Source organism: Pelobates fuscus, chromosome 3 (assembly GCF_036172605.1).
Source record: "Pelobates fuscus isolate aPelFus1 chromosome 3, aPelFus1.pri, whole genome shotgun sequence".
NCBI classification, from domain to species: Eukaryota; Metazoa; Chordata; class Amphibia; order Anura; family Pelobatidae; genus Pelobates; species Pelobates fuscus.
Window position 1 is genome coordinate 270,676,577 of NC_086319.1, and position 144,179 is coordinate 270,820,755.

General features: G+C 43.5%; 2 protein-coding genes across 5 annotated transcripts; both read left to right on the forward strand.

Moving 5' to 3' along the window:
* Positions 1 to 12,799: 12,799 nt before the first annotated feature.
* On the forward strand, positions 12,800 to 53,150 carry DBNL (drebrin like). Of its 3 annotated transcripts, none has more exons than XM_063448526.1 (13): positions 12,800 to 12,995; positions 18,883 to 18,938; positions 19,580 to 19,692; positions 19,847 to 19,921; positions 30,993 to 31,136; positions 32,838 to 32,915; positions 36,444 to 36,595; positions 38,621 to 38,654; positions 38,740 to 38,827; positions 38,972 to 39,151; positions 39,311 to 39,399; positions 39,557 to 39,632; positions 51,701 to 53,150. In XM_063448526.1, the coding sequence occupies exons 1-13, from the start codon at positions 12,913 to 12,915 to the stop codon at positions 51,838 to 51,840; spliced, it is 1,308 nt and encodes a 435-aa protein (XP_063304596.1). In that variant the 5' UTR covers positions 12,800 to 12,912; the 3' UTR covers positions 51,841 to 53,150. The 3 variants fall into 3 exon arrangements, with proteins under 3 accessions (XP_063304596.1, XP_063304594.1, XP_063304595.1); XM_063448524.1 differs by having other exon boundaries at positions 12,801 to 12,995; positions 39,548 to 39,632; positions 51,701 to 53,149; XM_063448525.1 differs by having other exon boundaries at positions 12,801 to 12,995; positions 38,743 to 38,827; positions 39,548 to 39,632; positions 51,701 to 53,149.
* Positions 53,151 to 57,335: 4,185 nt separating this feature from the next.
* ELMOD3 (ELMO domain containing 3) lies at positions 57,336 to 102,874 on the forward strand. Of its 2 annotated transcripts, none has more exons than XM_063448528.1 (13): positions 57,336 to 57,395; positions 70,993 to 71,131; positions 73,350 to 73,427; positions 75,383 to 75,455; positions 78,571 to 78,630; positions 79,209 to 79,229; positions 79,688 to 79,779; positions 96,195 to 96,318; positions 96,422 to 96,544; positions 96,776 to 96,906; positions 98,195 to 98,271; positions 98,396 to 98,523; positions 99,600 to 102,874. In XM_063448528.1, the coding sequence occupies exons 2-13, from the start codon at positions 71,120 to 71,122 to the stop codon at positions 99,821 to 99,823; spliced, it is 1,143 nt and encodes a 380-aa protein (XP_063304598.1). In that variant the 5' UTR covers positions 57,336 to 57,395; positions 70,993 to 71,119; the 3' UTR covers positions 99,824 to 102,874. The 2 variants fall into 2 exon arrangements, with proteins under 2 accessions (XP_063304598.1, XP_063304597.1); XM_063448527.1 differs by having other exon boundaries at positions 57,350 to 57,395; positions 70,881 to 71,131.
* Positions 102,875 to 144,179: the final 41,305 nt, after the last annotated feature.

Sequence of the window (144,179 nt, forward strand, 5' to 3'; positions counted from 1 at the left end):
GGGACCAACTGTCTCCTCTCCTAAGAACACACACTGCCGCTGGGGAGGAAGGACGACACCTTCAGCTCCCTGGGATACATACTGCCGCCGGGGAGGAAGGACAGCACCTTTGGCTCCCTGGGACTCACACTGGCACTGGGGAGAGGGACCAACTGTCTCCTCTCCTAAGGACACACACTACTGCTGGGGAGGAAGGACGGCACCTTCAGCTCCATTGGATACATACTGCCGCTGGGGATCCTTGCAGGACCAGTCTAGGAGGTCCGCTACCTCGGGTACCGCTGGTTGCTGTTGGGGACGAGGACCGGTTGTCTCTTCCCGGGCCTCATTGATGAGTCACAGGTAATCCCACTCCAGGTCACATTCCTTGGCTACCAGATACCGTAGGTCTGCCTTGAGGTCAACAGCGCTAGGGAGATCCAGTATGTCTTCTCGGTCGTAACACAGGTCCCAAAAATGAGAGTCGGTAGCTTTTCCAAAGTCCTCATTGTCAATATTATCTCAAAATAGGCCAGGGCCAGCGTAATCTCCACCCTCTGGGAACTCATACTCTGCCATCTCGGGGACACACTGAGCTGCGTACCACTGTATCGCCTGGTATGCGTCGTTGAGCGTCAGTTCTGCATATACTAGAATCTCGAGTCTAGTCACTAACACTTCTTCGGTCTGTTTTCTCAGGAGGGACTTAGCTATCTGGGATAACACTGTTCACATATGGAAAATAAAAGGTTTTTAATGCAGGGCCATAGTCCAGCGGCAAGAGGTGGGCAACCAGGCTCCTCCAGTGGCCAGTGGCGAGGTTGGTTCCGCCACAAGCACATACACATGTTCTGCAGAAGCTCTTGTCATATGGGCAGCCCTGTCAGGCAGCCTATTAACCTGAGGCGCATGCACACTGCAAAGACACACCATCTTTTTTTTTTTTAAATTCTTTATTTTTGTCGTGCACGTATCAACAAAGAAATACTCAGAGCCACACCAGCATCTGAGCGCAGTTTACGACATTTGACAATATAACTTGTTGATATAGCACAAATTTTTAAATTATAACAGAAAAAGGAAAAACATAGAATACAATACCGTCAATTAACAAAGAGATATAGGATAGACAGCATTCCATACGTACTCAGAGTTAAATTACATAGTAATAAGTAGAGGCAGTCGCGCCGTCAATGTAACCCATTTACATAAGAAGGAGTATTTTGACCGTATGATAGGCTTGAAGAAACATCAGGGAGGATAGTAGAAAACAGAACAGCTTATACATCTGCCCATATGACATATATTAATATAGCCATCCCATGCCTATCTCCAGTCAAAGCCCAAGATGACCGCTATTGAGGGTAAATGTGGTGTAAAGTGCGACTGGCGCGGTAATCTGACCGAAATACCAGTTCCCATAAATGCCCAACGTGCTTATTAACTACATTGCTCATCCAATCGTATTTCCGTGTCTAAACGAGAAGTCCATCTCCCATAGAAAGACCATAGGGAGAGTAGCGGCATGAACAGAACCGAAAAAAGAAAAAAAAAAGAAAAAAGATATGAGAAAAGACGAGACTGGGAAAAAACACAGAAAGAACAAAAAGACACACCATCTTAAAGGCTGGATACGTTGTTTGTAGGCATGGCATATCCACCATGATTTCCAGGACACATCACACAGATTGATGGGCGATATATGTAAAGTGCTATCCTGCAGAATGTACAAGTCAAATACTGCAGGTAGTAAATCAGGAGAAAAGAAAATGTTACTTGCGCTTTCTCCTTAATCCCTATGTATATTTAGACAAATGGAGGTCATTTAGTTGCTCCAATGGCCATTGGAGGGAATGCCCGCCTGCCAACGTCAAGGCAGACCCCCCTAAGCGGGTCCTAACACTGACCCTTCAGCCTGCTTCCTTGAGCTTCTGGCAAAGATATCTCTAATGAGACAGAAAGGGGTATTTTTTATATACACCCCTATACTTATTAACCCTTAATAGGGAACACATGGGATGGGTAGCAGCATTGTAACCAGGCTGTGTGATGCAAAGTAAATACAAATACAAAAAGAGAAGTCCTGCGCTTAAGCAGCAAGGACTACAACACACATCAGCCCCAATATATAGTAAAAACCAAAGAAAAGAAAATGTTACTTGCGCTTTCTCCTTAATCCCTATGTATATTTAGACAAATGGAGGTCATTTAGTTGCTCCAATGGCCATTGGAGGGAATGCCCGTAGTAAATCAGGAGATAAATCATTCAGGAATCCTGCAGCATATACATTCTACATACTACAGGATAGTATTTTCATGTGTTGCGAATCTTAAGGATGAAATTACGTTGTGGTGGAATCTCGGTAAAAATAAATTTAGTAGGCCAAGATTACCACGTGGCATGTGTACGTGCATATGCTGACGTATCGATCAGTTGGTTGCACGAGGCAAGATACGATCAGTAGTGTACGGAGCATGTGCAAGAATACAGGATGTAGTATTCCCCTCCTCCATTGTGCTGGACAGGCCATGCGGTCAAGCAGGAAGTTAATTCTAATTTGGATTGATTGGGTAAGAGTATGTGCGGGTGGAGCTTAATATGGGAGGAGTTATGTGCCTATATAGGGAGCCTGCACTATTGTCCGGGGCTCAGAACTTGCTGTATTTTGGTGACATTAGTCCCTCTGAGTCCCGATCGGTGATCCAATAAAGAATCTCTTCCTTCCTGAAGAAACCTGTGTCCATCTCTCTGTGCTTGGCTTCCGTCAGTTTCTCCGGTATCATTTGGTGCATTGGCCGGGAAGCTCATCGTTCAACGGTAGCTCAGAGGCGTGAGACGGTCTATCTTTGCCCACGTTCTCTACGGCTGCACCCCTGAACTTCTGCGTGGACCTCCCTTCGTCTCGGCGCCACTGGTCTGTTGTCCAGGAGATCATCGGCCTCTACGTAAGAAGTGCTGGGGTGTCCCCGTCGATGAGTGTGAACTCAGGTTCAGGAACGAGGAGGTAAGACAACTGCTGTTTTAGACGGCAGACCCACTAGGGGTATACCGATTGTGCGGTAGGCCCATAAGGGGTTATTTGTGTATGGAATCTGCCCCCTCTGTCGGAGGGAAGGAGCGAAGGCGCACCGCTCGATCGAACGCTCTTTAGTCAGACCGTTTTGATTTTGTTAGTCAGGCGGGGTTCTGGTGTAAATAGCCCTAGCCGGACACCGGTGTCTTGTCTAGACTAGCGTTCTAGGGTGTATATTTTGTTCGCTAGGTCGGAGGGACCGGGAGACTAAGCGGCGTCTGTGTAAATTCGGTTCGCTAGCTCTCAACCTATCTTGGCTAAGTGGGAAGGCGTGTAAATTTGGAACCCACTAGATTTTTGATAGTAATCGACTAAGAGGCGTCTGTGTAAATTCGGTCCTCTAGCTCGCTATATGTGGTGCTTGGGCAGTGTGGCTAACCAAAACGGATGTAGATAGTTTTAGGTAGTCCATTCAAGGTACTGGCCAATAGTTTAGTTGGGAATTGTAAATGTGTTAAAGATTGTTTAGTAAAGTGTATATCTTGTTAGATAGCGCGAGCTCAGCCGTCTAGCGAGAGTGTTAATAGTGTGTTGCTGTATCATAGTGCACGGTACCATAACCCTGTATATTTACTGACACTGTATATAAGTACTAATCACTGTCGTCCATTGCATGTTTAACACCATAACCACTAATAATTGTATTGTGACCTTAAATTGTGCTTTGACCTATGCTAACCGTACTGTAACCGCTATTTGTAAAAGACGATGTTACTGGGGTGTGTTATAGACGGGTAATTCATATATAGAGAATTATAGCGTGGGTGACTGTATAGTTTCGCCAAAGGGCATAATATTGATTATATAGTGACTGGTGTAACAGCTGTGTGTGTACGGGAATTCCCTGAGTGTTTATTGTGTTATTGTGTACGTTTCACTTGGTAACCGTACCACGTGGTGCCGTTGCCAGAGGAAACGGGTGTGACTGTTGAATAGTACGCGTGCATAGTATTCGTTGTCAACGACGTTCCATTGATAAGTATGGGCGCGTCGCAGTCAACGATTCCGGATCCCTTAGGTTGTATGGTGAAGAATTTTAGAAAGGGATTCAAAACATGTGATTTTGGGGTTAAAATGTCTCCTGTACGTTTGGTCACTTTGTGTACTAGGGAGTGGCCTACTTTGGTTGCGGCATGGCCGCCACGTGGCAGTTTGGATCCAACTCTGGTACAGCGCTTACACGTGGCTGTATCGGGTAGGCCTGAACTTTACGGGCAGTTTCCTTATATTGATTGTTGGAGACAGGCCGTAAATGACTCGCCAAAATGGATTCAGACATGCCACGAGGAGCAATGTCGCCTCATGGTGGCTAGGACTTGTTTGTCCACAAGGACTGGTGTTAGGCCCATTTTGGACACGCCCCCTGAGTCCGAGATCCCTTTGCCGCCCCCTTACTTTCCTTTAAGAGGAAGTGACGCGAATGCAGGAAGTCCTGCACCCCTTCCCCCATTGCCCCCATCCACTTCCGCTTCCTCCTCCAGTACAGAATCCACCCCCTCTCGTACTAAATCTCCCCTTCCGGAACCAGAACCAACCCCCATTAGATCTGAATATCCTGATTTGGCGCCACTTCAGACTTCCGGTCAAGCTTCTTCTAGCTCGGCTCGAAGTGTTCTATTTACTAACTTTTCCCAAAACCAAGCTCCCACATCCTCATGCTTTATTACCCCCCGACCGGAACCTCTAACTGACGCCCCTCTACATAGCCCCATACTAACCCGACAACTGACCGGTACCCAACAATTAAAACATTATCAGATGCCTCTTCGTCTGAATCCCGGGTCAGCCTATATCGATGCCGCAGGTCAAATGGCACATGCTGACCCAGTCTTCGTATATGTCCCGTTCACGACTACCGATCTCTTGAATTGGAAGACCCACAATTCCTCGTACACTGAGAAACCACAAGCTATGACCGATCTGTTCACCTCGATAGTTCAGACACATAACCCGACATGGGCTGATTGCCAGCAGTTATTAATGACTTTGTTCAATAATGAGGAAAGGACAAGGATTAATCAAGCGGCCATTAAAGCGCTAGAGGATAGAGCCCGTGCTTTGAATCAAGCCAATCCAGCAGCATGGGCCGCAACACATTATCCTAACACCGATCCCGACTGGAATGTAAATGGCGCTGATATGGTTCAACTCAGAGCCTATAGAGACGCTATAATTGCTGGCATGAAAGCCGGAGGAAAGAAAGCCATTAATATGTCGAAGACAGTTGAGGTGATTCAGAAAAGTGATGAAGCGCCCAGTGTCTTTTATGACCGATTATTGGAGGCATACCGCTTGTATACCCCCTTTAATCCGGAAGACGCAGATAATTCCCGAATGGTGAACTCCGCCTTTGTCAGCCAAGCTTACGGAGATATTAAGCGCAAGCTACAAAAGTTAGAAGGGTTTGCAGGTATGTCTATCACCCAACTAATGGAGGTAGCGAATAAAGTATACATGAACAGGGAAACAGAGACTAAGAAAGAGGAAGAGCGTAAGATGCGTAGAAAGGCAGATATGTTAGCGGTAGCGATCGCAGGCGTAGATAGACGGGGACCAGATAGAGGCGATAGTAAGTGGAATGAGGAACCTCTAAGTAGAAATCAGTGCGCATACTGTAGAGAAGAAGGGCATTGGAGAAATGAGTGTCCGCGAAGAGAACAGTATGAGAGAGACAGACCTAGGACAGGTTATGGAAACTTTAGAGGCAGAGCGAGAGGTAGAGGAGGCCCCGGAGGGAGTAATGGTAATAGAGGGAGCAATGGGAACAGAGGAAGTGTTAGGGAAGATAGGTATTTTCCAGCAGCGCAAAGGTCCCGCGATAGAGAAGGTAGGGACTTTGTAGGATTGGCTGACACGGTCATGAAGGACTATTGATACCGACCGGGCTCCATCCCCCTTGGTCGAGCGGAGCCTATGGTCGATGTATCAATAGGGGGAAAAAGGAGTGCGTTCATGATCGACACTGGTGCTGAACATTCGGTGGTGACTGACCTAGTTGCTCCTCCATCTGGAAGGACTATTACTGTAATAGGAGCAACTGGAAGAAGTGCTGCAAAACCGGTTCTTAAAAGTCGACTCTGTACATTGGGAGGCCACGTAGTAAAACATCAATTCCTTTATATGCCTGAATGTCCAGTCCAATTGCTGGGACGTGATATGCTATCTAAGTTACAAGCGCAGATTACGTTCCTACCAAATGGAACAACATCCTTAAAGTTTAATGGACCTTCAGGTATTATGACATTATCCGTACCAAAGGAAGAAGAGTGGCGACTTTATACAGCGTTGACTAGCCAAAACCCTAGGAGTGATGAGTCCTTATTTAACATACCAGGAGTTTGGGCAGAGAACAACCCACCAGGACTGGCCCGCAATATTCCACCTATTAAAATCGAACTAAAACTTGGGGTTTATCCAGTGAGCCTAAGACAATATCACATCCCGCAGAAGGCTAAGAAGAACATCCAATCTTATCTGGATAAGTTCATACGGTATGGTATCCTAAAATTCTGTACTTCCCCCTGGAACACCCCATTGCTGCCTGTTCAAAAGCCCGGTACAGATGAGTATCGACCTGTGCAGGACTTGAGAGCAGTCAATGATGCGGTTGTTAGTATACATCCAGTTGTGCCCAATCCATATAACCTGCTTGCTTTAATTCCGGGCGGGGCTACTTACTTTACAGTCTTAGACCTCAAAGATGCCTTCTTTTGCCTCCGAATTGCCGCAGAAAGTCAATGTATCTTCGCTTTCCAATGGGAAAACGCTGTAACGGGCTCAAAACGCCAAATGACCTGGACAAGACTGCCCCAAGGGTTTAAAAATTCACCTACCCTATTTGGTTCAGCTCTAAGTCAAGATTTATTGGATTTCGAGTCCATCCCAGGAGAGTGTGTATTGTTACAATATGTAGATGACTTGTTGATAGCAGAAGTTACAAAGGAAATATGTCAGCAAGCAACGCACGATCTACTACACATTCTCTGGAAGGCAGGATACAAGGTGTCTAGAAAGAAGGCTCAGTTGTGTTTGCCAACTGTCAAATATCTGGGATTCCATATCTCTGAAGGTCAAAGAATTATGGGGCCAGAGAGAAAAGAAGCTGTGTGCCAAATACCGATACCCAAGAATAGAAGACAAGTGCGAGAATTCTTGGGGGCAGCAGGCTTCTGTAGGATATGGATTCCCAGCTACGCGATACTGGCAAAACCTCTGTATGCAGCTATCAAAGGTACAGAGCACGACCCCTTCTTATGGACTCAAGAACAGCAAACGGCATTTGAAGATGTGAAGAAGGCTTTGATGAGTGCCCCAGCATTAGGTCTACCTGATCACACACGACCATTCTACCTGTATGTACATGAGCAAAGAAGAATGGCTGTGGGAGTATTGACACAGTACTTGGGATCATGGCAAAGACCTGTCGCCTACATGTCTAAGCAACTGGATGCAGTGGCCAGCGGACTTCCACCTTGTCTAAGAGCCGTAGCTGCAGCCGCCCTGCTAGTAGCTGAAGCCGATAAACTCACTCTAGGTCAAGAACTTTATGTACGAGTCCCACATGCAGTACAGACGTTGTTGGATTACAAAGGAAATCATTGGTTTAGTAATAGCCGTATGACCAAGTATCAAGCAATGTTGTGTGAAAACCCAAGAGTGCATTTAGAGACTGTAAACACCTTAAATCCAGCTACCCTTTTGCCACAACCTACTGAAAGTCAACATGATTGTTTGGAAGTAATGGATGAAGTATTTTCAAGTAGACCCGATCTTCGTGATTTTCCCATCCAGAACCCCGATGTTCAATATTACACCGACGGCAGTAGTTATGTGAAAGAAGGGATCCGCTATGCAGGATATGCAGTCACAACAATAGACAAGGTGATAGAAGCTCGGCCACTGGCGAAAGGAACATCAGCACAAAAGGCAGAATTGATAGCACTGACACGAGCGTTACAATTGGCTGAAGGTTTAAGAGTGAACATCTACACGGACTCCAAATATGCGTTTTTAACCACTCATGCCCACGGAGCTTTGTATAAAGAAAGAGGACTATTGAATTCAGAAGGCAAAGAAATCAAGTATGCAGCTGAAATCCTACAACTATTGGAAGCAGTGTGGGAGCCGAAAGAAGTCGGTATTATTCATTGTCGAGCGCATCTGAGAGGAGATGGTGATGTAACTAAAGGAAATCGGATGGCAGACAGTACAGCTAAGCGTGCCGCTGAATCGGGAAGACAGGAGTATGTGGGGCATATAGCTGCTCTTATACCAACTCCACTGTCTCAATGGACTCCAGTTTATACAGCTCAAGAAGAGGAGTGGTTAAAGACTGAACCTGGAAAGTATTTGGAGAACAAATGGTATCAGTTAGAAGATGGAAGAATAGTCATTCCAGCATCACTAGCGGTAGAAATTGTCCAAAACTATCACAACGGGACACATTCTGGGAGAGACAGCACAGAAGAATCTCTCAGAAAACATTTCTACATACCAAGATTGTCCAACTTGACTCAGGCCATTGTACGAAGATGTGTAACGTGTGCTAAAAATAATGCAAGGCAAGGACCAGTAAAGCCACCAGGAGTCCAGTTTATGGGGGGACTCCCCATGTCCGATTTACAAATTGACTATACAGTGATGCCTAAATCGGGTGGACATCGTTACCTGCTGGTAATTGTGTGCACCTATTCAGGCTGGGTAGAAGCATGTCCTACTCGTACAGAGAAAGCAGGAGAAGTTGTGAGATTCCTGCTACGAGAAATAATACCCCGATATGGACTACCCTGCTCTATAGGATCGGACAATGGTCCAGCTTTTGTTCACCAGTGCCTACAACAACTGACTCATATGCTTGGTATAAAGTGGAGGCTTCATACGGCATATAGACCCCAGAGGTCTGGTAAGGTAGAGAGAATGAATAGAACTATTAAGAATCAGTTGGCTAAAATGTGTCAGGAAACCCAACTTAAGTGGAACGTTCTCTTACCCATAGCTCTATTGCGAATCCGCAGTACACCTACCAGAAGGATGGGCCTCTCTCCTTTTGAAATTATGTATGGGCGACCACCTCCCGTACTTGGTAACTTAAGGGGGGATTTGAGTCAGTTGGGAGAAGGAATTACCCGGCAGCAGGTTGTAGAGTTGGGTAAGACTATGGAGGAGGTACAGAAATGGGTACAAGATAGATTACCTGTGAATATTTATCCCCCAGTTCATAGTTACCACCCAGGAGACCAAGTGTGGATTAAAGAGTGGAATAATGTACCGTTAGGGCCCAAGTGGAGAGGTCCTTATGTTGTTCTTTTGTCTACCCCTACAGCGATAAAAGTAGCCGAAGTGACTCCGTGGATACATCACTCCAGGGTTAAACCATCAGCAGTCGATTCTTGGCAAGCTACAGCAGATCCAGAGAATCCCTGCAAGATCCGGTTAAAGCGCACGACTCAGTCGGAGTGACGAGGAACCTTGTGGATTACAAATTTTATTGTTTCGGAGATTTGATACGTGAGTGAGAGGGCCATAATAAAGCCTGTCCGCTCACCGACGTATAGTATATAAGCCAGGAAAGTCTCGAAGGGACTCCTGTGAAGACGAGCAGAACTCCATTCCCTGCAGCCCTTACATCCTGGAAGCTGAGGTGCCTTCGCACGGACGAAGACTGAGGATGACGACGAAAGATGTGTTTATGATAATGTTTATTTATGTGTATTTTTATATTCAGGAAGGTAGAGGTACCGACACTCCTAGCTGTGAGGTGTGCATTAAGACTACAAGAACAGGTAACCATATTTCCCAAACCCTAATTTGGCATTCACAATACGAGTGTAAAGGAGATGTATCAAGATGTAGATACCTAAATATAGAATATAGTGTGTGCCATTTAGGAGTAGGAGAACCTAAGTGCTTCAGTCCGGAGTATCAACCTCGTACAATTTGGTTGACTCTCAGGAATGGAGATCCTCAGGGAACCTTAATTAATAAGACGGTATTAGAATTCGTACATTCTTCGGGTGTTCTGCTATTTGATGCGTGTAAGGCGATATCAAGTGGTAGAAAGCCGTGGAATGTATGTGGGGATCTTAGATGGGAGAGGACGTATGGGTCTAACGATAAATATATTTGTCCCAGTAGTAAAAATAAATATGTGAGTCCTAGATGCCCAAATAGAGATTATAACTTTTGCCCATATTGGTCTTGTGTGGGGTGGGCAACTTGGGGACAGACAGTAGACAAGGACATGATTGTGACTTAGTTGCCTACCAGCCCATATTGTAAGTCTATGGAATGCAATCCAGTCCATATACTTATAAATAACCCCGACAAGTTCTTAGACAAGTATGGTAATTTATTTGGGTTTCAAATATATGGGACGGGTTTAGATCCTGGGACAGTATTGTTTATAGGGATAGAGACTGATACGGTATCCTCCCAAACTCATCAAGTATACCATTCCTTTTATGAAGAGATGAGTATAGATAATAAGATCCCCCATAATGCTAAAAACCTGTTCATTGATTTAGCCGAGAGTATTGCCGGTAGTCTTAATGTTACCAACTGCTATGTGTGTGGAGGTACTAACATGGGAAGCAAAGGAGGTAATGTCCGGTTCTGAGGCAGTTGACCAATTAATATCTACACAAGCCGATTATCATATGAGTGTTAGAGGTAAATCTGAGTGGAGATTAAAGACCTCCATCATAGGTTATGTTTGCATAGCAAGGAAAGGAATGATGTATAATACTTCTGTAGGAGAATTAACTTGTCTAGGGCAAAAAGCTTATGATGATGATACAAAGAATACAACTTGGTGGTCGGCTTCAAATGTCTCAGAACCATCTAACCCGTTTGCTAGATACGCCAATTTAAAGGATGTGTGGTTTGATCTATCCATCACATCTACCTGGAGAGCCCCAGCAAATTTGTACTGGATCTGTGGTAAGAAAGCCTATTCGGAGTTGCCACAGGACTGGGAAGGGGCATGTGTGTTGGGTATGCTCAAACCATCCTTCTTCTTGTTACCTATTGAAACAGGTGAGACTTTAGGTGTTAAAGTGTATGATGTGAATCATAGGAAGAAAAGGGGACCCATAGAGATAGGCGCCTGGGAAGATAATGAATGGCCTCCCCAGCGTATTATAGATTATTATGGGCCAGCCACGTGGGCAGAAGATGGTACTTTTTGTTATAGAACCCCTATTTATATGCTCAACCGTATTATACGATTACAGGCGGTGGTTGAGATTATTACTAACGAGACATCACAAGCGCTCAATCTTCTAGCGAAGCATAATACCAGGATGAGGACAGCAGTCTACCAAAATAGATTAGCCTTGGATTACCTTTTGGCAGTAGAGGGAGGTGTATGTGGGAAGTTTAACCTGAGCAATTGCTGTCTTCAAATAGATGACGAAGGGCAAGCAATAGCTGAGCTTACTAGCCATATGGTTAAACTAGTGCATGTGCCTACTCAGGTATGGAAAGGGTACAATCCAAGCAGTTGGTTTGGTAGCTGGTATGAGTGGTTTGGAGGGCTTAAGGCAGTGGTAGGTGGAGTCCTACTGATTTTAATGTTGTGTCTACTCCTGCCGTGTCTTATACCCTTAGTAGTTAGGTCTGTGCAAAGCCTGATAGAAAATATAGCAGAGAGGAAGGCTGCTGCACAGATAATGGCAATTTATAAATATAAGGCTCTAGATCAGGGAGAACCAATGCAGGAAGATGAGTGTTGAAGATTCACATCATAAGATAAGTCTGGTCTGGTTCAAGGTAACTTGCGGTGTATGCAAACTAGGGTTAAGTGATGCCTCAAGTAATTGTGAAATATCAAGAGGCATCAAAGGGGGGAATGTGGTGGAATCTCGGTAAAAATAAATTTAGTAGGCCAAGATTACCACGTGGCATGTGTACGTGCATATGCTGACGTATCGATCAGTTGGTTGCACGAGGCAAGATACGATCAGTAGTGTACGGAGCATGTGCAAGAATACAGGATGTAGTATTCCCCTCCTCCATTGTGCTGGACAAGCCATGCGGTCAAGCAGGAAGTTAATTCTTATTTGGATTGATTGGGTAAGAGTATGTGCGGGTGGAGCTTAATATGGGAGGAGTTATGTGCCTATATAGGGAGCCTGCACTATTGTCCGGGGCTCAGAACTTGCTGTATTTTGGTGACGCTAGTCCCTCTGAGTCCCGATCGGTGATCCAATAAAGAATCTCTTCCTTCCTGAAGAAACCTGTGTCCATCTCTCTGTGCTTGGCTTCCGTCAGTTTCTCCGGTATCAACGTGTCCAGGAAAACATGTTGGATATGTCAAGCCTAGTAATCTAGATGTCACCTGTACCACGACATGCCCTCTGCCAGCTACACCCTGCCCATCCAACCCAAAGATATCAGATCTGCCAAAGTTGGCAGGTCTTAATAGTGTTCACATTGCTTTAAATGGAAAAGTTAAAAAAAACAAAAAAACTACATTACTTACACAATGCAATGTTGCCAGTATTATTACTGCTAACTGAGTGGAGCATATCATTCATTCTGGGCTCCTAGAAAAAAATGTATATCACACGGTACAATAATAGTGGGTATATTTAATTAGATGCCATTTTACTAGGGCAGTGATAGCTGACCCTTAGCACTGGAGTAGTGGAGTAGCCCTAATGACTTTGTTACATAGCACAAACATGTGATACTGAGTGCCGCCAGCAGGTGGCGCTGCCCGAGGAGACTTGTGGCTGCCGAACAAGGAAGTTGAGGTGCGGTGTGTGAGCTGCTGGGAGGGACAGGAGAGGAAGTGCACACACTGCCAGTGCAGGGACAGCACCGGAGGGACAGGGAGAACCAGCACTACCCGAACACCATGTCTGTCAACCTCAGCAAAAATGGCGCCGCCCTGCAGGCTGCCTACCAAGATGTGGTGGATGGGAAAAGTAAGACTGACTGGTGAGTATATGCAGGTCACCCACACAGTTAACCTGCCCCCTCCTCCTTCCTGCCTGTCATGTAGTGCCAGGCTGCATATTGTGTGGAATAAAGGAATATCTGGATATGTATTGCACACTGCATTGTGAGATCGTCATTGTATAACTAGAATGAACTGAGGTATCTAGAGGGGATAGTGTTACAACATCAAATATAGAAAGATCTGTTTATTTCAGGGTCACAGGGCTAGCTTTTCTAGTGTAGAGGACATTATTTATAGTCTTGTGTGAAAGATCTGGGTATATATGTGACGTTCCTGGCAGAACATGTCTGGGTATTGTGTGCAGCTTGTGATGGAGAAAGACCTGGGTATAGCTATGGGGAGGATATTGTATAGATAGAATGTATCTGCTGGGCAGATTCTGAAACATTCTCTTCTGGACGTTCTGTCTAGAGAACAATGTTCACTAGAAAGTGAGGAACATAAAGCTTATTCTATGTAAATGTCACGGTTACATTGTATAATGTGAGATATGGGAAAGTCTGGGATTAGTACATATACTATTTAATACTATATAAGAATGTCACTTCTCTGGAATTTAGGCAATTGAAGAAAACATTGAAAATCATTAATAACTTGTTTTAGCAATTTTTGTTTTTCTTTCGCGAGATACTTTTATTTTATAATCCGTATTAAAGAGTAAGCAAATTACATCGTAATCTAGTTCAGACAGGGTAAACACTGCTAATGAAGATGAGATCAGAATTTATAACAATAATTGACAGGGAGCTAAGATGAAGGTGCCCAGTTGCAGATTAAAGAGGCAGAGATTTCTATATTTAATTCCATTATTCACACCTCACAAACATATGTGTTATATATATGGATATGTAAAGATAATACAGTATAAAAGAAAATGACAGTTTCCTTAAAAAATTATTGCTGGACTGACCTCCCCCCAGTCATACATGCCAGAGATTTTAAAATTTCATTTACCATGGTTTCTATGCCGAGCACTGGTTGGGCATTATGGGAATGGTAGTTACCAATCACATCAGAACTGAAAAGAATGCTTGCAGATTGTTATGATTTCTAATTCCATCCTAAAAGCCCCAAGCAGGGCGTGCCATCTTTTTAATTACATATTAGAATTATAGTGTGTTATGTCATCTGACAGAGATCTTCTCCTAATAATAGGTTTACTTTGTTTTCCTAGTAAAAGCGGCCACATATAAAAATAGACATGCTTCAGATTCAGGAAGCATTGCAGTAGCACATTATAAAGTCAACTCTGTAAGTAGCGTCTCTCTTTTTTTTTTTTTAATCCAAATTTGGCTTTTTTTCAACTGAAAGCTTTCAATGTAAATTCCATTTGACTTTTTATAACTTTGTTGTTTTGGCTATATGTGCACTTCCTTTTGGAAGGCAGTTAAAATCAGCTAGATCTCTATAGAAATTTACTAATGTAGTTTACTAATCAGTTGCTACCTTATCTTCTTAGTTTTGTTTGTTCCAATTCCGCTGATAAAGTTCTCGAAGATAAACCCTGTCATAACAGACCAGGGGAATTATTGCACGCATAACTCATAGCAACATCCACTTGCCCTGTAAGAGTCCCCAAAAGATTACTCGTACAACTTTTCTTAAATTTTTTTTCTGGAGTCATTTTTAAAATAATCTTACAGTAGCAACGATTCTCATTTGAAAATGGTAAGGAACCATTTTTAGAGAAATTTGATGAATGAAAGTGACTGCATTTACAGCATCAAATTCGGGTTTACTAAGTAGACCTAATTTGTATTCACAACTTATAGGTGATGGTTGGTAGCCCTCATATGGTCGATGTGCATATAATCAGCCTAGAAATGGAAAAACCTATCAACCTCACAAGTAGGTTCGAGAGACTGATGAGCTGGATAGTCACAGTGTGTTTTTGTGCCAGGAGATTCTGGGTAGTGCTGTGCACCTTAGTAGATAGTACGTGTTGTTCTGACCTGAATTCACAGTGATATGTGTAATATATTCTGTAACAGTGGAGGAAGTGGTTTTTTTTCTATGTGCATTATGAGGAAGTGAGGAAGTGAGGATTTGTGCAAGGCATGTGTTTGTGGGAAACCCATTTTAACCTTTTTAGATGTCGCACACAAATAAAAATGTTAGTCTGTAAAAAGGACAGCAAATCTTTATTTCTTGTTTGCCCTTTTATTGTAGCAGTTGTAATTTTGACGTTATAATGATTGTTAAGCATCTAGAATGTTCTGTTTGTGTGCAGGCCGTGTTTTTTGGTTCAGGGTTAAAGAGTTACTCCAACTCTTATATCTTAACATTATTTTATAATTCCTTATTGGACATTAGTTGCTTACCCCCTTTAACTTAAGAATCTCTGAAAATAAAGAATATAAATACCAACAATCCAGCACTGAGCAAGGTACTTCCACACCCTGTCCAATATCGATCTGCACCACTTTTCTCTCCATGGTCCATTCAAATGCTTCTCATGTCAGATCCTGGCATATGGAGTGGAAGAAGATGAAGTGGACTGAACGGATGAAGATGGCAGTGGTGGAAAGTGACAGAGCCACTTTATACAAATTCCTCCTCAATATCAGCAGGAAAATAATCCTAATGTGTAAGGGTTAGCAGAAAAGCAAGAATAAAACCAGAATGGCAGACATACCATTATATTTCATTTCGCTGTGAATCTGTCCCAAATATAGGTTGAAACACACTCTTTATCTAAATTATGTAATCGGTGGTTCTTTTCATAATTTGGTATCCACTAGGCATATCTGTGAACCCAGCAATATGATATATCTCGGGATCGCAGGACCTGGGTCAACGGACAGAGCGATCACTTAAAGTGAATTTAAATATGATCTATTGTCTTCACCCACACTGCTCAGGTGAAAGTCTCCTTATCAAGGCTTGATACTTGAGAATTAAGTCCTTCTGGAATGAGATATCCAAGGCTATGATTAGTCAGATGTTCCCAAGAAGGGTATGTAAATCCCCTACACCTTTGGTAGTTGGCATGGAAGCCACAAGAGGGTGTTTTGAGAAAATTGGACAGCCTGGCTGGCCCTCCACTGTGTCAAGAGACTGGTGTCCAGATGAGGAGGTAAGTTTGTCCATCTCTGACGCCATCTTGAAAGGATGCTCCTGTCGTGCCCTTGAGCACAAGTTCGCAATATGCAAGGTTCCAAATGGTTTCTCTGCCCGCTGCTACTTACTTTTCTGACATAGAACCATTAGCAGGGTAAGTGCAACTAGTGAGGTCGGCACTTCTTAATAATGTGTTTTTAGCGGTATAGGATCGCAGCTAGCAGAGAGTGCGTCCGTCCACCTCAACTGTTGGTTCCGCACCACATATATTGTTTCTTAAAGAACAAATATTACTTTCTTTTATTCTACATGTATACCTAACACTATATTAAATAGGAATAAAATAAAAAACAACATAACTTCAACTATCAGTCATAATTTTTAAATGCCTCATATGTCAAGGATCTAAATTAAGTTTTGGTAGTTAACACTAACCCTTTACCTACTCTATGCTTACACTAGCTCTAACTGTACACCTATTGTAACTAGGCATGTGCATGGGGAAAATTTTCGGTTCGGTTCGGCATTCCGAAATTCGGGATTTTCGCAATTTGGGAATTCGGCACTTCGGCATTTCGGGACTTCGGCACCTCGGGACTTCTCTTGCAGCCGCTTGGTAGATAACTCCCTAATTCCCACGGTATTAGGGAGTTATCTACCAAAAGGCTGAAAGACCTAAATTGGTCTTTCAGCCAAATTTACTAATACTAAGTAAAAATTACTTGGTATTAGTACATTTTGCCCCTACTCGCTATACCGCGAGTAGGGGCATGTCTAGTAAACAGTAAGCAGCCTGTGACTGCTCACTGTTTAAAAAAATAGTACCCCCCCCCCCCCCCGGCCCCCACCCCTGAGCGGCGGGTGGGGGCCCTAATGTAAAATGATGGGGGGACCTATTGTCCTCCCCCCTGGCCCCCACCCCTGAGCGGCAGGTGGGGGCCCTAAATCAGAATAAGGGGGGGCCTAATGCCCCCACCCCTGAGCGGTTGGTGGGGGCCTTAAATTATAATAAGGGGGGGGGACCTAATGTCCTCCCCCCTGGCCCCCACATCTGAGCGGTGGGTGGGGGCCCTACAGTAAAATAAGGGGGGGGACCTAATGTCCTCCCCCCTGGTCCCCACCCCTGAGCAGTGGGTGGGGACCCTAAATACTAATAAGGGGGGGACCTAAGGTCCTCCCCACTGGCCCCCACCCCGAGCGGCGGGTGAGGGCCCTAAAAAAATGTTTCCCCCCCCAGGTGACTAGGGGTCCCCAAACCCCTAGTCACCCCCTCCCCCCCAATAAAAATTATCCCCCTACCTACCCACCCTCACCTTAAAAACTAATGAGGGGGGACCTTTAACTAAGTACCTGTACAAAATAAAACTTACCATTCAATGTTTTTTTTCTTCTATAATCTTCTTTTTTCAGCCCTCAAAAAGGCCAAATAAAAAACCATAATAACAGACGCAATTATAAAAATTTTTTTTTTTAAAAAAACGAGCGCTAAAAGAAATTATCATTCTTCACCCATGGAGGGCTCCGCGCAGACTGAGCTCTGCAGGGCGGGGGAAGGCTTATAAAGCCTTGCCCCGCCCTGCAATTAGGCTCAGAGCACTCTGATTGGTGGGTTTAAGCCATCCAATCAGAGTGCTCTGACAGGTAAGTCTCTACATTTACCTGTCACAACACTCTGGTTAGTTTGAAATCCACCAATCAGAGTGCTCTGTGTCATTTTACACAACGTGGGAAAGTTCTTTGGAATTTTCCCACACTGTGTAATTTGACTCATAACACTCTGATTGGTTACTTAATCCACCAATCAGAGTGTTATGAGTCAAATTACACAGCGTGGGAAAATTCCAAAGAACTTTCTCACGCTGTGTAAAATGACACAGAGCACTCTGGTGGATTTCAAACCAACCAATCAGAGTGCTGTGACGGGTAAATGTAGAGACTTACCTGTCAGTCTCTTCATTTACCGTCAGAGCACTCTGATTGGATGGCTTAAACCCACCAATCAGAGTGCTCTGAGCCTAATTGCAGGGCGGGGCAAGGCTTTATAAGGGGTGGGGGCCAGGGGCTCGGGAGGGGGGAACTTTTTTTTATTTTTTTAAAATGAGAAAGCCACAGGCTGCTCACGGTTTAATAGACATGCCCCTACTCGCGGTATAACGAGTAGGGGCATAATTTACTAATACTAAGTAATCTTTACTTAGTATTAGTAAATTTGGCTGAAAGACCAATTTAGGTCTTTCAGCCTTTTAGTAGATAGCTCCCTAATACCGTGGGAATTAGGGAGTTATCTACTTATTCATTCCGGTCATTACATTGACTGGCCAAGTAACTTACATTTTATATGAATGTATGTTACTTGATTGTTGTAAGTGTTGCAAATGCTTACAGCTGAATCCTAGCTATGTTTGTATACTTTTTATTTAAAATGATTTACAATGTAACATTCTTCTTCTTTCACTGGGTAAGTATATTAGTACTTAGGCAATACTGTGCTTCGGCACTTCAGCACTTCGGAAATTCGGTAATTTCGGGACCTCGGCAATTCGGACATTCGGAAGTACCCGAATGTCCGAATTGTCCGAAATTCGTCCGAATACATATTTGGACCGAAACGAATTGCACATGTCTAATTGTAACCTTAACTCTAAATTATTCCTAACACTAAAACAGCATCCCTTGCCTTACTCTAACACTAAGACTGTAAGACTGAAAGAGATTCTCTCTGCTGACATGCCTGAGCACCAGAAACTATAAAGCAAACTGTTTTTTTTAATTGTTCTGGTAATCCCTAATTTTCTTTTATTACAGGGCTCTCTTTACCTATGAGGGAAACAGTAATGACGTCAGGCTGGCTGGGACTGGAGGTTTGTGCATGACATTATCTTAGATATTTAGTCTAAATTTTGTTATACTGGAAATTGGATATTTTGTTAGGCAAGAACTTTGTAACAAGCTCTGTCACTGAGTGTCTTAAAGGAACACAATAGGGTCAGGAACAAAAACATGTTATCCTGACCCTATAGTGTTTAAATCACTATCTAGCCCCACTTTCCCCTCTGCCCGTCTGCTGCTGCTGGCTCTGCCCTGGATCTGTCTGCTTGGCTGACATTATCAGAAATAGGGATCTCGGCCAATGACTGCTCTACCATAGGAGAGTTTCAAGGGGGCAGATCAGGGACAGAGCCAACACAAGTCAAACAACGCCCTGGCCAATCAGCATCTCCTCATAGAGAAGCATTGAATCATTGAATCTCTATGAGGAACGTTCAGTGTCTCCATGCAGCGAGTGGAGACACTGAAATGTGCAGCACTGCCACAGGAAGTACTTCTAGCAGCCGTCTGAGGAGTGGCCAGTGGAGGTATCCCTAGGCTGTAATGTAAACACCGCCTTCTCTAAAAAAAAAACAGTGTTTACTACAAAAAGCCTGCAGGGACTGATTATACTCATTAGGTGTTTTTTTTGTTTGTTTGTTTTTTGTCTGTAACGTCCTTCTTTGCCCAACAGATGGTGGTCTTGAGGAACTAGTGGACGAGTTAAGCAGTGGGAAAGTAATGTATGCCTTCTGCAGGGTTACAGACCCAAATTCTGGGCTTCCTAAATATGTCCTCATTAACTGGGTAAGTTTTTACAGTCTATAATTTTCAATGTGAGTCACAAGTCAAGAATTCACAGCATACTTTGTCATCTGCTGGATGATTAAGCTTGGCTAACCCCCATATCATGTGTACTTGGTGTGATATCTTATTAAGTCATTGTTTTTCTCTCCTTTAGACAGGTGAGGGGGTGAAAGATGCCCGGAAAGGAGTGTGTGCCAACCATGTCAGTACAATGGCAAACTTCCTAAAGGTATAAGAACCCTTACTATTCTCCTAGGTGATGCAACGCAAAACGTCATTCTTTTCCGACTTGATGGCTGCGATTTCTGACTTTCCTACCTTTCGGTGTCTCATCTTTGCTTGTTGCAATAACCGCATTTTATTTGTTGCAGGTCTTTTCTGGAGTTTTCATTAGTAAATACATATATACATGAATGCTTGTAAACCTGTGATAGGGCGCACTCATTTATACTCTTACACTTATGTTGGGAACCGAAAATTCATCCTGTGTGAATTGGGCTACGAGGTACACCTAGTATAAATGCCCAGCAGTGGAGTGGGGAGATTAGAGGATCTTTATTATCTGTGCTGCTGTATTTTTTTTTTTGGTAAATATAATTTTTATTAACGTATTTTCAATGATTTTACAATACGAGGTATGCAAGAGGGAACAGGACTCGCAGGTCCCTGGAAACAGTAACAAATAATAATCGCTGGTGGGCTCGCAGTCCCCAATAATACTATAGAGACTCACAGGTCTCTTACTTTTTTGATCGACATGTTTAGAGTCGTTTTTCATTAGTTGTCTCGATGGTGAGACTCGCAGGTCTCTCACTGTACTAGACGTTCGTGGATGCGCAGATCCAGTTGGTGACAATTACAGCTTCAGGTATGTATAATGTACAAGAGCCCTGGGGCACTTGGTTAGTGTCGTGGATGGATATCCTTAGCTTTCTGTCGTGATCTTTAACATCCTAGCATTCTAAGGTTCTATCCCCTTCTTCCTTAACAGTAGATAGTTGTATTTAGTAGGTCATGTCTCAGCTGGGTTAGCCGGGTGAGTTCCACTTTATGTCATACCCTTAGTCCAAGCTCGTTAGTCCACTTCAGTGACTGACCCGTGTGTCTCTTTTTGTAAGTGTGGAGGGTGTCTCTGTCCATTATCTCTATCGTGTGTTTAATGTGTTTTCAGCCTTGTCTTAGCGGTTGGTGTCCGTGTTCCACCTCGCCATGTTAGTGTGGCGTTGGTGGCCTACGTCTTCATGGTGAGCCGTGGTGTGTTTGATACCCTCCACTGATATGTATCCTTAAATGTGCCATACAGCACCCTATCTTGGTTGTGTGTGATAGTGCTGTCGTCGGGCTATTGTACGTCCCTGGGTCGGTTTCGTGTCTTGGTTTTGTGGGGGTGTAGCTGAGTACGGGAGGTTGGGTTTCCCTGTCTAGGACGGTCTGTTTGTCTCCGTCAGATCGGGCCTTCGGTTCGTCCAGGGTAGTCCCCCGTCCCTTTCTCTGAGTCTCTAAGGGTGCAGTCACTAAGTGTCCATGGCGTTGCTGGTGGTCTCGGGGGTGTCTTTGCGTCGGGTAGCATTGACCTTCGGTGTGTGCATACTGTTAAGTGGGGTCTGTCGGTGTTTTCTCTGTAGGATTGGGGGAAGGGTAGGTAGGTGGGGGTGGGGTGGTCCGGTCCGTCGTCAGTCATCAGTCCTCCGTCTCCCTGGGTGTTTAATTCCCGTTTTTAGGTTGGGTGCTGGAGGTGAGCGTCGGTGGTTGTCCTGAGGTCTCGTTGGAATTTCGGTTTCGCTGTCTCTAGGATCCAGTATGTCCATATGTCAGTGTATGTCGTCGGGGCATTGTTCGTCGTCAGTGTGAGTTCCTCTATTATCCTTAGTTCCTCCATTTGGTTGAACCAGGACAGCAGTGATGGTGTCACAGGTTTCTTCCAGAATTGGGGGAGTACTCGTTTGGCTACATTTAGTATCCTGATGGTCATGGATTTTTTATATTTTGAGTGGGGAACTGGTGTATGGTGTAGGAGCATCGCGGCCGGTTCCAGGGGGGGTGGTCGTTCTGTGAACTTCCCTAGCATTTTGTGTATGCCCCGCCAGTATGGGGTGATCAGTGCGCAGTCCCACCAGATATGTTTCAGTGTGCCTTCCTCTCTTTCGCATCTCCAGCACAGACTGGATAGGCTTGGGTTCATTCGGTGTAGGAGATGCGGTGTTTTATACCAGTACGTCAGGAGTTTGTAGGCCGTTTCCTGCGTTTTACTATGTGTGGAGCAGTGGTGTGTTAGGTAACATATCGATTCCCATTCCCCTTCCGTGAGTGTGATTCCTAGGGCTGTTTCCCATTTACCCATGAAACGGGGTGGATCGGTCGGGAGTTCCGACTGTAACATGGAGTACAGAGAGGATATCCCGTGTGGGAGTGGGTCCGGTTGTGCGCTGATCCTCTCTATTGTGGTATATTCCCTGCCAAGCGCTGACCCCTGTGGCAGGGTGTGAATGTAGGCTAAGAGTTGGGCATAGCGAAAGCGGTGCATGAAGGTGGGGGGCGTGTCTTCTAGCATATCTGTAAGCTGTTTGCAAACCCCACCCTGTAGAGTGTGGTGTAGGCGCGGGGATGTGCTCGGGATGATGTTTCTGAGAGCCCGTGGGTCTAGACCTGGGGGAAAATCTTCGTTATGTGTCAGAGGCATAAGGGGGGAGGGGTATGGTGACAAGTTCCCCTGTCGTTTGGCCTTCCGCCATACTCCCAGGGTGTTTTTCGTATATACGGACATGGTGTGTCCGTCCGTCTGTTCGCGTCTCCATGGAAGTCCCGCGATCGGTCTACCTGCCTCCATCTCTTCTGCCGTTTTCCACAGCTTGTGGACCCCTTCCTTGGACCATTCTACAACCCTCTGTAGGTGTGTGGCCATATAATAAAGTCGAAAATCTGGGAGGGCCAGTCCCCCTTTGTCTTTGGGTCTGGTCAGTATGGAGAATTTTGCTCTAGGTTTCCCCCCGCCCCATATGTATCTGGTCATTTCTTTTTTGAGCGTGATGAAGAAGGGTCTCGGGATTACAGTGGGGATGGCTTGAAAAAGGTACAAAAGGCGCGGGAGGAGGTTCATTTTTATGACCTGTACTCGCCCTAGCCACAAGATATGGGGGTATGACCATTCCCGCATGTCTCTCTGAAATGTCTGTAAAATGACCGCAAAGTTGTCCCTAAACAGGTCTTCTGAGTGTTTGGATAGCCAAATACCAAGATATTTAATCTTGTCCTCGGCCCATTGAAAGGGGAAGCTACTTCTTAGGGTTTCCGTTCTCGTGTGGGGTACGCTAACGTTTAGGATATACGATTTTCCGTAGTTAATTTTCATGTTTGATAGGTCCCCGAATGCCTGTAGTTCTCTCATGATGTTCGGTAGTGTGATGGTAGGGTTGGTCACCACAAAGAGTAGGTCGTCCGCGTAGGCCGCTACCTTATGGTGTACTGGGCCTGTCGTCAGGCCGGTCACGTCTGCGTTGTGTCTGATGTGTGTGAGAAACGGCTCCAGTGCTAGAGCGAACAGGAGCGGCGACAGGGGGCACCCCTGTCTGGTGCCGTTATGGATGGTGAAGGCGTTAGTCAGTGCCCCATTAACTAGTACCTGGGCAGTGGGCTCGCTGTACAGGGCTTCTATCCATTTCCTTAGGTGGGGGCCCAGTCCCATGTGTGCAAGCGTCTCAAAAAGGTATTCCCAGCGTACTCTGTCGAAGGCCTTCTCCGCGTCCGTGGACAGCAGGAGGAGGCCTCCTACGGCCTTTCCGCCGCCGTGCATGAGGGTGAGTGCCCTGATGGTGTTGTCTCGGGCCTCGCGTCCCGTCACAAACCCCACCTGATCAGGGTGGATCAGTGATGGGATGTGCTTCGTGAGACGCGTGGCGAGGACCTTCGCCAAGAGTTTGACGTCGCAGTTAATTAACGAAATGGGTCTATAGTTCCCACAATGTTCCCTGTCTTTGCCCTCTTTGGGTATAACAGTTATGTGGGCTGTCAGGGCCTGCTTGGGGATACGTTCCCCGTCTCGTACCGCATTGAACGCCTCCACCATTGGTGGAAGTAGCTCTTCTGCGTATGTCTTATAATATTTCACCGGCAGGCCGTCTGGCCCTGGGCTTTTACCGGGTTTGGTGTTCTTGACTGCTATCGATAGCTCCTCTATAGTGATGGGCTCGTCTAGCGTTTCGGCGATTTCTGCGTCTAAAGTCGGCATTGGGTACCTCGTCAGGTATGTTTGGATCGCGTGGCGAAGGCGGGCCTTCGCCGGTTCGGTCTGTGGTTGCGGGAGGGTATATAGGTCCGTATAATATGCGCGGATTGTGTTCATGATGTCCGACGGGAGTCGGTGTAGGGTCCCCGTTTTGTCCCTGATCCTGTCTATATATGTGTGTAGCCTCTTTTTCCGTAGCATAGCAGCCAGAAGCTTGCCGCTCTTATTCCCGTGTAGGGTAAAGAAAGCTTTATGTCTCGCCGCGTCTCTGTGGTGTTTAGAGTGGATTAGCGTAGCTAACTCTCTTCTGAGTTGTAAGAGTCGGGTTTGGAGTGTGTGGTCTGGGTCGAGTTTGTTTTGGTCATCTGTGTTGTGGATTTCTTCGAGGAGGCTCGCCTGTCTCATTTCAGTTCTCTTTTTTATGATCGCCCCTTGTTGAATGTAATGTCCCCGTATCACGGATTTGTGCGCTTCCCATCGTATTGTCGGGGATGTGTGTTCGGCAGTGTTAAGGGATAAGTAGTCTCTAATTTTGTCGCCTATATGGGTTACGACCTCCGTGTTAGTGAGTAGGTATTCATTTAGTCTCCATTTCGGGGTAGTGGGGCGAAAAAGTGGTGATTTTAATTTGAGGGTGACAGGTGCGTGATCTGACCAAGTCGCCGTTCCAATCTTGGCTTCGGTGACTAGGGAGAGGTCATATTGTGTGGTGTATATGTGGTCTATCCGGGAGTATGAGTTGTGTGGGTGGGAGAAGAAGGTGAAATCCTTTGTATCTGGGTGGTGGGCTCTCCAGCAGTCAACCAGGCGGTGGCTGCGGAGTAAGGTTTTAATGTTTTGCCGTTGTTGCGTGGGAATATGGGAGGAGCCTGATGATGTGTCCCATGTCGGGTCTAGTGCGATGTTGAAGTCCCCTCCCAGTACGAGGGTCCCCTCTCTGAACTCCATGAGTTTGCGGAGTGTTTGCTTGAGGAAGCGGTAGTGTCGCGTGTTGGGGACATAAACTGTCGCGAATGTGTATTGGCGCTCAGCTATTTTCCCCTTAAGGAACAAGTATCTGCCCTCCTCGTCCGTCATGCTTGTTCCCCCCTGGAACGGCACGCTTTTATGTAGTAGGATCGCTGTTCCCCTAGCTTTACCCCCGTGATAGTCACTGTAGTAGCCTTGTGTGTATTGGTGGTTAGTAAGTTTGGGTCTGGTTCCCTTTTTAAAATGTGTTTCCTGTATCATAACTATTGAGGCTCTCTGTTTGTGAAAGTCCCTTAGCGCTCCGGATCTTTTCTCCGGTTTGTTTAGTCCCTTTGCGTTGATAGTGATGACGTGTAGAGGTGCAGGTGTCAGGGCCATTTCTCTCGTCATGTGTGTATCGGGTGAGCGTCTCGTCTAGTTCCTAGTCTCTTTTATATGGGAGGTGTAGTAGTAGTACGTGTGTCGTAGTCGGTAGGGTTGTCCGGAGTCAAGTATAGGTGGTAGTAGGGTGTACGGGGGGGGGAGGTTGGGTAGGATAAGGGGTATGTCTCGGTCTAGCGACTGTTAGGTATAGACGTCGGGGAGTCACAGTCCGCGGCACCACCTGTGGTGCGCGTGGGTTGCTCACCGTTTGGTCGGCGTCTCTCCTACTAGGCGTAGGTCGGGTGTCCGGGCGTCAGTGTCGGCGTCTCAGTGACATGTCCCCTGGTGTCCCTGTGCGGCTCTGAAAAGGTGATTAGATGGAATGTGTTCGGCTTCCCCGTCTCGAGGTGTTCCTTTCTATGGGTTTGTGCGTGTTGGTCAACTCACGTATGTAGCATGTCCGGTCGCTACTGTTAAGTGTGGTACAAACAACAGTATTAGCATTATATCATTCAGTACAACAAGTATCAACAGTTAACTAGCATTTCAAACATTATATATATATTTTTTTTTTATTTTTTTTTAAACTATGGAAGAACATCAAGAGTGCCGTTACCCCTCTCTCCTTCGGTCCCCCCGGCTGAGCTAACTGGTGCATCGTGTCTGTCAATATTTCTTTCCTGGCTATTATCCCTCTGACATCTCTGTTGGCTGGGGTCCCCGCCCCGGGTGGGCCCCGCCGGTGCCACCGCCCGCCCGCTCCCCGGAGTTCGTCACGGGTCAGGCGGGTGGCAGCAGCCGGGCCCAGCCGGCGCTCAGGGCCCCCCCTCAGCTTATGGTAAACATCGCATTTGAAATTATGAGACATCACATTGCTTACATTTCCCCCCCGCTGCCCCCCTCCCCCCCAATGAGAGTCCCAGCAATGCCTGTGGGGTCCGTTAGGTTACCCTACTCCACTGAGCCATGGAGCCCTTGATGTGTGCTCGGTCTTTGTAGTTTCTTTTATCTCCGTAGGGGGTCGGGTCTCTCTCTGGGGTGGCCGGTGGCCGCGTAGCGGGATCTATTCGGTGTGTCCGAGGACTCTGTTTTGTCAGGTCGGTGTTAGGATTGAGTGTTCAGTTTGGTAGCGGTGCCGGTGGTGGGCTTCAGGATGGGGGGTTCATAGTGCACAGTCCTTTACATGTTGGCGCCTGAGGGGCGCGTGGTTTGTTGCCTTGTTCTCCGAGGTCTCGGTGGTTGCTGCGGCCTGGTCTGCATGTCGGGTGAGAAGGTGTAAAAGGCTATCGGGTCCGGCCAAGGCATGTGTATCTGTGGCAGTTGAAGGTCCCGTACAATGTCTCTGAGGTCGTCTTCGCTCTTTACCATGTATGGGCCTGTATTCGTAGTGATTTGTAATCCGGTAGGAAAGCTCCAACGGTATCTAATTTTGTTGGCTTGTAATACTCTCGTGAGGGGGCGCATGGCCCTGCGGTACGCTAGGGTTGCTGGTGATAAATCAGGGTAAAGTTGCAATTCCGCGCCTTTGTGCAGTATTTGCCTTTGGTCTCTGGCGGTTCTCAGGATATCTTCCTTAACTTGGAAGTGTAGTAGGCAACAGATGACGTCCCGTGGGGGGGACTCCGGTGGGCCTCTGGGCCTAAGTGCCCTGTGTGCCCTGACGAACTCGACGGGTGTATTGGGCGGCCTCAGCAGTAGGGCATTAAATATTTCCGTGAGAGTTTCACGGATCGGCGTGGTCTGGTCTAGTTCTTCGGGCAGGCCCCGGATTCTGAGGTTCTGTCTTCTCCCTCTATTATCTAGGTCTTCCATATGGAGGGCCATTTGGCGGAGCTGTGTTTCTTGTCTGTTCAGGGTGTCTGCGGTTGCATTCTGCGCTGACATGACATGGTCGCAGTCTGCCTCTAGCTGTGCCACTTTGCTGTGTATCCCCTGTAAGTCTTCCCTCAGGGCCTGCAGTTCCCCTGCAATCGATTTGTGAAGGGCCTCATTGGCCTCTTTGAGGTCTGTTTTCGTGGGCAGGTTGCTCAATATAGTCGCCCAGTCCAGCTGGGGTGGGGGTGGGTCGGGTGGTGTAAGTACCTGCTCTAGGTGTCCGCCGCATGGCAGGGCCGCATGGCTTGTGCCTGATGTTTCTGCGTCCCCTGAGGCCTGATCGGCCTGTTCCGTTTGGGCCGTTAGGAATCTGCGCATGTTCGCAGTTTGAGTCCCCCTCGGGGTGTCGGTGGTCGTAGTGGCGTGCTGGGACCGGTGATTTCTTCCCATATTTCTGTTGTTGAAGCTGGTGAGACGGGTTTGTGATCTTAGCCTGCAGGGAGCTCCTGGTTCACGCCGCCATTCCGCTCGGCGCTCAAGCCACGCCCCCGTGCTGCTGTATTTTAATTACCTCATTTGTGGGGTAAAGCTGTAAGGCTGTAACAGCTGCCTTCAGTAAGTTTTGTCAACAGCAGGCTCAAGGGGAAGCGGGGGCCCCCCTTATAACACAAAGGGGTGTCCTCTTATATGAGGGGAACTTCTTATAATATTTAGTAAGAATAAAAAGTTAGACATTTTCCCCCTCTGAAAGCATTTCATTGGAGGGCATGGGAGATGGATCCCTCTCCCACTGTGACATCTTCTAATATATGTGTGGGTTAAACAGGCTATCCAGCATTCAGCAGTGCAGTCCAAATCCTTATTGTGCCACAAGGACCTTTACTTAACCCCTTAAGGACACGTGACATGTCATGATTCCCTTTTATTACAGCCGTTTGGTCCTTAAGGGGTTAAAGCGACACTCCAGTCATCTAAAGCTCTTTAACTTGCTGAAATGCTTTGTGTGAAGATTGAATCCTCTTTTTTGCATTTTACAACAAGTGTAGATTTTAATAGAAATTGGCACTTTGTTACAACCCTCCCCTGGTTGTCAATCAGACAACAGGCCATGTTATTGGTATTTATTTAGCTCAGTGGAACTAAATTTAGTAGTCAGGCAATTGCACAGAGATCCTGCTTTGCAAAGACTTCTCATTGAGCTACATTGGAAAATCTAAAATTGGAGAGAAACAGAAAATATGAGCTGGGGAAGAATGGGAGGCTTGCAAAGGCTGCAGATGAGATTGTGGTTTTCAAACCAATCCCCAAAAAGACTTTAATATTACATTTAATATTGCTTCATGGCATATTTATGTGGGCAAAACAGTTTTCCAGTTCAATAATTGAAATCATTACGTATAAAGAAAACATTTGTTGATTCAATGTCTCATTTTGAACTGATAACTGCTATTTACTGTGTTCTGAGCACCACTTTGTGTTAAAGAGGGTATCTTGCCTATTGTTTTTATACATCTAGTATTTTATTTCATTCAGCACAGTTCTCACTTATTTGTATTATCCAAAGCTGTGGAGGGCTATAACCAGTTCTAACTGAAAGCCTCTCCAAAACGTATTTTCTGGTGGAAAGGGGACCATTTATTTGTAATTTATAAAGACTTCTCTTTGTGATTAAAACTGTTCCTTACACCGCAGAGCCCAAATGTTTTGATCATGCAGGATCTTCTAAGTAGCTGATTATTTCTTCTGCTATTGGACCACTGGAAGGTCCTTTAATGATGAGGTGTTTGTCTATTGATAAAGAACCTGTCTCAAAACATGGAGAGGTAGCTATAGAATAGGGGTATAATGAGGAGAATTGAATGGATAGGACTCTAGATCAAAAAAACTTTTTGCCTCCTAGTTCTCGAGGTCATTTTGAACGTCTCTGTTACTTCATAGTTCCTTAGGTTATTTTTCACCCTAAAATGAAAGCTCATTATACCGTGACTGGGTTTCTCCACTTTACATGATGACCGGTAGAAGGACACTTGAACTTAGCACTCATCTTTATTTTGACATTACATAACATACATATGTATCATTGCTTCTCTTGTGACACTTTTTTTTTTTTTTTTTTAACACATATTCCTCGAGAGAGTTTATATATATATATATATATATATATAACTATTTAACTCTATTTTTTTTATTATAAAATTTTTATTGTTCTTGCAAGGTCATGGAAGTACAGAAGTGCAAAAACTTGACATCCGATTAATACAGAAGAGAAAAGTTACAAAGTCACATAACATAAACATGTCTTGATTGTTAATTGCAACAATATCGGGCCCTCGCTACACAAGAAATGACTCTTTCCGTTGTCAGTGCGTTTCCTGGTGTCAGCTATATAACACCCTAATGCCGAGCATCCAGATTTTAAGCGACCTTGGTTTTATTTGCACATACAAAGATAAGTTAAATTAGATCAAAATTACATCAATTAATAAACTAAACAGCAAAACATGTCACGCTTATATGGGACATGCTCTCGTCCTAGGTAAGTGATGCAGAGCTTACCAGACCAACTCTAGATACAGCTCCGACTTTAACTAAGGTGCCGAGGAGCTGGCATCCATCTTGGTCAATCACCATTTAAATTATTTTTACATTTTTTTTTTATTATTTTTTTCCATTTATTTTGGGGGGGTCGATAGGAGTGAGGGAGAGATATCAGTTCATAGCAAACTGTGTCATCTGGACCATATACGATCGTAAGTCTCTATGGTGCCTGCTAACCTGTGGCACATTTCTTCGTATGACCTAGTGCGATTTATTTTGTCAATGACCAACGTCTATTCTGGTCGTTTTGTGGATTTCCACAGCACAGCCAGCGAGGTTTTTGCCGCCAGCGTTATGTGTATAGCCAAAGCCGCGGCATGTTTGGGAAACGTGTTCAGTAACATGTGTAATAGGCAAGACTCCGGCGTGAGGGGTAGAGACCTGTCTGTGCTGATCTCAACTAGATTTTGTATCGTTGGAGGGTGAAGTACCACCGCATCCATAACTTGTAAGCTGCCTCTATATGGTCCAAACAGTGAGTGGCTCACTTCACTCCTGCCATTGCGGTATGCCAACTGCTCAGCTTCATACTACAGTTAAATTCCTTTTCCCATTGTTCGATATATCTTGGCTTAAATGGTCTGCCTGTTACCAATAGGCGTTTATAACACAGAGATAATGGCTTAGGGTGGCCCGGGATACCCAAACACAGTTTATCAAACATACTCAGTTCTTGGGAGTCTAGTGAGTTCAACTTATCCTTCTCTATAATATGTTTGATATGCATATATGTGAAAAGTTCTCTGCTGGGCAAAGCAAAGGTCTGTTGTAAATCAGGGAACTACTGGATTCCTCCCTCTCCCAGTAAATGTGTCACTTTCGTGATACCCCACTGCATCCAGTCGCTCAGTGGTAGGTCCTGCATGTGGTATGCCAAACTGCGTAGCATATGCACTCGGTGTCTTGGTCACCATACCCGGGGCCCATCTTCACCACGTTAATAAGGATAGTTTAGTTGTAGAAAGTAACCTTAACTGCCGTGGGTGCCTCTGTATTGGGACCCATAATAGGTCCAACGTTGAGTGGGGTGCGCTAATCGCTTGCTCTAAGGCATGCCAAAGAGGAGCCTGCTTTGTTGTCAATAGCCTTGCAGTTTGTGCTAATGTGGTGGCCACATAATATTTGGCAATACACGGTACCCCCGCTCCTCCCTCCCCATCCCCAGGCAAATGCTAGCCAGCGACACCAAAGAGATTTGGGAATTTTGACTGGTAACACTCGGAAGAGAAACAGTGTTTGTGGTAAAACAGTAATTTTTGTGGCATTTATGTGACCCAACCATGAGGAATTCTTATCCCCTCAGCTATCTCAATATATATTCTTAACCCACCAGGGTGCTCATGTAACAGTAAATGCTCGTGCTGAAGATGACGTGGAGCCTGAATCCATTATGCAGAAAGTGGGCAAAGCATCTGGAGCCAATTATAACTTTCACCAGGAGAAAAGCAGAGCCAGCGATGTACCTCAAGGACCTGTGGTAAGAGTATGGTGAAAAGTGTATACAGTATGTATTAAGAAATGGGTGGGGACTTCAGGGAGGAGGCAGGATGCCTGGTACCTGGAGGAAAGAGTAGGGGGATCTGGAACTTGATTGTCCATGTTCACAGTACCAAGAGGGGATGAGGAGTGTGAATCTGAACCTTGAATGGAGAATATAGGGATGCACAATGTCTCTTAGAGAAGATAATGTGCACTAAGCTGATTTCACTTCTTTGTGTTTCTGTAATAATCAAGACATATGTAGTGAAAATGGTTGTGGACTCTAGGATTCCTTCATTAGAGAAACATTACCTTTTGGCCTCCAGGATTATGTGGAGGTCTAAATAACTAAAAGAGTACGCTTGCAAGATGTTTTTGTTTTTGTTATTGGCACGGTTATTTGCTAAACTGGGAATTGTGAGGAACTGACCAGGGCATTTTACATTTTAGCCAAAATAGCTGAATTGGTAACAATCTCCAAGTTAGCTACGGTATGTTTGCATTTTGGCTGCTTTGACCTCAAATATAGAATTTACGAATGAATCACTGATAATTCACGTTAATATATAACTGTGTAGTGTATTACTGGTTTGCTTTAAAAAGGATGCCAGAAAAAAAGCAACTCTCTACTGTTCTATACAGGAAAAAGAAGTGGTGTTGTTTTTTGGTTTTTTTCCCTTTCTTCTACTAACTGAATTGTTGCATTTCAACCATGAAACTCTGTATTCAAAGCGGTGTTTTTTGTTTTTTTTAATGCCTAAATTACACAAAATCAGAGGTTAAATATTATAGCAACTTATAATACAGAGATGATTAACAAACCATTTATGAATTTTCTTAATTTAGTGTTCGCTTTACTTCAATTATTCTTGTGGCTCATTGTAACGCAGCTCAGCATTAGCTTTAGTGTCTCCATCAAAGGACACTCTCTTAGAAAGATTCAAGTTTTCTCATCCAAACACTAACTAGAGGCATAGTGAAGGGTGAATAAGAACTAGTTTATGGAAAACAAGCCACACTTTTATACACACAGCCCCAACAGATAGTTCATGGCTTGAACAATGTAAATCCCACCCTTGCGTCTCTAAGTCTGTGAGATAACAAAGAGAAAAGGGGGGACTGCACTCAATCATAAAAACCACAGGGTGCTAGCTGAGTATGGGTCAGCATATCCCATAAGAATAAGCATAAAAATAAAAATCTTAGGCACTCACTGTGATGAATCGAGCAGCTTTATTGGACACTGCAACGTTTTGTATACCCAGGTCTTTATCAAGCTGATAAAGCTTACAATATACCCCAAAACATACGGATTGGCACAAATCAACTCCACATGACTCATATGCACGCACAGTTTTCTCCCTTCACCTCCTTCGATCAAAAGAGCCCTCTTGATGCACTCACGGTGTTGAATCGCCACCCAGTTAAAGCTTTTGCCATCCGTGCCTGATTTACAAACCGATGGAGAGTTCTACATGGTCAGCCAGAGTGACTGTAGGAGACTCGCTGCTTTCCTTGCAAGGCTCAGGAGTTGGAGTAAGGGCATTCTTCAGAGCAGTACCGGGGAAAAACCAGGGAGTGTAACCTCAGCTCTTAAGTCTGAAACTACGGTTCTGTCACACTCGTATAATCTGATGTCAACTGTAAGTGCTGTGAAAATCCAGTGGGACACTGATATATTTGCTCTTTCTTTACACAGGGTTCTGTTTACCAGAAAACAAATGCAATGTCAGAGATTAAACGGGTTGGCAAAGATAATTTCTGGGCCAAGGCTGAGGTAAAATATGTTTGTCATTATGTCATGCGCTGTTAAAGACATATGTTGTATAGGAACACCAACACCATCCAAACACTTAAGGCTGTATTCACTCAACCGAAAATTTGTACGCCCAAATAGCTTAAAGGGACTCTATAGTCACCATATAAAAGCAAGAAAGACAGGTCCCGCAGCCTTCCTTCTTGCTTTTATATGTACTTTCATTCATTAAAAAAAAATTTCGAGGTGTTTTTATATTAAAAACTTACCTCCGTTCCAGCGCCGAGCTCCCCGCTAGGCCGCGCCCCCTTTTTCGTCAAAATGACGAAATCGCGGGGCCCAATGGGACGGCTTCGCGCTGCACCAATCGCGTTCTTCATAGAGCGGCATTGAATGCCGCCCTATGAAGAACCTGAGCGCTTTACCGCGCATGTGCGCGGAATGCGCGTTCGCGAGCTGAGCTGTCTGACTGACAGCTCAGCTCGCTTTCTAAAATTATCAATAAGGGGGGGGACCTGCTGTCCCCCCCGGCCCCCACCCCTGTGCGGCGGGTGGGGGCCCTAAAATTATCAATGAGGGGAGGACCTACTGTCCCCCCCCGGCCCCCACCCCTGTGCGGCGGGTGGGGGCCCTAAAATTCTCAATGAGGGGGGGGACCTACTGCCCCCCCCCGGCCCCCACCCCTGAGCGGCGGGTGGGGGCCCTAAAATTATCAATGAGGGGGGGACCTACTGTCCCCCCCGGCCCCCACCCCTGTGCGGCGGGTGGGGGCCCTAAAATTATCAATGAGGGGGGGGGACCTACTGTCCCCCCCCCCCCCCCCCCCCCCGGCCCCCACCCCTGAGCGACGGGTGGGGGCCCTAAAATTATCAATGAGGGGGGGACCTACTGTCCCCCCCCCCCCCCGGCCCCCACCCCTGTGCGGCGGGTGGGGGCCCTAAAATTATCAATAAGGGGGGGGACCTACTGTCCCCCCCCGGCCCCCACCCCTGTGCGGCGGGTGGGGGCCCTAAAATTATCAATGAGGGGGGGGGACCTACTGTCCCCCCCCCCGGCCCCCACCCCTGAGCGACGGGTGGGGGCCCTAAAATTATCAATAAGGGGGGGACCTACTGTCCCCCCCCGGCCCCCACCCCTGTGCGGCGGGTGGGGGCCCTAAAATTATCAATAAGGGGGGGGACCTATTGTCCCCCCCGGCCCCCACCCCTGAGCGGTGGGTGGGGGCCCTAAATACAAAGGGGGGGGACCCTAGTTAACCCTTCCCCCCCCCCCCCCCCCCCCCCCAAAAAAAAAATATCTCCCTACCTACCCCCCTCACCCTAAAAATAATGAGGGGGGACCATTAACTAAAAACCTGTAAAAAAAAGAAAAAATAAGATAAAATCAACTTACCATTCGATGTTTTCTTTCTTCTAAAATCTTCTTTCTTCAGCCCCAAAAAAGGCCAAATAAAAATCCATAATAACCGACGCAATTAAAAAAAAAAAAAAAACGAGCGCAAAAAAAATAATCCATCTTCACCCATGGAGGGCTCCGCGCAGACTGAGCTCCGCAGGGCGGGGGAAGGCTTATAAAGCCTTGCCCCGCCCTGCAATTAGGCTAAGAACACTCTGATTGGTGGGTTTAAGCCAATCAGAGTGCTCTTTGTCATTTTACAAGCGTGGGAAAGTTCTTTGGAATTTTCCCACGCTTGTAAAATGACACAGAGCACTGTGATTGGATGGATTTCAAGCCATCCAATCACAGTGCTCTGTGTCATTTTACAAGCGTGGGAAAGTTCTTTGGAATTTTATAAGCCTTTCCCACCCTGCGGAGCTCAGTCTGCGCGGAGCCCTCCATGGGTGAAGATGGATTATTTTTTTTTATTTTTTTTTTTTTTTTTTTTAAATTGCGTCGGTTATTATGGATTTTTATTTGGCCTTTTTTGGGGCTGAAGAAAGAAGATTTTAGAAGAAAGAAAACATCGAATGGTAATTTTTTTAATCTTTTTTTTTTACAGGTTTTTAGTTAATGTTCCCCCCCTCATTATTTTTAGGGTGAGGGGGGTAGGTAGGGAGATATTTTTTTTTTTTTGGGGGGGGGTGGTGGGGGGGAGGGTTAACTAGGGTCCCCCCCCTCCTTTGTATTTAGGGCCCCCACCCACCGCTCAGGGGTGGGGGCCGGGGGGGACAGTAGGTCCCCCCCTTATTGATCATTTTAGGGCCCCCACCCGCCGCACAGGGGTGGGGGCCGGGGGGGGACAGTAGGTCCCCCCCTCATTGATAATTTTAGGGCCCCCACCCGCCGCACAGGGGTGGGGGCCGGGGGGGGGGACAGTAGGTCCCCCCCCTTATTGATCATTTTAGGGCCCCCACCCGCCGCACAGGGTGGGGGCCGGGGGGGGACAGTAGGTCCCCCCCTCATTGATAATTTTAGGGCCCCCACCCGCCGCACAGGGGTGGGGGCCGGGGGGGACAGTAGGTCCCCCCCCCTTATTGATCATTTTAGGGCCCCCACCCGCCGCACAGGGTGGGGGCCGGGGGGGGACAGTAGGTCCCCCCCTCATTGATAATTTTAGGGCCCCCACCCGCCGCACAGGGGTGGGGGCCGGGGGATAATTTTAGGGCCCCCACCCGCCGCACAGGGGTGGGGGCCGGGGGGGGGACAGTAGGTCCCCCCCTTATTGATAATTTTAGGGCCCCCACCCGCCGCACAGGGGTGGGGGCCGGGTGGGGACAGTAGGTCCCCCCCTCATTGATAATTTTAGGGCCCCCACCCGCCGCACAGGGGTGGGGGCCGGGGGGGGACAGTAGGTCCCCCCCCTTATTGATAATTTTAGGGCCCCCACCCGCCGCACAGGGGTTGGGGCCGGGGGGGGGACAGTAGGTCCCCCCCTTATTGATAATTTTAGGGCCCCCACCCGCCGCACAGCGGTGGGGGCCGGGGGGGGGGGAGGAGAGTAGGTCTCTCCCCCCCCCCCCCCCCTTCAACCACTATTGTGGACAGTAAGCGTCCCTGTGGGTTCGGGCTTCAGCTGTCAGCTGAAGCTGAAGCTGTCAGCTGAAGCCACACCCACAGCAGTGCTGACAGGCTATCAGCACACAAAGCGCGTTCACAGTGCTTTGTGTGCTGATAGCCCGTCTGATGCATTCACCCAGAATGCATCGGACGAGAGGCCTTTTTAGGGCCTCTGAACTCGGAAGTCCCTCTGGTGGCCGTCTGATTGACTGCAACAAGAGGTGTTCCAAGCTTCCAATGTAAACACTGCATTTTCTCAGAAAATACAGTGCTTACAAGAAAAAGGCTCCGGGTAGCTGTAGCACTCACCTGAACAACCTCATTAAGCTGAAGTTGTTCAGGTGACTATAGTGTCCCTTTAAGTGGAAAAAATATCCAGCTTAGCTAATTTAATTTTACTAGCTCAGATATTTTAGCCTAACATTTTCCCTTATTAACGCTCCTTTTCATGAATATGAAATAAATGTGATGTCCTGTGGATGTGTTTGAAGTTGCACCAAACTTGTGTCCATCCATTCCACCTACATATCTCCATCCTTTCTCACTGCACAGAAAGATGAGGAGGAGCGAAAACTTGAGGAACAGCGGAAATCAAATGTAGAGAGGGAACGACTGGAGAGAGAACGTAAAGATAGGGAACAGAGAGAGGCTGAAGTGAGAGAGAAGAGATTCAGGGAAAAAGCAGGAGAGATAGATGCTCAAAGGTAAGGAAACCTTACTAATCTATATTCACCACTAATCTATATTCTAACTATAGAAATTTTAGCTCAAAAGATTAGACTAAATATGGAAATAAGTGGCATTCCCGTTGCTCAAGAGGAACATAAGGTCTGCATGTATGCGGGCAATGTCATGTTGACGTTGGATGACCCATTAGTGTCGGAACCAGCTTTATTAAAGGAAGTGTAAACATATTCGAATGTATCTAACTATAAAATAAATATTAATAAATCAACAGTAATGCCCATAAAAATAAACTTGGAAACAGAAAACATCCCAAAAGAAAAATACAGCTTTGTTTGGACGAAAAATTTACCCTAACATTGAAAATATGAGAAATAATTTTCTAGATATGTTGAAACAGACTAATTACTTACTAAGTGGATGGAAAAGGGGCATGTTGTCTTGATTGGGTACGATAAATGCAATAAAGGCATATATCCTGCCCAAATGGTGATATCTTTTCTGACATATACCATTGGAAATACCAGCAAGTTGGCTTGATATGCTTCATACTAGTTTTTAAAGTTTTTGTGTGGAGAAATACAAAAACACGGATTGCGGCTAAACGATTAACCTTATCCATTTAAAAAAAGGTGGCCTTGGGTTTCCTTTATATTAAAGATTATCAAGCTAATATTATAGGTCATATATATATATATATATAAAAAACACAAGAACCAAATATAGAATCTAAAATATATGGTACAAGATTGAGAAACATTTGCATTGCATTAACATTATAAGGTCTAATGTACAAGACTTAAATGTAGAAGCTTGGAGAAAAGCATGAATATATAATATTAGACAATTGCTTATAGGTAAACTAATCAAGAATTTTCCATAGCTAGTACAATAATTTGGATTGAATAACAGAGAAATGTTCCCATATTTAAGGGTTGAACATTTTTTGGAAGCTTTTATACTTGTGGGAAATAATATTGTGATGAAAAAAAATTAGAAGGAATATTTGGAAGACATAAAGTAACAAAAATGTCTAAAGCTTATAGTTGTTTAAGTTTAAAATATGATAATAGTCATCAGGAAATTGGGGTAAAATGGGGGGAAACGTTGCAGATGGAATTCAATCCAGCGGATTGGTATGAGGCATTAAAAAGATATAATGAATCAATTATCTGTACTAAGATTCTGGAAAACCAAGTCAAATTTATACAATTTTGGTATTATGTTCCTACCAGGTTGGCAAGATTTTTGCATGCTTATAGTTCTAAATGTTGGAGATGTGGGAGAACAGAGGGGTATTATCTTCACATTTGGTCTAAGTGTAATATTATTAAAAAGATGTGGGAATTGGTTTTTCAAAAATTGACATTCGATTGGTAATGTTATTGAGATGAAACCTGAAATTGTGTTATTGCAACTAAAATGGCCGAGGCTAAATAAACCGTCGTTGCTGATATTTCATGTTTTTGTTGCCGCTAAAATATTAATAGCTAGAAAATGGGGTAAGACAGATGATATTCAGTGGCCACAGTTGAGAGAACAGATAGTTGTTAAATGCAGTATGGAACAGGGACTGTTTTGAACAAGTGTTAAGGCAAGACAAGAAAGCAATATTCTCAAAAATTGGCCAAGTATTATTGAAAGTAACTTTTAATAAAAATTGTTTTTCTTTCTTGTATATTATGAATGTGGAATATCTTGCATCTATCCAGGTATACATGGTATATGTTTGAATTTGTTATGTCGTGTGTATATGAGTTAATAAGATGAGCAAGCTATATGGAACTCATATATGTGTGTTATTTAAATATGGAAAATATTGCAATAAACATTGATAGAAACAAAAAAAGGTAAGGCAATGGATAGGAGTGAAACAGAGTTTTAAGAACACCAATAATAGGAAAGGTAAGATTGCTGTGTAACAGAGAAGTGTTAATTGTGTTTCTATTGATTGGTACCATGTGGAATGTTTGAGTATAAGCCAGAAGGTGCTGATACTGTAAAGAAGATCATGGGTTATATTTTAACTATTATTTGCCCTGCAGGAAGCATCAGCAGGATTCAGAGAAACCTCAGAGGGTGAGTATTTGTTTAGAATAAATAATTGGAGTCAGTGGCTGCATTGCACAGTGATTGTAAACTTGCAATGTTTGTTCTCTTCCAGAAGACTGATTCTCAAGGCTCTTTTAACGCACGCGAGATGTTTCTTCAGAAAGAGCGTTCAGTCCCTGCTCCTGTGAATACTCAGCCAGGTGAGAATAACCGTTTTGGGTGGGCGATGTAGTGTTCAATGTCCACCCAGTGAACAATGGTTGTTTCCAGGTCTGCTTCTCTGTGTCTCTTTTCATGATGTTTGTCTCTTAGTGATGTCTCAAAACGTAACTGTCTGTCTCCAGGGCGACTGCGCAGTCCTTTCTTGCAGAAGTCAACCAGTCAGCCCGAGTCTCCTCCATCATCCCCTGTACATCGTGTCCAGGACCCTCCTGTACTCCCTGTATCTCGTGCTCATCAGACACCTCCAGATTCTCCTGTGCCCCCTGTCTCACATCCACCAGCACCTATTATCCCTGTGAAAGGTACAGAGCACACTGGATATGGCAATATGCTGGTTGCACTTTGCCACCCTTAAAATGGCATAGTTAACTTACAGCTACTCATTTGTGGTTCATTTACAACTGCCAAAATCGCTTCTAGTTAATTTCATCATACAAGTACAATTTTCTTTTTCTCCCCAGAACGCAGCCCTTCACCCCAGCCTCAGCCAGAGGAAGAACTATATCAGGAGCCACCTGTTGAGACCAATGTATATGAAGCACCACCCCAGGCAAGTGACAGTAAAATGTGTTATTCTTCTTCTCAACAGATCACTAATAATATAAAAAAATGCATAAAAAAATATCTCTATCGATAAGGTGTGTGTATGTATAAGACACTACACTGTTGTTAAGTTGGTTGCTTTTCTGCTGTCTCAGGAGCATCAGGAGGAACCAGTGTATGAATCTGGAGTAGAGGAAGACAGGGGCCTGTGTGCTCGAGCACTTTATGACTACCAGGCCGGTGAGTACTTACTTATTTATGGAATGTGTAAAGGAAAAAGAGTGAATTGAAAGTTTATAGAGATCAGCATTCAGAGCGAGAGAGGCCTATAGGAGGGATGTTTGGAGGCTAACATATTTGCATGTATGTTATCAAGAGCACCAAATTTCCACTTGCTGTTGATGATGGGTGATGGGAGAAAAGACCAAAAGCTGTAAGTATAGCTGTGGCTGGTTGAGTATATCAGGGACCAACTGGAATGGCCCTGTTTTAGTTGCCTCTTTCACTGATCTGACTCATCTCATGGGTTGCCTGGGTATGACTCCTTAAAGAAAATTGTATTATGCACCTCTGTAGAAACTGCTCTCACGCAAGACTGCTCTCACCACAATAATAAGTTACTTTCTTTATTGAAATGAACTTTTGTTGCATGCATTTTTTTCAGACATTTTAATATTCTGTGCTTTTGGAGACTTTACTATTTGTAGGAAACTATCTGTTGTCACTGAATAGCCGAGAATACACTTTGTTTGTCTCTGTTATTGCTTGTGATGCAAAACAGCTAGACAAAAAGATATTGCATGGAGCATATCTTTTTACTCCGAAAAAGAGAGCAATGGAGTGAGTGGTTTGTTGCTAAATGCCTCACGACTTCTCATGTAAACCCATGAGTCTGCCAGACCAGAAATTTAGTAAAGATGATAATTTCTCTGAATTGCTGATTTGCAGAGTTTTCTTTCCAACATGGCTGTTTTGCCATTTTGATAGTCATTCAAACAAATGATCGAATAATTATAGGTAAATCCATCTGGCTGTCTATAACATTTACCTACTCCTCTGCCATGCCAGTTCCTGACTCTACGTTGTTATAGTTATTTGAAGCAGTACTCATCTGGCCTCATTTTGTTCCATTTTTGTTTTATTTCATTTTCCATTCTTGTATTTTCTGGGCTGATTGCCAGAACAACTGCATTACTTACTGAGCAGCACAAGATTAGTCCTTCATCTCTGAGTTTAAAATCCATTTGTTTTTCTTTGATAACAGGCTAAAATAGCTGCAAAAAAGAATACACACTAAATCTTATTTCAAAAATACATCTATTGCAGAATATAATACTATTTAACTCCCAATAAACACTTGTTATAATAGAGAACCAGCCATAATAAACATTACAATACAAATAATGGTGCCTGGCGTAGCCTGACCTGCAGTGGGACAAAACGTGCGTTGGCTCCACGTTAATTTAATAGTACTGGGGTGTTTTTAACCGGCTCGCATTTTGTTTTGCCTTATTTCATTTGGATAATGTGATACATGGGACTTTGGGGCAAGCTTCCGTAAAAAATATTTGGGCACAAATATAAGGCAGTATTAGGGCTTTTTAGAACAGGAGGTCCGTGTTGAGGCCTCAGGACTAGTTTAGAATGTAGAGTAATAACTTCAATAAGGTGCTTTTTAATTAGTACCGTTCACGCACTTTTCCTCTCTGAAGAAACATTTCTGGTTTCCTAGTATTTTACTCTTTTCTACAGCAATGCAAGTACTCCTTTACCGTATCTAGTGGCTTTCTGTTGTGATCTTTCACCCAGTAGTGTCAGAGGAATCATTAGCACAGCAACTAGTTGAAACAGTGTATGCAAGTTGGTTAAGAATAGATTTTTAAAAACCACGGAAAATAAGTAAATGAACCTAGATGTGTAGAAATATGAGACATTTCCCTAACAAGTTGGAAAATCACATATCTTATCATGTTTTGTGAGCCTTAGCAAACATTACATAGAGTGTAGTGCATTAAAAGCAGAGGGCTTGGCTTCTGGACCTGCACAGTCTACAAAAAATAAAAAAAAGTGAATACTCCGTGACTTGCTGTTGTTTTTGAGACCAAATTTTAAATGTAGCTATTCATTTTTGCAAATGTACAGATAAGAATTGAGATGTCACGAATGTGCATGTAAATCCCTCAATAATGAGTCTGGTTTCTTTGAATTCAATCTGAACAGATGCCCTCTATTTTACTTGACCCTTATCTTAATCTCCATTTTCTCATCTAGACAGCATTTATGGTTATATCCTAATTCATATCATAAGTGTTTGGAAGTTCTTTCTGGACTGGCTGCTGGCAAATAAACATCACCTCACATTTAATGCAGAGAATGTCAGATTATTAGCCACCACATTAACTGGCCCTGGATTAATGAAATCTGTTGTGTAATCATCAGAACACCCCATCTTCCTGTTAGTGTGATTTACTTAAGAGTAGAGCAGTCTAGTACAAATGGTTGCAATTCCTTCAACCAGTATGTATCACTCATTCTCAAAAGAAATAATGGATAAGGCAATAACTAAATATGCTTCTGGCTTATTGGCTTTTTTTCTGAATTCCTAATAAGAGCATATTTCCATTTTCTTCTAAAGAATGTCAGCTCTAACCTGGAGTGTCCCTTTAAAAGTATTGTTTTGTGAAAGTAAGCTAACTGGCCAAAGTGCAGAAAGAGGCAGATCCTCTCTCTAGTTTCATATGGCAAAGAAAGTCCGGTAAAAACTTTAAATAATGTACATCGTGTGATTTAATCAGCAGCTGGGTATCAAAGTGATGAGAGTATAGTGGGTGCAGCTGGAGCCATACAATACTGCATCAGTTCTCTAAATGAGTTGATTGTTGCATTGTGAGAGCATGTCTTTCAAGTCTCCAGAGCAAGTAATTGAAGAAAATAAATAATGACACTGATGTCCCTGCTTGGAACTTAGTAAATAGGAAATCTGTGGCATAAGATGGCTAGGAATGTATAGGCTGGCTGAAGGTCATTGGAGTTCTAATGTAACAGCTGGAAAGGGACCAGTCAACTATTCCATTGTCTCAATTGGGAACTGTAATTGTAATTCTATTTTGCTAGGTAGCAGAAATGTTCCGTTAAACGTGATTTCAGAATTAGTTTTTTTTTTTTTCAGAAGGCCCTAGTTGGTTTAACAAGTGGGTTATATCATGATGCACCTCTTTAGTCCAGACATAAAATTCTCTGATGGAATATAACCCTTCTACAGAGAGAGAACAGGCACCCTTTAGTATTACGGGACAGTAGAGATGTCCCGAACAGTTCGCGGGCGAACATAGCTTGTTCGCCGGTGAACATAGCTTGTTCGTGGCGAACGCGGCGGGCGAACATATGCGATGCTCGGTCCGCCCCCCCATTCGTCATCATTGCGTAAACTTTGACCCTGTACCGCACAGTGAGCAGACACATTCCAGCCAATCAGCAGCAGACCCTCCCTTCCAGACCCTCCCACCTCCATGACGAATAGGGGGCGGACCGAACATCGCATATGTTCGCCCGCCGCGAACAAGCTATGTTCGCCGGCGAACAGTTCCCGGCGAACTGTTCGGGGCTATGTTCGCCGGCGAACAGTTCCCGGCGAACTGTTCGGGGCTATGTTCGCCGGCGAACAGTTCCCGGCGAACTGTTCGGGACATCTCTACGGGACAGTATAATCCCATTGCTATCCCTGATAAAGGTCCTGGGTGCTTGCAGACCACTACCAAAGGCTACACGTTTTATTAAAAGGTTCATATGAGTCTTGTATGTGTTCTTTAAGGGTTTCAATGAATCTTATTTGCCATATGTTTGTTGAGATGAAATTAATTGAAAAAACATTGCTCTTCCAGTATTTTAGCTATAAATAATCTGGCTGATGTATGTATCCTGGGTAATGAATGGGGGGAGGGGGGATTTGTTCTTGTTGTTTTTTTTAAACTGCACAAAATGGCCATGTTACAATCATCCTGTCTTGTCAGGCAGTGAATTGGGAAAGCTAATGCTGCCCCATCTCATTGCCACATTTTCATCAGTTGCATCAGCATATTTCTAGTTATTCACTTATTTTACTAACAGTGCTTTGGTGCCATCTTGTGTCCAGTTGGTGTACATTCCCTTTCATAACTGCGGTATATGCCCAGTGGGAGGTGTTGTGTCGGCTATGCTAAGCCATAATAGAAGTCACTAGATCAGGGGTAGGCAACCTTTTAGCAGCACTGTGCCGATATAGGATTGTGATGTCCCGTAGCGTGCCGATCCTATTTTTTTTAAATTGAGGTGTGTATGCTGCCGTATTCTGCTTGTTATTTTTACTGTAATTGCTTTGTATCGTTGTATTTGTGCGTATATGAGCTATTATATTGTATATGTTCAGGAGTAGTTTGTGGTATCGTGTATGATACATATGAATGTGGGCTGTGTATATGAGGGCTGCTTTTGGAATTGTGTGTGGATGGATATGTAACATTGTGTGTTGGTAGTGTGTGGGGGCTGTTTGGGGTATTGCATGTGAGAGGCTGCATGTGGATTGTTAGTGGTGTTGCGTTTGTGGGGATTGTGTGTATGTTTGTGTGTGGGCTGTTCGTATTATTTGTATGAGTGGAGGGTTATTCTGCATTTCTGTGTATATCTAGCAGTGTGGGTAGCTTCCCTAGGTTCCAGTGGGGACCGGGACGACCAGGTATAGCTCAAGTATAGGAGCTGCAACAGTAGCTGCAGGCTGCTCTGCTACAGTGTGGATTCCCATTTACAAGTGCTGGGAGGAAGTGGTCTGAGATCACTTCCTCTATGTGCTGCAATGCATAAATTGAGGATTGTCCTTCACCACCTCTTCGTATTAGCAGATATCTGAAGTTTTACTGGGACTCCTGATAGGAAAGAGCCTGTTTGGCTCTAGCAGCCTTGAGTGCCGTGCAAAGACACCTCGAGTGCCGTACGTGGCACTAGTGCCGTAGGTTGCCTACCCCTGCACTAGATGCCTTCCTTATTTGTGGGCTTCACTGTAATACAGGCCAAGCTCACGTCATTCCTCTGTGAAACGATACCACCTAGCTAGGTAAGAGCATTAAACAGACTTTCCCTTCATGTATCCACTCTATGTCCCAAACATCTTAACACACGTAAAGTTTATACCTGGTTGGGCTGGAAGCCATCGCATAGTACATGTAACGTGTAGTAACCATTTTATAGTTTGTAAATCCTGCCGTATAAAGGGGAGGCAAGTCCCACATATCCTCACAAATGTCTTAAAATGTCAAACAGGGTTATTCACTAAAGTGAGAATTGAAAGTGAATTTTAAATTTAAGGTAAATATAGCCAAACTGGAAATATCTCTAAGTCCGCTATGTTTCCAGTTCTGCTATTTTGGTTTTAAATTTGAAATTCACATTGAATTAATATTTCAATTCTTATTTTAATGAATAAATCTGATGGTGTATTAATTATTTTATGGCAACCTCAATGGAGTTGTGACTAGTATCAAAGCATTACAGTAACACAGTGCGGAGGAACATACCGCTATTTTCATGGTGTGTATGGTTTATCCGTTCTGGAGTTATGGTATCCGAACACTTCTTTGCATTCGACTACCAAACGAGGACCACCCCGGTACCCCATTATAACGTTCACACCAGCACTTTAAGTGTGAAACCACAAGGGAAGTAATTAATGAATGCTTCCCCTTGGAAGCATTTTGTGTAACCGAATACACATGTTCGTTAAAAGAGTGGCGGCCATTTTGTTTCTAAAAGCAATGGTACTTGGTCATCGACTGCCTGGACCCCTTTTCGGTTAGGCACTTGCACGAACCCCGGTAAAGATTATACCGCTGCCTGTCCTACTTCCTGACCAACTATGCGAACGATGTTTGGGATATGGGGACTACCGAATGGGGGGAGCATTCGCTCCTTGAAAGCAAGAGAATCCCTTGTATGGTTTTCGCACATGAACCCCCGAACGAAGACCGGTCGGGGCACCTAATTCCCTAGAACTGTTTTGGGCCACCACCTCGTGTCCGGTCGGTCAAAACTTTATCCCGGTGGCAATCCAATTCTGCCAAACGGCCAAGTTACACACTCAGAGCAGAGCTGTCCGGGGATATAACTTTCGTGGGGTTCCTGGTTATAATGGGGGAGGTACTTTTGGGTTATCGTATACGTTGTGTAGTTTTTTCTGTACCTGAGTGATAATTGAGTTATAGTTTTCTCACGCAATTATCTTTCAGGCACAAAGGACCCTGCAAAGGTAAACCCTGTAATTTTGTGTTGTAGACCCCATGTTAGGGGTCTGTGCATAAAAGCCGTAGGTGGCCAGAATAAAAGGAGTTAACTCCCAGAACTATGTCTTGTCTAGTTACTGGGGGAATGGATGCTTGAGTGTTTTAAAGGTTCCAGTCAGGTTGAGAGGAGGAATTAGCAGAGGTAACCAGTTGAGTTACCCGGAGTCCGCTGCACACAGTTTTAATAAAAATAAAGTTAGAATTTATCTTTGTATTGATATTATTTTTTTTATTTTTTTTAAATATTGCAGGTACCATCTTCTGATTCTGGCTGTAGTGAGTCTTAAAGGGAATCTCCAGTGCCAGGAAAACGATCCGTTTTCCTTGCACTGGAGGGTCCCTCTCCCTCCCACCCACCAACCCCGGGTTACTGAAGGGGTGAAAACCCCTTCAGTCACTTACCTGAGGCAGCGGCAATGTCCATTGCCGCTGTCTCCTCCTCCGCGACGCTCCTCCTCTCCATTGCGTTGGCCGGTGGGCGAGACTGATCCCGCCCACCGGCCGAGGAGACCTAATGCGCATGCGCGGCAATGCCGCGGATGTGCATTAGGTCTCCCCATAGGAAAGCATTGAAAACGAATTTCAATGCTTTCCTATGGGGATTTGTGCGACGCTGGAGGTCCTCACACAGCATGAGGACGTCCAGCGACGCTCTAGCACAGGTTTCCTGTGCTATAGAGCAGGAAGTGACCTCTAGTGGCTGTCTAGTAGACAGGGTTAAGGGTAGTGGGAGTTGGCACCCAGACCACTCCAATGGGCAGAAGTGGTCTGGGTGCCTGGAGAGTCCCTTTAATATATGTCATAAGGCCAGTGATTAGGATTTTCACCTACTGAATAAACCCTAAATATTTTTCTGCCACGAGATAGTGGATAAGGAGTAGAAACCTGTCTTATTTAAGCTTAAAGGAATATACCCAGCAGCAAACAGGATTAGCTTAATTGAGCAGTTTTGGTGAATTTGACATCTTGCTCATCCCTACTCATTTACTGAAATCTGAATACATGGGGCAACCCTAACATAGCAATATATTGTAATTAAGTTATCCTAGTAATGCCAAATATTAATCAATGTAAAGGTTTCATATTTTACCTTCAGAGATAGTGGTAACGGTTATTGATTATCTACACAGCATGAATCATGCTTGCTGTGATAAAAACGAGTCCCCCTATAACTTAATGTTATTCTAACATCATGCTGTCGTGTTTGGCATTGACAGCACATGAATAAAGAGTTGGCATCGAGAGATGTGTGACTGTGTATGAATACAGTCTGGGCGGATACAAATTGATAATTGTAATTGTAAATAAAATCTAATTATTTTCTTAAAATCAGATTTTTTTAAATTTTTTTTTTTTTTTTTTTATAAGTAAGATGCTTTTGCATGGAAAAAAAAAAATCTAAAAATTAAGGGATTAGTTGTGTAGCATGAGGCTATATATTCATGCAAAGGAAAAGGAACATTCCGGTCACCATAAAAGCATGGTTTACCTTACGGTGTTAAACCATGGCTGGATGCCACTGGGGGAACTGGAGTTACGAAATTATTGCAAGTGACAAAATCAATTGTGATAACTTTTCATATTGGTTTATTTTAAATATGTAGTCGTCATCTAGTTGCAAATATCTAAAATATTAACAATCAGCAATTGAGTCTTTACATTTAAAAATCATTATTGAAATTGAGCCTTACTGGCTAGTGATTTAACGGGTTACTCTAAACATTATAACCGCTGCAGCTCACTGCAAAACAAAGGGCCAAGGTACTCCTGGTATCATAGTGTAAAGTGTGTAGCGCTAAAAAAGTGGTTGACACTTACCCCTAAAAGTTGCATATAATAACTGTAGGTACTAATGGAAATAAAATATAGTGTAATAAAGTAATGACCAGTGGTAATATTAGCTCATAATAGGAAGCAGGCCAATTGGATGACTATATACCAGTACTCTGTATGTATTTACTGGTAACTGTTTTTATTTTTTAAATTACAAATAAATGTGAATTGTACTATAGCATACTATCTGGTGGACCATCTATCCTGTTGAAAAGAAGGGCAGTGTCACTCTAATTAAGACCCACTCATCTGTACACTCAGAGCCAAGTCATAGGCTCTTGACAAGGTGAGAAGCAACCTATAATCTATCTGTACCTTGTTTTACTGAGGATTTCTACACCAGGGCAAGCTTCCCTGTTTCTCTCTCTTTTATTTCCATTTATTGAGGTTAATGCTGAATATGGGTCCATAGTCACCCAGAGTACACAAAAGTGGATGTGATTAGAGCCAGTCCTAAATAGGCTCTAAACCACATGAGTGCTTCCTATTATGAGCTAATATTGCCATTGGTCATTACTGTATTACACTATATTTTATTGACATTATTTCCTACAGTTATTTTCTGCAACTTTTAAATCCCCTAACTTTTAGGGGTAAGTGTCGACCACTTTTTAGGCTTAGCGCTACATACTTTACCCTATTATCATTTGTTTAATAGTGGTTTTTGTATTAGATTGTAGTAGGATTGAGGAGTTCCTATTTTATGTGTAGAAGCTGCTACATTTGAAAGCACTTGATCTTATTTAAGCGCCTTATAGCACAGAGCACTTTTTCCATATTTCACTCCTGGTATCATCACTACAAAGGTTTGCCTTCTTACCGTGGTTCCTGCTTGGCTCCTCTCTAGCCAGTGATGACATCTGGCTTCTGCAGAGCTGTACATACAAACTACAGGCACCATGACCACTTCAAATAACTGAAGTGGTCATGGTCCTTGCCGTAACCCTTCACATGCTGATTTAAATAAAATGTACCCTGTAACAGGCCTTTTACCCAGGCTAGCCTACTCATTATCTTATTTAGCAACTCTTTGTACAACAATGTGGTTTTAATTTTTTTTTTTTTTTTTTTTTTTTTACCACTTAACCAATGCGGTTGGGTGTCAACAGAAAATTCTTGTCCCTTTTGTAGGCCATCATTTGAGACCAGTTAGAAGTTGCTGTTGTCATTGTGTAGTGCAAATCAATTCATTACCTGAAAGAGTTGAATGTTGCTATTGTCCCAGTTCACAGCCCAACTAAGGGTCACCAGTGAATGATTAACGAAGCCGGATATAACTTCCAAATGAAATACATTGTGCAATAAGGGAACTTTTAAAAATAGGCTGCATAAACAGTAATTTAACTACTAAAAAGAAAAAAGGGAATTGGTAGCACACCCAGAACATGCATTTAGCAGTGGTGCTATCATAAAGACCAAAATATATACAAAATACAAATCAGGGAATAGTGTGTACACACAAAATATGCTGCTTTTTTGTGTGCGTGGAGTTTTAAAATCTGTATATGACTGAGATCAGTGATACTGTGGCATTACCAATACAATAAACAGATTCATTAAGCTGAAGTTGTTATGGTGTTCGAAGTGTCTCTTTAATTTAGCTTTTTAAAGGACCACTATAGTGCCAGGAAAACCTACTCATTTTCCTGGCACTATAGGGTCTCTAGGTCCCCCCTCCCACCAGGCTCTGGGGTGAGGAAGGGGTTAAACACTTGCCTTTCTCCAGCGCCGGGCTCCCTCGGCGGTGGGGACTCTCCGCCTCCTTTCCCCGTCATTGGCTGAATGCACATGCGCGGCAAGAGCCGCACGCGCATTCAGTCAGTCCATAGGAAAGCATTCTCAATGCTTTCCTATGGACACTGGCGTCTTCTCATTGTGAAAATCACTGTGAGAAGCGCCTCTAGCGGCTGTCAATGAGACAGCCACTAAAGGCTGGATTAACCCATAGGTAAATATAGGAGTTTCTCTGAAACTGCAATGTTTACAGCAGAAAGGGTTAATCCTAGATGGACCTGGCACCCAGACCACTTCATTAAGCTGAAGTGGTCTGGGTGCCTATAGTGGTCCTTTAAGCAAGTTGTTTTGCGAAACCACGTCTTTTTTTGTTTATTTTTTATGAAATATTTTACCAAGAAAGATACATTGAGATTTCTCTCGTTTTCATGTATGTCCTGCGTCCACAAAATATTGCATTGATACAATAGGGTATAATAAAATACAAAAACAATATTAATTCACAATATATACAACATTAAATATAGAACAGGTTGGAATTATATAATCAACCATAACACGTGCATTCTGTTTTGAGGTATGTAGAGAGGGATCTCTTAAAAGACTTTAGGCTTGGGGAAGATTTGAGAGTGTGCGGGAGGTCGTTCCATAATTGCGGCGCTCTGTAGGAAAAGGAGGATCCGACTGCTTTCTTTTTGTATTGAGGTTATATGAGGTGGAAACAGCTGAGGAGAGCATTCTGCTCAGGTGTAGGGTGGGAGCTTCCCAGAAAAGCTCTTAAACTAGTTTTGGATACAGTTTAGATGCCAATGTGGAGGCCAAACGATAGATTGGGGTCTAACAACATACCCAAGTATTTGAAAGAGTGGACTGCGGCCAGTGTGCTATTTGATTTAGTTTTGATGGATAGGTTGGAATTGTGTAATTTGTATAATTTAGGTACTGTTCCAAAGATCATTGTGACAGTTTTGTCAGGGGTTAGGAAGAGGTTGTTTTTTGTGATCCACTTTTGTACCTCTGTAAACTGGTCTTGGAGCACAGTCTCAAGCTGCGGTAGATTGGATTTGCTTGCATAGATTACTGTGTCGTCTGCATACATGTGTACATTTGAGGATTGGCAGATCATTTATAAATAATGTGGATAGCAGGATGCCGAAAATGGAACCTTGGGGAACACCACACGTGACTAGGGGTGGGAAGGAGTTGCTGTCAGAAATGGACACATATTGCGAGCGATCCGATACATATGATCGAAACCAGGTTAGCGGACAATCACCAATACCTGAGGTTTTTAGTTTGTGCAGTAGAATGTCGTGGTCTACTATGTCAAGGGCCTTTGCAAAATCAATGAAAATAGTATGTGTATACCCTTGTGTCAACTATAAGTAAAAGAAGCAATCCTTTTTTTACATTTTAGCTGAATCAGAAAATATATACAAGACATCTGCTTAGTGGGCAGAACAGGGCAGATTTTCTTACTTAAGAGCAGAGACGTGTTAATAGGCTAGCTTATTGAAGAAGGAGAAGAGATTCTTTTCAGTGTGAATGTGTCACTCAATACAAAACCAACAGACCATGCAATGTTCTAGAATGTCTGCTTGTTTGTTTAGGCCACAGCTTCTTTCTCTCTCGAATGCCAAAGTCTCATAATAAACAACTCAAAAGCCAATCTGAGTTCTAAAATATATTTTTTTTCCTGGCCATCATGTTGGGGTGGTAGAAAAACTATTTTAATAATGTTTTGTTTTATTAAACATTGAAATATATTCTGCAGTACCACATGCAAACCTTATCGGTAGATTTGAAGGTTATGTATAAAGAGCAATTTTGAGAATCTAAAAGAGTAATTTTTTCAGAGCATTTCATTGGTTTCTGTAAATATTGCTTCATTTTCAGAACTTTGCTGTAGTATTTAATATATAGTCCCTACGAAATCAGAAAGGAACGCTCCTTAATCTTTGCAGTTATTTAGCTAAAACAGTGACATCCCTTTGATTGTTAGTTTGTTTGAGCAGGGCTCTCTTGGCCTACTGTTTACGTATGTGTTACATGTTTTCTCTTTATTAAATGTTTGTCTTGTATTTCCTAGTGTACAGTGCTGCAGAATGTTTTCAGTTTATAATTAATAGTAATTTCCAACTTTTTAAACAAACTGATCAGACCTCTTAGTTACAGTCTATAATGCAATACAAAAGTCAATTTCCATGCAGTGTGTCCCTTCTTGTTAGATAATCATTTAATCAGCTCCTGACTTGGTTAAATTGCTTGAAAGCTCTTATATAAAAAGATTTAAGATTTAGTACACAAACTGTAAATTCTCAGTAATGCAATTTTAGCTTACATTTTTGCATTCTGGTTTTGTGGTGCTTACTGTTTGGTGAAAAAGATGATGCTTTTTACTTGAATATGATCTTTCTGTTTGGTACCTTACAGCTGATGACACAGAGATCTCATTTGATCCAGATGACCTTATCACTCATATCGAGATGATAGATGAGGGCTGGTGGCGTGGTTATGGACCCAACGGCCACTACGGCATGTTTCCTGCTAACTATGTAGAGCTGCTAGAGTGAACATGGCATAACTAGTGGGGACCCAGCAGAACAAGAGATCTTGAAAACAGGGACTCCTCATGCACTGAAACAATTCTCATATTTGGGTTGTAACCACAAGAAAATGACTTAATGTAATTATCTGTGTTTAACTGTGAGGCATACAGCCAGTTTGTTTGCATAAATGTCTACAAGCCACGTGTAGGTATATTTGTACCTGCATTGTTATGTTCATTTTGGGACCACAGAGATTGACTAAAATGTGACTTAAATCCTTCCAGAAATCATTGACATAGCCTGCAGTGTTCAAATATACCGTGCAGTTTTCTTTTTTTGCTGTGACCTCTAATAGGAAGGGTTCAGGACCTAATACTGTGTTTTTATTCATTGTGCCACAATCTATGAGGGTCTCAATAGTCTACTTCTGTCTCTCCATGCCATCTCTACTAATCTGCAGTCTTTCCACACCTTGTGTTTTTGGGAACACTGGCTCCCACAGCTTCCTAACAGCATAATGTCTTCCACTAATCTTTTTCCCCAAAGTGTTTCTTCACAAACTAGTTTCAGCACAGACTTAAAAATAAATGCTTAATGTTTTGAGACGTCTCTAAATCCATCAGGATCTTGGCTGAGGAGCTGAACTCAGATGCCTGCAAATGTCCTCCAAGTTCATGAACTGAGGTCAGACTTCAATGGCCCTATATTTACTTATGCTGAATCTATTGTCCAGCCATATTTAGCCCTAATGTATGTTGCAGGATAGGTGATCAGATTGTAAGCCACCTCTCCTTTTAGTGAATGCAAATCCTTTATAATTAATGTACATTTGAGCCATAACTACAGTTTGAAGGTGAAATCATATGCTCCAGGTTCCAGTAACAGCCAAAATAAGATTATGTTCATGCTTGGCGAAGAGTAAAAGATATTATAGACTTCTAGGAAAATAAGAAAGAAAGCAAACCAATTATGTTACAATGTGCAGTGTTTATGACCTTCAACCTACATGCATAGGACCAGTAAGGACCAATATATTCAGTTTCTACAACTCCAGCTGTTGTGGACTACATCTCCCCTGATGCTTTGCTGGACATATTGCTGTAAGAGAAATATGGGAGATGTAAACCTTCTGCAACATCTGGAGTGCTGAAGGTTGCTTAATTCTGTTATAGAAGGATGCCCCAAAGCTTAAAAATGGACAGTTCAGGAACCATAACTCAACCATAATGAAGTTTTTATAGTAAAAGGAGGTCCTCGGATGGTTTTAACCCTAAAGTCTTTAATCCGGCTCTGCCCATCTACTCCTGTTGCAGTCCAAGACTTGAATCTGAGAACATCAGCTGACACTCTCATCCTACCAGTAGCTCCCCATTCACAAAATAGAGTGAGAAAAATACATACGTTTCTCATTCCAATGGTTAATGGGGTGCTACTAATCTAAGCCTATTTGTTGCTCCCTGATGCTTCCTGATTCATGTCCTGTACTGCAATGGAAGTAGCTGGGCAGAGCTGAGAGGCCCAGGTTCAAGACTAGGGGGTTAAACTGTTTGTTAAAAGTTTACACCCTTGAGGTAAGACAGCACTCTGGGACCTACTCGCACCATAACAACTTAATTCCAATGAAGTTATTATGGTGCCTGGATTATTCCACAAATGCTTCATTATAATTTAACACTTAGTAAATTTTTACATTTAATGTAGTTGTTTCTTCGTTTTGCTACACTGTATTTATCTTACAGGCATACTACTTAGTTGTAATACTTATGTGCTTTGGGAGTTACTTTCTTACCACAAGGTTCAGAGAACGGATGATGTTTTGGACAACTTGATGATAGATATATATAATATAATAAAAAACATAAGCAACCTTAGCCGGTCTGGGGGAGGTGGACTATAAGATATGCATGATGGCCTTTGTCTAAGACAGTATATTGTCCAGCTTAGCTTGCAGAACAAGTCCGCTAAGACTCAAGGTCCACTAATCTGCTGTTAGACCATGCTCAAGATCTCTGTATGTTCTGTGGTCTCCACTACCACTCGTAACTTTTTAAGTGCAATCATTAAGACTAAACTTATACTGTTTTTTTTTCTGTTCTGCTAAGTAAAAGTGGTGGCGGATATAGTGCTTCTCGATTTTAATTTTTGGAAACCATTTTCCCCAGTCTTCCCTCCATTTAAGGAAACCTGCCTGACCTTAATTTCACAAAATGTTCTAATATAAATTACACCTCTAAAGAAAGTTGCATTTTCCCCCGAAGATAAGCCTACATATTCATCACTAAGTTGGTGGTTCACTTGGGGACTCGAAAAATTAACTTTGCTGTCTTAAGATCTTAACCTGTGAAACCTCTGTGGGGCCATTATTTCAAGGATTAAGAAAATTCCGTTGTATGTGAAATCACGATTACCATGCTGGATCTTTTTATTTTAAAATCATTGAAATTGGAAATAAAGACTTTGTATTAAAATCTGCATTCTCTTATTTTTTGGGGGGGTGGGTGGAGGGGCAGGGAGGGGTGTGGGATTTAATAAATATTCTGAGAATGTTTCATTACATTTGATAATGGGATTTTAATGTACATTTCTGGACACATAATTAAAACGCCTATTTTACTATTAAATACTGTTAACGTTCCTGTATTACCAGTGAATTTCTACTTAATATTAAAACTAATATGTGTTTTGTATAGATCATCTTGAAGTATGCAATATCTCTGACAAAACACTGGTTACTGTTAAACTTGTTAGTACGTGGCCCATATGTCTACATCAAGAGATGCCTGATGGTACTATTAGAAAGGTTCAAGGAAAAAAATGCTATAATGAAGTAGCCTGAAGTAAAACGTTGGAGCACAATCTTAACATGGCAATGTCACTTGTGGGTGTGTGCGTTTAACCCCCCCCCCCAAAAAAAAAACAACTTATCAGGTAAAATGTCCACTACATATTGGTGGCTAAAACAAAAGCACATCTATCTAAAATTCTCAATCTCCAACTTCTGTTTCAGCATAATCTTCACCAGCATCACTAGACTGGCTTTCAAAAGGGTTAAACCGTGGTCCCCCAGACACTTCAGTGAACAGGAGAACCCATAAATTCCTCTTATTTTCCTCACGCCAGCTCTTAAATGTTTATAGAGCTGGGAACAACACCCCTCTAACCCGAATGGCAGAAATAATGGGAGTTAAAGATGTATAAAGACACCTTCTTCTTAAAGGGACACTATAGTCACCAGAACAACTACAGCTTATTGTATTTGTTCTGGTGAGTAGAATCAATGCAGTGTTTACATTACAGCCTAGTGATATCTCCACTGGCCACTCCTTAGATGGCTGCTAGAGGTGCTTCCTGGGGCAGTGTTGCACAGTGAGCAGCACTGCCATTCAGTGTCTCCACCCTCATCATGGAGACACTGATATTTTCTCATAGCGATACATTGATTAAATTCATCTCTATAAGGAGATGCTGATTGGCCAGGGCTATATTTGACTTGTGCTGGCTCTACCCATAAACTGCCTCGTTGACAGTCTCAGCCAATCTTATGGGGAAGCATTGTAATTGGCTCAGACCACGGCTTATGATGGCTGTAGACAGCAGGCAGGTCAGAGGACGATGGGGGCAGAGCCTACAGCTGCAGACTTGAATACAAGTAAGATTTTACTATATTTAGTGAGGCAAGAGGGGGCCTAGATGGTGGTTTTATCCCTACTGGGTCAGGAATACATGTTTATGTTCCTATAGTGTTCCTTTAACCCCTTAAGGACACATGACATGTCTGACACGTCATGATTCCCTTTTATTCCAGAAGTTTGGTCCTTAAGGGGTTAAGCAGGAAACCTGCTCCATGGTCCTCAACCGATGTGCTGCAAGATAGAAGATATTTATTTATTTTTTGACCATCTTTATTTTCATAGTTTAAAAAAAAATACAATTATTTATGTGAAATGCTTGAAACAATGCACATACAGTGATATTTTCACATTTGTGTTTGGGGCTAATTACACCCCTGGTACACGTGACTTGGGCATCCCAAAACTATGTTCCAGATTGCCTAATGTTAAATCTGTGCAAAAAGTATGTATGTCAGTGTGTACAGTGCTCCCTTCTTTCATTCAGCCCTCCCTGCATTTCCTTTATTCCTTGATATTTTTGTTTCCCGTTTCTCCTCCCTCTGACTACCCTCCATTTGGCTCAGAGCATGTGCTCAGAGCTGGGGATAACTGTCCAATCAAAGATTGGATGCGAGGGAGGCTGTGACGGTGGATGATGCTTTGGGGGAGCCTGGCCCTGGTGCTTAATTCCAGCTAAGATTTTTCTTCATTTTATAGCATTATAAGAGGGGGAGGGAACTAATCAGTAATGTCCAAATGGGACATTCTGAATTAAAATCCAGTTTTGATTAAAGGACCACTATAGTGCCAGGAAAACAAACTTGTTTTCCTGGCACTATAGGGTCATAAAGTCCCCCCCTCCCGCTGGGCTGAGGGGATTAAAACACCTTCAGCCACTTACCTTTCTCCAGCACTGGGGAACTCTTCTCCCTCTGCAGACGTCAGATCTGAATGCCCAAGAGCCGCGCGCGCATTCAAACTGCTCTTAGGAAAGCATTACTCAATGCTTTCCTATGGACGTCCAGCGTCTTCTCACAGTGAGAATCGTGGAAGCGCCTCTAGTGGCTGTCAGTGAGACAGCCACAAGAGGCTGGATTAACCCTCAGTGTAAACATTGCTATGTTTTCAGATGCAGGGTTAAAACTAGAGGGTCCGGGTGCCTATAGTGGTCCTTTAAAAAGAGTAGGCGTAACTCATCACCTTAATAAGCTATTCAAGCGTGAATTGTCAGAAAATTACAATTTTAGAATAAAATAACACTGGAATAATTTTCCGAGTTCAGTTATTTTCAGTTTTTTAATTTTAGCCTAAATTTTGAAATTCATTAGCAGACTAATTTACTGAACTCCAAATGTTCCTGAATTAAAAACGAATAGAAAAACTGAGGCAAAGTGGCTATGGCTGTGCTAAAGAAGTTCCTTCCCATACATACACAATAACTGTCCTACACACAGAATATACATAGATATACAATATGCCCACACTCAGCCACAATCTCACAAATACACTCTTTACTATTTGTGTGTTTATTTTTTTGTCATTGTGAGGGCTGGAGTGGATTCCTCCCCGAGTTCAGTGGGAGCTGAGATGATACCCGGAGCGATGTCCCATCCAGGCATCAATTTGGAGCTGGGCAGAGTGGGCACCTGTCGCCATGGTAACCAGGTTCCTATACTGCCCTAGCTCAGAGCATTTACTGCTCCCGCCTCTCCCATCCAGTCAGACGGTGCGGGTTATAAGCGCTACATCTAGAACCAAGGGAAGTGTAGTCTTGATAAGACTCTGCAGTGTTGGCTGGGGCCCGATGCATGCCGGGAGATGTGGTTTTTCACTCTGCGCTCTATTGGCGCGCGAGTTCGCGGATCTGCTTTTCTGTGAACTACCTATCCTAGCATGCATTGCGCCACGCCGTTGCCAGGAATCGAGATGCTAATGGCCGCTGAGATTGGAGGTGTTGAGTAGCCAAAGGTAATGGCAGAGATTGTGTCCGCGCACTGTGCTCTCATAGCCCTGATATTACCTGCTGAGGGGAGGAAACCGAGCATTATGGGAAGTGTAGTCCGGGCCAGCTGCAGTGCTATGTAACTGCCCATTCCATTCCCATGCAGGTTCTGGTATTGAACATATAGTGTTTACTTAACATTATGTACCTTGTTCTATAAAGAATGTTCCATGTTCTTAGAATCTAATACAGTATGTATATAGATTCTATCTGATGCCAGGGTGGGGCATGATACAGGCATACCTGCTCCTCTTCTGAAACCCCTGCAATATATCTGAGTTTAGCATTAGAATGCCAAATTGTAAGACATATAAAAATCCCAACCAGTGGTAACTTACTGGTTAATTATTTACATAGCATGAATCACCCTAGCTGTGATAAAAGTACCCCCTAAATAGAGCATCATGTTACTGACTGCTGGCATGGTTGGCATTGGCATCATATGTATAAGTAGTTGGCATGGAGCCCTGTGTGACTGCACATGGATACTGACTTCTCTCACCCCATTTGCAGGCCATCATTTGAGACCAATTAGACGTTTTTGTCATTGTGCAAGTTAATCCATTACCTTGAATAGAGCTGCTATTGTCCAAGTTAAAGCCTAATTACATGCGCCACTGTACACTGATAGGCATTACACTTTGCATTGAAACAATTATTAACAGAAGAGCAGCAAGCCAAAAATCTGGACTGTACTGCAAGTTCACAGTTTTATCTCTGCTTACTAGAAGTCACAGGAAAAAACACAAGTAACTTACATTGCAAGTTAAAATATATTTGTAAAAAAGGCATTTCCTAGTCTCCTTCAAAACCAAATTTGAAACTGTAGACCCAAATAGCTGCATAGAAATTATTTATCAAATTAATCTATTCAACTTTAAAGTAGCACGGTCATCCCTGCCCCCAACCACCCCTTGCAAAATGAGTGTTTCATACAGATAAAATCTTTATGAAATACTCTTATTAACTGCGTTGGAATTTCACTAAAATTCCAACCCAATCAAAATACATACAGGCATACCCGCGAGTGTAGTTAAAGGTGCCTCGTGAGTACAGACATTCCCGCGCCTCTTCTGTTTGCGAGTGAACAGTAAATGGAAGGTACTATTCTCGCCCGGAGCAGCTCAGTTCAGTGTCTTTGGGGCTAGAACTTTTCACACCTTCTGACATGGCACAGGTTAATCATCTCAAATTTATAATGCCTACTCCTAGCTGAACATATATTTATTTTTTCTGCCCATACATTGCCCATATTCTGCAATCGGCGCCATCCAGTGAAAGGGTTTACCCTGCCATTTTCTCTAACTATGACTTAGCAGCTAAGCTGCATTAACCAAAACTCTGAGGATTTAAAGTGAAACCATAAATGTTTAGAAACACCTCTTCATCACTTTAAGCAAAGTGTGCAACTAAGCTGCTAATAAATACAAATTGGCACTGTATTGACAGAAAATGCCCTAGTGGGCAGGTTTATTTTACTTTTCCTCCCAGTTTAAGGTTGTCAGATGAGTAAAACATTAAAGATGGGGGGCGGAGCCTAGCATCCAAACTGAGCAGTCGTGCTGCACCTCAGCTCCTGCCCAAAACAGCACAAATTGGGGACTTAACCCTCCAAAAAATGGCACAAGAGCATGCAGGAGGGGGGGCGTGGTTACGGTGCCGACCAAGATGGCCGCATAGAGGAAGAGCTCCGCTCCACCGGACCCGATATAGCTGTATAAAATAGCGTTTCACCTGCTAAATGGGTCGCACCAAGAAACCGGAGCAACCCCAGACCCCCAGGAACACCCAGCAAGGTCCCCTTGACGGATTCCTACACCCGCAACCGGGCGCTAGCGGGGACGTGGGAAGCCCCAAGATGGCGCCGGCTACCCCTCCGGCGACGGAAGGCACAGCCCTGGAGAGGATTGAGGAGAAACTGATGAACCTCACGGCCTCTATGGCCACAAAAGACGACCTGCTGTCCCTTACCACTGTCATACAGGACACCCTCAGGGCAGAAATAGTGGGGATCCAGTCTGAAGTCACTACCCACGCGGGCCGTATCGCACGTGTTGAGGAAGCGGCTGAAACCCTCTCGGCACGCCAGACATCTGCGGACACTGCAATTGCCCGCCAGGGATCGATGCTATTATCCATGAGGAGACACCTCGAAGACCTAGACAACAGAGGTCGGAGGTGCAATATTCGTGTCCGGGGAATCCCTGAAGCCGAGGGTCAGGCCGAAAACGTAATTAGCATACTCACCGAACTCTTCCAGGCAATGCTGCAACCGACTCCCCCAGAACACATGAAGTTCGAGAGAGCGCATAGAGCTGCACGGCCCAGATCACTGGAAGAGGGCCCTAGAGACATCATCTGTTGCCTCCACTCCTTCCCCGTTAAAGACGCCATCATGAGGAAGGCCAGGGAACGACCGACGTGGCCCTTCCGAGGCGCGCAAATTGCCCTGTACAACGATCTGTCCCCTATCACACTGGAGGCTCGGAGAGCTCTACGCCCTGTGACAGCAGCTCTGCGGGAACGAGCTATCCCCTACAAATGGGGGTTCCCATTCGCCCTGATGGCCAGAAACGGCAATGGTTGGATCTCCATCCGCTGGCCTGAGGACGTCCCGCGGTTTATGGAGGAACTAGGCCTTCCACCGCCACCTGTTCCCAATTGGATCTTAGGCCAGACGGCCCCTGCCACGAGATCGCAACGGGCACCGAGACGGAGAGACGCCCGCTCTCCATCGGCCCAACCTGTAAGACGGCATAGAAACCCGACATCCCCGGAGGAGTGAGTACACCCCCGCTAACATGGACGTTCCATCACGGCCTCCTATCCTGGCTGACGACCCTTCGCTGGTTTGCTGATTCCGGATCTATTCTGTGTTTGGCCCCGGCAGGGGTAATGGCTACCCACAGGTTTGATGGGACTCCCTTTGGGGGGGGGCTCGTGGGGGGACTCAGGGGACTGATTTCGGGGTTCTCAGAACTTTCCCCTTTTTATCCTTTTCCCTGAAAGTTCCAGCCTTATTGAGTACCGTCTCCTGGACTAGTCCGGCTGCCACCTGACTCCCAGATTAAACGGCATTGATGCAGGGGATGGGGTACATTTGTTTGGGGAGGTGGGGTCCACGGGGTGAGAACATGGGCTTCGGTCGCATCACTTGCCGCTGCAACACTACAACGCACCCCTTGGCTACCTCGGGGCACAGTAACTATATTTCTGCTGTTATTTTATTATGGTTGTTCATGCATGTGCCGATGTGCGGGGGGCGGGGGAGGGGTGTACGCATGGGGGAGGCAGTAATGTGTAACACTGGCTGTGTTTTTGAACCATACGGGTATGTACTGGGGGAGCGGGGGTGGGAACTTAACGTAATAATGCAGAGCCTCTCACCCTCGGTAATCCCCAGTGGTTGTGTCTCCCATTCCCTGTTATGTCTAGGAGAGCTTTGCCAACGTATATGCAAGTGCGCGGGGGACGGAGGGGGGCTCACAAGGGGTAGGGGGGGAACTGCCTTGATTGTGTCCCCGCCCCCAGCATGGCTAGGAGAGTTGGGGGTGAGTCACGTGATGCAGCTTAAGTATGATCTGGTATAGCCTAGTAAATTACACTGTAAGAAGCCTCCTTTACACGCCCCGACACCCCAGACTCAGGTGACTGAGAGGGCCTGCTGTACGGACAGGCATTATGAGATGGGAGATGGGTTTCGGTTACGGGTAATGCTTAGCTCGATTCTGTCTCACACGATGTTGTTATATGTTTTGTTACCCTGCATTATTCTAGCACCTCCTCCCCCAGGTACTCCCACAAAGCTCCAACCCTGAGCCGGTCCAGCCAAATGGCAAACTTCAGACCCCCCCCCCCCCCCCCTCTTCCCTTCCTCCCTCCCTGCTCCCCCCTCCTCCCCTCACCACCCCCCCCCCCCCCCCCACACGAGACTCGGGTACCCGCAAGGACCTGATGGATGGGTGCACAGACGTTACTGCATGGGGGACGGTCCCCCACTGCCTAAGGTCGCTCTAGACACACTGCTCAATCCCGTTTTATACCCTGTTATTGTATGTTTTCTGTGTCTACATGGTACTAACATTCCCACCCCCGTTCGCCTATGCAAAGCTCCGGCCCTGACTCAGTCCCACCAACCGACAACCCCCCCCGGGCTGAACAACACACCCTCACCAGTGAGAGGCCCTGGGTTAGTGCCGGAACCTGGAATTGTGACCCCCCCCCCTCTCCACTCCCCCCCCCCCCTTTTTTTTTTTCTCCCTCACCCCCCTCTTCCCCCCCCCATAGGTAGACATTATGGTATGGGAGCTGGGTGTCGGCAACAGTAGGTTGCCTCTGATAAACTGCTTGACTGTGTTTTACTTGATGCTGTTATGTAATTTCCTTAATTTCTTTATTTGCTTGGTACTGGCACTCACCCACACGAGGACCTACGTAAAACCCCAACCCAGAGTCAGTCGCACCAAACAGTAACCCTGGGAGGGATGCCTGACCCCTCCCGACAAGCAGACACATTGAAATCACAACTGACTTCCCCCCTCCCCCCGATCCCCCCCCCCTCCCCCTCCCCCCCCATCTCCCCCCCTCCCCCCTATTTCTCCTCCTCCCCCCCTACCCGGGACAACGTTCTGAGACTCGGGGGACTGATGGGGATCTCAGGGGCTCCAAACATGGGACCGTGACTGACACATGGCCCCTCAACACTGACTCCGGGACCCGCTGTCGAGTAAATGCAGGTACCTGATTATTACAAGCTGACCTATCTGGCCCCACACAGGATAGAAGGGGTTCGGTGGGGCGGACGACTCCACTGTTGGACTAACCAATCCTCTTGGGCGGAGCCTGACTCGCGCCTCCCACTCTACACACTCGTGCTACGAGTTGGGCAACTGGGCTGTGGTTTTCCTCGCCCTCTGGGCTGGTACCAGGGCGGGGCACCTCTAGCACCGGCTGCAGCACGAGACTCATTACTAATTCTGCCCCGTGCAGAACCACACATACACTGACAACTTCACATCCCCACCACAAACCCTTTCGGACGACCTCCCCCGGGATCCGGAACCTGGCTTTCGACCTGCGGCACTTCTGACACTTACCTTCCGACTTTCTGGTTCCCCTCCCACCCTTAGTTCCTCTTCCTCCTCCCCCCCCCTTCCACAGTAGGTCGGTGTCCGGGGGGCGCACTCTGACGGTCGCTCCACGGGACCGCGGAATATCTGTGTATCGCTGAGACTGGGAGACATACTAACAACACATCGCAGGAATGGCCTACCAAACTACGCCCATGCGGGTCCTCACACAGAACTGCAGAGGCCTCAACATACCTGAGCGACGGTCTCAACTCCTCAGGGAACTGAAGAGAAAACGCATCATGGTGGCCATGATCCAGGAAACCCACTTCCGTGAGAACTCGGCACCCGCACTACGGAATAGACACTACCCAACTAACTTTTTCTCCAACCACCCGACGTCCCACAAAGCTGGCACGGCTATTCTCCTGGCAGCCGAACTAGAATTCAAGGAACTCGAAAGGGCGCAGGACTCCCAAGGTCGATACCTCTTTCTCAAGGGAGTCATCGCCGATAAGATATACACCTTGGCCAATATCTACGCCCCGAACCGACGGCAAGCCCCATTCGTTCGAAATGCACTGCACATCCTGGAAGACTTCACAGACGGTATACTAATAGTTGGAGGAGACTTCAACGTACCCCTGGACCCGTTAATGGACTCCTCCTCGGGACACAGCTGCATCCCACAGACTAGTATACGCTCCATCCGCAGATCCTTGGAAGATCTGAGACTGGTCGACTGCTGGCGAGCACTCAACCCAACGGCGAGGGATTACACCTACTACTCCGTCCTCCACAACCGATATTCCTGCATTGATTATATATTCATCGTACAAGAGGGACTTACCCGCTTACTTGGAGCTAACATAGACCCTGCCACTTGGTCGGACCACGGATCGGTCTGGATAGAGCTGGAATCCCCTCTATTCCGCCCTTCATCCTGGTCCTGGCGACTCAATGAGGCACTCTTACTGGATCCCACCACAAAAGACCAAATAAATCAGGAACTAGAACAATACTTCAGGGAAAATGACACACCTGACATCTCCCCAATATCCGTATGGGAGGCCCACAAGAGTACCATCCGAGGAGTGCTCATCCGCATTGCCTCACAAAAACGTAAGGCACATATGTCTGAGATGCTCGACCTGCATCAGAAGATAACGGCCCTGGAATGTCAACATAAGAGATCACAGCTGAACGAGGTCTACGGGGAGCTCATGGAACACCGGAGAAAACTTAGGGACCTCATCACCCGTAAACACTTCCGCACACTGCAGCGTACGAAAGGATTTTACTACGCCCATGCCAACAAAGGGGGAAAATATTTAGCCAGGCTATTGAAGGGCCCGACACCCCGCAGGCAGATAAGAAAACTGCAACTAGCTCCGAATGAGATAGCTATCTTCTGTGGAAAGGAGGTTAACGAATTCCGGACTTTTTACAAGAACCTCTACAATTTGCCACCACCCCCTCAGGGGACTGGAGCCGACAGTCACAACTCCCGCATAATGGCCTACTTAACCAACACGATCTCCAACACGATCGACCAGGACTCAGCGCTCGCACTTGACGCCCCGATCAGCCTGGAGGAGCTGGCAGCGGCCCTCAAAGTTACAAAATCGGGCAAGGCCCCTGGCCCCGATGGCTTCTCATCTGGTTACTATAAGAGCTTCTCCACTCTTTTACTACCATGGCTAACTAAAGCGCTTAACGCGGTGGGCGAGGGTGGTCGCCTGGGCGCGGAATCCCTGGCAGCGACCATCACGGTCCTACCTAAGCCGGGTAAAGACCCGCTGCTCTGTGGAAGTTACCGCCCCATATCCTTGTTGAACGTGGACACCAAGCTGTTTACCAAGGTTATGGCGAGCAGACTCAACCGCCTTTTGCCGGACCTGATCCACGCGGATCAAACGGGCTTCATCCCGGGACGCGAGGCCAGGGATAGTACACTGCGGGTGTTCTCCATCCAACAACACGCCAGAATAACGAAGACCCGTCTACTACTCTTATCAACTGATGCCGAAAAGGCGTTTGATAGAGTTGACTGGACTTACATGCAAGCAACTCTACAGAAGATGGGATGCGGGCAGAAGTTCCTCACATGGATATCAGCTCTTTATAGTAAACCGCACGCGACAGTAAGAGTCAACGGGTCAACGACTGATGATTTCCCGATTAGCAATGGCACCCGTCAGGGCTGCCCTCTTTCGCCGATCCTGTTCGCGATGTCCCTCGAACCGTTACTCCAGGCAATTCGCTCAAACCCTGATATCCAGGGGTATAACTGGCGAGACACACACCATAAAGTTGCAGCGTACGCCGACGATCTTCTGTTTTTTGTACAGAACCCACGAACGACGCTACCTTGCCTCCTCTCTGAATTCGACAAATTTGGACGCATTTCCGGTTTTAAGCTCAACCTTTCAAAATGCGAAGTCCTAAATATCACTACCCCCACGGATGACTACATCTCCCTTGATTCGCAATTCCCCTTCCGATGGTGTCATGGTAAGATGAAGTACCTCGGGATCTGGGTGGCCACAGACCCTGAGGACACTTACCGATTCAACTTCACACCCCTTTTGAAGGCAATTGTAACCGACTTGGATAGATGGTCGTACCCCCACATTACATGGCACGGCAGAGTGGCGATCATCAAAATGAATGTCCTTCCACGAATCTTATACCTCATGCAGACCATCCCACTAGCAGTACCAAATGCCTTTTTCTCCTCTCTGAAGACGGCGATAATTAAATTTGTATGGCGAGGTGGTCGCTCTAGAATTCGACACGACATCCTTTGTCGACCAAGGCACCGTGGAGGACTAGCACTCCCGGACATTAAAAAATATCACCAGGCCACGATAATGCAGCGAATACTGGACTGGCACACAGATGCCACGTCAAAACAATGGGTTACCCTTGACAAAGGACTACTCGGACCCTCCCTTGAAATGGAGATATGGGGAACCGCAAAGGGGCGGATGGGTGGAGGAATTGCAAACGGATCAATACAACAAACATTAATGGGCTGGAGATCACTGAGAACACAAAGTCACGTATCGCCTACTCCCAGCCCCATGATTCCTATAACACATAACACGACCCTAGCAGGAGGTCTTTCATCGAGGGCATGGCCCGCCGTCAGCGACAGGGCATACATCCCCATCTACCGGGTCCTTACAGAGGGCAGATTACGCGACTCGACATCGCTGTCGGGAACTACCCCCAGGACCCCCCTAGAGGTTCTCAGATACCTACAACTACAACATTATTACAACTCAATACCGCATAAAGAACGCTTGCATCGGGAACTTACCTGGTTCGAAGACCTATGCGACCGGGGCAGCCCATTGGACCATACAATCTCGGCACTATATCAGCACTTAATCACCGGGGACGGGACCCAGACGCCCACCTTCCGCCGACAGTGGGAAACACAACTCGGGAAAACTCTGACTCCAGCACAGTGGGATACGGCTCTACTCTGGCAGCAGAAAAGCTCCATGAGCTCATACTACCAGGAGGTCAACTACAAATTGCTCTCATTGTGGTATAGGACCCCGACCCTGCTACACAGGATATTCCCATCAATTACACCGTTGTGTTGGAGATGCCAGGCAGAACGAGGTACATTGATTCACATTTGGTGGGAATGCAGAGACATAGTCCCATACTGGGCGATGATAAAAAACTCCATTACCGACATCCTGGGTGACATCCCAGAGTGGAGTGTTGAGCTCGCCTTGTTGCACATTTCGACCCAACCCGTCCGAACTTACAAGAGGTCCATACTACGCCATCTGCTGAACGCCGCCAAAGCCAACATACCGGCACATTGGAAAACGCGCGATACACCGACAAAGAATGAATGGATCAACAGGGTGGAAGACATACACAGTGCGGAAGACATCCATGCCTCTCTGACCGGCCGCACAACGAAGCATCTGGAAATGTGGCTCCCGTGGTTCACATACATCACCCGCTATAGACTAGCGAGGGGAGCTCGCGGCCACCCTAGTGGAGGGACGGCGGCAGTGGGCCCCCTTGACGCAGACCGACCTTCCTTACCCTCCTCCCTCCCCTCCTCCCACCTTTAATTTCTCCCCTTCTCTCTCTAACTATGCTGCGGCTAGACTGCTGGGCCTAGGGGTCCCGGGGCTGGAAACCGGGATTGGGGGAATACCGCCTTGCCAAATTATAGGCTCCATCCCACTGATGCCTCGGCCCCCGGCCATTATGCAGACGACCACCTGCACCTAAGCAATTGCGAACCACATTTACCATCTCGCATCTTCACGACAAAAGCCGTGGTGATGGACGACTTTGGTTCCCTGTCCACGATGAGGCGCCACATCGCTTCACACTCCCCCCCTGACAACACTGACACACACACTACAATTACAACATATTCTCTCACTCCACACACTTAACATACCCATGACAACTACAAGCGACCTACACCTGAGACGCCCACGAACTGTAGGCTCTGCCGATAGGGACGACGATTCAATCCATGGCTACTTAAGTCTTAGAACATGAGGGAAAGGCCCCTGGGAACGCGAAGACTTAGCAGGGACAACTTCTCAGACCACTGTGTCTCGAGAGGGCGATCGGGCCCCAATCCACACACTGCAGAGAATAGTTGTCATCCCGAGCACTCCGTAGCAGACTGTGAAAGGCACCCATGGTGACCCAGACATCCACGGGTCAACATGACTGATAGACGCCATAGTTACAGATTGGTGCGCCTGACTCGATAAAGACACACAAGACCACCTTTCTTATTTCTGCCCTGGCACTCCGCCAAAGACTCCAGAGTCCCAAACTTACGTATCCTTCCCGTGTCCCATGCCTAGTTGAAAACAGCTTCTTCCGACGCTAGCCACACTTGTCCTTAACGTTTTGATGTGCCTTGGGAAACCCTACAGGTACCCTTTGCTTGGTGCTCCAAGAGATCCCCTTATTACATTTTTTAAGTGCCTACTTTATTCATTAAGCACGAATATTATGTTTACCTACCAAGAGACCTGCGTGTCTCCCTACTGATAATCCCGCTGAGATTTGCACATCTCGTGTCACGATTTATTACCTCAAACGCCTGAAACCTGCGTGTTTCCCACTGTTTATTCACTGCACATTCTCTATGTCATGTTATTACTTCAATAAAAAGATTTACAAAAAAAAAAGAGCATGCAGGAGAGGTGCCATGAAGTAGGGAACACCTGGGCGACACTTGGGTGCTAAAACGAACCGTGTAACCCATGAGAACCTGCATTACCACCCGAGGCCTACCAGAGATCGGGCTGTGGAGAGACGGCCGCTCCCCACGCCGCAGACCTGAGTATGGACTCTCAGGGGTTCCCATCTCCTACCCCCCCCTCTGGACCGATGGGGGTCATCTCGGTCCGGCATGAGCAACGAGAGAAACAGACGAAACACACATGGCCTGCTTAAAATGGCGGCGACAAGCGAGAGAAGCCACACGCCAGAGACAGAAACTGGCAGCGACATTCAGCAGCGACTGGATGCAGCCTTTGAACACTTCTGGATCAAGCTGTGGGATCTGATGAAAACGCCTCAGGCACAACCGCAAGCTCCGCCACCCCAGGGCGCGCAGACCCAAAGGCACAGGGAGCAGAAAGACACGCTGGCGAAATACATGAGAACAAAAGGGCGGCATAAAGGTGGGCCACAACTTGCGCCATCCGACGCCATATCCCCCAAGCAACACCCAGTCTCACTGAGAACCCACACTCATAAGCGCCCCGGACAAACTTCCCAGGCCCTCCGCCCGCACAAGGGCAACAGACGCCCAACCACACAAAACAGAGCTCCCTATCCGGGTGCCCGGAGAGCAAGGCACCTGCGCAAGTCACCACGGAGCCAAACACAGGCACCAAGAAAACCCAGGGTCTCGGATCCGAGCCGGAAGATGCAGTACCCGATACGGACAGGAGTGCTACGTCGCTCAGAGGTACAGTGCAACACTCCAGGATCAGAGAGATATACAATGCACCTGGAGGGGAACCCCGACCCCGCTGCCGCTATGTTGCCCTGCTTCCCGCGAAACGGCGAACTGTATCTTGCCACCAAACAGAACCTTGCCGCCGGGCGACAGACCTCGAGAACTGGCATAGGTTAAGAGTCGGGAGTGGACTGGCTGCAAGTGTCCCACACCTACTTTATGCTTCACTGGCCAATGACTCTATCTCCTGCAGAAACGCAAGTTATAAGCGCTTTCCTCTAGCACATTACTGGCAAATGCTTTATACACACTTTAATCCACGCTGTAATTGCCTTAAAATTGTTACACACAGCATTTAGAACGTTTAGATACCATTATTATGTTGCTAGCCGGTGTTCCTATTGCCTCCCTAGCCTAAACTCACACAGCAAAAAGATTGCAATAACTGCGCAGGCTATTAGCCTGAGGCACGTATGCCTCTAACATAGAATGCAGTCTTGATAGCGGGTGCCAGACCACGGTGAATCAACCGCTACACATAACCATTAACCCAATCTAACTACAGCAAGACGCAAGCAACTAGTATCCTATACACTGTCCGCCTAGTCAACCTAGCGCGTCAGCTATGTTGAATATATATCACAGTTTATCAGTTAATGTTTTACTTTATGTTTGACTAGTATCGTTTAAACACTAAGCAGTACTCTCACACGCCATACAGACGTTATACATATTACAAATGCGCATGTCCAAGCTGTGGTAACCTCATAACTTTTCAAGCTGATGTCTTACTTTGTTTGACCATAACCACTCTAAAAATGTGCAGTAATCATAAATGCCATACAGATGTTATACATGTTACAAATGCGCTTGTCCTAGCTGTTGTGGCTATCCAAGCATGATGTAAAGCCTGCACGAACAAAAATAAAGAATTAAAACAAAAAAAAAAACATTAAAGATAAATGGTAGAATCGGGAATGAGATTTTTTTTTTTTACGGTTTGTTTTAACTGAATAAAAGCCCACTGGAAATCACTAAATAAATCGCTGGGAATCTGCAGTTGCAGTATCAATTATGCCTGTAAATTACTATTGCAATGCCATACATGCATTGGGAAGTGAAAAAAGGTTTTGCTTCACTTTAAGTACATTTTCGTTATACATGCTGTGGTCCCATTGTGTACTTAAAAGTGGGGTATGCCTGTACTGAAACAAAGTAGGAACTACTTTGCATCAGTGTTTTTCTTATGCCTGACACTTCTAGACGGCAGTAGCTCCGTCCAGTGTCAAGAAATGTCAATCCCTCAGCCGTCATCAGTTACAGCTGCAGGGAACATAGACCTCAATGCTGTACTCTTGCACAGAAGAGGAACGGACAGTAGAAGATAGCCGCGCGTGCGAGAGATGTAGTTGGGTAACCTAAACTCACCCTTGTTTGCCTCCACCAGACCCCCAGCGATGATGTCACCGTCGGGAGTCTTTGCAACTCATGCAGAGTCCCCAGACGATGACCGAGCCTCTTTTAACTATTTTGACTTAAGTTTTGTAATTCATTTTTCAAGTCCACAACTAGTGAACAAACCCTAATATATCTAAAGCATACAACATGAATCAACCCAGGTGAACTTGCACATCGACATCTGATGTTTGCAACAAATACAGTCAGCACTGTGCATGCAGAATTGTAATGCAATACACAGTTTAACACCATAAAGAGGCATCATTCCTCTCCACAACAAAGGTTTGGCATGTTGTCATGCAGCCTGGTATTCAAACTAAATGAACACTCCAAGCACAATAACCTCTACAGTGCATTGTAGTTGTAATGCGGCCAGGAAGGCCTAAAACCGTTTTTCTTCTTACCTGGGGTCCACTGGGCACCTCTCCCTGCCTCCACTAGTTCCTACATATAGCTTAAAAATCCTGCTTAGGAGCTTCCATTACCTCTCTTGACCAAAGCCCTGTACTGCTAGGTTTAGCTCAGAGTGCTTACAGCGATCTGTCAAGTAGTAGCGGAGGCAGGGTGCAGCGACAGGCAGACTCTAGGAAATATGGGGGGAGGGAGTGAAATCCTGGCACCATAACCACTAAAGCACACCATAGTGGTTAAGGTGGTTGAAGTGTTCCTTTAATTTGTATTTGTGGTTGTTCATTTGTATGTAAGGCCACATAATGTTCCTTCTTATCTATTCCTTTGTTCACACTTCTACCATTACATCCTGCTGACTTTAAAAAGCTGCAATTTGAGGGGTTCATTCACAAAACTACAAATTATAGGAAACCATATTCTAAATTATAAAACTGAGGCAAAAATAGCTGATTTGGAAACATTCTCCAACTCCAGTATAAATCTCCTAGTATGCATTTTCCATCTCATTTTCATTTTTCAATCTTCTTTTTTCTTGCAAGCTTTTGGAATGCGGATTATGTTTTCCAGAAAAAGCCAAACTGCTTGACCACTTGGATTGTTTTATGCTCATGCAATGTTTGTGCTGGTCATTTTCCCACTTCTCACCAATAGAGAGTGTTGCTGAGCAGAATGGAATATCTCCGAACTGAAAAAGATCATGGTCAGAATGGAGAAAGCTGCCATATGTTTCCTGTGGCTCTAACCATCTATTGACAAGTGTGCATCGCAAAATCTAACCATGGACAGTAAGGTATGCTGCATCCACGGCCAATGAGGGAGAAATTAGCTTTGGTCATTACTGCTTGCTTCTCTTGTTTTTATAGTAACGTAAAATCTGCTGTTGTGGTCAGATCTAGCATCTGTTACCAGTGTGTCTAAGAGGTATGGTATGAACAGAATCATTCACTGGATAGCATTCCTACCATAGTGATGTTCCCTATTAAAACAGAACTGTTGCTAATAACTGCAATTGTCTATATTAAAGCAACACTCTAAGGTTAAAAATAAATATATGGAGTTTTAGCTTAGGACAGTCCTTTATTGCTTTAGATTATGGGCTCACTCTTATAAAAATATGCTAATAAACTGAAATCCAGCAGCAGGACAGTCTCTTCCTCTTAGATCCTCTTATATTGGCATCATTGATTATTATTTAATTATTCTACTTCATAAAGTGCCTTCACATTCCGCAGCTTTGTCCTTGGGTACTATGGTAAAAGTAAAAAGACACAGTAACATAACTTGTAGACAATACATTTGACAAAGGAATACAGGACTAAACGGGGGCCCTATTCCTGTGGGGCTTTCAATCTAGAAGATCTTGATGATCAAAGACCAATACAATGCTTCTCTTAGAGAAGCTTTGAGGACCTACAGTGCTCATTGCTCTTCACCAGTCCAGTGCTACTCGTAGAGAAACAATAGATGCATTTAGTGGTGTTGCTATGCGGTGTCTTGCAATTGGTGATGGTTTTAAAAGGACACTCTAGGCACTATACATTTCTCTTACTATCTCATTGAAGGAGCTATTGTGCCTGGTGTCCTCTAGCACCATCCCTCCATTCAATGTTAAACCATTTTTTGGTTCAACACTGAATAAGTTTTCCTTGCTGCGCACTCCCTGGGCCCATGTTCTGCATAAGCAGCCTTGCCATACCTCCAGTGGGGACCGGGCTACAAGAGATTCATGGGCCCTTAGTCAACCTTAAACTGTTCAGATCTAGTGTACACTCAATGGAGAGACCTTGCCAGTGACTCCAGCCACTACAATCACTTCAATGAGATTAAATGGTTCTAGTGCTGATAGTGTCCATTTAGGGAGGAAGTGCTTCTAGTGACTATCAGTCTGATAGCCATCAGAGGAGTGTTCTCTAACAAACGTAAACATTGTGTTTCATGTTGCCAGAGAAACAGAACAGCAAGTGGACGGTAAAGTCATTAAAGCGGCTCTGTTACCTCCTGGAGTCTTTGCATAATGGTAACCTTTTAGCTTGGTTTCAGTGTGGTTACTTTAGGGAAGGTGAATGGAAGGTGAGTACACGCCTGAGAGTTTAGCACTGAGATCTATGGAGGATCCCGTGAGACCACTGGAGCCTCCATAGATATTGTTTTGGGATGAGTGACAGAATTACCTCTACCCCTAGTCGTTGCTACTGATGGTTGGGGGAACTGGCAAAAGTTGACAAATGTAGGGATGCTTCTGGTCATGTGGAGTAAAGTCCCTACTTTGCTTTGTGTTTTAAGAGAAATGTTTTGAAAGAAAAGAACAGATTAAGAGTAAGGAATAAAAGAGGAACATATAGAAGTAAGGTAAGTATATGGTACAGAACTGTTTTAAGAATTTTTCAATGAAGTGTGTGACAGATAAAACTGTATGCAGCCAGTCTGTCATATGTAAAAGTTGAAATGAACTTGATGCTTTTTTGTAACATAAAGCAGCACTGTCACTTGTGATGGTTTTCATTAAAATAGAATATTTATGATAAACTCTGCCTGGGGATAAAAACATGGGAACATAGGGTTATTGCAAAACAATAAAAAAAAAAAATATTTAAAAAATTAAGACTTTTAAGTTAAATATTTTATGTACTAGATGCTAGAGCTGCTCCCTTCTCCAACACTATAGAAATCAATACTAAGAATCTGAAAAAAATGTTTAAAATATGACCACTTCAGAGGGTGGACATGCATGTCCCTAGTGGTATTAATACTGTGGCATTGATCCTGGAGGGAAGAGCAGTAACTTCAACTAAGCATAACTTTTAAAACTGTAAATTTGCTGGCCTTTTTACCTGTCTATTATAGATTTACTTTGTTAATGTTTATTACCAAACACTGACCTTTTATTCATATCGTTCATAGTTGATGAAATGCCCATTTTAATCCATCTCTGCTGAAAACATGCCTCTCCCACATTGCAGCACATTTAGTATGGCAACATGCTTTTTAATGTGAAATCCTCTTTTCAGGTAGCAAATGGCACTGTGCTGAACACTGTTGTGTCCGAAGTAAATACTGATTTCCTTCCAGCTCTGAAATCACTTCCAGTAAGTACTGGTTGGTAATTGTAACTGTGCATGAGCAGAACAAAGTTACTTTTGATGTGTTCACTTCTTTGTTCTTAACTACCTTCTGACACCCACTGCTAATCATCAGCTATTATATTGCTCATGATCTTAAAGGACCACTCTAGGCACCCAGACCACTTCAGCTTAATGAAGTGGTCTGGGTGCCAGGTCCAGCTAGGGTTAACCCAATTTTTTATAAACATAGCAGTTTCATAGAAACTGCTATGTTTATAAATTGGTTAAGCCTTCCCCCTAATCCTCTAGTGGCTGTCTCATTGACAGCCGCTAGAGGCGCTTGCGTGATTCTCACTGTGAAAATCACAGTGAGAGCACGCAAGCGTCCATAGGAAAGCATTGTAAATGCTTTCCTATGCGACCGGCTGAATGCGCGCGCAGCCAGCCGACGGGGCGGAGAGGAGGAGGAGAGCTCCCCGCCCAGCGCTGGAAAAAGGTAAGTTTTACCCCTTTTCCCCTTTCCAGAGCCGGGCGGGAGGGGGACCCTGAGGGTGGGGGCACCCTCAGGGCACTCTAGTGCCAGGAAAACGAGTATGTTTTCCTGGCACTAGAGTGGTCCTTTAATGCATTACATGTTATTTTTACTATGCTTCTCCATGAACACTATTCCCAGGGCCTGGTCATTTCTCGTTCATTTGGCCAATAACTACAGTGTGCATCCATTAAAGGGACACTATAGGCGCCCAGACCACTTCAGCTCATTGAAGTGGTCTGGGTGCAGTGCCCCTGCCAGGTTAACCCAACAATTGTAATTATTGCAGTTATTCATAAAGAGCAATAATTAACTTGCAGGGTTAGCTCCACCTCTACTGGCTGTCTATTAGGCAGCCACTAGAGGGACTTCCAGATTGTAGGCGACTTTTGGTCGCTTTACTGACGCTGGACAACCTCACGCTCTGCATGAGGTCATCCAGGGACAGCTAAAACCCCATAGGATAGTATTGATTCAATGCTTTCCTATGGAGTAGTCCTAATGCAATTGAGGCACATTAGCCCTCCCTCTGGCTGACGTCGGTGGAGCGTGACCCAGCACTTAAGGACATTGGCAGATAAGTGAGAAAAGGTTTTTTTTTTAACTCTTTCAACGCTGCAGGTGGGGGGAGAGGAGGGAAGGGGCACTATAGAGTATTATAGTGCCAGAAATACAACTTTGTATTTATAGAACTATAGTTGTGTAGTAGTCTAGCTCTAACACTTGGCCATTCCCAAAATTCATGTTGCTTCCTCCCTACCAGCTTTTGAACACCATACTCTGTTTGTGCTTATTACCTATAAAGGGTACTTTCTGGTCGTTTGAGTGACAAATTCTTAAGAAGCTGACCATCACCCATCGATTATCTTTCTTATAACACATTTAGTGCTGCTTTTCTGTTTGCTGCTACAAACATTGCCTTATTATTGCGCCTCTGTAAGTGGTGCCTACACACTATTCACAAAATTCCAGGAATGTTTCCCATAATTGCAGTTCAGCTATTTTCAGGGCTTTTCTGTGAAAGCCATCGTTTACATTGCTGCCTAAGTCCACCTGTAGTTGCTGTCACTCAGACACTAGAGGAACTTACTGGGATTGAACTTGATCCCCATAGAGATACATTAAATCAAAGCAGCTCTAAGACAAGATGCTGGTTGGTGGAGCATTAGACCCCCAATGTTTAGGCGAAGCATTAGACTCCCAATGGTGGAGCATTAGACTCCCAATGATTTTAGGTGAAGCTGCAGCAAGGAGACCAGTGCAACAGAGGATTTAATGTAAGTAAATAGCCCTTTTTAATGCAAGTGGGGGCAATAATCTAAATAGTGACTAGAGCGATGTAACGTTGGGAATATAAACGTGTACCATTAACACGATAGTGTTCCTTTAAAACTTAAATTAAATAAAACAAGCATGATATCTTACATTTTATTTCTGTATCTTTTAGATTTCATCTGTGAAGCAAAACAGCGTCTTACAGTCCCTGGTGAGCAGGGGAGAGGAGGCTGAACGAGAATATGGTATGTCCACTCTCATTAGTGAGCACTGTGATTTTTTTTTTTTTTTTTCTTGCAGACACGTGTTGCAATTTGCACAGAAATCCCAGATAGAAAATCTCTTTAGGGTTCTTATAATTAGCCAGTATGCAAGGTGTTGAGAAAAATCAAAGTAGGATCAGCGCTAAAAAATACCACAAATATGGGGGTATATGGTAAATAGGCAGCACACCTATACACAGGGGAGTACCCTCTAACCCCTATAGATAGTTAGAAATAGAACAACAAAAAACAAAAGAAAGGGTGCGCCTTTAATACAGAAGATTATATATAAAATGAAAGCATAAAATAGTTACAGATAGAGTCCAGGATAATAGTCCACAAAAAATAAGGGAAATTCCTGTAGGGCAGCGGTAGTTCGTCTTAGGTGTAGGCTTGTATTTTCAGTATGCCATATGGGAAGAACAACAGAAAAAAAGAGGAAATCCAATGGTACAGTAGGTAGTTATATATGAATATATATAAAAAAAGTGTGTAAGTATTACTCACAATTTCCAGAGCTAAAATCCAGCTCTGGTATGAAGTGCGTGAAGTGGAATGATCCCCACTCAAGGATATATGGAGTAACCACTCAGTAGTCCAACGGTGGTTCCAGACGAAAATAGAGAAATAAAATATATAGTGCTCTCTGCTATTAATGGAGTATAGATTAAAAGGAAATATAAAATGTACTCACAATATTTTGAGCAGGCTTATACTGCTCGGTGTATAACGTTTGGGTGGTATAATCCCCACCTAAAGATTCTTTTGGCGTTTGTTAGGATGATGAAATCCAGAAAAAGTCAGGCTTGAGAATAAAATAATAAATAAAATAAAAGTAGAAAAGGAAAGTGGCAACTAAAATATTTAGGGCCAAAATTCCTTTATTATAACAATAAATAAAATATTTAAAACAATCTCTAGACGCGTTTCGCCTACAATAGGCTTCTTCAAGTAGAGTATAGTAAAAACATAAACCTGACTTACAATGCTTTATATAGGATACCTTAATTGTATTGGAATTCAAAAATTCCCGCCAAAATGACGTCATTATAACCTTAGTTTTAAAATACAAAACTAAGGTTATAATGACGTAATTTTGGCGGGAATTTTTGAATTCCAATACAATTAAGGTATCCTATATAAAGCATTGTAAGTCAGGTTTATGTTTTTACTATACTCTACTTGAAGAAGCCTATTGTAGGCGAAACGCGTCTAGAGATTGTTTTAAATATTTTATTTATTGTTATAATAAAGGAATTTTGGCCCTAAATATTTTAGTTGCCACTTTCCTTTTCTACTTTTATTTTATTTATTATTTTATTCTCAAGCCTGACTTTTTCTGGATTTCATCATCCTAACAAACGCCAAAAGAATCTTTAGGTGGGGATTATACCACCCAAACGTTATACACCGAGCAGTATAAGCCTGCTCAAAATATTGTGAGTACATTTTATATTTCCTTTTAATCTATACTCCATTAATAGCAGAGAGCACTATATATTTTATTTCTCTATTTTCGTCTGGAACCACCGTTGGACTACTGAGTGGTTACTCCATATATCCTTGAGTGGGGATCATTCCACTTCACGCACTTCATACCAGAGCTGGATTTTAGCTCTGGAAATTGTGAGTAATACTTACACACTTTTTTTTATATATATATTCATATATAACTACCTACTGTACCATTGGATTTCCTCTTTTTTTCTGTTGTTCTTCCCATATGGCATACTGAAAATACAAGCCTACACCTAAGACGAACTACCGCTGCCCTACAGGAATTTCCCTTATTTTTTGTGGACTATTATCCTGGACTCTATCTGTAACTATTTTATGCTTTCATTTTATATATAATCTTCTGTATTAAAGGTGCACCCTTTCTTTTGTTTTTAGTATGCAAGGTGTTGACCGTTTTTATCCAAGTAAAATCTAATTGCCATTTTGGAGTCAAGAAGAAATATTTTTCCTGTCTTTGAGACAGTAATGGGAGTTTCTTAAATTGAGGTTTTTGGGATCCTTCTTTTGGATCAATAGCTGTAGCAAATGTGTGAAAGGTTGATCTTGATGGACTTGGGTCTTTTCTTTTTTTTATCTTCACGACCACTAACTATGTAACCTTTAAATGAATGCACTAAGCCACAGGCATTTTGATTCTGTTGTGTTTTTTTTGTTTTTATTTTAAATGCTCGAGTGAAATTTTGTTTAGTTTTTTTTTTTTAAATTACCTGTGCTCTGCCTGGCATCCATGGCCCACTCCCTCTTCAGCCGCACTGATAATAGGTAAGCTATACTTCTACATTATCATGCAAAATTCCATCCAGTCATTAATTGGCCATCAAATGGCAGCAATTAGTGTATCCAAAGGCGGCAAGGCCTGAAGTTTCAGAAATTATATACAGTTTTGACTTGTTTCACTGTTATTTATAGCACCAGGCTATCTGGTATTTGACATTTAGTTTGTAATCTGTGAAGCGTTCTTTCAAGTACTGTATATGAGCTGTAGCAGTTAAAACTAAATTAAATCCTAGTCATATAATGTACTTAAAAATTGGGAGAAATGCATTAATCTATCTTGGGGAGATTCAACTTTAGCTTTACTAATTATGCTCAAATTATTTTCTAGGATGAAGCAAACCATTTTTCTCCCATTTGCCTTATTTATTCTTATTAACTTTCTGTTAACTTCCTTCAGCCATCACCATTATATCCTTTATACTGTAAGCACACAGGCTATCTAACTAAGCAATTTGTATAAAAGAGCTTCAATGGTTAGGTCTCTGCTTACGGTCAGGGCCCTCTCTACCTTTTATATTTGTCTGTGTATAGTGTACGTTCTCCCCTAATTGTACAGCGCTGCGGAATCTGTTGGCGTTTTATAAATGTCAGTAATAAATAAATAAACATCGTTATTCACTAAAGTTAATAGCCCTTTAAATAAGTTATACACTTAGGGTATCACAGTAGGCTTTTGTATGTGCAGTGCAGGCTATTGTAATATCACTGTTTGTCTATGGAGTTTGTTTTGCTGCCTGCTGGACTTTATACACCTGTTGGCAATGAATCTACACTTGTATTCACAGTAGCTCTGTATTTGCAGATAGCGAAGAATTGCTGAAAGCTGAACAGGAGTGGGAGGAGCTTGAAAACATACAAACAGGTTAGATGTTGGATATTTTAACCCCAATGCAGTCAAGAATGTATCTCAATTAGTGACTGTTTAAGAACAGGTCAGATCTTGGGCAACACAGTCACAAAGGCACCCAATATGTTAATGAAAAAGAATAAGCTAGCCCTCAATTGTTTTATTCCTGTTAATATGTGTGGGGGTTCTCCCGGACATCTGCTTTTTGCCTATGTATTGATAGATTAGGCCACCTCCACACAATCCTATGTAAAAAAAAATTATCCCCCCCAAAAATCTTTAGTTGAACTTCCATCTCCCTAATTCATGACAAATCTCACTAGGAAATTTAAAATTTAACTCTCTTTCTGATCACTTTATCACACACACGTGCGCAGACATATATAGATAAACGTACATTCTCCCACAAACACAGAACTGCATCCTCAGTCCTCTGAACACCAAATCCGCATATCAGCACAGTTTGAGTCTTTGCTCAGTGAATGCGTAAAACTGTTCAACTTTACATTATTTAAAAGAGATATTGCAAGCATTTTATATTATGTTCACATTTTAGTATTTGTTATTAAAACACGTTTTATGGTTTGTTTTAGGACTCTTTTGTGAAAAACCAGGTAGGAACTCAATCGGTAAAACCGGTATCCTTATATTGACCTTGGAGTGCAGTTTGATTATATAGTAACATGTATGTTTGGGGTTATATGTGTGGAAAGAGAAGAAATCTGATCTGAATATTAAAATAAGCTTTTAATGCTGTATTTCATTATATTAGAACAGTAGCAGGTAACTGTGGCTAATGGAAGAGTGGTGGAATATATATGGAGGTGTAGAAACAGCAGTGTATGCACTTGGTTAAGTAATACTAGACACTTGGCAGAGTAAATGAGGAGGGCATTACTTTTGGTGTGTTGTGTGGAAGTTTCTGATAGAAGGTTGGAGAGGCTGGAAGAAGGCACAGTGCAATGATTTCATGAGTTTGGTTACCTGCTTCATCTTGACTTCTGAAATTTGTTTTCCTGTAGATTTTCCTATGGTAAATCTTTTGAATTGACCACCATTTACCACTGTTTAGGGCTACTGAGTGATCTCCCTGGGCAAACACCATTAATCTCCTTTAACGAGGCGTTGCAATACTTCCAGACAGCAGATTTATCGGAATTTAGGGTATGTATTTAGGTACAGGCACTGTTAACACACCCAATTCAATGTTGATACCTTGGATTGCTTTATGTGATTCTCATTTCTAACCCATTTTGCCCTACTGTTACCTCTTTAAGTCTGTGCTTCTTTTAAATTACTAGATGTAGACAAACATTAAGGTGATATTATTCCATAATATCATTAGTAAAGAGACATGGGTCATATAAAATTCACCTTGGTAGCTTCTACAAGTAGAATGATAGTTTGTTTATATGGAGTAAACTTATGTACAACAAATACCTTCTTTCACCTTAATGGTACTAAAAGGGATTGTTTTATTATAAGCAAACATTTCTTTGATTTAATGTAAGAGGAAAAAACACTTCTTGCTGACAAATACCAGCTTCCACTGCTGAAATGTATTATTCAAAAATGGAGTTCCCACTGCTCTGCAGGATAAAATGAGGTTATATCTTGGACACAAATGAATGGTGCATTGGGATATGATGTGAATTGCATGGTCAACAGTAAAATAATCTCTCCCCCCCCCCCGATTCTCGTGCAAGCATTGTTTAGAATTATGTAAAGCCTGTTGTTATTAGACTCTGTAAACACTGTCTTTGCAATTATGAGTAGTACTTCATTATTCTCCAGCCTAACAACTCTAGGTTTTTGGAGGATGATGAGCAGATTACATTGACATTTACATATTTATTGGTTATTATCATTATTGGTTATTATTTATATAGCGCCAGCTTATTTCGCAGTGCTTTACAATAAGAGGGGAATTTACCAAATGAGACAACAACATGTAACAGGAACAATAGGTAGTTGTGGACCCTACTCAAACAAGCCTACATTCTAGAGGAGGTGGGGTATAAAAACACAATAGGAAGGGTATTGAGGGAGACCGCAAATAGACACAGTGGGAAAGTAGCAGAACTGGAGGTGAGAGTGGAGTGTGGCCCTATAGGAGAGAGCAAGAGGAAGGTTTGAGAGATAGAAGTTACTCTTGGAGGCCATAAGCATTTCTGAAAAGATGGGTTTTGAGGGACTTCTTAAAGGATTAAAGACTAGGGGAGAGTCTGACAGGGGTAAGCAGGCTGTTCCAAAGGAAAGGAGCAGCCCGTGAGAAGTCTTGCAGGCGTGAATTTACAGTAAGGGTGTGAGCAGCAGACAGGAGAAGGTCACCAGTAGAGCAGAGAGATCGAGAGGGGCATACCTATGAATCATTGAAGAAATGTAAGAGGGGCTAGAGTTGGTAAGGGCTTTATAGGTAAGGGTTTGTATTTTAAATTGAGACCTGTAGGGTACAGGAAGCCAGTGTAAGGATTGACAGAGGGGTGAGGTGTGAGAGGAGCGACAGGAGAGAAAGAACAGCCTGGCAGCAGCATTCATCACAGATTGTAGGGGGGCAGTATGGCTTCTGGGGCAACCAATTAGGAGGGAATTACAGTAATCCATGCGAGAGATTACTAGAGCATGAACAAGCTCCTTGGCAGCATCTTGCGTGTGAAAGGGGTGTATACAGGCAATGTTTTTAAGCTGGAATCGACAGGTTTTAGCACCAGACTGGACATGAGGCGCAAAGGTGAGGCCAGGATCAAAAATGACACCAAGACAGCGAGCTTGAAAGGATGGGGTCTCCTGCAGGGAGAGTGAAGGAGGAGGATCAGTGTTATGAGAAGGAAAAATAAGAAACTCCATTTTAAAGAGATTGAGTCTCAGACAAATAAGAGATGGAAGAGAGGCAATTGGTAAGACATTGTAGGACAGCAGGGGAGAGGTCAGGGGAGGAGAGGTAAATCTGGGTGTCGTCGACGTACAGGTGGTAGTGGAATCCATATGAATTAATGAGTTTGCCAAGAGAGGCAGTATAGAAAGAACAAAAGGAAACCAAGAAATATTTGAGATTGTAAACTTGTTTGGGCAGCACCCCCTTCACCTACTGTTCTCATATGTCAAAGGTGTTTTGTCTTGATTAATCTATGGTACAGCATTGCCGAATAAATTGGTGCTATACAAATCATTGTAATAGTACATCAGTCTGTGAAGCATTTTTGGATCATCGTAATCCTCATCATGACCTTGCTAACAGGTAAAGTCCATAGAGAAATGATTGGTCAAGGCCAGTGTGGAAGAATTTATTTTAAAAAAAAAAATAGGCACATTCCAAGATACAAAACAGCCCAGGTACCACCAATCCAGAGCGGCATCACCCATCCTCAAATCCACAGGCAGAGTTATTGGAGCATATAGTGCAAGTTTCTCAAACTTGAGAAAGTCTCTGTTGAAAGCTGAAATGTTGCACTGTATGCTTCAAAACATGTTGCTGTGGATTCAACTAATTTGTGCCCAGTCCATTTTTACTTTTTGCAAGTGTGAAATTATTTGATCTGCGCAAAGTGCAAGCCAGACTAGTAGCCCAGAATTTGTGCCCAATATTGGTATTATTGAGGTCACTACTTGGAAGCAAATCTCACTGATCTAATCTAACATCTAGTGGAAAGTCTTATCACACACTGGTTTTTAAACCATCACATTGTGACCAAGTTCCATATTAATGCATGTGATTGTTAAAAGGTTATGCCAAGCACCATGACCACTTCAGTGATTTAAAGTGGTGATGGTGCCAGACGTCTGTATGTGCAATGTTTTGCTAGGAAACACTGCACACAGTGAGTTTAATTGCTGCGGAAGATGTAACTTCACTTTTGGCAACGTCAGTGTAGCAAAATCATCCAGTACAGAACCTGAGGTCCAGGCTGGCTAATTCTGTGTACATTTCTATACACCGAATGTCATTCTTTTACTAAGCGTGATTATTATTATTTATAAAGCGCCAACAAGTTCCGTAGCGCTGTACAATGGGTGGACTAACAGACAAGTATTTTTAACCAGACAAGTTGGATGCACAGGAACAGAGGGATTGAGACCCCTGCTCAATGAGCTTACATGCTAGAGGGAGTGGGGTATAGTGACACAAAAGGTAAGGGTAGGGTGGAAAAGTTGGTTGCTAGAATAGTATTCATTGAGGGCTTAGTGTTTTGTTTTGATGACCGTTTGAGGAGAGGAATCATGGTGCGGGGAGGGAAAGCTGTTCACAGTTTAATTGATAAGAAGTACGTTTTCGAAGAATTTTTTTGAAGAAGTGGAGATTGGGTGAGAGTCTAACAGAGAGGGGAAGGGCGTTCCATAGGAACAGTGCAGCCTTAGAGAAGTCTTTAATATGAGCATCAGAGGTAGGAGTACGAACACAGGTTAGACTCCCACGCAGAGAGTAGGGGCCTAGACGGGACATATTTGTGTATCAGTGAGGATAAGTAGGTGGGAGCAGCATTGTGTAGAGATTTGTAAGCAAGTGTCAGGATCTTAAATTGAGCCCTATATCTTACGGGAAGCCAATGGAGAGACTGACAAAGGTGGAGGCGTGGGAGTTGCGGGCAGACAGGAAGATGAGCCTCGCCGCCGCATTCATTATAGACTGTAATGGGGCAAGTTGGGAACACATAAGACTTCTGAGAAGCGGATTACAGTAGTCAAGGCGAGAGAGGACAGCAGCATGTACAAGCACCTTTGCCGTATCAGGTATTTAAATAGGGTCGGATGCGCGCAATGTTTTTGAGATGGAAGTGGCAGGATTTGGCGATTGATGGTACATAAGGGCTGAAAGAGAGGTCGGAGTCAAAGAGAACACTTAGGCAGCGAGCCTTAGAGGTAGAGCAGATGGTAGCGCCATTGACTTGGAGGGCAAGGGAGTAGCAACACTTAAGGGAGGGAAGACCAGAAGTTCTGTTTTGGACAGGTTCAGTTTAAGGAAATGAGCAGCCATCCAATTCGAAATAGCAGAGAGGCAGTCAGAGACACAAGTCAAGAGGGGTGGTGAGAAATCAGTGTCAAAAGCAGCAGGACGGTCGAGGAGAATTAGGCTAGAGTAGTGGCCATGGGATTTAGCAGTGATAAGATCATTGTATACTTTGGTCCCAGCTGTTTCAACAGAGTGACGAGCGTGGAATCCAGATTGAAACGGGTCAAGCAGAGAGTTGTATTCAAGGAAGTCTGTCAATCTTGCAGACACAACTCGCTCAAGATGTAAGAACAAAAAGAGAAGGTGAGGGTTGCGCCAATAAGTCTTGTAGTGGTAAATATACCAATGAAAGCAGACCAATAGGTCTAGGTGATAATACAACAATGGTATGTCTCACACAAATAACATTGTAATCCTCAGGATAGGAATATTCGTATAAAATGTCTCACAATATAACAGGATAACAGGATAAAACAGGGGTTCCTCAGGAGTTTATCTATCCGGATGGTTAAAATATCCGTATATGTGAAGAGACAAGGAGAGACACGACAGACAACTCTGCTTCACTCCCACCTAATTTGGCTGCTATTTCCTGTCCTAATGTGTTTTATACCCCACCTCCTATAGACTGTAAGCTCGTTTCAGCAGGGCCCTCTTCAACCCTTTGTTCTGTAAGTTTTCTTGTAATTGTCCTATTTGTAGTTAAATCCCCCCTATAATTATATTGTAAAGTGCTACGGAATCTGTTGGCGCTATACAGGGAGTGCAGAATTATTAGGCAAGTTGTATTTTTGAGGATTAATTTTATTATTGAACAACAACCATGTTCTCAATGAACCCAAAAAACTCATTAATATCAAAGCTGAATATTTTTGGAAGTAGTTTTTAGTTTGTTTTTAGTTATAGCTATTTTAGGGGGATATCTGTGTGTGCAGGTGACTATTACTGTGCATAATTATTAGGCAACTTAACAAAAAACAAATATATACCCATTTCAATTATGTATTTTTACCAGTGAAACCAATATAACATCTCAACATTCACAAATATACATTTCTGACATTCAAAAACATAACAAAAACAAATCAGTGACCAATATAGCCACCTTTCTTTGCAAGGACACTCAAAAGCCTGCCATCCATGGATTCTGTCAGTGTTTTGATCTGTTCACCATCAACATTGCGTGCAGCAGCAACCACAGCCTCCCAGACACTGTTCAGAGAGGTGTACTGTTTTCCCTCCTTGTAAATCTCACATTTGATGATGGACCACAGGTTCTCAATGGGGTTCAGATCAGGTGAACAAGGAGGCCATGTCATTAGATTTTCTTCTTTTATACCCTTTCTTGCCAGCCACGCTGTGGAGTACTTGGACGCATGTGATGGAGCATTGTCCTGCATGAAAATCATGTTTTTCTTAAAGGATGCAGACTTCTTCCTGTACCACTGCTTGAAGAAGGTGTCTTCCAGAAACTGGGAGTTGAGCTTGACTCCATCCTCAACCCGAAAAGGCCCCACAAGCTCATCTTTGATGATACCAGCCCAAACCAGTACTCCACCTCCACCTTGCTGGCGTCTGAGTCGGACTGGAGCTCTCTGCCCTTTACCAATCCATCCATCTGGCCCATCAAGACTCACTCTCATTTCATCAGTCCATAAAACCTTAGAAAAATCAGTCTTGAGATATTTCTTGGCCCAGTCTTGACGTTTCAGCTTGTGTGTCTTGTTCAGTGGTGGTCGTCTTTCAGCCTTTCTTACCTTGGCCATGTCTCTGAGTATTGCACACCTTGTGCTTTCGGGCACTCCAGTGATGTTGCAGCTCTGAAATATGGCCAAACTGGTGGCAAGTGGCATCTTGGCAGCTGCACGCTTGACTTTTCTCAGTTCATGGGCAGTTATTTTGCGCCTTGGTTTCTCCACAAGCTTCTTGCGACCCTGTTGACTATTTTGAATGAAACGCTTGATTGTTCGATGATCACGCTTCAGAAGCTTTGCAATTTTAAGAGTGCTGCATCCCTCTGCAAGATATCTCACTATTTTTAACTTTTCTGAGCCTGTCAAGTCCTTCTTTTGACCCATTTTTCCAAAGGAAAGGAGGTTGCCTAATAATTATGCACACCTGATATAGGGTGTTGATGTCATTAGACCACACCCCTTCTCATTACAGAGATGCACATCACCTAATATGCTTAATTGGTAGTAGGCTTTCGAGCCTATACAGCTTGGAGTAAGACAACATGCATAAAGAGGATAATGTGGTCAAAATACTCATTTGCCTAATAATTCTGCACGCAGTGTATAAATCGCAATAATAATAATAGTAATATGTCAAAATCCAAGTGTAAAATTAATAAAAAGCAGGTAAATAACTCACATTTAAAAGAGCTTAAACCAGCTCTGGGGTGAAGGGCGTTAAGCGGTACCATCCCCGCTAAGGGATACAGTGGAGAGGTATTTTTGTATTTTGTGTTTTGTAATTTTTTTATTTTTATTTTTTTACTTTTACCCTTTTTTTTTCTTGCTGTTTTGATTTATTCTAATTTTTTTTTGTAACTTTTTTTTCCTCTTTTCATATATATATAATTTTTTTCTCTTGCTGGATATATTTACACTTTGTCCCCTTTGTTTTTTTTTTTCTTCTTTATTTTCTCCTTGCTGGTGTTATTTAAAACGTTTTCCCTCCTTTTTTTCCCCTCACTTGTTGTTTCTATTCCCCTCCTTGTGGGTGCTGCTGCTGAGCTAATTAGGGGGAGTGCTTCTTAATTTCCACCTGTGTAGGCTTTGTATTGCCAATATAAACCCACTACTGACTACCAGAGCTTGCTCATTGGAGTTTGCTTGAAAGTAGGCTATTTCAAGTAGTCTCTTTTAAGTAGGAGTTAAAACAGGAGTTGAAACTACAAGGGAGTTTAAACCAAGAAGGTAAATATTGTTTTTGCTCACTTGTGTTATTTGGTAACTGGGGATGAGTGCTAGCAAGATTACAAGTTTTACTTAGTGCACATCCTGCTGCATGTATGCATGCCTGGATAAATCTGTCCAGGGTCCATACCTCTGTGGTGGGTGTGAGCGAGTGGCTTTTCTGGAAGCTCGGATTGGAGATCTGTGAGGCAAATTGCAACACTGAGGGAGATTGACAATCTTGAGAGGAGTCTGCTGCTCACTGAGCAGAGTTTAGTGGGTGCAGGTAGTGGAGTGGGAGGAGATGAGACAGTTGGAGAACCGGCACATAGCTGGGTAACAGTGGGGCGAGGAAGCAGAGGGGGAGGGAAGAGGAAAGGTTTAGCTAGTCCTGATCTAGTGCAGCCTAACAGATTTGCCCGTTTGAGTGAAGATGTTGGGAGCATCAGCTCAGGAGTAGCTGTACTGCAGGAAGCTGTTCCTTCTAACAGCCATGGGAACAGCCCCTCTAGTACGGGTGGGGTTGAGAGGGTAAGGAAGTCTAGACAGGTTGTGGTGGTAGGGGACTCTATTATTAAGAGAGTAGATAGGGTAATCTGCCAATCTAATCGACTCAACGGGACTGTTTGCTGTCTCCCGGGTGCTCGGGTCCGGCATGTTGCCGACAGAGTGGAGGGATTATTGGGAGGGGCTGGGAATGACCCAGCTGTCATGGTCCATATTGGTACCAATGACAAAGTCAGAGTAAAATGGAAGGCCCTAAAGGGTGAGTTCAGGGATCTAGGAAGTAAGCTAAAGAAAAGGACCTCCAAGGTAATATTTTCAGAAATATTACCTGTGCCGCGCGCTACAGCAGAAAGGCAGCGGGAGATTAGAGAGGTTAATGCGTGGCTGAAGTCTTGGTGCAGGAAAGAGGGTTTGGGTTTTTTAGAGCACTGGGCCGATTTTGCGCTTGGGTACAACCTGTATAGTCGTGATGGATTGCACCTAAACTGAAGAGGGTCTGCTGTGCTGGGGGATAGGATGGCTAGAAGGTTGGAGGAGATTTTAAACTAGTAGTAGGGAGGGAGGGTCAAAGCAATCTAGAAAATGGAGATAGGATAGAAAGGAGATGGGCTTTAGCTCAGAACAAAGGGGGTGGAGATGGGGGGAGGGGAAAGCTCAGAACAGAGGAGGTATGTAATATTGATAATTCACAAAAAGTACAAATTACATATTAAATGTATTCTTACTAATGCAAGGAGCCTATATAACAAAATGGGGGAACTAAAGGCAATAGCATACACTAAACAATACAATATAATAGGCATAACAGAAACATGGTGGGATGAGACACATGACTGGGCAGTTAACTTAAATGGGTACACATTATTTAGGAAGGATAGGAAAAACAAGAAGGGTGGTGGGATATGTTTGTATGTCAGCCATGAGTTAAAGTCAAATCTTAGGCATGTGGAGTGTGACGAGGAAAATGTGGAAGCTTTATGGGTAGATATCTGCTTGGGGCAAACAAAGGGAAATACGTTATTGGTTGGGATATGTTATAAACCACCAAATGTAAATATTAATGAGGAAGAACTGCTGTTAGAGCAAATGGGTAAAGCTGCAAATCGGGGTAACACGTTAATTATTGGAGATTTTAATTACCCGGACCTAAATTGGGATAGAGGGACTAGAACTTCAGCTAGGGGAATCCGGTTTTCGAATGTGTTAAATGACACCTTTATGTCACAACTGGTACAAGCACCAACTAGAAAGGATGCTTGTCTGGATCTCATTATAACAAACAATGTTAATCTTTTAATCAACATTCAAGTAGGGGAGCATTTGGGAAATAGTGATCACAATATGGTAACTTTTGAAATAAACTCAAAAAAGCAAAAGCATGTGGGGTATATTAAAACGTATAATTTTAAAAAAGCCAATTTTAATAAGATTAGGGCAGCTCTACAACATATCGACTGGCATAAACTCCTTAGTGATAAAAACACTGAGGAAAAATGGAAACTATTCAAACAAATATTAGAAAGGTACATTTCACAGTATGTATCATTGGGTAATAAATGTAAAAGAAACAAATTAAAACCAATGTGGCTTAGTAGAGAAGTAAAACAAGAGATTCAAAATAAGAAAAGGGCTTTTAAAGCATTTAAATCGGACAAATCAGAGGCATCCTATATAGGATATAAGGAAGCCAATAATACTTGCAAAAAGGCAATTAAAGTGGCTAAACTAGAAAATGATAGCCAAAGAATGCAAAACCAACCCCAAAATTTTTTTCAAGTACATTAATTCTAAAAAAACAAAAAATGAAAGTGTAGGTACACTGAAAACAGAGATGGGTCTATTAGTCAATGAAGACCAGGAAAAGGCAGACATTTTAAATAACTATTTTCTTCAGTATATATTAATGAGGATCCTATGGTAAGAGATATGCAAATGATTGCTGCAACAAACTTGCAGATAACTTGTGATTGGATAACTCGAGACAAGGTGCTACAGCTGTTAAAGAAAATTAATGTAAATAAAGCTCCGGGGCCTGACGGTATCCACCCACGAGTACTTAAGGAGCTAAGTGGGGAAATAAGTGAACCTCTGTATTTAATTTTTCAAGATTCTTTTGTTTCAGGTATTGTACCGGAGGATTGGAGGAAGGCAGATGTTGTTCCTATATTTAAAAAGGGTTCAAAATCCTTGCCTGGAAATTATAGACCTGTGAGCTTAACTTCTGTGACCGGGAAATTATTTGAACGGCTATTAAGGGATAATATTCAGGAATTCATTGGGAAGAACTGTGTTATTAGCAATAATCAGCATGGTTTTATGAAACATAGGTCATGTCAAACTAACCTAATTGCATTCTACGAAGAAGTAAGTAAAAATATAGATCAGGGTGTTGCAGTGGATGTGATCTACTTGGATTTTGCCAAGGCATTTAATACGGTTCCTCACAATAGGTTAGTCTTCAAACTAAAAGAAATTGGTCTAGATGACTATTCTTGTTCTTGGGTAGAACATTGGCTTAAGGATAGAGTACAACGAGTTGTCATAAATGGTAAATTTTCAAGCTGGACAAAAGTGGTAAGTGGTGTCCCTCAGGGTTCTGTTTTGGGACCGCTTCTATTTAACATATTTATAAATGATCTTGAAATGGGCATTGAAAGCCATGTATCAGTGTTTGCAGATGACACAAAACTTTGTAAAGTAATAAAATGTGAGCAGGATATTGCCTTGCTGCAGAGGGATTTGGATAGATTGGGGGACTGGGCACTAAAATGGCAGATGACATTTTTTTTTTAAATTCTTTATTTTGTTGTGCGTGGCTTTTTCAAACAATTATGTGCCGCCATGTCAGGTGGTGACAGGCTTTTGTATTATTTGTTTAGAGAGGTAGTTACATGGCATATAGGTAAAAGGCACATTTTTCAATAAGGAACAACAGGAAATTTTAACAGTTAGGTTAGTCACAGTGAGGTTAGTTTAGCGTTGTGTGATGTTTGGCTATGTATTCTGTGTGATTCGTTGCAGTCTACTATGGGACTAGCTGGACTTGGTAGGGTATACGTGCCGGGCAGGCGTGGTGGCTTAACAGCCTTACGGTGGCTTGCATCCGTGGTGTGTTTGGATGGTCATATGTGTTCAGGCTTCAATGCTTGTATCTGTCATGCTATGAGTATATTAAGCCTGTTGCGTAGGCATTGTGTGCATCTCTGATGTTTTGGGCCTTGGGTTGTGCTGTCATTGGGGGTGTCTCGCCTTGTTCTGCCTCAGCATTGAGGTTGGTTACCCCTAATCGCGGGGGGGGGGGGGATGGCTTTATGTTTGTGGGGCTTAAGTTCGCATTCGGGCATCGTCGGTGCTGTCCGGTCTTTGTGATAGTCTAGGTCTGGGTACCTGAGTGTCTGTCTGTGAATTAGTTAGGTCGGAAGAGAGAAGAAACAATAAATCATAATGAAAGGCATTATAAACATAAAACATTAAACATGATGTTAACTTCTGTCGGTTTCTCCTTCGCTGGGGTGAGGGTAGTGTGGGAAATAGTCCGACATGGTCCAACCTTGGGTTTCGCCAGTGGCAGATGAAATTTGACGTAGAAAAATGCAAAGTTATGCACTTCGGGGTTAAGAATGCACAAGCAATTTACACCCTAAATGTGTCAGGGTACCTGAGGTCTCTACCTCCGAGAGAGGTAGAGACTTAGTCGTTCATCCATCCGGACGGCCTGATTTCCCTCTTTCTCGCGGTCCATCCGGTCATGCAAAGCCGGCCGCGAGGGAGTGACTCCCTTTTATAGCATGACGCCCGGAAGTCGACGTCAGGACGTCAACCCGGAACGACCTGTCACTCAATTGGTTCAGGACCAATCAGGACTCGTCGGAGGTGTGTCTACTTATCTGAACAGGGCATTTAACCGTGCTTCTTTCATTAGCTCATTGCCCTGTCGTGGTTCTAGCTTGTTCTAGTCACTCAGTGCTCGTGTTTTCTAGTTATCCCTTTTGGTTTTGACCCGGCTTGTTTGCTCTTCTCTGCTTATCTCTGTTACCCTTGATTCGGCTTGTCTACCGCTTACCTGTCTTCTGTTATCCTCGACCTCGGCTTGTCTTTGACCATTCTCTACTGTACTACTTACGTTAGTCCGGCCATTCTAAGGTCCGGTATACGTATCTGGCTACTGTTTGTTCTCTGCGTGTTGGATCCCTGTCCCGATCCTGACAAAATGGTAGTGAACTAGGGATAACCACACACGAGAAGGATTTGGGAATTGTTATAAACAACAAATTAGGTAGTTCAATCTGCCGTTGCTAAGGCCAGTAAGGTTTTGTCATGTATAAATAGGGGCATAAATTCTCGAGATGGAAATATAATTTTGCCTCTTTATGAATCGCTGGTAAGACCAGACCTTGAATATGCTGTGCAATTTTGGGCACCTGTTCTAAAGAAAGATATCATGGCACTAGAAAAAGTGCAGAGACGAGCTACAAAATTGATACAAGGAATGGAGCATTTTAGTTATGAAGAAAGGTTAAAAAATTTAAATCTCTTCAGTTTGGAAAAACGGCGCCTGAGAGGGGATATGATAACATTATACAAATATATTCGGGGCCAGTACAAACCATTATCTGGAAATCTATTCATAAACAGGGCTATACATAGGACACGAGGTCACACATTTAGGCTTGAAGAAAGGAGATTTCATCTAAGGCAAAGAAAAGTTTTTTTTTTTTACAAGAGCAATAAGGATATGGAATTCTTTGCCTGAAGAAGTGGTTTTGTCAGAGTCTATACAGATGTTTAAACTGCAATTGGATACATACTTGCAAAAACATAACATACAGGGATATAATTTCTAATTAGTGGGGTAATAGCTGCTTGATCCAAGGAGACATCTGACTGCTATTTTGGGGTCAAGAAATAATTTTTTCCTAGTTTGTTGCAAAATTGGAAGTGCTTCAGACTGGGTTTTTTGCCTTCTTTTGGATCAACAGCAAAAGTATATGTGAGAAAGGCTGAACTTGATGGACGCAAGTCTCTTTTCAGCTATTATTATTATTATTATTATTTTATTATTTATATAGCGCCAACAAATTCCGTAGCGCTGTACAATGGGTGGACTAACAGACACATAATTGAGATCAGACTACTGGACGTACAGGAACAGAGGGGGTTGAGGGCCCTGCTCAATGAGCTTACATGCTAGAGATGTAACTATGTCCTTCAATCTGGATATCCAAAGCTCTGAGATATATATAAAAGAAAACCGTACCGCATTTTGTAAAAAATGCAGTATAAAATATATAAAATATTACTCACAAGTATAGAGCAGAAGATACTGCTCTATTGTAGTAGCGTTGGTGGAATGATCCCCACTTGGGATTTCTTTGAGTACAGGATACGTAAAAATGCCAGCGATAAAAAAAGTTAAAAAAAAATTAAGGAGGGTGCATATAAATCACAATATAAAGAGAATTGGTATAACTAAAAGTAACCAAAAAACTTTAATTGTTAAGATGCTCAAGTAAAAACCAGTAAACTGTTTCGCCAAGACAGGGCTTCATCATTGTGAGACTTTTTATACAAATATTCCTATCCTGAGGATTACACTGTTATTTGTGTGAGACATACCATTGTTGTATTATCACCTAGACCTATTGGTCTGCTTTCATTGGTATATTTACCACTACAAGACTTATTGGCGCAACCCTCACCTTCTCTTTTTGTTCTTACATCTTGCTTTTAAGGTTTTAAGAGGGATTCCCTTTTTTGGGTTGCTGCCTCTTTATTTGTGTAAAAACAAATATTCAATCCCCCTTTCCTGTTACCTTGCAGTGAGGGTGGAATGTTGATCTTTGATGTTCCAGTGTGCTGGGAATCTAGTCTGCAACCTTCACCAGGTGCAGACTATGAGTAACTGTCTCCTTTGCTCAGGCATTTACAGTGTCAAGGCTTCAATCCGCAGCAACGCACTGATTGGTCAGAGCTTTGAAGACAGCTACTTATGGTCTGCAGCCAATAGAAGTGCAGGGCAGAGGTATCAGACTGCCTGCCATGCATTACAGGGGGGCAGACTAAGTATGTCACATATTACTGTGATACCCAATTACAGACAGACAGTCACACACACACACTCAGTTGCAGGCATACAGTCCCACACACACTCACACTTACAAGCAGACTGTCACACACACTCAGTTACAGGTACACAGTCACACAGACAGGCAGACAGCTACACACAGTTACAAGTAGACAGTCACACACGCTCAGTTAAAGGCAGACAGTCAGTCACACACACACACACACACACACACACACAGGCAGACAGTCAGTCACACACACACACACACTTACCATTATGGGCTGGCAGGGAAGAATGGAGGCAGTGCAGTTCCTGTATTCTTCATGCTTCCCCCATCCTGTGCATCAGTTATTACCAGGGGCTTCTGGTAGGTTGTAGCCCCACCTCCGCTGGCATATTAGCCCCGCCTCTTCCTCTCATTAAGCACCACCCCCGCCACTCGGTAAGCCCCGCCCCTGCTACCTTGCTATTTTTTCATATACCGTGGTGGAAAATAGTGAAGTCCTCTACTGGGTACCTACTTTAGCTCCCCCTGCACAGCTGTCACCCGGCCATGTGTGAGCTGTGTCGGCCGCATGGCACCCTGTGTCACCCATGCTAGAGATGTAACTATGTCCTTCAATCTGGATATCCAAAGCTCTGAGATATATATAAAAGAAAACCGTACCGCATTTTGTAAAAAATGCAGTATAAAATATATAAAATATTACTCACAAGTATAGAGCAGAAGATACTGCTCTATTGTAGTAGCGTTGGTGGAATGATCCCCACTTGGGATTTCTTTGAGTACAGGATACGTAAAAATGCCAGCGATAAAAAAAGTTAAAAAAAAATTAAGGAGGGTGCATATAAATCACAATATAAAGAGAATTGGTATAACTAAAAGTAACCAAAAAACTTTAATTGTTAAGATGCTCAAGTAAAAACCAGTAAACTGTTTCGCCAAGACAGGGCTTCATCATTGTGAGACTTTTTATACAAATATTCCTATCCTGAGGATTACACTGTTATTTGTGTGAGACATACCATTGTTGTATTATCACCTAGACCTATTGGTCTGCTTTCATTGGTATATTTACCACTACAAGACTTATTGGCGCAACCCTCACCTTCTCTTTTTGTTCTTACATCTTGCTTTTAAGGTTTTAAGAGGGATTCCCTTTTTTGGGTTGCTGCCTCTTTATTTGTGTAAAAACAAATATTCAATCCCCCTTTCCTGTTACCTTGCAGTGAGGGTGGAATGTTGATCTTTGATGTTCCAGTGTGCTGGGAATCTAGTCTGCAACCTTCACCAGGTGCAGACTATGAGTAACTGTCTCCTTTGCTCAGGCATTTACAGTGTCAAGGCTTCAATCCGCAGCAACGCACTGATTGGTCAGAGCTTTGAAGACAGCTACTTATGGTCTGCAGCCAATAGAAGTGCAGGGCAGAGGTATCAGACTGCCTGCCATGCATTACAGGGGGGCAGACTAAGTATGTCACATATTACTGTGATACCCAATTACAGACAGACAGTCACACACACACACTCAGTTGCAGGCATACAGTCCCACACACACTCACACTTACAAGCAGACTGTCACACACACTCAGTTACAGGTACACAGTCACACAGACAGGCAGACAGCTACACACAGTTACAAGTAGACAGTCACACACGCTCAGTTAAAGGCAGACAGTCAGTCACACACACACACACACACACACACACACAGGCAGACAGTCAGTCACACACACACACACACTTACCATTATGGGCTGGCAGGGAAGAATGGAGGCAGTGCAGTTCCTGTATTCTTCATGCTTCCCCCATCCTGTGCATCAGTTATTACCAGGGGCTTCTGGTAGGTTGTAGCCCCACCTCCGCTGGCATATTAGCCCCGCCTCTTCCTCTCATTAAGCACCACCCCCGCCACTCGGTAAGCCCCGCCCCTGCTACCTTGCTATTTTTTCATATACCGTGGTGGAAAATAGTGAAGTCCTCTACTGGGTACCTACTTTAGCTCCCCCTGCACAGCTGTCACCCGGCCATGTGTGAGCTGTGTCGGCCGCATGGCACCCTGTGCGGCCACACAGCTCGCACACCCCTAAGGCCGGCCCTGCACCCAGGTAAAAGGGCAAACCATTGCTAAAATATTTGCCACTTTACCAGAATATGGAGCCGGGCTATCCTCCTATCATAACCACTGTAGCAGGCTATTGTGGTTATAATGCTTGGAATAACCCTTTAAATTAGTTGTTTTTTCATACATTTGGCCTTGTAACCTTGTAATGTTCATAAACTATGATGTACTGTGCTATTTTTATATTGTGAGTAATCTTGGGAAGGTCTGTTCATTCTCACCTTTTGAGGCAAAATGTTTTTTATTTCATGAGTCCCTTTCATGCATACATGAGTTCTGTTTCTGCAATGTGTCCCCAGTTCTCTGGATTGATCCCTTGTGAACTGATATTTCCAGCAAGTTTTGGGTGTGTTCATCCCCAAAATATTGAAAACTATTTTTTTTGCTAAGGATTGTAAAACGGTTTGACACAAAACGTTTTACTGTACGAGCTGAAATTCATGTTCTTCGCACACTGCCTTTAAGACCGTGTTGACACATTGACTTATCTGTGGCCTTTAGACTATCTTCAGACTCTGTGGTATAGTGTACTTTCTTGTTTTAATAGGTTTGAAAAAGCACAACTACAAATAGGTTGTTCAGATCTATGGCATAAGAAGTGAAAAAGTGAGATAAGCATATCTTGCTCTGTGATCCATCACAATGGTTTGGTGTTTGTGTCTGTGGCCTAGTTGTTGGTAGCACATTGTTGGTAATTGTTGCTCTTAGGAAAGTGAAATGGGGGGAGTGAAGAAATAGTTTCACATAAACATATTTTTTTAATTTATTTTTACCTCTTCGTGTCAGACTTCATTTCCAGGTGTCCTTACCTTGGCCCCTAGTACATACAGCATTGTTTGATGCAATGACATGCTATCGTGGGTAACTACCTACAGGCACCATGAATGTCTGAGACAACTGAACATCCTGTATGTAAAACTCTGAAATCTGAAAGATCAGGTGTTGGAGATACCCTGCAGAAAGGACTATATGATGTTATGATTATTTCTCTGACACTTAAGCTTTCCCTTACTTTTTTCAACTCTTGTCCTCAGACAAGGATTCAACCCACAGTTCGGCGTTCTGGATTCTCTGCAATTTCACATTTTCTTTTTGGACCCCCAAGGCTTAACCGAGAACTTCATGCGGAGCGTGATTTGGTGCTGGCAATAGCACAGTGTGAGTAATATGCAGTGATTACAGGACTAATAAAATATGAAGGGCTTTTGGGTATTGGTGGTAGAGATGCGTATTATACAGTACTCCTGGTGTCTCTACTCAGGTCCCCTGGACAGTGGTCAGCAAGTTCACATCAGAGTCCTACAGACCATTTACAAAAGGCTGACTGGAGCCCGGTTTGACTGCCCTCTGTATGGATCACATTGGGAGCAACTGGGATTCCAAGGTGAGTTGTAATATAGGAAAGGTTCTTTAGACAATGCATTGACCATTTGGTGTTCCTTAAAATGCAGTACCTCTTCTCTCTTTTTACATATTCTCTATTCCTGTATGATGCATATTTGACGGCTGATCTTTCCAGCTGTTCTCCTTGATTACACAGCTGTAAATACTTGTTCTGTTTTGCTTGTGCTAGGCTGTTTTTCATTATGCCATCTTACATTCTCCATTTCTGCAGGTCTAGATCCTGGAACAGATTTAAGAGCAGCTGGACTCCTGGGTCTAATGCACCCACTGTACATGGTAATGGAACCCAGAACCTTACCCCTCGCACATGATATTTACCGTTTGTCACAGCATCACACACAGGTTCGTTTTCACACACCACGTCCATAGATATGCATGCTTGTATCTATATACCAGTGGCTTGGCTTATTTTATATATGTGTGTCCTATTCCTCCTGTCTGGCAATTTAAACTGTTAGGATAGCTGGTACTAAAAGCCTAATGATCCATATTGAAATCTAGCACTTTAGTAATCATCGCTATGTATTCCTCATGCTATAGTGGTATGCTAACTATTAAGATTATCCATGCCCTGGCAATCCTGATAATCTGACAGTCCAATGCCTCCTTACAGGGAAGGACTGGGAGCCTAGTACCCATGCATAGCAAATCATCACACTGCACCAATCCTTATAGAGATGCAGTGATTCATTGTATATCTGTGGGAAGTGTTTAGCAGGTCTATGCAGAGCTTGGAAATGCCAAGCTTGGGACCTGCTGTCTTGCAGGATCGAACCCAGAAAGTGCCTTTAGTGGCAGTCCAAGTGACCGCTATTAGAGGGTGTCCTTGGAAGCCGAGTCAGCATTGCAGCATGTAGCCTGCTGAGGCTTTGGTGACAGGCGATTTGCCCCAGTTCCACTACATTAAGCTCTAGTCCCTTTAAACTTAGAAGAAAACAGAAAAAAATACAACGAATGTCTCACTATATCTCACTGCACCTCACAAGCCACGTTATCTCTGCTAATGGGTTAAGACATGCAAGAAGAAGAAAATGCATATAATTTATACAGTACAGTTTCCTCTCAATTTCCAAGGAAAATCCTCATCTGTCTCCCTGTTAAAATCACAGCTGATCAGTATTTTTTTTTTAATCTTATGCAATCTGTGTACTATTCTGTAGTTTGTTTAAAATTTCAAAAATATACCCCTCTGATCTCACAATCTTTAAAACAGAAAAACACATTCACAAGAGTCATTTATTTGTTTTTGTAAAAGAAAACAATATCATAAAACAAGAAGTCAAATGATTTTGAGTGCACCCCTCGCCTCGTAAGAGGTGGATATTTCAGGATGATCTTTATGTACCAACTGCAGAGTGATTAGCAAACCTACTTTTGAAGACTGACAACCACAATTTTGTGGATCGGTTCCTACGATTCCTGGGTTTGGACCGTGCCATTTGCATGTTTCGAACGCCAGTTTTACTGAAGTGTGGATGCTCACAGATCCGTAAGGAATAAAATGTCACACACTCTCTCAAACAATCCACTTGTGAAATTATTATTTTGAGTCCTTATATTTGCATTCATCCTTGCACCTACGTGTGTATGTGCAGTTTTATTACTCCACTTGCCATCATTTTATCCACAGAACTTTCCTTTCTGTATAATGTCAATCAATATTACCAGGATCTGCATCCAGGCTTTGAGAGAAGAGCGGGTATCTCGGTAAGTGGCAGTCTGTGTGAGGCTTTAGTCTGTACTTTATTCCTCGTTTATTTATTTACATATTTATCTTTTGTTGTTGTATGTGTATTAGTACTAACACCATCTTCCTCTTACTCTGTGGCAGGGAATGTAATCGCAGACAACAAGTCTTTGCTGTGCATAATGATTTTTATGTGGCCATTTTTTACCACCTCTACCACATGTGGAAAACTCAGAACAAAACTATCAGTGACTCCGGTTTTGTCCTCAAAGGTATATATAGAGTTATATTCCTGTCTGTATTGCCTGGCTGCAAGCCTGACCTTTAATAAATGGGAAAAATATAACTGGGTGTAAGAATAAGATAAGGAATTTCCTAGGGTAGGCACTGGATGTTTTATATGAATTTATAAGATAAGGGCATCAACTGGGTTAATAATACATTAATTTCAGGATCCTTCTAAAGAAATATTACCATATTTAATCACTCTTTTATTTTACTTATTTTAATAAAAATATTGAGCCGGTGCTCAGACCTTCCACTGCAAATTTTGTATATACCCGCACATACATGTGTGTGCACAATATGTAAAACATGATATACCCATTAGGAAGATTATGTTTTCAAACATTATACTGCAGGGGTGGTGATGTCATGTGTGAAATCTATTCCCAGCAATGATCTGAATATAATGCAGAGCTCACCTGTGCTGATCAGTGGGGTCTATTTTTGGGTAGAAACCAGACATAAGTCAGTCTGCCTGGGATTAGATGGAGTTGCACTCTTGCCATTTTTATTTAACTAAAGCCAATGTTGACTTAATGGTGTCAGCAGAAATAGCTGTAGCCGGGAACTGCAACTCCCACTAATCCGAGGCTGCAACCGTACACGTATCCCAGTAAACATTGCCTCTTATTCTACACTTCACTACCATATTACACTAACTCTATTAAATCATATAAATCATAACTCTATTAAATCATATAAAGCTTACAGTGGAAGGTTTTGTTGTTTTTCTTTTTTTTTTTTCTTTCTAAGAGGTAGATGGAAATGATTTGTAATCTGCCTTTCAATCCTTTGCCAAACCTCGGTAATACGAGACGCAGGTTCTAAAGATAAATCACGACTGTTTAATTTTGGTTGATTATTTTACGAAAGACGTGACAATACAATGAATATATTTAATCTTTCAGATATTTATACATGTCATCAGGCCTCTTAGTTTCATATTCCGCTAGTGGTAGTGAAGAGACACGTTTATTTATGTATTTGTTATTGCTTTTTAAAATTTGTTCGCACATTATAAAATTTACTTTTCTACCTAACATTTCATTACTTATTCCTGCAGAAGTTGAATCTTTGGCCAAGAGAAAGCCGAAAGAACTACTGCGCCAGCTGGAATTCCACCTGAGAGAACGTCCTCTGCCAAAAGATCTACCTCCTGAGATTTGGTCCCAGTACTCCACAGCACCAGGCAGCCCCAATCATGGAGGTAGCTACAGGCACAGTGAAGAGGGAATTTGCTTCACTGGAGTCTGTGAGCAACAAGTACAAGAAGATCGGCTCATATAGGATCTCATTTGTAAATGAATGGAAAGTGCACACAGAGAGTACAGATGGTATAATTCTAACCATAGAGTACCCATTGCTGGAATTGCTCTGTCTCCATCACAATGTCTCCCAGCTAGACTGTAGCGTGTAGACTGTAGAGCAGGTTGATCCTAAGAGACGCATCCTAATCTGCTGGTCAAGCATGAGACATGAGTAAGAGGTGCCAGGTCTTTATAAACAACAAAAACAACAAGCTTTGATCTGGAATCAAATACCAGATAGGTAGAGGCTAGTACACGTAGCAAGGGTGCAATCTGCATGTTTTCAAATCTGGAAGCAGGTATCATGTGATCCAAACAAATCCGAAGTGTAGTAAACTCGCTTTAATGCAGTGTGTAGTCTGCACAGTAAGCCTGGCATTCCCCGGGTAATCCAAAAGAAAACCCTTAGATATGCAGAAAAGGTTGTCCTATATGTGGAGCCTTCTAGTGAAATAGTCAAGTTATGAGGTGGGAATTTCTGAAGACAAAAAATAACAAACACTTGTTAATGTTTCAGTTACCTAAAGTCCAGTTTGTGAAGAAGCTGGTCACAGCCTCAGAACATGGATTATTCAAAGATTCGGCTATTTTGCTTTATCCAGTGCTTCTGATGCAGAATTCTCTTACGAATTGAGCCTTCTGTTCTGGACTCTGAGTAATTATAGGTTGATCTAATTGCTTCTGCTACTTTTTAATGTTCATAGATTATTCAAAGTAACAAGTTTGAAGGCTATACAGCTGGAAGTCTGGCTTCCATTTCTCACAACCTCACAAGTTAAAACACTGGTCTGTTGGTTAAAACATCCTTGTTGATTTAGTGGAATGTAACTAGTACAATGTTTTTGTTTTGGGATATATATATATTTTTTATATTTAGAGGCACTTTTAAGACAGGCATATACCCAACTTTCTCCTAAAAGGAAAGCGAAAACCCAGGTTCCAGAGGTACACTCAATAGGAAAATTTCCTTTATGATAAATATACATTTTATTGTTAAGTGAAAAAGTGTTTGAGCCGGTGAGTGCAAAACTCGCTTTATCTATTTATTGTGCTAACAAAATTGTAAAGTCGCATATAGATCACACATAAAACGAAGCATTTGTGCAATGATCACACCATGTGACATAACGCTGTGGCCTCATGCAGATTTCCTGCTAAATCTATTCCACATGGAGCTTCACAAGCTATTAAAACTCTTGTTGTCATGTTCTGCAATAGGGAGAGCTATTTAGAACATATATACCCCAACACCAATCACCTGACAGATACCAGATAAACTGTCGCAATAAAATGTGCCTTCCCTAACCCTTCTCTCTGTGGGATTACATATAATGTAGCTCAAATGCCCTCCATATGATAACGAGAAAGGTGGTCCGTCCTTAACCCTTTAGATGTGCTATAATGGCTGCTCACCCATTGAAGGGTTAAAGCATCATGTAAGATAGGCTATTGCATTGTTGATAAACCCAGATGGAATTAAAGTTTGATAGATTGTTTTGATATTTATGATGTAGATTGCATGGATGAGGCTATTTCCCCGGCCTGCAGCCATCACTATATGGTTATTGCAGGGAATGTAAGCGATCAGTGCAATGCCCATTTTTTAGGTTTGCAGTCAGTTTGAATGTCAACAAATCGTCTCTGAATATTTATTTCAAAACCCCCATTAAATGCCCTCTTTGCACTCTACTATTTGTAGTGGTAACATTTTATATTGCACTGTTTTCAATACCTACATACAATTGTTTCAGTACAGAGTAACAACTATGTTGACCCATTCTCTCACATCTTGTGACAGCAATAGTTCTTGCTTCCCCCTTTGTTGATCTTTTTAACCTATGTTCCCTGTTATAGCGGTTTGTTTTATTCATTTAATTTGCCTTTTTTTTTTAAACCTATTTTACTTTCCCCTTGTCTCCTTGTACGATTATTTCCTTTCTGCCATCCTGTGTGAGAGTGCATATCCACCACTTCCTACACTACAAATTCATGTTGCCTTGCCAAATAAGAGTATTTCACCTCCTGCGTTAGCTCTATTACAATCTCTCTGAACACGAAACTAATCCAAGTTACTTTTAGTGACAAGCATTCTCCCCACTTCCCTCCTACCACACACATCTCAATTTTAACATTTTCTAATTCTGCTCCCAGTCACTTACCAGTAGGTCTCTGCACTTATGCCCCAACATTTATCTAACCTATCTATTCAATTTATTCCAGCCATCTCATCTTTAATCATCTTAAATCAGGTGTCTGCTCTCTGAAATGGTCCTAACCAAAGTCACTAACAATTTGATTACTTAACGGAAAAGGTTTGTTTGTTTGTTTGTTTTTGTTTTCTTTCAGGTTTTTTTTCTTCTCCTTAAAATCTCTGCTACTTTTGATCAAATTAATTTGGTTTTCATCATACCTCTCCCCATGTTTCTTTAGTGTTTCCTTTTTTGGGGGCAACCTTCTAACCACTAACTGTTTTATTGGAGCCCCCCTTCCCCACTGTCCTCCTATATGCTGATACCACTCTCTGATCTCTTTTTCACCCCCTGGTACATTTCACTAACTGTCTAAGAGACTGACTCTTCCTGAAACACATTCTTTCTAAAATTTAGCTTCTTATCTTTCCTCCTTTTCATAGAAACAATTCTTTATCACTCCCCTGCAGTCTATTAACTCAAACCATCAAAGCTTACTGCTGTGGTGTTATTTTCTAATTCGTTTTTTTTTTATTTGCCGTTTTATATACTCATTGTAAAGCACTGTGGAGTGCTGTATATATGATGATGGTGACTAATTCTTTTTCATGGTCACGCAGAGGTGGGGATCCCATCTAAGTGTTCTTTTATTGGTTTTGGAGTACATATTGAATAGTTTAATCTTTGATTACAGTAAAAGTACCATTTACACATTCAAGTACTCCTTGTTCACCTCTGCAATCACTGGTGATCTAAATTATTAAAAGTGGGGTAGTCACCATGGAAACTAGTGGCACATTCCACTGGTGACTCCTCTTCTCTTGTATTTATTTGCACCATTTTTAGAATAGAACACTGATAAATCTTCTCATTTTTAAAATTTATTTTTAGTTTATATATATATATACATATATATATATATATATATATATATATATATATATATATATATATATATATATATATATATAAAATACATTTTGGGACAGAATAGCTGAATTAGACATTATCTCCAGATGTTACAATTTACAGAACAGTATCCAACTCCTTACAGCTCAGTTGTTGTTGTTTTTTTACCTTGCGTTCACTTGGTCTACAATCCTCATTAAGTCAAGCAGCTAGCAATGATATATTTTAAAGGAACACTCACTGCAGTGGTTATGGTGCCAGTTAGTGTCCGGGTTCCCCCTCCTCTCCCCCCAAGGTAAGCTTACCTGGGGTCTGCCCAACAAGCTAGCTAAGTACAGCAAGGCATAGATTTGGAAGAATACAAGTTTCTGCTTAGTATCTTATGGCTTTCCAGTGATTGTTGTGTACATGGGGGTGTGGAAACGGACACTCTTGGCACCCATTTCTAAAACTGTGTGCTGCAATGGTTATTCGTTAAACTTTATTTCATCTTGCAACATTATTCCATCAGCTTAATGTGAGGTGTGTGAAATATATATTTCACATACTTCCTTAAAGTATAGTATATGTTCCCAGAATGTAATGAGTAGCTAGCACTCTAGTTAGCACAATGTGCAGAATGTTTTATTGCCTTATGTTTATGGATGAAGGGTACAGTAACATATAGTTATCTACAGTTCTTTCCATTTGCACTTATTGTAGTTTAGAGACATTAAAATTGATTTATGTAGCTAATGTTTGTTATGAAAATGTTATGTTTTGTGTGTATGATATTCTTGTGAAATTACAGTGCATGCCCTATTGAAGAACACAGAGTCAGTGCAATCTGTTTTGACATTTGTACCTTGTGACAAAGCAGGATTTCTCTAAAAGAATGTGCTACCTTTGCCAGGAGGTTATTAAGTACACTCCTCATGCTTTAAGGAAAATAATACTATCCTACTTTGCAGCCCCTAGCTCCTAGCTGCAGATAGAACAGTCTTCCAGTGTTTCAATAATAACCAGTTTATCATACATCTAATGAATTTAAATATGTGATAAACTCTCTCCACTGATCGGTGTTCAGTGTGTTTTATGGGGACTTTTCTCTAGTACTACCAGAACAGCACTAGAAAAACAAAGACAAACCCAGGACAGCGCTAGAGGGGTCTAAAATTGGAGCTGCCTTGTTGGATGCAAGGGAATTATGACTCTTTAAACTAAATTCTCAGATCCACTGCCATATACCTTCTACCTGGATATTGGATTAGAAATCTGGAAATGCAAAAAAAAAAAGTGGTCCTGCATAATTTACATGACAGTCTGAGAGCGTTATGGTAATGCAATCTTCTAGAATTTCTCGAATACGTTCTTATTGTGTGTGTGTGTGTGTAATATGTGTATTTTTAATTAATTTATTTTTTTGCTACCGTGTGCTGCAGCAGATTTAAAAATGTACAGTAATCCATTTATTGTGCTCTGTTGATCTCATAAACCAACTGACATGGAGGTTTTCATGAGTTCAAAATTTCTTCCAAATCTGTTTTTGTATATATACGTTATTAGTTATCTTGTATAGCTGAGAATGTTAAATAGATGACATTCAATAAATGGGTATATCTATCTAGAGCTAGAACTCTTTGGTAATGTATCCATGATTGTAGCGGATACATGGGATTATCCTAGAAGAACCATTGGGATGTCTCAATATATGTGTAAAAGTTCCATAGGGTCAATGCCAACAGACAGAATAATTACCGTGGGAAAACACAGACTGCGAAGCATAGTCCTCAATCTAAGTTTTATAATATGTATGGCTCAATGACTTGAATCTATGTAGCATGAATTGCAAAAAGCGCTGTATTTTAATATAGTGAATGCTTTATGGAGATTGTGTCGCTGTGTCATATGTGTAGTGATAAAAGTGCAGATTTTATTTTGAATGTGAACCGAAAATATGACCGTTTTTATTTTTAGCTTTCTAGTTCTATGATTGTGTATGTAATAAAGGCACAGAGATGTATCTGTAAATATATATTTTACATTTTCCTTGTTTGTCTTTTCTTTGGTAATGCTTACAATTCAGAATGAGATCCTTTTTTATTATTTCAATGTCTTATTATTTATTGTAATTCATTAAAGATGTTCAAAATAAACCGTGACACCCAGCAATATCAGAAAAAGTATCATGAAACTAGGAAATTTTGTTACAAGGGGAAGGTAAATCCTGGCCGGGATATGGCCTGTTCATGCACACTATCCACAGGTTAGGAGGTCAATTTCCCTCAAAGGGTTGCACCAAGTTCCTGAAAGATTAATACCAACAGAAAGTGTGGAAACCTTGTGAGGGAAGAATGGATCTTGCATCTCATAAATTAAGCCATTTTATGTGCTTGTAAACTAAGTAAAAACAGATAAAACCCCATTTAGAGGTAAAGGAAGTTGACTGAATTTAGTGAGGATTGTTGGGAGTAGGTCACATAAAAGAATCTTGTCCACTTTCCTCTGAAATGTGGGATGGTCGTCACTTGCTCTAAATGTTTGAAAGTTCACCGTCCAATAGCCTCACCGTCTGGTTTTATCATTACCCCCCCAAACTCCCTCTAGGCATTTAGCATTAAGCGCAGAGAACGGACTCATCCTGTACCAGTATGTCTTGTTATATTTGTAATAGTTCCCATATGCCAGCTTTGTTGTGTTCTTTAAAAAAATAAAAATAAATAAACAAATAAATAAAACACAATTTTAGTCAGAACTACAAATATAAGCAAAACACCAAATGAAGCAACACATGACTTGTACCATCTCAATTGTCTTTCAATGAGCCCTTTAATGTAATGTCCATATGTGCTTTACAGTCTTAAAGGAGAGTTGGCATTTCCCCCGATTTTTTTAAATTATGTTTACATACCCCCTAGATTTGGCAAGTGTTATGTTTGTGAAGTGTAAGTAATAAAATTAAACTTTATTCACCTGTTTCCTGGATCCGTGTGCCTCCATCCTGTCTTCCTGTCAACCATTATCAGGTTGAATGAATATCCACTCTTTAGTGAATATCCACTCTTTAGTTAACCCATTCCCCTTTCAATATTCCATCCCAAGTATCTACAGACAAGATTAGCCAACCCTTTTATCCCTGCTGTAAACACCTCTCCCATTGGTGTAGAGAAAATAGGGCTAGTGGTTGGTAACTCGAGAACAAATTACCTTCAAGATAGACCTTATATCCTTATGTTATACAAAGGGCTGTACTGCAGGTACCCACTAGGGGGGGTCTTACATGCAGGTAGCCAAAAAACAAAAAACTCTTTAACCCCTTAAGGACCAAACTTCTGCAATAAAAGGGAATGTCATGTGTCCTTAAGGGGTTAATAATCCCTCTTGAGGAAAAGAAAACAATGTGAATAAACAAGTGTAAGTTTAAAATAAGGACCTAGTGGGGTAGAGTCATAGCTACACCAGCAGGCTATGCTTAAGAAACAAATAAACCGTGGAAATATGTATGTGGCTTCAAAAATGTGCCAAATGTTCCACTGGTATAATTGTATCGAAGGGACCGATGATATAAATTATGCATCCAAATTTGCTAAGACAGCAGGCTATATTTTAGAGACAGATAAACTGTAAATATATGTGGCTAAAAGTGTGCCAATGTTAACACCAGTATATTTGTATCGAAGAGCAAAGGCTACAATATATGCATCCAGAGATGCAAAATTTAAACCCAGACAGTACCTAGAAATGCCTTCAAAAATACCCTATATAGATATCACTTATTAGGCAGAAAGCAGGTACAAATATAGAGGGTATTAGCCTGGAGGTTGCTACAGGCTACAGATTACAATACACTTCAAATTTAGAAGCACAATAGGGAGATTCCCACAAATGCCATCAACTTATATCCCATGCATGAAGCACATATTGGTTCTTAAGGCAGAAGGTATAAGGGAACCAGTTTTATATTACATAGAGAAGCGTAGTAGGAAATATGTAGCAATATGTAACAAGATGCCTAAACAGCTAAATGTGATTTGGGGGTAGGAGTCCCTAGCATCTTGTACATATCTTATACATATCGGTAACCGTCTTTAGCAGTGCCCAGGATCGTAGAATGTCAAACCCCAGAATTGTCCATAAGAAAGTTAAAATGAAATTATCCGCTCTATGTGAGCTGCTCAACGCGCGTTTCGGCGATACGAGTCGCCTTTGTCAAGAGCCGTTTGCAGAGTGGATAGCGCCTCTTTTTAAATCAATTTTAGGACTGCCCTCTAGCGTGACGTAATCCTCACTGTCCAATCGGTGAATCCATGTGGACAAAGGGGGGCGGAGAAATCCCTCATTTGCAGTTAACCCTTGAAGGGAATAATACATATGTTTAGGACTGGGTGTGAAGAACACACAATACAATGTCTTCTGCCCAAATCTGCATCAAAGAGTACAGGAGCCCTGGAGATTGATGACTGTGACCAGCTATTTCAGTAAATGTACTGTTCAAGTTGCTGGGGTATGATCCCATTAGCTGTAATTTTGTCTTCCATAATTGACTTCATATACGCAAAATAAACTTTATTTCACTATGATGTTTTTTTTTTTTGAATTCTTTATTTTTGTTGTGCAGGGAGTTACATGGTAGCGACATACGCCACATCAGCGTGTTAAGAGATGTACTGGAGTTTGACAGTGGCATGAGGAATTGCACATTTTTTGTATTTTTAAGCATAGCTAAACGGTGAACTTAGCAATAGTAAAATAAAGTAAAGTAGGACGGTCAACGTTTAACAGTTCTAGATTAATTATATTAATGACATGAGTATAACAAGAATTTACATACATGCTAGCGTGTTTTCCACAAGTTAATACAAGAGATGACATTTGTGTGTTGTTTGGGTATTAAAGGCACAGTAACAAGATTTGCTGATTATTTCTGCCTGCTGAGTATGTTAAAGCATTAAAACGTTAAAACGATATGGTGCAACATAGCGACAAATGTTAACATATTATATGAATGCAAGTTTTTTCTTGGGATTGGATTGTCCGTCCATGCCTTTCACGATCACACCAGGTCTAGTCCCGGATCAGCCGACCCAGCATATGGGCCATTTGGGATAGACAGTCTCTGTAACTGGGGAGGGCCAGGGTTCCTCTTTGGCTTGTTCGTGTGCGGCATTAGGCTGTACTGGGGCTTGGTAGGTTGCTGTGTTCCCCGATTGCATAGTATAGGCTGGCTGGTTGAGGGTGCTGTGTCTAGGTGCTTTGCCGGGGCTTTGTGGCTGCCTGGCTGTCCCGCTCTTATTTGCATGTGAGCGGTGGCATGCACCCAATTTGCTCCGTACCTTCGTCCGCCGCCGTTGTTGCCGGTGCTGTTTGGTCTGCTTGTCCTCCCCGAAGGCCCGCAGTGGGGCTCCGTAGTGGCGTCGGCGGGTGTCAGGACGGAGCCATGAGGAGATCATCTTAGCCGCTTGAAGGTACAGCACCCCTCTATCGCATAGTATAATATAGAACTTCGAGCAAAGTCGGTCCAGTGCTTCTAGGTGCTGCGAGTGTGGGTAGCTGTCTGTGTGCTTTTTCACTGGCCCTTGTTGGGCGGCCATTTTAGGCATGCTCAGACACCCTCCGTTTCAGTCAACTGTTTAGCTGAATTTATCTGCTTCAATCTGTGCCCGCTTTTCTGATAGGGACCGGGATGACCCCCACCGGTCCAGAGGGGGGGGGGTAGGAGACCGGTATTGACTCTCGGGGTTCCGGCGTCGAGGAGAGCGGCCGCCTCTCCCCGGCATCCACTCCCGCAGGCCGCAAGTCGTGTGTCGGGCCCCAGGCTCCGACAGGCTCAGGAAAAGGTTCCTCTGGTGCTGTGGTGCACCCCCGTCTCGGGTGGCGCACCCCGATGGGTGTACGAGCTCTGTGGCCGCCGGTATCGGCGTTATTGCTGACCGCCCGGCGGGAGCTCTTTCCCCGCACGTCCGTGCTGCTTGGCGGTCAGACTCCGCCCCCCTCACTATGATGTTTTTTATAGCATGCACATGATGCCAGAACAGGAAAGATTGTAATGGGTGCACGTTCTTATATACACATTTATAGGCACGCTCTGTGTATTTGTCTTAACATGACTTCTCCATGCCCCTAAGGACCACAATCTCCTCTTGAAAGTGAAGTCCAGCCTTCAATGAATGCTTTGTATAGGTAGCTCACAAGTTCTTATCTGCCCATAAGATTCATTAGCGGTTTGACCCAAACTCTGATTTCCTGTTTTCACTGCTATCATCATTAAGTTTACCTTGGCCTTCATTTTTATTATCGATCTCTGTTCTCCTCTACAGACTCATAGCAGTCAGTGCCTGTTTATGCACATAACATAAAGTTTTAAGATGCTCAAGTGTACCAAACCAGCAGGAATGTCTTCTAGTTCTTGGGATGTCTGGGATTTGGAAAATGGATTTCCTGTTAGGGAACAATAGCTTTATTCAATTTGTTCACGGCAGCTACTACCTTAAATCTTTTTACAGAAGTGCTTTTGATATTTTCAGTAATACTTTCCAATAACGAATAACGTAACATTCACTTCACCACCACTGCAGCCTGTAATGAGAGCTGCGATGAGACGGGGAAAAAATAAAAATCTGAATGTAGTCCATGAAAATGTCTAAGAAGAAATACCATCTTATAATTTAATTTAATTTAATGTTGTCAACTGCCCACTAAATAAACAGCAAAATCCTTAATGTTAACCTCTTAGACTACTGATTCTTGCTGTTTCTAGATTTGCCCACCTTGAAAAAAATTTGGTTTGGCCGAATTGATTTGTTTAAAAAAAAATAAAAAAAATTGGTTTTGGGAAAGTCCCATCTCAGTTCAGACGACTTTCATCCATGCTGTCTTTTTAGGAAAAATTATTTGAACATACCAAACAAGAGCAAAAAATCAGTGTACTAAAAAATATATTATGTATATAATTTGCAGTCGACTGATAGGCACAATTTTCAGTTAGATCGAGAGAGAAAAAGTAACCAATAAAGGGAAAAAGGAGTATTAGAAAATCTCTATATATAATGTACAAATATTGAAATACTGATTTCTTTTTTTATTTATATATTTTTTACTGCTGCTCCTCCCAGGGCCGGACTGGGGATACAAAGCAGCCCTGGAAAAAAATAATCTATGCCAGCCCCATAAGTCATTGCGCCATATATTGCCGTATGTAATATGTAAGGCAATGTTTTGCCACCCCAGATGGTTGAGTAATATATATATATATATATATATATTGCTTTTTCTAATATATAATATTGGTCCTTTTAATTTAATTATACATTAAGCATACTCACACGCAGTGTTTACATTGCTTCCTAGTGACACCTCTAGTGACAGTCACTTAGACAGTCACTAGAGGTGCTTCCTGTGTCAGTGCTGCACAGCGTGATTGCACAGTGTGCGGCACCTACTATCAGAGCCTTTGCAGCCAATCCTATGGCAGAACATTGGATTGGCTCAGATCATCATGCTTGATGATCTCAGCCATAGAGGCAGGGACAGTCGAGGGGAGACCAGCGTGGCGTGGGGAGAAAAAAAAGGTGAGTAAAAACACTTTTTAAATACACACAGACACAGATACACCATGACACAGACACACACTGACACAGACACACACACACACACACACAATGACACACACACGCCATGACACAGACACACACACCATGACACAGACACACACACACAATGACAGACACACACCATGACACAAACACATACACACACACCATGACACAGACACACAATGACACAGACATACACACACACCATGACACAGACACACAATGACACAGACACACACACACACCATGACACAGACACACAATGACACAGACACACACACCATGACACAGATACACACACCATGACACAAACACACACACACACCATGACACAGACACACACACACCATGACACATGCACACACACAATGACAGACACACACCATGACACAAACACACACAGCATGACACAAACACACATACACACACCATGACACAGACACACAATGACACAGACAAACACACACAACATGACACAGACACACAATGGCACAGACACACACACCATGACACATACACACACACCCCATGACACAGACACACACACACCATGACACACACACACAATGACAGACACACACCATGACACAAACACACACACCATGACACAAACACACATACACACACCATGACACAGACACACAATGACACAGACACACACACACAACATGACACAGACACACAATGACACAGACACACACACACACCATGACACATACACACACCATGACACAGACACACAATGACACAGACACACACACACCATGACACAGACACACACACACACAATGACACAGACACACACACAATGACACAGACACACACACCATGACACAGACACACACACCATGACCCAGACACACACACACACACACACACACCATGACACAGACACACACACACACCATGACACAGACACACACCATGACACAAACACACACACCATGACACAAACACACACACACACACACACACACACCATGACACAGACACACATACACACACCATGACACAGACACACAATGACACAGACACACACACTATGACACAGACACACACACCATGACACACACACACACACACACACACCATGACACAGACACACACACACACACACATACCCACCATGACACAGACACACACACACCATGACACAGACACACACACACACACACCATGACACAGACACACACACACACAATGACAGACACACACAATGACACAGACACACACACACACACACCCACCATGACACAGACACACACACATACACTCACACTGACACTGACAGAATTACACATTTTACCTGTGGGTCACCGGCTGGGTGGGTTAGTGGCCGCAGGGGGAGGTCTTCTGCTGCCCGCTGGCTGAGGGAGGTCTGCTGCCCGCTGGCTGAGGGAGGTCTGCTGGCGGCCGCAGGGGGAGCAGGCTCTTCTGTCTCTGCTCCCCGCCCTCGCGCGCTAGAAAGAGACCGGCACTGGAATATGACGTCATATTCCGGCCCCGGTCTCATTAAGCTGCGCGCGAGGGCTGGGGAGCAGAGGCAGAAGAGCCTGCACCCCCTGCGGCCGCCAGCAGACCTCCCTCAGCCAGCGGGCAGCAGACCCAGCTGTCTGCCCGGCCCTAGGTGCCGACGGCCCACCGGAAAATTTCCCGGTATCCCGGTGGGCCAGTCCGGCCCTGGCTCCTCCCCCCCTCTATTGGTCTAATCTCATTTGGTCTTTGAATAAAATCAACATTTAGTGGCTGTCCCCTAAGCATCAATCTTAAAGCAACATTTCGGCTCCCTACTCGAGCCATAATTTTTTTGTGTGCACTTTATAACAGACAAGCTTACAGTGTCACAACAGCACGCTGAGAAAAACATATTTAAACATAGGCATGACACGTGAGATGACTGCACATTTTTAAAAAGTTTAAGGAACGTGTAACAGAGCTAGGCATGCTATATATATATATATATATACATACACATACATACACACACACACACTGCTGTGTGTGTGAGGGTGCTGTGTGTAGGTGCTGTGTGTATGTGCGCTGTGTGTGAAGGCGCTGTGTGTGTGCGGGCACTGTGTGTGTGAAGGCGCTGTGTGTGTGTGAAGGTGCTGTGTGTGTAAGGGTGCTGTTAGTGTGTGTGTGTGTATATGTGTAAGGTTGCTGTTAGTGTGTGTGTGTGAGGGTGCTGTGTGTGTAAGGGTGCTGTTAGTGTGTGCTTTGTGTGTGTGGGTGAGGGTGCTGTGTGTAAGGGTGCTGTTAGTGTGTGCTGTGTGTGTGTATGTGTGAGGGTGCTGTGTGTGTAAGGGGGTTGTTAGTGTGTTAGTGTGTGTGTAAGGGTGCTGTTAGTGTGTGCTGTGTGTGTATAAGGGTGCTGTGTGTGTGAGGGTGCTGTGTGTAAGGGTGCTGTTAGTGTGTGCTGTGTGTGTGTGTATGTATGTGTGAGGGTGCTGTGTGTAAGGGTGCTATTAGTGTGTGCTGTGTGTGTAAGGGGGTTGTTAGTGTGAGGGTGCTGTTTTTGTAAGGGGGTTGTTAGTGTGAGGGTGCTGTTAGTGTGTAAGGGTGTTGTTAGTGTGTGCTGTGTGTGTGTGTACGGGTGCTGTGTGTAAGGGTGCTGTTAGTGTGTGCTGTGTGTGTGTATGTGAGGGTGCTGTGTGTGTAAGGGTGCTGTTAGTGTGTGTATGTGTAAGGGTGTTGTTAGTGTGAGGGTGCTGTTAGTGTGTAAGGGTGTTGTTAGTGTGTGTGTGAGGGCGCTGTGTGTAAGGGTGCTGTTAGTGTGTGCTGTGTGTGTGTATGTGTGAGGGTGCTGTGTGTAAGGGTGCTGTTAGTGTGTGCTGTGTGTGTGTATGTGTGAGGGTGCTGTGTGTGTAAGGGGGTTGTTAGTGTGAGGGTGTTGTTAGTGTGTGCTGTGTGTGTGTAAGGGTGCTGTGTGTGTGAGGGTGCTGTGTGTAAGGGTGCTGTTAGTGTGTGCGTATGTGTGAGGGTGCTGTGTGTAAGGGTGTTTTTTTAGTGTGTGCTGTGTGTGTATGTGTGAAGGTACTGTGTGTGTAAGGGGGTTGTTAGTGTGAGGGTGCTGTTAGTGTTTGTGAGTGTGTGTGCTTACGGGTGATGTATGTGTGTGTGCTGTATGTTTGTGTGGGGGTGTGGGGGCCGTTTAGTTAATATCCCCCCTCCCTTCTTACCTTATGTAGGGAGGGGGACCGTGCTCCTGCTATCCCTGGTGGTCCAGTGGAGAGTGAACTCTAGACCCCTGTGGGGCTAGAGTTCACTCTTGCGAGATCTGAGCGTTGCCACGGTAACCGCGGCAACGCTCCGACCGTGCGAGAGGAACCCGGCAGAGCTGCTGACAAGAGCTCCCCGGGTCCTCTCCTGCCTCCCTCCCTGCCCGTGGGTCGGTGAGGGAGATCTTTGATCTCCCTCACCGGCCCATGGAGGGAGGCACATAGCGCGTGCCGCGGGGTTTAGGGTGTGCCTAGGCCCCGTGCACACGCCTATGCAGTCGTCTGAGTTTAAGAGTTACATCTATGCTTCCTATATGGCGGTGTTCTATCATTGTGCTATACCCCGTCAGATTTCTATACCCTCGTCACTTCCGGGGAGGGGAATCAGCTGGATCCTGTGCTGCACATGCGTGCTAGCACTCCTGCTACTCCTCCACAGCCAGGTCCTGGAAGGTAAGTAAAACTAGTTTTACACTTTCATTATAGTTAGTGCATTCACTAAGCTTAGGACATGGGACATTTAGGGTTAATGTTAGGGTTCAAATTGGGGTTAGGATTAGGGACTTGTTCACATTTAGTGATATTTCACAATAGGGGAATATCACTAAATAGTGATTTCTCACACTTTATTTTAACCCTTACCCCAAGGGTTAGGGTAAGAATAGAGAGTGAGAGAGGTTAGAAGCACTTACCTTACCCTAATTTGAACCCTCACTTAACCCTAAATGTCCCGTGTGCCTAAGCTTAGTGAATGCACTAACTATAATGAAAGTGTAAAACTAGTTTTACTTACCTTCCAGGACCTGGCTGTGGAGGAGTAGCAGGAGTGCTAGCAGGCATGTGCAGCACAGGATCCAGCTGATTCACCTCCCCGGAAGTGATGAGGGTATAGAAATCTGACGGGGTAGAGCACAATGATAGAACAGCGGAACTTTTTAGACAGGGCAGTATTGAGAGGTGTAAAATATGCTAGACAAGCTTATTGAGGTATATTCAAAATCAAGACAAGAGTGCAAAATGTATGTAAAATCACAGCATTTGTGTTAATCCCTAGTGGTGAGATCAAAGAGGGTCTGTGGCAGAGAGGCTGCAACGGATTAGTAAGCAAATAGTGCTCTTCAGGATAAATTCCAGTCCCAGGAGCTGTTCATGCTGTTCACCCCACGCCATCTCCAGTGGCTGGATTATTCAGTCCCGGGTTGAAGCTGGGAAAGGGCCTGAGCAGAGTATCACTTAGTCGTGTGGGAGCCGCAGCGTTCTGTTTGCCGGCTCTTTGAACTCGAGTGAGTGAGTGCTGCTGAAATCCACGTCTCCCGATCAGAGGTCCGGGTGGATGCGACTTCTCCACATGGCGGTCAAGCTCCTTCCCCCCATCAAGCCATATTTTATTAATTGCTTTAAGCGTTAATAAAGACTGCTCACCATAACCTCAGGCAGTTTTCTCACAAAACGCAATTTGGTATTTATTGACATGTGCGTCCCCTTTCTGGAACTAAGCGTCAATCTTTTTTGGGGGGAGGGGATGGACCAAGAATGGAATTCCAAATCACAACATAAATTAACGTTTTGTCCCGTTTTTGTCTGCTTTGTCATTTGACCATAAGCCATTTCAGAGTTTGGAAAACGGCCAAGTTTTTGATCCCTGTGAGGACTCCATGCATTATAACCAATTCAGTTAGATTAAATAGTTATTACATTGCAGGACTAAGGGGGGCAGGGACATTGCACCCAGTCACCTTCAGACCACTTTATAAAATGCATTATAAAAAAATGCATTTAAAAATAATGCAACTAGTTATCTGTAGTATACAGAATTTGGCTTGGGCAATTGGATCTTTGTGTGGGTGGCACAGATCTATTTTCCATTTGGTTCTATCCTAATAGTAAAATTATTGGGGTTATGTTATCAGCCTGGTCCCTTCAGCCTTTATGACCGTTCACAGTGACTTCCTTTAATGTTGTGCCATTGATTTGTGTTAATCATATTTCTCACTATTTATTACAATAATTTTTTTCCTTTGTGTTTATCTTTTACTGGTAATCAATGTATTTGTGTAACAATTTTTACATAAACAATAACTCAAATATTTATTATCCTGCAGATTTCAAGTGTTTTCTGTCATTTTTTGATCATCTGTCATTTCCTTGTATTTATTATGTAATCTTAATCAATAATACATGCAGTAGAATATGTAATGTTAATTTATATGTGTATACCTACAACACAGTAAGTATACTTGAGGAAAATAAATGGATTGGCTATTATGGGGAAAAAAAGACCACCTGCATGCAGCAAAATATATTAAACGGAAACAAGAAAAAAAAAATGTATACATTTGCTTTTAATTTGCTCAGATGAAAACTATGGCTTTTTTTAAAGTGAGATATGGTTCTTTAAGTCCCAGATAGAAGTGTATTTGGCAGCAGATCCTGGAATTTATACTATGCGCAGTGGAATGTGCCTGGAATAGTTAATGGACAAGGCAAGCTGGTCGTCATCAAATGGACAGTATGAAGCACTATCAAACAGTTGTCTACTGAAAATTAATCTGCCCCCAATAATAAAAGGAATTGTAACTGAGTTGTTTTCTACATCTAAAACAATATTGAAGTAGACCTGCTACCGTATCCAAAATGAATTCCTATTGCGCCACTTTTGGGATTGACTAAGTGAAAGGCTATTCTTCTGACCAGCTTATGCCCATCGTGGTGGTAACGGGCTGCTCTAAATTGTTATTTTCAATCCAAACTTCTGGACTAACATGGAAATTAAAAACACTCTGGGCACCAATACAACTTTAATGCATTATGCATTTGATATGTTTTGGCCTCATTAATACACTGTATTTTGTTACATGCTCAAATAGTTATAGTTTTTTTCACAAAAAAATATAAATGTTTATCAGAAAGATTCACTATAAGCCTGCCCCTTTACCACACTCCCTCATGCAAGAAAGGCTTATTATTTCTTTTTAAATAAAAAATAAATTAAGATGCTCTGTTTGCTGCTGTAACTTGTCACTTGTTCATAATGCTGTTTTCTCCCAGCATCATGCACACAACATACCTCTCAACACTGTAAGGATTGGAGTGGTAAGAGGGCTGGCCAGGAAGGGGCAGCGAAAATGGGTAAAAGTGTCCCAAAATGCAGGCCACTGACACTGACAGATGCTCACTCACTGACAGACGCACACTCACTGATAGATGCATACACTCATTGACAGACACACACTTTCATATACACTGACAAACAATGACATACACACACTCACTGATTTGACACACTGATAGACAGACATACACTTACTCAGACACACACTCATTGACAGACGCACACTCTCACTGACAGACGCACCCACTGACTGACCGACACAAACACACTGACTGACCGACACACACACTCACTCAAATTCACTGACACACACTCACTGACAGACACACACACTCACACACATTCACTGAAACACACACACTCACTCAAATTTACTGACACACACACTCACTCACATTCACTGACACACACTCACTCACATTCACTGACACACACATTTCCACACACTCATAATTATTATTATTATTATTTTTTTAAATTTAAATCCACCCAGCCTCCCTACGTGGGATAGCTGGGTGGATTTTTCACGTGGGGTCCAGTGGGGCTGCTGGGCAGGAAGGCGGACAGAAGTGCAGTTTTCAGCGAGGGAGCACTTTCCCATGAGCTCTCTGCTCAGCTCCCTCGCGCGCCGCAGAGTGATGCCGGGAGTCAGAATATGACATCATATTCCGGCTCCCGGCAATACTGCAGGTCACGAGAAGGAGCTGAGCAGAGAGCTCACGGGAAAGTGCTCCCTCGCCGCCTGCCCGAGAAAAAAACGCCCACTGCCCCGGGGGAGCCCAAAGGTGGTCAGCCAGCCAGCTCTTGGGCTCCCATAAAACGAGGCAAAAAAGGTATTTGCCTGGGCATTTGGGGGCAGCGTTTTTGCCGCCCCCTGGAAATTGCCGACCAAGGCAAATGCCTTGTTTGCCTCGCGATAGACACATCCCTGGCTGAGACGTTTGTGGGAGTTATGCAAATGGAGCTACAGAGCATCTCTTTCTAGAACAGTGGTAGGCAACCTTTTAGTATTACTGTGCCAAAACAAGATCATAAAGTCCATTGACGTGCCGGTTCTATTTTATTAAATCGGAGTGTGTATGTTGTTGTGTTCTGCTTGTGTTATTTATGGGTGAGGCAGTTGCTTTGTAGCGTTGTATTTGTGCATATGTGGGCTGTTATATTCAGTGGTGGGATTCAGCCGGTTTGCACTGGTGCACGCGAACCTGTTATTAAAATTTAACAAGTTCGCCGAACCGGTTGCTAACAAGGCTGACTGAAGTTTCGGCTCCGAGGGCCGAAACTAGGATGGGGCTCTGTATGCCGCCGGGTCCGAGGTCCCTCCATGTAGTCTCTCAGAGCCTCCATGTCTGCAACTCCGCCGGGTGCAGAGTTGCAGACTAAGGAGTAGAGATCTCATGATCTCCGGCCAATCATAGTACCATGGCAATACTCTGACTCTACTCCATAGTCTGTAGCTCTGCACCCGGCGGAGCTGCAGACAGGGAGGCTCTGAGTAACTACATGCCTAGCCCACTGGACCACCAGAGAGCAGGAGGAGACCACTGGCCACCAGAGAGCAGGACGAGACAACTGACCACCAGGGAGCATCCTGTCATCACCTCCCATACTGTTACTATCCCCACACTGTCACCACCCACCAAATTGTCACCATTCCCCACACTGTCACCATCTCCACACAGTCTCCACACACACCATCTCCCCACAGGGCAGAGACATGGCACAGAGAGGCTGGTGTCAGGGAGATAGCACAGAAAAGAGGGGGCAAAAAAGGCACAGAGAGACTAAGGGCAGAGACATGGCGCAGAGAGATGGCACAGAGAAATGACACAGAGAGTCTAAGGGCAGAGACATGACACAGATAGACTGGGGCAGGGAGATGGCACAGAGAAGCTGGTGGCAGAGAAATGACACAGAAAGTCTAAGGGCAGAGACATGACACAGAGAGACTGGGGCAGAGAGATGGCACAGAGAGGATAAGGACAGAGACATGGCACAGAGAGGCTGCAGCAGAGAGATGGCACTGAGAGGCTAAGGGCACAGACATGGCACAGAGAGGCTGGGGCAGAGAGATGGTCCAGAGAGGCTGGAGCAGAGAGATGGCACTGAGAGGTCCAGTTACTAAAAATGTTCCCACTACTGGTTATATTGTATATGTTCATGTGGCTGTGTATGAGGGCTGCTTGTGAAATTGTGTTTAGTGGTGTGTATTTATGGGGCTGCTAGAAGGATTCCATGTGAAAAGCTGCTTGTGGGCTGTGTGTAATGTATGTGGATTGTCAGTGGGGTTGTGTTTGTGGGGCCTGTGTGTGTGTTTGTATGTAGGCTGTTTGTATTTTTATGAGAGGGAGGCTTATTCTGCAGCTCTGTGTATATCTAGAAGTGTGGGTGGCTTCCCTGGGGTCCAGTGGGGACTGGGCTAACCAGGTACAGGTCAAGAGCTGTGATAGCTGCTGCGAGCTGCTCTACTCTAGTGCAGATTACAGTTCAAGTGCTTGGAATAATCCGAGATCATTTCCTCTAAGTGCTGCAATGCGTAAATTGAGGATTGACCCTCACCACATTTTTGAACAGCAGACATCTGAAGTTCCACAGGGACTGTTAGGCTCTAGCAGCCCTGAGTCCTGTGCAAATGCACCTCGAGTGCCATGCATGGTACATTTGTCATAGGTTGCTGACCCCTGGTCTAGGATCTCTATTGACTCATTTTTGGGAAGGGACATTTTGTAGGGCCCTTTCTGATTATTTTGTTGGGCCCTCTCCTATGGCTTACTGCTTATTTTTTCTGTCTTAAAATGGATACTTTGCAGGTCGCATTGTTAGATGGGAGGGTTTTTTTGGATCTCCATATACATAATTTGTTTGTTACTCAGCTTTGAGCAACCTACAATTGTGATTTTTTTAAATTATCTTTATTTAACATATTTGGAAATTACAAAGATAAGAATGGAGAACAGCTGAAATAGCTAGAGTGGTCAGAATTCATAACACTGTTCAACAGTAAAATCTGAAGAAAAAAGACCATAAAAGAGACAAGGCTATTTCCGTTTCTATATTTAGAATTTTCATAGAATAGTTTGAATGTTATAATAAACCCACAAAGGGCTTCCATTTGAGAAAGCAGACATCCCAGGGTATCTTATACTGTGTATATTGTGTCTTAACTTGTCACCATTTTTTCACCAATTTATGTAAATGTTTGTGGTGAGGAAAAAAATTGAATTTCTTTACATACATGTTGCATTTTTGCTGAATATTTCTTACACTTGATATGTGCCACTGTAATAAAATCCCCCAAATAGTGCTCAGTTCCATCTTCTGAGTAAAACAATATGCCCAATGTATGACCTAGGCACTATTTTGTGAAGTTACAGTGCTGTAAAAGACAGTTATGCCACCGTGAAAAAGGAGTGCCTAGCTGTAGTTTGGGCCCTCAAGAAACTTCAACCTTATTTGTATGGGCGCTCCTTCACCGTCATGACTGATCACAACCCCCTGATTTGGCTGCACAGAGTGGCAGGAGACAACCCAAAACTGTTAAGATGGAGCTTGGTGCTGCAGCCATATAACTTTACCATGTAGTACAGACCAGGAAAACAGAACGCCAATGCAGATGGGTTGTCTCGACAAACCGAACTGGAGAACTAACCGTACATACCGGACATACCCAAGCAAACCCGTTGGGGTCTAGGCGGGTGTAACGGATAACCTGGCACCCCGACTGCTTCCTAGCTGACGCTAAGGACTATAAGCACCGCACCAGACACCACAACCACCGCAGACTCCACAACCGCCGTAGCTTAACTGGAATCTCACCGTTTTCCTTCCACCCTGTATGAACCTCCGACATCCAGGACTGTGTGGGAAAGACCTCTCCTCCAGGAGAGCGTAACAGGAACAGCTCTTAGAAGAGATAGTGATTAGAACCCAGGGGAGTATACAGAGTATATCAATCCCCAGTGTGATTATACCAGTTCCCCTCCAATCACGAGACAAGACTGGCCTTTTATACAAGTTTTACAACAAAGGTGACGCCCAGGTGGACATAGACACTCCCACATACATTACACAATCCCTCCCCTCTGCTTGTGATACAATTAAGGTAGATAATAAAGCCCAGACACCCCATCAACTGCAAGAGAGAGAGCCCAGGCACTTAATCCACTACAAGGCAGAAAGAGTCTTCATTGTGAGCAACACGAAGGAGCAGCTACCCAAATCCACACAAGAACGCAAGATCACTCACCTGCAGGCTTGGACAAGCCACTACACTCAGCAACTCTACCACATCCAGGATTTTTTTTTTTTTTTTTTAATAACAAGAGTGGTGAGATCTATCCAATACCATCCACTAGTGGATGCTTGTTTTTGCCACTTTTAGTGTGTACACACTGAGACTGCATATACATTCTTTTGAATTTTTAAAAAAAATTATTTTCACTTTTACTTGCTTTTTCATTCATTCTTTTTCTCATTATCATCATTTTTTTTTAAAAAATTTCAAGTAGACAACAATTTTTGATCATATAAAGGGCTCTCATCTATATAGTGTTCATTTACACTATTAACACTGACAAAGAGTCAGTCTTTGATTGGGGATATTTTATTTATCTTTTGTTGTTTAGGCATATCACCTAAGATGTTACATGGTTGTGACCACATAAGCATAATATAAAAAGTTTTTTGTAATATATCATACATTGCCATATTTGTATACTCCTCAGATTTTAAGAGATATCTGACTGAAAGTAGGCAGAACAATAAATAATGTTTTTTTGCTTTATATCTAATATTGAGTGCAGTATCATATGTTCTATTGTATATATTGAAGGTATTTGTTGAGTGCTACCTTGATACCTAGCACCATCAAGGATAAAAAGAGTGCCTGTACACATCAAATATTTTTTAAGGTAGATAATACAATAACCTAATTATCCACAGGCAGAAAAACACACATTTTCCCCTAAGTACAGAAAACACCCCAAAACATAACATATCCCCATGAATTACACCCCCTGATAGCCCTGATCTGGGTGAACAACATATCCAAAAATCAGCCATATCAGAGCAGGGGTTCAGGAAATTCCTGGAAGTCTCTTTTGACCAACTGCATGCATGATTTCATGTCCAAAACAGTTCCAGAGAATCGGGCTAGTTCGGTAGTTTGCAAACGAACAAACTACCGAACGGAGTCAATAGTCTTACCCTGGAGCTTGTTCCCTTCATCCAGACGAATGATCTCACCGAACAGTGCCCTTCTAAGCTGAATAGAAACGAACACAGGCGATGATGGAAGTCCAGCGGTATTCGGGAGTTTCTGTATCCGATTTTAGTTCCAGGAGATTCATGCCCAAACACTGCTACCTGCATTCATGCGAACAAGATGGCTGCCACCTCGTGGTTGTTCATAGGAATTGCAGCCACCCAGACGAACAATTAGAACACTGCTGTGAGAAACGTTCCAAGTTGTTAATAGGTGTTAACAAGCTCCAGGGTGATCGCTGTCTGTGCGGTTGTTCCGTAAACAAACCATATAGTCCCAATTGCACGAACAGTTTAAAGTATATTTACAAGTTCTATTGCAGGGGCCATAGTCACAGGGTAAAAGGTTGGCCATTAGACCTCTTAAAAAAAACTAGTGGCGGAGTTGCTTTCATCACAGCGAGTATGCCATCCCATGGAACTTGGGGGGAGCTATGTGACAAAATCCCTATTTTGCCTTCCCCAGAGTCATTCTACCACTCCGTTCAGGGATTTTATTGTTAATTGTTACCTATTCATCCGAAGAGACTAAGTACCAAACACCGCTCAAACAGACCAGAGGAATTCAGTGCTCTCTTTGCGTGGCCACCATTCGTATAACCGAATGCCACATGGTAGAGAAAATGGTGCCACACAAAAGCAGGCAGCGGGACTTGGTCGTCGAGTGCATTGGAACTCTGAGGCGGCTACTCAACAGGCCAAACACCGGTGAAAACGTATAAACGCCTGCTTCTATTCGCGGCAAGCCAGGAGAGTGCTGTTCGACAGATTGTTCGACGAGAACTCCCGAACAAACCCCACACAATGAGCCAGGGGATCCTTTCCCCTTTTGGATTTGTGCACCTTTTTATTTCATATAAAAACTCTCGAACTAGACCGCCCGCTATCTCTGAAACTCTGGAACTATTTCTGGGCAGACATCTCCAGAGCGGTTGGTCAATTCTTCACCCCAGTGGCGACTCGACCAAGTTTGTGGGATCTGAGTGCTTTTCGGATATGTTGTGCACTCAGATCCAAGCTATCTGGGGATGTGTAGACTATGGGTGTTCGGTTGTACGAAATATGACTTTATGTATTTTAAAGTGTTATTGTGAATTTATAAAAGAGTGACTATTTTCTGTACCCTGAAGATAATTGAGTTTAAGCCAGCCACTTAACTCAATTATTTCCCAGATTCAGAGGAGGGATTATACTGTTTACGTGGGAGTGTCCTGGACCTGGGTGTCATTGTCATTGGGTGATTGTTTTGTGTTACTTTCCCCACTCAGGTCCAGGAGGAGTGCCCCTTGCATGGGGACCTGCATAAAAGGCCAGCTGTGGCTTCCATTAAACAGAATGCTTTACCCCTTTATGAAGTCTTGGCTCATGTTTGGGGGATTGGGAGTTATAATTACTACAACTTCTTCTATGCTTGGATTTCGGGAGATTCTGCAAGGATATACTCAGCCGGAGTATAGGGGATCCGTTACATAGCGGTTATGGTGCCCTTGCGCCCCTAATTGTAAGTAGAATTTTCTAAGCAAACCATCTAAGCAAGATTTTCCTGCTCTCTGACTGAGGTAGTGGATTTGCCTGGCAGACACCATGTAAGAATTCAAGACATTTTGACCATTTACTATGGGGGACGTGCAATACCACTCCACTGTATAGAGCATTGTAGTGGTTATAGTGCTTATGTAATGTAATGCTTAATGTAATAAGGACCCCATAACTTGCAACTCCAGAAACATGAGGCTCTTTATTCAGCACATTTTCCCTGTCACACAATTGTGGGCTTATCAGAAAATCTAAACATCTGTTCCATGGACCTTCTCAGCTGTCCCTTGTGCCAGTGCTCTTAAGATGCTTCCCGATCCCTTGCAGGGTATTGTTGCCCTTGATAATATGAGCACCATAATAGTTATACTCCACAGCAGCTAGAGTTTGCCTGTCCCTGCTACATAGCCCAAGCTGCTTTCAATTTTTCTTTTAACGTTTTAAAATTGGGGCCAGGCAGCAGTGTGCACAGATCAGAGCCTTTCTATAAATGCTCTTTCTTTGTATTTCAGTAAGGACAGCTGATTCTGGTACAGAACATCTGGCAGAAACTGTGCACACTTGTGGCTTAGTTTCTGTCTCTACAGGGGCAGACACACGGTTCAGGAATTTAACCCTGTCTCCACGGGAGGGATATAAATATATGCCTTTCATTTAGCATTGACAAATTCTAAATGAAGAGTACATTACATCTTGAAAGTGTAGTTCATATCCTTGTTCTAGAGTTTGATCAGCACCACAGATTGTAACCGAATGTGAATCAAAGACTGACCAAACTAGTCATTGATCTTTTGTTATTTTCATGGCATTACTATATATTCACCATAATTCACATTATGTTTGGAAACAAAATAAACTTTAAACACTTTAAAATCAATAACTAAATATTACAGACTCACATTTTTTTTTCCTAATAGCCTTGGGAACACCTGTCTGAATATATACCAATCTATACAAAATACTGCCAATCCATATTGCACCAAGGTGCTTGTTTTTGTCTGGCTCAGACTACAGTCTCACACACCTATCCTGGTGCCCCCTTGGTTAGGGGTATCAAATGCGGAGAGCCTATTAGTTACATATCTGATTATCTCTGTATATGCCATTTATTGTTATAAGTTCATGACACAAGCACTCTATTTCAGTGATATCCTGACCTTAATCTGTATTCCACTCATGAAAAAACTATAAAAGTTGAGGTAACACTCAATGTATATGTAAAGGAGCTCCCTGTACCCCGGCTGGGTACCTCCGCCAAGGACATCTTCCTAGCTGGAACAGGGGACAGACCGCAGCACTTCTGCCCACAGTCATCATGGCTTGACTGGGGCCCTGGAACCACTCCTTCCTGGAGCCGAATGGGGAATTCACTCTAGACACCCCCAGGCACTGGACGACACTCAGTCCTGGGAGCTTTAGTCCTTATAAGAACTTTCCCAGTTGAATCCCCTACAAGCTGGAACAGTAGACACAGGGGTTAAATCTTCCTTCCCTCCAATAACAGGATGACACACACAGTTTTGGAGTGCAAGCTGGAATACTTTAATGGCAGCCACAACTGGCCTTATATGCATGTCCTCATGCAAAGGGCACTCCCCCCTGGACCTGAGAGTAAACCACAGTAAAAACAAATATACAATTACATTGGCTTTCAGGTCCAGGACACTCCCATACAAAATCAGAAAATCCCTCCTCTGTGCCTGGGAGATTTGATCAGGAACTGTACTAATCTCATCCAATTATCTCCAAGCACAGAAAAAAAAACACTTTTTCCAAAACACTCCAAACGTACCCTAAAAATACATGAAACTCCATAGTTCAGGGGGGCGTGGCTTGAGCTCTGACCGGGATGGACGCCTGATCTGTGAGCTCCGTACCACCAACGCTCAAAACAGCCTATTAATCAGCTTTCACAAGCGTTTATGGGGCGCCATCGACGCACCGATATCCCCCAGACCCCGAGGGGTTCCCATTTGGGTCAGGCACATGGCCCAATGGATGGATTCCTCCAGTCCCAGCCTGACATGAGCGGGGAAACCAGCGAATCCAATATGGCGCAGACAGCATCAACCCCCAGAGAACCGCATGGCGCGGCACTTGAAAGAATAGGGGATGAACTCCGCACTATAACTGCAGCGATGGCCACTAAAGCTGACCTGCTGGTCCTCACAACCACCATCCAAGATGCACTTAGAGCAGAGATGGCAGGACTCCGGACAGAGGTGACGGCGCAGGCAGGCCGCATCCAGGAGATGGAGCGCACGCAAGAGGCCCACACCACAAGGCAACGAGCTACAGACACGGCCCTTGCACGCCAGGGTGAACTGTTGATGCATATGAGAAGGTCAGTTGAGGATTTGGATAACAGGGGGCGCAGGTGTAATATAAGGGTCCGTGGGGTCCCCGAAACTGAGGGTGAGGTAGAAGACGCGACAGAAATTTTAACTGACTTATTCCGCTTAATACTGGGTGAGGCAACACCTAATACCCTGAAACTTGAACGCGCACACAGAGCCCTGCGTACCCGGTCCCTGGAAGATGGACCTCGAGACTTGATCTGCTGCCTGCATTCATTTCAGGACAAGGACGCTATCATGAAGGCGGCCCGTTCGCGCCCGACCTTGGATTTTAGAGGGGCCGCGGTCTCTATGTTTAGTGACCTCTCCCCCATTACCCTGGAAGCCAGAAGGGCTCTGAAACCCATCACCACAGCACTACAAGAGCGGAACATCCCTTATCGCTGGGGCCCTTTGCCCTATTGGCCCGCAACCAGAATGGATGGGTCTCAGTCCGCTGGAGATTCCGAGGTTCCTGGAGGAGATGAACCTACCTCCGATCCCCGTCCCAGATTGGATTTTGGGCCCGTTAGGGGAGAGACCCCGTCAGCAGAGAGCACCCCGGAGACGTGGTGACAACCCGCCGAGAGGACCGGCTCCTCGCAGACGTGCCAACATGGAGGCGCCAGAGTAATGGGTGAGCTCCCCACTTACCCCTCTCCCCCTTAGGCCTCCCCATACTGAGAAGCGCCTTGCCCTGTCCTGTCATTATACCAGGGACTGATACATCCCCAATCCACGCTGCAGGCGAGTAAGCATGATTACCCTCCACTGCGGTTCCTCTACGCCCCCACAGTGGTGGCCTGGATCTGTCATGGGTCCCCCTTGTCTCTAGGATATTTTGGGTGGGATTGAAGGGTGCTATCCCTTCACACGGTTACCAGGGATATACGGGGGATGATCTCATGCCTTGGGGTCCCCCACGATGAACGGTTTTGCGGATTGTTGTTTGGGTGGGGGAATCGATAAGGGAAGAACCATGATGGAAATGGGCTCCGATGCTAATTTCACAACCTGAGATCCCTATTACTAATGCCGGGGGATCCCCCTACACAAGTCGGAAACAAGAGGGGTGGAACTTTGGAGCCACATTACAACAATGACTTTTTCGCAGTTTTTTTATATTATTTTTTTATTATTTTTTTTTTGCTACGGACACACGCTACGAGCCAATACCGCCCAGTGTGCACTTCCTCACATATTATTAATGGCTACTGCACGCATGTATAGTAATTGCAATGTATGTCTCACATAATTGTTAAGCACAACCTAGGATTGAGGGAATAGGCACCGACCCGGGCGGCACCGCCCCTCCCTCCCTAGACACACGGGGCACCGGGATAGACTGACACACCCTAATTGGGATAATCTCCCGGGGGACCAGTTGAGCTAGCGACTGGGGACACGTCATTACGGACGGGGGTGGAATGGAACACAATGGGCCACTAACACTAGAGGACTACCCTCTTAGGGGGGGGAGAGGCGGGGGAGGGCTCAGGTGGGGAGTTACGATGCTCAACACCCCTAGACTCGCTTATACCTGACGTAGGCTATCAGGCCACTCCTTTTCGGACGGGGGACATAAGGGGGACGTGTCATAACTGCCATCCACCTATGGAGGATACCACGGGGCCCCGGGGGGGGGGGGGGAATAGACGGAGATTTGTACACTGAGTAAGGTTATACGTTAACACTATGCATATGGATCTCCATGTTATTTTTGCAATGCTCTGATGTTATACTGTTGATCTATTCATGTTAATCCGCGCCACTCATGTTGGATGGCGCCCTGACTTTCCGACATTTCATATGGCACTTGGCTATGGCGCTGGTGGGGGGAGACTGACTTGACATCGCTCGCAGTTTTCATACCCAGACTGGTGCGGAGCGGAGCCATTGTCTCCAACTGCAGGTCGTGCAATCTCTCTGACGGCTGAGCTCTCGGGGGTCCACCTCCTGGTCTGGTTACTAGGGTGGCCCCCGACAACTCTGGCTGTCGCACAACTAATACCTCCCTATTTTGGGGAGGCACTGAGGTGAAAACCCCCCTTCTCTTGCCTCTCTCTTCTCGTAAGGCTGGTGTTGCCATCATCCTGTCCGCAGACCTGGACTTCAGGGAACTAGACAAGATGACTGACGCACAGGGGAGATTCCTCTTCTTGAAAGGCACCATCGCCGACAAATTCTGGACGAGATTGCTGCCAAAGATTATTATTTGTTATGCAAATTGATAATAGACTTAGAACCAGGTAACTACCAGAAATAGAACTAGACGTGTGGCTATGTCATTAGCACCTCTTTTCTCCAGACCTATTGTTCCTGACCTCCCTGTACAGTCCGAACCCGAACCTATGCAGTTGGGGGTTACTAGACTGTCAGAGGCAAAAATAGTATATAGGAGAAAAGAGGGTCTATGCCTATACTGCGGTTAAACAGGACATATGAGGAGTGTTTGTCCCATACGTCCGGAAAACTTCCGCACCTAAGAACCTTAAGGGGACAGGCCTTAGATGTAATGGATACGTCCTCCGGGAATAACAAAAATAGATTCCTCCTTGATATTACGGCCAAATGTAACAAGAAGAACTTTTCATGCAAAAACTGGACTCAGGAGCGGCAGGAAACTTCATTGATGTACATTTTGTAAAAAAAAACATACTATACCTATCAAGGACAGATTATCACCTCAGGCTATTGACGGGAGACCTCTCTCTCTCAACCCTTAATTACCCACAAAAACTTGCACATTAACATTTCCATTGGTGCCTTACACAAGGAAGATATAACATTCCAAATAATTGCTTCTCCTTTTTGCCCCATCATATTAGGCTTTCATTGGCTTATTAAGCACAACCCTCATATTGACTTGGCAAAAGGGGAAATATTGGAATGGGGCAAGGACTGCACTGAGAGATGTATGTTGCACATTACCAAATGAGTGGGCATCATTACATTACCCACTACTTTGCCTCAGGTCTCTGAAGTTCCCATACAATACTGGGACGTTAAGGAGGTATTCAGTAAGAGTCAGACCAATATTCTACCTCCTCACAGTTCCATAAATCTGCTACCTGGCTACCTGGCGCTATGCCAGCCTTTTCTCCACAGGAGAGTAGAATAATGGAGGAGTACATAAAAGACTCCCTAAGTAAGGGCCACATACGTAAATCATCCTCTTCTGCTGGTGCAGGGTTATTTTTTGTATCGAAAAAAGATGGTGAATTATGTCCATGCATTGACTACAGGGCATTAAACAAAATCACCATAAAAAATGCCTATCCCATTCCCCTCATTTCTGAATTGTTTGACAGACTCCGGGGTGCTAAAATCTTTACTAAACTTCAGGAGTGTGTACAATTTGGTAAGGATTAAGGAAAATCATGAGTGGAAAACTGCATTTAACATTAGAAATGGGCACTATGAGTACCTTGTGATGCCCTTCGGGTTGTGCAATGCTCGGCTGTGTTCCAGGACTTTATTAATGATGTACTCAGGGACTATGTTTATTCATTTGTCCTAGTCTATCTGGATGAGATCCTTATTTACTCCCCTGACCTTCAGACTCACCACAAACATGTCAAACAAGTATTGCAAACTTTACTTAAAATCTACTTAATTGTAACTGGAAAAATGCATCTTTGATCAGACGGAAGTATAGTTTTTGGGGTATCACATTTCTGCCTCTGGTTTTCACATGGACCCTCATAAACTAGAGGCTGTTCTACAATGGCCATTGCCCGATGGATTAAAAGCCATTCAAAGGTTTATTGGGTTTGCCAATTATTACAGGAGATTTATCAAAGGGTTCTCTTCTGTGATAGCCCCCATCACCAATATGACACGCAAGGGGGCTAGCAGTATGATATGGTCTAAGGAGGCTATGGAAGTTTTTGAACTTCTTAAAGATTTGCTTCTGCTGACATTGATACATCCCGACACCAGCAAAGCCTTCATACTGGAGGCTGATGCCTCTGAAACTGGGGTAGGAGCTGTTCTCTCTCAGAGGGAGAGTCAGGATACTCCTTTGCATCTATGTGGATACTTCTCTAGAAAGTTCTCTCCTGCTGAGCGTAATTATGATATTGGCAACAGAGAATGTTAGCCATTATAATAGCGCTTAAAGAGTGGTGACATCTTTTAGAGGGTTCCATGGACCCCCTTTTGATCATTACTGACCACAAGAATTTGGCTTATAGAGGGGATGCTAAACGACTATCTTCTAGACAGGCTAGATGGTCTTTGCCTATCTCGCTTTAACTTTCTCATAACTTACAGACCTGGTCCCAAAAACGTGAAGACAGTTTGATATGGAATCAGTACAGGAACAAGAGATATCCCCTATTATTATGAGTGTATCATCGCTTCCACTGTCCTTTCCTTGTCATCTCCTCTGCTTGGCGCTATCATGGAGGCTCAGTCTCAGGCGCCATGCAATAAACCACTGTAGCGGAGAGCTAGTTCCACATAGACTTTCTCCGCTGGTAATCCAAGAATTGCTCAGGACCAAGTAGTTAACACAGGAAGCACAGCATAAGCAGTAAATAAAACAATCCACGAATATCCCATCACCTTTCCCAATAACTGGACGACACACAGTATCAGGAGCAGAACTGATGTTTAATGCCACATACCCTGTTTTAATGCAACTCTCCCATGCAAGGGAGACACCCACAGAAAATCATACATTAGCCAATCACATATTGGTTACAGCCCACACATCCCCTCCCCTCAGCCTGAGAGATAACCCAATTAACAGAACAATTTACACACACATTTTTTTTTATTATTCTTTATTTTTGTAGTGCATAGGTTTTTAACAGACAGTTGCGAGGTACCCCAAAGGCATTCCTCCGACTGATCATAGACAGTTGAACAAAGAGGTACATGAGATAGCTAGCACTAATTTTATAATTAAGTAGTAGTTGAGTATAAACATGGTAGAAAGCAAGCTTAGGTAACATCATGCTAGGTGTCGCTGTTCAGTCGTTTAAGCGCACTTCTGAGTGTATGCTTAGAGCGGAGCAAATTGCTATGCTAATGTGCCTATTGTGTAGACATAGCACATAGCCTATAGCTTTTAAAACGTAAAATACTAGTGAGAGTAGCTAGTTCCAAACCATGTTTTGCATAATGGCGTTTCTTATCTAGGAGTACTACTATGCTGCTTAGCAGGAGAACTAGTGTCACGTCTAAACATTTGTTATGAAGGAACACAACTGCAGATTTCTTATAGTTTGAATATTTATTATAAAAAGTAAAAGGTATTGACTTTAATTCCAATTTACAGGTACTGTAGCTTTAAGTAATAAACGATAACTGAAGTCCACAATTATAGGCACTGTAGCTTTAAGTAGTAAACGATAACTGAAGTCCACAATTATAGGCACTGTAGCTTTAAGTAGTAAACGATAACTGAAGTCCACAATTATAGGCACTGTAGCTTTAAGTAGTAAACGATAACAATTAGCAGACACTGAATCAGAAAGAGTCCTTTAGTAGTATTAATGAATTAGGTGATAAGAAGTTACAATAGCTGTTCCATAGACTTTAACTGAAGCAAGACAGATGCAGCTAACTGAGACAAAGTATGAGTTGAAGTTAGCTGTAACGGGTTTGTTTTAACGAAGGACTTTGGAGACAGGAAATAACAGCTTTGAGATGTAACGCTTATCACAGAGGTTTTACTTAGCTTCCGGCACATAGAACACTGGTTCCCGAGATCTCCTCAGAGGCGGTTTATCCTGAATGGTGAGAGTTCAGCTTTAGTCGTGGATGAGGAAAGGTGAAGGGAACTTGAAGTCTTCCAGTCCGGTCCGGTAACAGAGGCTTTCACAACGATGTTGCAGCTGGTTCGTGAGTACGGAACGTAGTTCATTAATCCAGCGTCGATCAGCTGGTGCGGTCAGATTAAATAGGGAGACCGTGTCATAAAGAGGTGTGGCTAAGCTCCGTGGAACCAGGAAGTAAGAGGATACCATAATTAAGGCATGACAGTATCCCCTCCTTAATGAGCAACCTCAGAGTGCTATTGACTTGGCTTAGAAGGGTAACGCTTGTGAAATTTGGAAATTAATTTGTCAGCATGAACGACAGAGGAGTTTTCCCATGTATCTTCATCAATTCCATATCCTTTCCATCTGATGAGGTATTGTAAGGAGCCACGATGGATCCTTGAATCCAGTATACTTTGAATTTCGTATTCTTCTTCACCCTGGACCAATATGGGATCAGGAGAAGTAGTGACATTTCTTTGGAAAGGGTCAGGATGATGAGGCTTTAACAAGGACACATGAAAAACAGGATGTAGCTTTAAAGTTGGTGGAAGTTTCAATTTAACAACATTACGGTTGATAACCGATATTATTGGAAAAGGACCAAGAAAAAGAGAACTTAACTTCTTTGATGGGCGATTTGTAGAGATGATCACCGATTTTACAAGATCACCGATTTTATAAGAGGGTGAAGATTGTCTTCTGAAAGAGGGAGGTACGTAAATCCGGTCTTTGAAGTAGTAGAGACCGTTTTTCTTGGATAATTTAATTGATTTAGGAAGTTCGAGAGCATCTTCACTGAGATCTTTAATGTCATCAATAAGAGAAGATAAGATTCCAATGACTTTAGGCGAAGGAGGTTCAATTTTAGTGTCTTTATGGATCCTGGAAAGGGCATCAGCCTTTTTGTTTCTAGACCCAGGTCTAAAGACTATTTGGAAGTTGAACCGGGAGAAAAAGAGATTCCATCTTACTTGCCGAGCAGACAGTGTTTTATTGGAGTGAAGATATTCAAGATTTTAATGGTCAGTATATATGATTAAAGAGTTCTGAGCGCCTTCAAGAAGGTGTCTCCAGGTTTCTAAAGCCACTTTGATACTTAATAATTATTTTTCTCCTGTAGGATAATTCTTTTCGGCAGGAGATAATGATCGTGAGAAGAAGGCGACAGGATGAAGAGGTTCTTGAGTAGTTTTGTGTTGAGAAAGGACAGCTCCAATTGCAATTTCCGAAGCATCCGTTTCAAGGACATAAAGATATGAAGGATTTGGAAGTTGAAGAACAGGAGCTGTTGTAAACTTTCTCTTTAATTCATTGAAGGCAGTTTGAGCCTTCTCGTTCCAATTGAAGGGATGTTTTTTACTGTTAAGTTGATTGAGTGGGTGAGCTATCTCAGAGTAGTTTTTAATAAATTTTCTGTAGAAGTTGGCGAACCCTAGAAATCGCTGTAATTCTTTTACTGTAGAGGGAACAGGCCAGTTGATGATACAATCGACTTTTGAATTATCCATAGGGGCACCAGGTATGGGGTCTATAGGACAATCGTAGGAACGATGAGGTGGGAGCGTTTCAGCTTCTTTTTTACTGAATACGTCTGAAAAGTCTGAATAACAAGAAGGTATAGTTGGTTCATTGGAGATCTGAAGAATAGGAATTTGCTGTAAACATGTTTCTTTACAATAATGTGAGTCAAAGGTGATAGAGAAAGGAGACCATGAAATTTGAGGGTTGTGGTTCCTTAACCAATTGATCCCTATTATAACGGGATAGAGAGGTGATGGAATAACATCAAATACTAGAATTTCAGTATGAATATGATTGGTGGTTACCTTTAGAGGGATGGTTTCATGAAGTATCGGTCCCGAGGATATAAGGGAGCCGTCAATCACTTTAATAGGAACAGAAATGGTTTTTCGAACACAAGGAATTTTATTCTTTGTTACAAAGGTTGAATCGATGAATACTCCATTTGCACCTGAATCGATGATAGCTTCAGTCACAATTCTCACCTTGTCCCACTGTAGTATAAGAGATATTGGAGTGAACTGAGTGGTTGGTGTAGAAGGGAGTGCACTGAAGATCGCAGAGGTATAGGCTTGCCTACCGGCCTTTGTCCGTTTTAATAAGGGACAATCAGAAACCAAATGATCTTGAGAGGCACAATACATGCATAGGTTTAATTGACGTCTTCGGTTCTTTTCTTCAGGAGTGAGAGGACTTCTTATTACCCCTATTTCCATAGGTTCGATTGGTTCGGATGGTTTGTCAGGAGGCTTTGGAGGATGAAATGAAGTCTTTTCTGGAGCTCTCGAGGGAGTGAAAGGTTTGAGGTCTTTAGAATGTAAAAGGGCTTTTTCGGCCTTTCTTTCTCTTAATCTTCTGTCAATGTTGATTGATAAGTGAATTAGAGCGTTCAAAGTAGTAGGGAGTTCTGTTCTAGATAGTTCATCTTTTACAGCTTCAGATAAACCAATTCGAAATTGGTTGCGCAATGTGATGTCATTCCATTGCGTTTCTACAGCCCATCTTTTAAATTCAGCAATGTAATCTTCAACGGGTCTATTTCTTTGTTGTAGAGTTCTGATTGTTAAATCAGCTGTTGCTTGTTTGTTAGGATCTTCATAGAGAAGAGATATGGCTTCAAAAAATTCATCCAGTGAGTCTAAGATGGGGTCATCGTTTTCCAGAAAGGAATGGGCCCATGACATAGGTTCACCTCTTAGAAAGGAAATAACCGAACACACTTTAGTTCTTTCTGTAGGATATGATCTAGGTTTCAAAGCAATTAATAATTTGCAGGTGTTGAGGAACTCCCTGTATTTTGAACGATCTCCAGAGAACTTTTCAGGGTTACACACAGCAGGATCACTAGCCGAGTGCAGAATAGTATGAGGAGTATGAGTTTGTAGATCTCTGACATAAGTGAGAATTCTTTCGTTAGTAACTTGCAGGTCTTGCACACCTTGGGCTAGTGTATCAACTCTTTGATTCAGCGTAGTTATAGTAGAATCGAAATCTGCTGGATCCATTACAATGGCTGGATTATTCTGTCACGTCTAAACATTTGTTATGAAGGAACACAACTGCAGATTTCTTATAGTTTGAATATTTATTATAAAAAGTAAAAGGTATTGACTTTAATTCCAATTTACAGGTACTGTAGCTTTAAGTAATAAACGATAACTGAAGTCCACAATTATAGGCACTGTAGCTTTAAGTAGTAAACGATAACTGAAGTCCACAATTATAGGCACTGTAGCTTTAAGTAGTAAACGATAACTGAAGTCCACAATTATAGGCACTGTAGCTTTAAGTAGTAAACGATAACAATTAGCAGACACTGAATCAGAAAGAGTCCTTTAGTAGTATTAATGAATTAGGTGATAAGAAGTTACAATAGCTGTTCCATAGACTTTAACTGAAGCAAGACAGATGCAGCTAACTGAGACAAAGTATGAGTTGAAGTTAGCTGTAACGGGTTTTGGAGACAGGAAATAACAGCTTTGAGATGTAACGCTTATCACAGAGGTTTTACTTAGCTTCCGGCACATAGAACACTGGTTCCCGAGATCTCCTCAGAGGCGGTTTATCCTGAATGGTGAGAGTTCAGCTTTAGTCGTGGATGAGGAAAGGTGAAGGGAACTTGAAGTCTTCCAGTCCGGTCCGGTAACAGAGGCTTTCACAACGATGTTGCAGCCGGTTCGTGAGTACGGAACGTAGTTCATTAATCCAGCATCGATCAGCTGGTGCGGTCAGATTAAATAGGGAGACCGTGTCATAAAGAGGTGTGGCTAAGCTCCGTGGAACCAGGAAGTAAGAGGATACCATAATTAAGGCATGACAACTAGGTTATGGGCAGTTAGAGTGGTTGAGGGTGCATGATATAGTAAGTGTAATCGCAGCTATGTGATAAGTATCAGGGCAGAGCATAAAACAAACAACAAGATTTAAATTAAATGGTTATGTACTGGGGGCCAGATTCAAACCGTGTGTATCAAGTCCTGGATCTAGAGGACAGTGTTCAGCTTTGGCCTACTCCTAGGCTCGGGAACTTGTGGATGGAACTCGGAGTCGAAACTTGGGTATATCTGTTGCGTTGTTTCAGTAGTCTTCCAGCTTACACCAATTTCTGACTTCTTTGGCCATTTATAATGGAAGCTGGTCCTTCCTGCACCGTCTGGTCGGAAGATTAGGCAAAGGCTTCGGCAGCTGAACATTATCCGTGATGCACCATGTATGGAACCACCCTCCTACAAGGACCCCTCCGGGCAGCCCGCGGCTCAGGTAAGAGGCGGCCGGCTTGGGGGTTGTGCCGTCCTGGCTGATGCTCTGAGTGCGGCGTCCATCTGCGTCTACACCTCAGCGTTATCACCCGAGGGACACACAGCTGGGGCCACTCCATGCGTCATGCGTCGGCAGGTAGGTATCGATGGGCAGAAGGTTGTCTGCTTATTTGCAGTTTCGTCCAGTGTTGTGGGCACAGGTTGTCGGGTTCTTGTGCGGGCAGGTCCACCATAGGAACAGGTTTCGTCCAGTGTTGTGGGCACAGGTTGTCGGGTTCTTGTGCGGGCAGGTCCACCATAGGAAGCGGGCCTTCAGTGAGGTGGGCCCAGGTCTGGCGGCCATCTTGATTTGGGCCTAGGGCTTGATTAGTGGCATTGTATTGCCCTGTGGTCTGCGCCATGTAAGTCCCCGTGCTGCTGTGCTGATCCGATGAGTCTCTGCATGTGTGTGTGCAGACCGGGATAATCCCCCGGTCCAGAGGGGGGGGGGACGCCGGACCCCGGCCGGAGACCCGGGAGAGCGGCCGTCTCATCCCGGCTCAAGCTCCTCACGCTCTGGGCCTTAGTCGGGTTACTGAAGGCAGCTTGAGGGGTATCCCCTCGTACCTCGGGATCTGGGGATTAAGGTGGGTGTTGTTGCGGGTGGTTATGGAGGTGTTGCCCCCAGTTTGCGCCGGTTTCTCGGCTCCAAAGCGGGAGCTCAGACAGAAGCGTCTGATCCCGTCGGCGGTCCGGCCCCGCCCCCCTACACACACATTTTCCCCCATTTTCCAGATGTACCCCAAAGCCATGACATACACCACCAAATAATACATCCCCTGATACTCAAAAATCACCCAGATCAGATCAGGGGTCCGGGAATTTTATGGAGGTGTTTGTTTTACCGACCGCACACGAGGCAATAGCCAAAAGCAGTTCCATGTATTTTGGCCTTGTGATTGGTCTCTGTTCGCGAGGTAAAAGACACGAAAATAGTCAAGATAATGGGCTTTGCCTGGAATCGTATGAATCCCCTTGTTCGTGGTTCTGTTTACCGAACGCCGGTCCGTTTGTGTGTTTGTTTGCGAATGGGTGGAGGTATGGAGGTCTCTGCAGTGTTCACATGGTCGAGTTTCTATTTGGGTTCCAGACACTCAACGACCAAACATCGCTGAGCGTTCGTATGGCAGAATGGCCGCCACCACGTATTCGCATGTCAAAGGTGCCCAACCAGGGAATATACTGTACGTTTGTATGCTTTTCAATAAGGCTGGTGTGAAGAACGATGGGGAGGTAAATTAGAGCCACGCTTCTCTCCGGGTTGGTCTGGTTGTTCGTATGTCGAACGGAGATATTCAACCTGGTATCCATTGCGTTCCTACCGAACAACCAGACGAATGCTTAAGCAATTCGCTGCTTAGAAGTAACAAACCACAGAAATACTGTTGCAACAAGAAATGTTATGGACAGCCAAACGCAATCCGCTACAACCACTAGATAAATTATTTGTTCCATTGGGTGAAAGGGAGAATGTCATGAGGGTGTTCCACAACAACGTGACTGCTGGATTAATGCCAGGCAATAAATCCATATACACGATCATGAGATCATTTTGGTGGGATTCTCTCAGGAAAGATGTTAAAGAATATGTGCAGGCCTGTTCTGTCTGTGCAGTTTCTAAGGTACCTCATAAGCTTCCATGTGGATTGTTGCATCAACTTTCCGTACCTAGTGTTCCGTGGTCCCATTTGTCCATGGATTTCATTGAGGAACTTCGTAGTTCAAATTGTGGTTTTCCAAGATGACTCATTTTGTTCCAGTCAAAAAAATTGCCATCCTCTCAAGACCTGGTTCTTATTTTTATACGAGAAATTGTCAGACTACATGGCATTCCTCAAAATATTGTATCTGACAGAGGTTCTCAGTTTGTGTCTCGGTTTTTTCAATAAACAGTTGGGTATTGAATTGTCATTTTCTTCCTTTTATCATCCCCAAACCAATGGCACGGCTGAGAGGGCTAACCAGTCATAGAAATGTATTTGCGTTGTTTTGTTAATAGCACTCAGGATAATTGGTCCAAATAACTTCCCTGGGCCGAGTTTGCTAGGAACAATGCTAATCATGACTCTTCTGGTCATGGTTCTTTCTTTGTTAATAACGGTCGTCATCCTACTGTTCTGACATTCATGCTGGCCACAAGATTCATTCTTTCCATGTCAAGTTTCCTCTCAAACCTGGTCCTGCCCTCCCGGTGGGCGGTCTTCAGGTGGGTGGTAATGTAAAATATTCATCCTCACCTTGCGGTATCTGCGCTCAGCGGCCATGCGTCAGTGTACCTGACTCCTGCAACATGTTGGTGGACGCCAGCCGCTGCGGATCCATGCCAAATTATAGCTCCACGTCCGCCCACGGTGAGGACGACGTCGGCATGCGTATGACGTCACGCGGGAGACACGCACGTTCTGCGTTCAAAGGCCGATTTCGGCAATTAGAATTGTAAAAGGCTTATTTAAACGCATTTTTACTTCTCCACATTGCCCTGTCGTGGTTTCCCTTAGTGGTTGTCCGAGAATGTGTTCCTGAACGTTTATTTCTGGTTATTGACTTTGGCTTCGTTTTGACTTCCCTGTATGCTGGTATCCCTGACTTTTGGCTTTCCCTCATCGTTGTGTCCCTTTCTGTGTCCCCACCTCGGCAAGTATTCTGCCTATTCTTTGGTACATTAGGTCCGGCCATTCTAAGGCCCGGTAAGACGTTACCTTTTAGTCCTAGGTGTGATACAGTTCTACGTGCTGGATCAACTAGTTATCCTGACACCGAACCATATAATCCCAATAGCACAAACTGAGACTTTTATATCACACTTATTAAGGTCCATAGTCTGTGGGCAGGCGGCTGGCAAGCAGGCTCCTCCAGGAACTCATGGCAAACTCACTTGGACAGTCGAGTTTGTCACAGTATATGTTATATCTTTAGTATTTTGTAATGTACTCAATATGTATATTTCTTATATCTTCTTGTGTATCACCATGAAAATACACTACCAATCCAGTGTACAACGCTATTTATTGCCTATTTCTTTAATCAGGAAATCAATTTAAATGTCTTACGCTGACATCCAAAGTCCATGACAACTCTGCTCCATATTTTGTCCCTGCCATTATTTGTAGGCCCACTTTCTCTTGGACCCTGTGCTTTTGTCATGACTCAAGGACCCCAATATTCTTATCAAATCACCCCCCAATATTTTTCCATTCAAATCTCTGAAACCAACTCCCATGTGATATGCAATTCCCATCACCTCTCACCATCTTCGAATCGTAAAAACCTTATCTCTTAAAAGAAACTCATGATTCACTCCATCAAACACAACAATCAGTTTTGTAATATCAACAATTCTGATAATGTATCCTTTGTTTTAAAACCTATTTTGCTACTCTATTCCATAAGTGCACGTACTGTTTGTCTCAGTTGTTCCCCTATATAGAATGGCTGAACAGGTGTCTCAAAATCAAAGTGTATCTATCGCTTTCAGTCTGTCCAGCTAACATGATAACTGTATAAAGCAGGAATGTAAGGTGAATTCAAAGTGAGTTTCCAATTTAAGTTGGTCAAAATTGCCAAACTGGAAAAAATATCCAACTCAGATCTATTGTTGGTTTGGATACTCTTACCTTTCAATTTGAAACCTCTCTTGAGTGTATATCCCTGAATGTCATGTTATACTTTATATTGAAACAACCAGCATCATAGACTTTTTTGAAGCTATGTAAATAAAAGATAATAAATTAATTTAATTTATTAGATTCCTGAACACTTTTATTTTAGGATAATTAAAAATAACCATCTCATTTTATGATATGCCAGTTATGGAAATCCTAAAATCCTGGGATCAGTATTCCAACAGGACCTATCTTGATACCCCTGCTTTAGTAGGTTTATCATGTCTTCTATTTCATAGTCTCCCCTCAGTATGAAATCCCATTGGCTAGAGTGGATACCAAAATAAGCTGCCCACGTCGCCCTTAAAATAAATGTACAACCGTAAAGGGAGAGAGCAGAGATCCATGGTTGAGAAACCTTGTAGTGTTCCCCAATACTACTGGGAATAGACTGTGCTAGCTTCCTATTTTTGCATGTTAACAAAGCAGTAGTTGCCTTTGTTGCTTTAATTCCCGTGGCATAAGGATTTTTTTTTCTTAATCCTGCATTAAAAACACATGGCTTTCATTTCAGGTTTTATTTTATTTTTTGCTTTTTGTTTTCGCTTGTATTGTTGGATGGGTTCATGTAATCATTATTTTTTAGGAAATTCCTGAACAGTTTAAAAGGCTATGAACTATGTCTGTGTATTACTGTACAATGTGAGTACATCAGAAGAGCCAACCTCCCCCTCACACAGCAGTCATTAATGGATTAATAACTGGGATCAGAAGAATGTTTAATACATTAACAAAGCCCTGATTCCTAAAACTCCCTTCATTGTTAAAATCCATCTATCATAACATATCTAAAGAGGCTGTCACTGTCTGGGGTCTTTGTATAATTTGCAAAGACCCGAGGTGGTGACATTGCTGTTGGAGATTAACTAGGGCAGGGAAACAGAGGTCATACTTAGCTGAAGCTGTTATTTGTGGATGCCATCATCCTCTTCAATATCCTTCTCTTCAGCTATTGTTGCTTCGGTTGCCTGGAGTCGTCACCAGCACTGCATCCTCGATTATGTGCGAGAGTACAGCATTAAGGTCTATAGAGGATCCCTCGAGATCAGGGGATCCTCCATAGAAAAATATTTTTTTCCATACAGTCATCATTGGTGATGCCTGTGAGATATGACACCTAGACAAAAGATAGCTCCCCCTTTTGTCAAGTGAAGGAAAAATACTGAGACGTGGTAGTTCCTACTTTGTCTAGGTATATCTTTTGACTGTGCTTGAATTTCAGCGAACGATTTTCTCTTTATGAAATACTCATGTTTGATATCTAGTTAACTTTTAAGAAGTTCAGTGCTGGGAAACAGTGTAATCTTGATTTCTTTGTTAATCATCTATAAACAAAATGCATAACATCCACTTGATCGAGCATCTTTCTCTTGTCTAACATAGTAACAGAGTTAATCACTCTAATCCACTGAGTCACGTAAACACGATTTCACAATCCCCACAGATCTCTGCTTTAATGATCTGCACAGATACTCTTAGTAGAGGACTTTCTAAATCTTATTGAGGTTTTTAACATGCACAGGGACTTCCCCTCCAAAGAACTTTTCAAACTTAACTCTGTGCATTAAGTGCATCAGTGATTGGCACTTCCTATGTTTGCCAACCATTAACCCGCAAGCTTAGTAACAGCCAAGGTTATCCAAGGTATAGTTCTCCCAAATCATTTTTTTATTAGTACAGACGTCTACAAATATCACGCTTTGTTAGTCTGCACAAATCTTCCCAAATGTCAGTTTTGGCGCATACTGGCTTTCCACATACATCTCACATTAACCCATTAAAAACCTAAAACACAGTTTGTTTTTTTAGTTTTTCATTTTATTTTTTTCTTTGATATCTTGTTAAAATCTGTTTTACTCTTGACGAATTAATATCGTTTTTTCCGTGTCATTGTCTTTTATGTGATTTACACGGTATCAACTGAAAAACATATTGCATATATTTATATTGATCTATACTTACATTTTATTTTATTACAGACAGACTGGCACATATTTTGTCTGCGGTGGACATGATTACTATTCTATTTATAAAGAGCCAACGCACTCTACAGTGCTGAACAATGCTGAACAATGGGTGAATAACGGATCGTTATTTTGTGGTAAAATAAGTAATAATTTTAAACACATGCGAAACATTCTTATATAATATGCCTGTCCAAGGACATATGTCCTGTTCCCATATCATTCATCAGCAGTGTATTTGTGAGCAGTTAGGCCCTCTGTGCCATGCGGTAGCGGGTATATATTACAACTAGTGTAGGAGCAGCGTGTGGGAAGGAGGTTGGCACTGCCAGTGCGTGAGATGAATATCTCATGTTATGGTGCGGAGAGCCCTGCTGTGTGGAACTGGCAGCAGTTTCTTCTACAGTTCCCATGTGCATTGATGTCACAAGGTAGCAATGAGCAGAGGGAACAGGCTGCCAGGACTTGCCTTGTTTATGTATTTTGTGATGCATGGAGGGGTGTGTACCTAAGGCTGAGCACCCTTGTGTGTTGATGTCACACAGTCAGAATGTGAAGGTGTAAAGCACTGTAATAATATATTCCTAGGCCCTGTGTACTGTGCGGGTTAGTAGTGTGAATGTACTTGGCACTGCAGTCGTCTGCATTATAATGTCTAAGCAGTGCATGATGGGAAGCAGGGCAGTATGTTATCCTTTTATTTTCTATGCTTTAAAAAAAACAAAAAAAAACATTTAATTGATGTTCTCTCTGCCTCTGCAGGAGTTACAGTATCTTTTCTTGTGAAATAGTGTCTTTCATCTACCCATTCTGATGGAGATGTTGGCTCACAGTCCATCAGGCTCTCTGGGTGAGACTGGGGATAAGTCACTGCCCAGGACCCTGTATGCAGCAGCAATCCCCCCCTCCCCTCTATCCAAGTGTAGAGCCGCTGACTCAGGCTTGGCACCAGCACTTTGTCAGGAAATGAGTGAGAAAGACAGAGAGGGGGAGAAAGTGAGAGAGGAGAGAGCCAAAGAGAAGAGCAAGGACAGAGAGGGAAAAACATGTAGTAGAGTTACAAATGGCAGGACAGTGGATGAAAGATACGATGAGTACTTTGACAGATGTAGTGATGGGATCAAGGTCACACTTGTAAAAATATTGGTAAAGATTTGCCAGTTACTAATCCATTTACTGTCACGTCATGTCAAACAGGCAACAGTGTATATATATACACACTGAACAAAATTATAAACGCAACACTTTTGTTTTTGCCCCCATTTTTCATGAGCTGAACTCAAAGACTTTTTCTATGTACACAAAAGGCCTATTTCTCTCAAATATTGTTCACAAATCTGTCTAAATCTGTGTTAGTGAGCACTTCTCCTTTGCTGAGATAATCCAACCACCTCACAGGTGTGGCATATCAAGATGCTGATTAGACAGGTGTGCCTTAGGCATAGAGTTGATCAGGTTGTTGATTGTGGCCTGTGGAATGTTGGCAGGGCCGGTGCAAGGATTTTTGCCGCCCTAGGCAAAATAAAAATTTGCCGCCTACCCCCCCACCCCCACATGTGACATCACAACGCCCCAGCCATATGAACTAACGCCAGTGCTGCACACAGTGTTTGATTACATTAAAAAGCCTGCAGGGACAGGCTATAGACACCAGAACCACTTCATTAAGCTGCAGTGGCTCTGGGGACTATAGTGTCCCTTTAATGTTAGGTAAATTGAAGATTAGTATCACTAATACTATACCACCACACCCCCGTGTTCTCCTCAACACCACCCCCGTGTTCTCCTCACCACCACCACCACCCCCGTGTTCTCCTCACCACCACCACCCCTGTGTTCTCCTCACCACCACCACCCCGTGTTCTCCTCACCACTACCCCCCCATTTTCTTCTCACCACCACCCCCGTGTTCTCATCACCACCACCCCCCGTGTTCTCCTCCCCCCCCGTGTTCTCCTCACATCCCCCCTTCCCTATGTAGCGTGGCCGAGCTCTTCTCCGGTCCGCAGTACAGGAGATTCTGTATCCTGTACCCGACCGGACTGGCAGAAAGTGCACACTGAGTGAGCACTTCCTATCAGTCCGGCCAGGTACAGGAAGTGGCGGCGATGAGGGCCCAGGGCCCCCCCGGCACCTGCCTAGGTCGCCTTATAGGAAGCGCAGGCCCTAAATGTTGGTCCACTCCTCTTCAATGGCTGTGCGAAGTTGCTGGATATTGGCAAGACCTGGAACACGCTGTCGTATACGCCGATCCAGAGCATCCCAAACATGCTCAATGGGTGATTTGTCCGATGAGTATGCTGGCCATGCAAGAACTGGGATGTTTTCAGCTTCCAGGAATTGTGTGCAGATCCTTGCAACATGGGGCTGTGCATTATCATGCTGCAACATTAGGTGATGGTCGTGGATGAATGGCACAACAATGGGCCTCAGGATTTCGTCATGGTATCTCTGTGCATTCAAAATGCCATCAATAAAATGCAC

Coding starts and splice junctions, on each gene's coding strand:
- ELMOD3 (XM_063448528.1), top strand. Junction 78,631..79,208: donor GCTTGAAAACATACAAACAG/GTTAGATGTTGG, acceptor GGTTTGTTTTAG/GACTCTTTTGTGAAAAACCA. Junction 96,319..96,421: donor GGTGCTGGCAATAGCACAGT/GTGAGTAATATG, acceptor GTCTCTACTCAG/GTCCCCTGGACAGTGGTCAG.
- DBNL (XM_063448524.1), top strand. CDS start 12,913: ATGTCTGTCAACCTCAGCAAAAATGGCGCCGCCCTGCAGGCTGCCTAC. Junction 19,693..19,846: donor AATATGTCCTCATTAACTGG/GTAAGTTTTTAC, acceptor TCTCTCCTTTAG/ACAGGTGAGGGGGTGAAAGA. Junction 32,916..36,443: donor ATTTCTGGGCCAAGGCTGAG/GTAAAATATGTT, acceptor CTCACTGCACAG/AAAGATGAGGAGGAGCGAAA.